This window comes from Melozone crissalis, unplaced genomic scaffold (genome assembly GCF_028551555.1).
Source record: "Melozone crissalis strain CALT ecotype California unplaced genomic scaffold, PUWL_Pcris_2 ptg000068l_1, whole genome shotgun sequence".
In the NCBI taxonomy this organism is placed as follows: Eukaryota; Metazoa; Chordata; class Aves; order Passeriformes; family Passerellidae; genus Melozone; species Melozone crissalis.
The window spans coordinates 5,083,218-5,197,704 of record NW_026535846.1 but is presented as its reverse complement, the minus strand read 5'-3'; the positions used below and the strand labels follow the sequence as shown (position 1 = coordinate 5,197,704).

At 45.7% G+C, this 114,487-nt stretch overlaps 4 protein-coding genes across 4 annotated transcripts in view; 1 reads left to right on the top strand and 3 right to left on the bottom strand.

Moving 5' to 3' along the window:
- The first annotated feature begins 35,108 nt into the window (after positions 1 to 35,108).
- LOC128945864 (ligand of Numb protein X 2-like) lies at positions 35,109 to 49,814 on the top strand. The gene is made up of 9 exons (XM_054289757.1): positions 35,109 to 35,497; positions 37,915 to 38,141; positions 39,405 to 39,601; positions 40,784 to 41,149; positions 43,036 to 43,221; positions 44,231 to 44,405; positions 44,565 to 44,775; positions 48,550 to 48,708; positions 49,677 to 49,814. The coding sequence occupies exons 1-9, from the start codon at positions 35,109 to 35,111 to the stop codon at positions 49,810 to 49,812; spliced, it is 2,046 nt and encodes a 681-aa protein (XP_054145732.1). The 3' UTR covers positions 49,813 to 49,814.
- Positions 49,815 to 53,661: 3,847 nt separating this feature from the next.
- LOC128945910 (pre-mRNA 3'-end-processing factor FIP1-like) lies at positions 53,662 to 76,115 on the bottom strand. Its single transcript, XM_054289816.1, has 16 exons — positions 76,018 to 76,115; positions 75,194 to 75,233; positions 72,260 to 72,344; positions 71,014 to 71,120; positions 70,251 to 70,309; positions 69,082 to 69,192; positions 66,544 to 66,674; positions 65,720 to 65,844; positions 64,660 to 64,765; positions 63,386 to 63,584; positions 62,533 to 62,559; positions 61,939 to 61,996; positions 61,419 to 61,474; positions 60,204 to 60,408; positions 57,976 to 58,134; positions 53,662 to 54,758 (listed from the first exon to the last, which is right to left on the bottom strand). The coding sequence occupies exons 1-16, from the start codon at positions 76,109 to 76,111 to the stop codon at positions 54,626 to 54,628; spliced, it is 1,695 nt and encodes a 564-aa protein (XP_054145791.1). The 5' UTR covers positions 76,112 to 76,115; the 3' UTR covers positions 53,662 to 54,625.
- A 5,184-nt stretch (positions 76,116 to 81,299) lies between these two features.
- Positions 81,300 to 98,968, bottom strand: CHIC1 (cysteine rich hydrophobic domain 1). The gene is made up of 6 exons (XM_054289827.1): positions 98,799 to 98,968; positions 92,569 to 92,623; positions 85,966 to 86,121; positions 84,360 to 84,416; positions 84,083 to 84,142; positions 81,300 to 83,394 (listed from the first exon to the last, which is right to left on the bottom strand). Exons 1-6 carry the CDS (start codon positions 98,966 to 98,968, stop codon positions 83,344 to 83,346), a joined length of 549 nt encoding a protein of 182 aa, XP_054145802.1. The 3' UTR covers positions 81,300 to 83,343.
- Positions 98,969 to 107,827: 8,859 nt separating this feature from the next.
- CDX4 (caudal type homeobox 4) overlaps positions 107,828 to 114,487 on the bottom strand; it is a 9,218-nt gene continuing 2,558 nt past the window's right edge. The window contains exons 2-3 of the mRNA XM_054289814.1: positions 111,546 to 111,691; positions 107,828 to 108,034 (exon numbers count right to left, since the gene is read on the bottom strand). Of these exons, the coding sequence (XP_054145789.1) occupies positions 107,828 to 108,034; positions 111,546 to 111,691 (353 nt within the window). The remainder of the gene's footprint in view (positions 108,035 to 111,545; positions 111,692 to 114,487) is intronic.

The window sequence follows — 114,487 nt, the reverse complement described above, 5'->3', positions numbered from 1 at the left end:
GGGATTGTCAGAACAGGTGAGTGAAACTTGCTGATGCTGTAAAGCTGAGAGGCACCATTACCATGCAGTGCCCTACAGGAAGAATGGCATTCCTCTGGAGAGTTGGATCATGGTAATGGGAAGCAAGAACAAATGCCTTGGGACTGAGAACAAGAATTTCTCCTCTAATCAGTCAGGAGCAACACAGGAAGAGAAAGGGCAGAGTATATTATACACATGTATAGATGTCATTGTGCTACAGCTCTGAAAAAGGAAATGGAATCTGAGGGTGAAATAATTGCAGCAGAGCTGGGGCTGGGAGTGGCACTCAGAGAGTGCCAGAGACCTCCCCTGCTCCTGCCCCAGCCCTGGCCACCCATGCTTGGTGTAGGACAGGAGTTACTGGGGCAGGAAAGCTGTCCCACCACAGGAGCCTGAAACTGTGATTGTATTTTTTATCTGTGACATCCAAAGAGCCTGGAGTGGGTACAAATGTGGGTTTATGTCCATGTGAGATAGCACATGGAGATGGGGCCTCCGGTGGGATTTAGAGACCCCCACCTGCTTGCTGCGCCCCACAGGCTGCTCATCTCCCTTCTGCTGACACAAATGTGCTGCAGCCACCTGGCAAGGGAGGCAGAAAATGATCCATCCAAGGAACAATACAGCAGTAATGCAAAGGTTGTTTTTCTAGATCCAGTCTCCAGACAGCCAAGCAGCCTGGGCTCCTTTGAAATCTGAGATGGCTCAGTCGATGGTGATTTGGGAATTTTGGCCAACTCACATTTCCATTGTAGAGAGAGGGTCCCAAAGGTGCCCTCTTCGTGGAATGTATGCCCAGAAGAAACAAAGCTGCCTGCTCCACACCCTTGGAGTGCCGGGGACAGATTTGTTAGCTAAGGAACAAGACTGAGCAGGAAATCCTGAGGAAAATGGCCATGGATTCCCCGTGGTGTGGGAATTATAAACTGGCTCCATCCATGGCAGCAGGTGAGGTTCCAAGAAGCAGGGCCGTGGTTTGGGTGCTTGTCACAATGCTGGGCCCCAGTGACTGCAAACCTGCAATGACACCTACTGGTAACCAAAGATGTTCCTGCGTGCAACCCGAGCCTTCCTTCCAAACCCAAGGGACTGATTCCACATCCCTGAGGTTCCCCACAGTGCTGGTGTACATCCTGCCACAGGAAGCTGCACTCTGCTAAGCCACACTTTCACACCACTCATTTTCAATTTCTGTCTCCTGGTCTGAGCTGAAAAATCCATGTTGGAGTCATCAGTGTGTGCCCAGTGTGGGCACTGGGAGCCCAGTGCTCCTCCCCATCAGCCCAGCCAGGTGTGGGTGCATGGACATCTCCTGCACCACTCCTGAGTCTCCACACCTATGGTTCTGTTATCCTGCAGAACAGGAGTTACCCACAAACTTCCTCCTCAGCACACCTGCTCCCTGAAAGCCTTGGAAGGTGTCACTCTTCATCTGCAGCTGCCACAGATAACACCCAGAGCACCCCTGAACTGCTGATATGAAGCAAGCAGCACTTCCAATGAAACAGCCCTAATGCAGAGAGCAGTGGGAAACAAGGGTGCTGATCTTACACTGTAAAGTCTCAGAGCCAGTGGTAATATTTCCCTCAAAACTTTCTTTTTTTCCCACCTTAAGATAAAGACTGACCAAATCCATGGAGGACTGGTGGGGCACTGAGCACTTCAGCAGGCAGGAGAAGGCAGGAGATGTGGCCAGACTGTGCAAAGATTTGCACTGGACTTGCTCATTTTGAAGACATAATGTGGAAAGAAAGGGAGTGGGAAGGGAGGAACCCTCTCTTTGGAAGCTGGATGTGTTTTAACCTGTATCCTGTCAGTCTGCTGGAACACTGCCAGAGTGGTTTCTGCTTGGACAGGCTGCCATAAATTACAGGAGAAATCCAAGCAGAGTAATTACACTCAGGAATCCCAGCTGAGTGTTCCTTACTGAATTCCTCTGATTTGTCCCAAATTTTAAATCATCTCCCTTGTCTTTTTCTAACATATTTCTGGGTGACACTACACCATCACAAATAATGAAGATTCCCTAAATTATTTCTAAGACTGTAACCCTTGAAATTATTCATTTGCATTAAGGAAAATCCGGGGTGAGAATGTTCTGTATTTGTTAATAGGTAAAGAGCTGGCCAGAGGGATTATCTGCTGGCACCCCTGGAGAGCACGCAGCCCAGATTAATGGCAGTACCTCTGGATCTCTCCAGAGCACACATAAATATAGCTGAGGGCCAGTTTCCCAACTTCTCTCTACAACTGGGAGAAGTAAGCACTTGAAGGACACACTTTGTCTTATCCTGGACATCTGGAAATATCTCTGCCAGGGTGAGATGAATTGTGCCTCACAGAGGAACCTATTTTTCCCTTATTTGGGCACACCTTATATATCAACCTTACACAATAGATATAAAACCTTGTCTAAAAGATCCTATAAGGAGAGTCTGGACAACTCTCTGGTGTGGCAAATATTTAGTGTGGAGAGATGAGCTCTGCCCTCATGCTGCAAGAGAGATTTTCTTGCCTCAGCCTTTGCTGTACATTGCATGAACTTCTACTGCAAAGACTAAAGGGAGGCCCTGATAGTTCCTTTTATGAAGATATTACAATTTTCAAAATTAAATTTTCAGCAGAAATAGGTTTGCTATGTTATCATTAGACCACATATTTTAATGCTGACCATTACCTCTTTGAAAAATTCAAGAGGGACAAATGACACTCACAAGGACTGGGCTCTTCCTGTGGCACAAAACCTCTGAGCAAAGGCTGTACCAAGGAGCTCTCACAGATGAGGGGTACAACTGTATCATATTTCTCTTGTTTTTCTAGCAAATCTCCCCATGGTTCAGAGTCTCTCTTGTTTGAGACACCAGAAGCAAAATGAGCCTGAAGTGAAATTTCCTAGAGCAGTTCCCAGGAGTTTTCCCTCCCATTAAATGTTTGTGGGAGCTCTGTTACTACAGTAACTGAGGGGCAATTCCTGCCCCGCACAGAAAACCACCACAGCCTGCAGAGCAGTGTTTGGGCTCTTAATTTGGGCATAAGGAGTGTTTTGCTCGTCCCAAACTTTCTGTGCTAAAATAACATGTAGAACATACTCTCTTCTTATGTGCCTCCAGGAAACAATTCAGCTTCCAAATGGGCTGGTTTGCCATGGCTGTAACAGACAGAGCTAATACAGTATTTACTTAATCTGGCAATTTTTGAAATCTTCCTTTAATTAGAGCTAGATACAGTCTGTTCCTGAAATTCATTTATTTATACTACTCGGCGTCCCCACTGATAGAATCAAATGAAACTCTGCCTGCAAATATGTTTTTGCTCCTGCATTTAGAGCTCATGGCATTCCACAACACTTTGAGGCCAAAGTCTGCGACTTAAGAGAACCAATTCTTTGGCAGGAGTCACTTCTTGTGAAACTATTTTTGGCCCAGAACAACAAGGCTTATGCAGCTCCCCACAGTTCCCTATCACTAAAATACCACAGGCTGTTGTGGAATGAAAAGGGTTCATGGGCTGAGCCAATGTCCTTTGGATCATTGGAAATCCAAGAGGCTGATCCAATTTAAGATTGTGTTGTATGAAAAGATGGATTTCCTTTTTCCCTCCAAATCACATCATCATTAATACTTGTCCAGCCAGGTGTTTCTATGTGGATCAGCTCCTGGAGCACACAAGTGGAGGTGTCAGCTCCTATTTTGTGGATGTCTGGGATAACCAGAAGGCGGGAATCTCCTGAATTTATCTCATGAGTCTGTCACAAAATCTGCAGGGGAAATGAGGGTGGTTTCCATTGCATAATTCCCTGGAATGTGGCAGACACCTCCAAAGGAGCTCTCTGAAAAGTCTGCTCAGAGGCAACACTCAGAGCATCCTGAGCCACACTGTGACAGCAAACCAGGAAAGGTGGGAATGGGTTCTGGAGAACCTGAGGCTGCTTGGCAAGGCCAGTGCCTCACATAGTGAGGGATTTTTCCCCCTCAAGCCCCAATCCTGAGCATTATCCTCGTGCTGTGGGCAGAGGGGTGCTGTCCCTGCATGCTGCCACACACAGGGAAATAGCTCCTGGACTCTCCCAGGGTACAAGGCTTGACACAGAAGAGCTAACATGCAAAAATCTCTTTTCCTCCCCTTTTGGAATTATTTCTACCTCTGCAAATGAAATTTCACCCACAGAGCATTGTAACATTTTACAGCCTTCTAGCAACGAATGTAGCAACAGAAAATTTGGAAAAACAGAATCAAAGCTGCTGGATGCCAGTATGCAATTAATCCCTTTTCATTTGCTACTTCAGATTTTATTAATATTACAGAAGGGAAAAGAATGGATCAGGGCTGAATCAAACACTTCACATCAAGAAGAGTCAGGATTTCTTTTCTAAAATCTTGTTATGTTCTAGCACACAATAGAAACCAAATGTCTCCATCAGGATTAGGCCATAAACCACCCACAAAACCCAAGCATTGCCAAATATAAACTGTCCCAATTTTGGGGTTTTTTTCCTGTCAGCAAACAAAACACCATCAGCTTGTTTACACAGAGCTTTGCAATTAAGTAAGACAAAAATTCAACAGCTGATTTGCATGACTTTCCATGCAAATGGAGCATTTATCAAGAAAGGTGGGAATGGCCAGTTCTCTCACCAGGTTAAATTGCAGGGTTTGAGATGTGTAAAGAGGAACCAGAATAAAAGAGCAAGGCAGGGTGAAAGGCCAAGCATTCCCATTTTCCACGAGTTAGGAACCATCAGTCACTGCAGAGCGTGGTTGCAGTACACAGGCCATGATGAACATGACTTTCAGGGAGAGCTTTTCTAAACCTATAAATACATTTATTAAAAAGTTGACTCCTTCCCCAGCATGGAACTCCATGGAACTGATCCTGCTGCACCCCTGGGCAAGGCCCAGTGCTTCTCTTTTTAAGTTGCTGAAGGATTGGCTTGGTCCTGCCTCAGAAAGCATCAAACACAGGGTGCTGTTCATGTAACAGGGAATAGTGGTGAAAATCCTGGAAAACTGCCATAAAAACCCATTTGACATCCAGATACTGGATACTCCATCAAAGGTAGAACAGTCAACAAAAGAAATCACAGCTCAGGGCTGGACTCTCTTTTTGAACATTTCCAAACACGAGGCTTTAGGATTTAGTTTATCATGGGTTTAAACTGCAGGCTGAGATCTGAGCACATTTTTCAATTACATTTGCACTTTCACAGGGTTTTGCATTCAGACAAAATGCTGGATTAGAAGTGTTTCAATGGTTTCCAGCCATCTTGTCAGACAGCCTCAGTTCTGGGTATTTGTTCTGTGCATTTTTATTTAAAACCATGACACAGAGCAAGGCTTTGTGGATCAGCATATTAAGGGCTTATTGCTATTGTTTGGAGAGATGCTTGTTCACCCAATTAAAAAAATCTGACATTCAGTAAATCAACATGATGTGAAGAACATTTCAGTTTCAAAAGATGAGATCATGCAACCTTAACTTTTCTGTCTGTTATTTACAGTGGGTAGGCAGAACTCTCACAGTTGTGCTTTTCAACAACCTTCATATATTTAGTCAGAAATCTCTGTTTCTGGAAGCTTTCTGTGTTGTCATGGAAATTATCACCACATCCCTAAGACTGGGAGAGCAATTTTATGACAAATCACAGGAGATAGAGAAAGAGAAGATTTTGGCATAAGACAATACTTAGAAGGAAAAGAAATCACACAACGTTTTTGGATCCTAAAAAGGCATCCAATTAAAGATGACTCTTTAATCTCTGCCCATGCTTTATAACCACTCAAGCACAAAGTTTACCGATCTGCAGGAGGTATTTTTTACATGATTCAGTGCAACCCCTCTGTATCATCCATGGAAGATTGGCCAGGACATCTCAGGCTGCTTCCAACCTTTTTTCCTAAGCATCACACCCCAAAATCTAAGAACAAGCCACACACAGAACATAAGGTTCTCAGGAAGATTTCTGATCATTTAAATCTGAATCTTGCAGACTTTTTCTGCTATAGACACCCTGTGCAATCACCAGGTCTCCAAACCTTTGCAAATTGCTCCTACATAAAAATCACCCAACAGTGATTTTCAACAGCAGAGGGAACTCTTCCCAGGTAAGGAAAGGGATGTGAAAAACAATTTTAGGAGAAGAGAAAATATACTTTACCACTGTTGCTGCACTCTAAGCTCTGCAAAGATGTCCCAGGAATCTGGGAAACAAAGAAGGAGGATCCTGTAGAACCCAACTTTGCCTTCACCAGGCCTAGAGAGATGAGAAGGATCACAAAAGGATAAAACCTCAGTTGATAAAGAGTCCAGGTAGTGCTAAAACCTCAACTCTGCTCCCTTTCCTGGTTACCTGAACTCACTTAGAACACTACAGAATTAAAAATTCCTGCTGCTTTCCATTTAGGGCATAACTAATTATCTATAAACAGAAATAGCAGCTAAGCAGCTGCCTAAAACCCAAAATACCTAAAATTATTCATATAAATAGAAATTATACTTCTCATATTTTTAAAGTGAAAACAAAGGGAAAAATTAAACTTGAAAAAAAGTCAAGAAATATTTTCATATTTTTGGCGTTTTTTCAGAGACATTGTTGATAATTTTGGTTTTCAAAAAATTTCTAAAATGAATTTAAACTTTTTTTTTTATGCAAGTAGCACAACACAGGAGTACATGGGATCAAAGTAAGGATATTTCAACTCGTTGCTGGCTGCATATTCTGGCACAAATTTGTGCCAGAAGGAGGGAACAGGCTGGATAGGGAAGTCCCCATCCCTGGAGGGATTTAAAAGATGTGTAAATGTGGTACTTGGGGACACAAGTTAGTGGTGACCTTGGCACTGCTGGACTCTATGGGCTTAAGGGTCTTTTCCAACCTCAATTATTCTGAGATTCTACATCTGAGCTGCTTTTAGTCCAGTTCCTGGAAAAAAATCTATAAAAACACTCGATGAATCAGAGCCTGCATTTTAAAAAGCTCTTAGTAATGAATTGAAAATATTTTCATTGTTTGGTTTTTTTTAGTATTGATATTCAAAACAGTAACTCACTTCAAGGATTTGGAGTTTCAAAATTTTACCTGCCTTGCTACTTTCTAATTGATACAAGCACCTTTTTCACCTATTTCTCACACGAAAGGAGATTTGGCAAAGTGGGGCGGGACTGAAATAAGCCCCAGCAAATCCCAGGTGCTCTGAGTTTCACTTTCCACACGATTTGAGTGCTCAAGCAGCAATTGCAGCCGCCGACCAGGAGAGAGCAGGCACAGACAAGGGTTTGAGGATGCAGCTTGAAGTCGCAGCGAGCTCCTGGTTTAAATGCTAAAGCTGAGAAAAGGAGTAGGGTGATTTTAAGGCCATTATTTAATGGTGTGTGTGGATGATTGAAGGTCTCCAAATGGCAAACACTGCAGCTGACATTAAAGGAGGAAGTGCTCTGCCAAGGGACAAAACCTTCTCCTTAAAAACAAATCTAATCCCTGATCTTCTTCCTGGCAGAAAATAATTTATTTCAGTCCAAGCATTTATTTCAAAAGAATAAAGAAACTTCCATGTCTGAAAACCACACAGAGAAGTGTTTCAACACAGTCCACCCCAGCCATGGAGGCAGGGCTGCTGCACTGGGATTGGGATGGCTCTGGAAGTTGGAATGGTTAAAGCTCCTTTGGGATTGGGATGGAGACTGGAATGGTTAAAGGCCTGCACACAAGGGGCAGGGAAAGACAAACAAACCTCAAAGGCACAACACACCCCCTGGACCTGATAGCATCCTCCAGCCACTTCAAAAGAGCCCAGGTCTGTTTGATATTCCCTTTTCCTCCCTGAATTTGGAAACATGTAAACAGGGAGAGCTGGGCCAGCAGCTTTGAGCTGCAGAGGGAAGTGGGAGGGGAGCAGGGCCCAGCTGGCCCGGCCTGGCTGTTGTCAGACGGGAAGGGCTCTGTGCTGCTGCCTCCTGGAGATCAAACAGCAGATACAGCCCAGAGAATATATGGCTTTATACCTCTGGGAGCTTCCTGGCCTGGCACGTGCTTACCCTGGAGGATTCTGTGCCAGCTCTCCTTTGCTGGCTGTCAGGGTTTTGCTGCAATTCCTGAGAGCTGTCCAGCTTCTCTGGGTGACCTCACTCCTGGAACTTGCTGTGCACATGGAGTCCTCAGCCTTTGGAACAAGGAGGACACTTTAAACAGCCACAGGAGAAAACCAAAAACCTGTAACCCTAAAGGATGCAAATCCAGGAAGAAAGCAAAAATAACCCAGTGTTTATTATTTTTAGGTTACTGAGAATTTTATGAAGCATCTCATAGCTGGATGTCTGACTCATGATACTTAAAAGCTTGAGGATGTCAAACCTATAATTATTTACTACTGGAAAATCAAAGAGAAACAGCGATTTTCATAAACCTCAAGCTTCAGAACAGAAGCCAATCTCTGCTTGCACCAACAGCCTCTTTTTGAAGCAGGTTATTTTAGAAAGGCTCTTTATGGAAATTCCTCTAAAACATCCTATCCTGACGTCTGCTGGAGAGGGCAAATGAATAAATGAGCCACTGGTCAGATGGGTCAGCACTTCCCCAAGCTGTGGGGTGCCTGCTGACCAAAAGCTGTGCTCAGCAAAATGTGAATAATTCCTCAAGGCTCACTGAAGCCACCCCGAGATGTCACCACTTTTGTTGCTACTCTGTTAGAAAATAGGAGGGAAAAAACCTACTTTGCCTGAGCTTCTGTGAGTTGAGATTTCCCCTCAGAGCCCTTCACCCAGAGGAATTTCTCATCATCTCTTTCCACAGCCCTCAGTGAGTTTCCCAGCCTGCCTACAAAGTACCATTTCCACAGAATTTTTCCAATTGTTCTTTGCAAAACAAATTCCTGCTGCCCTTCCACCTTTGCCCATGAGAGCCCACCTTCTTCCTTCTTGCTTAAAACTGGGGTCACTGTGCCCATTTCCTGATGCTGACATTGCAGACTTGGGCGTTTAATTCCCACCACTGCTGTCAAAACTACTCCAGGGACCAAAAAGCTACAGAAGAAGCATCTTTGGATAGTGAAGTTTTCCGTTGCCCAAATTATTGAAATTCAGGTGGGATGAGCTTCTGGCAGTGCTTGTGCAAACAGAGCTGTGCTGCAAAGCAAAGCAGGACAGAATGAAGAGAGGGAAAGGTGCTGTCTGTGTGCTCTTGGAAAGGTCGTGTGAGGCTGCAGCTGGCTCTGAAAGGCTCCCCAGGACAACCCTTCCCAGCCTGGGTGGGGATGGCTTTTGTTCCGCGTTTGTCTGAACGCCTTTGGGAGCCTCTTCCATGGAGAGCCGAGCTTTCCTCCTGCTCTGCTCCTTCCTTCTCCCGCTTTCATGTTTTGTACTTCAGAGCTGGGCTGTTCTGCTGGCCAGGGTCAGCACAAGGTCATGACTTGTGACAGGAGGTTAATGTAGTTGTTAAGTAACAACGTGAGTCTTTTCAATGGCATGAATATTCCACCCCACCCTCTCGCAGACACACACACGCTCGCTGTCTCTCGGCTGAATGCTCGGAATGGCAGGGCGGTCGTGGCGGGCTCTTGGACACCGTGCCCTGCACTTACACCTATTTCAATTATCACTTACCCAGCTGCAGGAGGTATCTCATATGTAGGCTTAATTCGTTGAAAGATTTCTGGTCTTTTCAAGAAGTTTGGCAAATGTTGTGACTGTTTTCTGATAGCTGAAAATGATAAATATTGTGTGTGCTGTTGACACTACATTGTGGGCAAGGACAGGACCCAAATCCCTAAATTTGCTGGAAGTTTGCCATATTCGTTTACTTTATGGGGGTCTGCAGATGTCACAGAAACTGCAAACAAACCCATGACTAAAGTCACTTCAAAAAATTTTTAAAATTGTATCATTTTCAACGCATATACTCAGAAAATAGCTTAGGTGATCTGGGTGAGACTTCTGGGGATGGAGATGTGAAAATCATGGAACTGTATTTCAAGATTGAAATTTTGAAGCCAAAGCACTTTGATGTGAGGGTTGTTTTTGAGAGGATGAGGAGGAAAATGGAGATTAAACAAGGATTTAGAAAGTGTCAAGCCAAGAAACACTAAACCTTTTGACCTTTTTCTACCCTCATCTGACAGGCCCCTAATGAATGTATTATTGGACAATACCTTAACAGGTATTTCCCATTTCTGTTTTATGTCCTTCAGATGAACTCAGTTATCCAACACAACTCAGAGTGGGATACTGGATGAACTATTACTATCCTAATGTGGTACAAGGTTTGATAAGCTCATAGGAGCATGAGAGGCCAATAGTTATGGCTGGAGGAGAGAAATCTCACTGTCTGCTTTGCTAATGGCAGCTCTGTCTGTGTCTCTGAATTCTGAAAGGGGTCTCATTTACCTCCCTCCCTTAATCTGGTGGGAACCTTTTGATCTCAGCTGGATCTGGGCCCTCAGTTTACAAAGCACTGTTAAAGACAGATAAGCCTCCTGAAAACAAATCATTCAAATCAGAAGACCCTAAAAAAGAAGCCAAGTGATCTCAAGTCGAAAATCTGCAAACTTGCTAAGATTTTGAATCCAAGAAAGAAGGGGCTGAGGTGAGCTCTACTTATGTCTGACTTTAAATATGAGCCAGAGCAGCAAAGCAAAGCCAACTGCTCAACTTCCCTCCTGGAAAGAGAAAATCTGAATGTTTTCATTTAACAGACTTCTCAGTCTGTGGTAATCACACAGCTTCAGACTTGCAAACTCTTAGAGCTGTGTTAGATTTGTAAATCACCAGGTATTTCCCAGCTACCTTTCACAGTGTGACAGAGCCATCAGGGAAAGCAAGCAGATCCCAATTCTCCAGAAAAGCAGATGTCAAAGCATTTTGAAATGGTTATTTCTGCCAGAATTGAGAATACAATGGGATTCTGGGCTGCAGTGTGAACGGCAAAGCTGTGATTAATAATTCATAGCCAATACCACCAGTACAAACACCGACATTCCGAAGTGAATTCCTCTTTGATGCAACGCCTCTGGAAGGTGCTGTCCCAAGAAGTGCTGTCTCACAAGGTGACACATCCAAGCGGGGCCGTGCCAGCCACCAGAGATCCCCAGGTGTCAAGAGCAGGAAGGGAAACCCAGCTGCGTTGTTTTCCTCCCCAGCTCAGCTGTTACCCAATTGATGGCTGCGGTGCTGGAGCTGTGGAATCAGTCTCAAAGCACTGACACCTACCGAGCACGGCCTTGGTTTTATTTCAGACCTCCAAAAGATTATTTGAGGTAAACATAGAAAATAAATACAATCATTTACTATTTTATGTGCAGCCTACTGTGTGATTTTGTCATGTCTTCTGTGTTGCTTGCTCAGTGACAGCTTTGATGTTCTGGATGTGTCTGGTGCTGTTGCAGAGCCAGAGGCAGCAGGTTTTGCTTTAGACACTTGTCCCTGCAGAAGCTGAAAGAACAACTGCTGTGGTGTTCTGTTGGTTTCCATCACTGCACGGCAGCTGCCCCGTTATAAAGCAGCCTACAAACATCTGTGAGGGGCCCCAGAGCAGGCAGGTGGTTCCTCTGTGCCAGAGATGGGCAGACAGCAGGGTTAAACAGGCAGGACAATGAGGGCCCCGAGGGAACTGGGGCTTTTCTTTCCTAAAAATCTGCTGAGGCTTTGGGAGAGCGAATGCTCAGAACCAGCCCTGGGGCAAACCACAGGCAGCACAATCTGTTCCCTCTTACTCACCCCAAGGGGATCTCTAATCTTGGTTTGCAGCTACTCCTCTCTCCCAGCTATGCTCCATGTCCATTGTATCCAGACTCACCAAGGGGCTGAGATCCCAGCATTTCCTCTCTGAATTCAGCTAAGAGTGGCTAAACAGGGCCTGGATTCACCTCTAGCCCAAGACAATTTTTATTTCCCAGTCCCAGAAGAGTGATTCTTCTCTGCTATTTACTTTTGAGATTGAAAAGAAACCAAAACTCTTCTCCCCCTTAGATTTCTGTTGTAGAAATTTCCTCAAGACTCTTACTGTTTATCTGTGATCCCTGGAGTGTGATCTGGAATCCCATCAGCACTCCATGTTTAACATATGGTATCAAGTGTATCAGCACTTAAAAACAAATTATAGTATGTTTTGTCCAAGTGCTGATTGTTGGAAAAAATATTTAACTCAAGGACCTGAAAGCCAAGCAGGGAAAGGAATTATTTACAATGACAACATCACGCTATGATGAAAAAATAGAAAATTTAGGTAAAATAGTAAAAGTTACTAAAGTATAAAAACGCCTCTGAAGGGAAATCTGTCATTGAACATATGGAGGTAAGAACAACTGGGAAATGTGCTCTGGACTGACAGAAACAGGCTGGAGAGCTGTGGGACAGAGCCCAGCACAAAACGTGCCAGCAGAGGGTACTCCTACTTCACATCTGCACTGCTCCCAAGGGAGGGACAGCCCCGGGGACAGCAGGGGACCTTCAGGGACAAGGGAAGTGACTGAAGGGATGCTCACGGCTCTCCTGTCGCTAAGGAGCTTCGTTAGTAATGGAGCAAGGGAAAGAACATAAATCAAACTTTGAAATTGTTGCCAAACACAATGGATGTTTCCAAAAAGCTGCTCTTTAACCCTCAGGCTTCCAGGACAAGCAGAAGGTCACAGCTGTTACAAAACAGCTGGATTGATGGAATTATCCTCACAGAATTTTTATGTTTTGCAGCTAAATTGTTACAGGCAAAGGAATAAAAGTCCAAATGTAAGTAATGTTATCAGTGTATGTGCTCATGGCAATGCAGATTGGAAAAAATGGAATATAAGCTCTTTACTTCCTATGCTTGTAGGCATTAATTGATATGAAGTAAACATGAAAATAATGTAGACATTCATTGATTTGAAAATAAATCCACAAATCTCTTTGCTGAAGCAGTGAAGCCACTGCAAAACCTGGGGTTTGAACAGGGCTCATTCTCCATCTGATCCTGCTTCCACCACAGGGCTGAGCTGGGAGTAGCCAGGATATCCAGCTGAAAGCCCAAACCCAACCATTCCTCAGGGAAAAGGGAAATTAGACAGTGAGATTTTTGGATCATACAGGCAGCCTGAGAGCAGAGAGCAGCAAGGAAGCTCATGCCTCAGCTACCACATGATCTATTCCTTTAAGAGAAGCTTAAAGTTTAGCTGCAGTGCTCAGAGTAAGCTCTGGTTGCTGTCCTGTGGTCACACACAGCAAGGGCTTCAGGACTCTTTTTCCCTGGTGTCATCCAGGGACAGGTTTCTGACCTGTTCCTGTACTCACACCCACACCTGCAGTGTTGCTGTAGTCAGGCAGAGAACACCCCTGTTTGCAGACGTTCTGCTGAACTGAAAAGTCTGTGTTGGTGTCAGCATTTTTGTTTGTGCACAGACAACTAACCCTAATTAACACAGATTCTTCCCCTTATTTCGTTTTATTATTATCTTATTTGAACCAAACTTTGCTTTGGATTGCAACAATGTGATAGATTCACACTGCTCTGTGCCAAGATCCATGGAAGCAACGTCTCCATGCCAAGAAAAAGGAATTTTCTTGTGATGTACTTACAAAATAGCCTTTTCAGAAGTAACATTTCATAACCAATGTTTAGTAACACAAAATTACCGAGTATCAAGTTGCCTTTCACCTTGCTTTGAACCCTAAATTAACTGCTACTGTAACATCACTACTGCAACTCAGTCATATCAGGGATAAAAATAGCATGCCTGGCTTGGGCTTGGGGCCTTATCTGGCAAATTCTTCCCAAAATTCCACACATGAGCTTTCTTCCCCCCTGCAGCAAACGAAGCCACTCAGGAAGCTTCCTCCTTCTAGAAAGCAAGAGAAGTGCTGAGCCAATTTCCACAATTAGCAAAAGAATTAAGGCAAAGAGAAGCAGATGTAAATAAGAATAAAAGCAGCTCCTTGAGTTCTATTAAACATGTTCTTTGTTGTCCTGTAGTGTGTAAAGTACAGTTTCTAAATCAGTAACCTGAACTGGAAACTGGGAGTCTGCCTGCAGGCAAATCTGCACATTAATATCTGCAAAGTGCTTTTTGATGATTGGGAAAAGGAGATTAGGAAAGACCAAGGGTTATGAGTAAAGAAGACAAATTTGCCAGCAGAGGGGAGCTGCCACTGGCTGGTGAGGAATGCAGCTGGGCCAGAAATCAAAAGATGTCCTGTGACAAAAGATGTCCTGTGAGCTGCACAACCAAAAACCAGCACCTTCAGCCACAGGAGGGAATTGCTGGATCTATGAGATGGAGTAGGCAGTTGATAATATTGAATATTGTTTGGGTGATTCATTTTTGGGGATATATTTCAGTCCCACGGCTGAAGAAATTCTTAACCAGCTAAATCCTGGTATGCAGATTAATAGTTTGGATATCCCTCACTTAAGCAGGGATGTAGAATTTGTGGATTTGGCCTTTTTTCTTGGTTGGTTGCTTTTTATTTGCTTGTTGATTTAATTTTTTTTTCAGTTTCTAGTATATAATGAACATTACTTTGACTATTGAATATTCTGAAAAATGTCGAAAGGATAACACCAGAAGTGAGCAGTGATTTCTGATCTGGTATAGATTTAATGACAAATCACTTCCTGTCAGCAAACACACTGGGATAGAGCAGATGATCTTCCCAGAGCAGCTGGTTCCTAAACACGCTTTCTCTGAGGAGGACAAACAGTGGAGCTGTTGCATTTCTTCTGAATTCAGAGCTGGGCTCCACATTTCAACCGAAAGGAGAATTTAAAGGGGGTAATGACCAAAAGAGCAGATTTAATTTATGTACTTCAGTGACTATGACATGACAGGTGTTCCATTTCACCTGACATCAACTGAGTTTTTATTAAAATGATTATTAATTTCTTGAGTACATTTCTTGTTTTACTGTGCAATAATGAGGAGGAGAGAGTTGGTGTGGAGCAGGCTCTTTCCAGGTCCATCATAGGAACACCTTGGTCAAAACACAAATGAAGGCTCTTCTGGTGAAGATCTATTTAAAATATCTGCAGTCACAGACGTGTTCCATTGCTGAAAGTAATTCTTTCATACCAGATCCCTTCATTTTTCCTGTAAAACTATTTTTACTTCTTTCAGTATTTTGATGATCTTACAAGTGTGGATGACTGGGCTGGAGGCAGATGTGCCTCATCCCAACCTCTTTTATTATGTTCAGACAGCAGAATCTCAATTTGAGCCAAGCAAATTATTCCCAGGCAAACCCCACCTGACTTAGCAGCACATTTGCTAGGCTGCACGGAAGAGGTGTGTTTTTTTCTTATGCTAAGTCACCTCTGGAATGTATTTAACGAGCTCGTTCTTCCTAAGTCATGCATAGCTTGAATTCAGGGCAGGCCGCTAAAACTGGTCAGAACAGTCTCTGAGGGCTGCTCTCAGCGTTTGACAAGATGGGCCTATAAAATACCCTCAAACAGCCTTGTGGACAAAAGCACAAAACCCTGACTTTCCGCAGATGGTCACTTGGGGGTTCAGGGGGAGAAGTGGCAGGAAGAGAATCGCTGTTGGAATGTCCTGTGTCACACGCAGCACCTTTGTTTGTCACTGGACTTAACACCGGCCCTTGCATCTCAATTCAGCTTAATGGGAAGCACAGGAGACTTTCATTACTGCAACCATCCATAATTATGGCCAGCAAACTCGTGTAATGCATCCTTGAAAACCATCAAAAAACCTGCGGCATCTGGTCCAGAATTTCAGGTGGCAGCTCTGCAGAATTACATTTCTCCAGAAAAGAGCCCAAAGTACAGGTTACAGAAGCAATAGGGTTTAATGACTGGGTCTGCCAGAACCCAGCTCCAAGCTGTGACAGAACTGTGCTGCAGTATTCCTATGAAAGGTTTATTCTATTTTTACAGCTGTATTATTGTTGTGACTCTTCAGATTTCTACTTTAGAGGTCACCTAGAAAAGCAGAAGTGATGTACAAGTGCAAAGATTATGTAAAATCCTACAGCTGGGGTTGCAGTGTCTTTTCCAAGGAATCTGGGACAGCAGCACCGAAGTGATGGCTCCTTCTCACATCATCTCAGTGGCACTGCAGCAAGCAGAGGAAAACCAGAGCTGCAGGGATGGGATGGTGCAGAGCTCCTGACTGACAGCTAACAGAATGTAACCTCTGGATTTGGAAATGGAGCAGCTTGGTCCAGGAATGTGAGGAATAACTCCTAGCAGAGGCCACAGTGGCATTTTTAGAGAAGTTCTATTAATTATATAACTGTACTTGAAGCAGCTGTATTGCTTCTTTCTCTGTTCTCCTCTCAGTGCAGAGTGAATTCTTGTGGATTAGCTTGTTAATAGACAATCCTATTTAGTGGTATCTGTGCTGCAAGACAGCCTTGGCTTCCCACCCATCCAGTCTGGAATGTTTATATTTAGCTATTTTCTGGAAACAGAGCTCCAGCTGCAGCACATAGCAATTATTTGGATGGATCTTGTTTTTCCTCAGGATATGTCTATTTTTTTGGTGTAGACTGAACAGTCTTGCTGGAAATATGTCACTTTGCCTGAGCAGAGTTTTGAAGAAAAGTGTGTTTAACTAGTATGGCTCCAGATCTGTGTTACAGCTTGATGAGACTTGCAGCCATCCCACATTCCTTTGGGATGTATATTACTGTTATTAAAAATTGATTTGAAAATACCTGAGCTATTCCAGGGCAACGTTAGTAACTGGAAAACTCCAGGGAGAAAAGAAATGTCAAATTATTTCAATACATTTTGCTTCTCTAACAAACATCTAAACATTTCCTGATGATGTGATGTTTCTTCACTCTATTGGAGGATGGTGTTAAACACAGTGAAATAAATGGACACTGAGCCTCTCTTCTGCTCCAGAAGTCAGTGAAAATCAGGCACCAAAGGAGCAATCCCTATGGAGATATTTCCCACATGCACATTTAAATTCCTCTGGCACCTGCTGTGCTGAAGGGCTTGCAGCAAGCTGTGGATGAAGAAGTGATGAGAGGAACCTGTCAGTTTTTATGAGTTTTTGCATCATTATCTTTATCCTTTACCATTCTTTGCACAGCTGTCACAGCTCCTGGTCCCACTGCTCATGGCTGGTTTGACACTCAGGACTTGCTGCAGTCATTTCTTGAGCTGTAAATGTATGGCTGGGTGTAATACCACAACAGAGACACCTTGAGAGAGTCTGCTTTTGGAAATGGTTTGAAGGGTGTTGTGGGGGCATGAACCAAGGGGATCTCTGGTTTAGTGTTCCAAATGGAGGTGTCCTCAACACATTGTATGGCCAAGCAGGAAACTGGGAGAAGCCTGGCCCAAGCATTATCCTGTGGCAGACAAGTCCAGATGAAAAGTGGTCAAATCCCCAGACTCACACGTACTGAGCACTTTGCATTTATGCTGGAGAAATAAATCTGCTCTATTACCTTGCAGTAAAGACAGAGCAATCCCTGCAGGAATGCCCCATGTGCTCAGTGTTCCACAGCCCCTGCTGCTGCCCCCACACTCGTGGCCGGGAGTTTGCCCCTCCAGGAGCAGGGCTGCAGATTCCCTGGCTCCTGCCCCTGCAGGAAGATCAGAGCAGCACAGCCCCACTGGGGAGCCCGAGGGGAAATGTTTCCTGCCAGGGACAGGATAACACCCCTGGACACACACAGCCCTTTCCTCTGGCCCAGCTGCCCAAGAAGCCCATAAAAAAAAAAATCAAGTTTGTTTTTAACCAGTTAGTAGAACAAAAGTGGCTGGAGGTCAAATTCTAAACCCTGCAGGAACACATTATTTACTACAGACTGTATCAGAGGGCAGCAGTACCTCCCAGGCACAAAAGTGTATAGATAATATTCCTGAATTGGATCAAGTCTCCTCAGTATCTGATATCAGTTTGAACTAAGAGAATAGTGTTGTAATTACAGGCTATAAAGTAAATTGAGTACCATACTTGCTATATAGAAATAATTGCTGAAAACTCAGTACCTTATCTCTTTTCTTCAAGAAATTAATAAGGAAGGGGAGCCAGGCTTTGGGCTAAGCACCACAAAGATAAGTTCACTCCTGAAAAATAATAAAGGAGAATTCAGTGGGACCTGAAATTGGCCTAATGAAATTTTATTTTATTTATTGCTACAGTATCATATTTTGGTAGGTGAAGTATTTCTGAACTCTCATTGAAAATACTGCAACAGAAGCATTGTGACAAAATAGAAATCTGAGTTGGTTACAAAGAAGCTGCAGCATTTCAACAGTAACATTTCAAAATTAAGCGACAAGTGTCAATATTATTCACAACAGCAAACCCAGGAAGTGATTATTTTAATGTTTTTCTTTTTTGTCCTTATATTATCATATCTGTTCCACTGCAAAAAGCCAGATGGGTTTTTCCCCTCCTAAGAAAAGGCAGATGCCCTCTTTATATCTGCCAACAGGCACTTTTCTGGAAGCAGGGAATCAGTCTGTTTACATCTAATGAAAACATCCTACAGATCCATCAAATAAACTACTCCAACACTGTTAATAACTGCCCACTGTTAATAAGACCACCAGGATAGATAATGTAAAATAGTCCTAAATCATTACTCACACATCCAAGATTCTTGTGTTTTATTTTTTAATAATCTGTTTGCTGCCATTTATAAATTCCAAACCCTGGGACTTCAGCTACTCCCTGTAAAACACAGTGTGCAATGCACAGGTAGCACTAATTTACAGCAAACACAACAAAATACTGTGAAAGCAACAAAGAAAGTTCTAGAATCTGGCAGAATGAATCCAAACAAAGCATTTGGGACCTTGGGTTCACCAGAATGCCCTTGGTCCTCATGCACACGTGCTTCCATCACTCTGCTTTCCACAAAAGGGAGATTCCAGGGCGTTTGATCATAAATTCCTGGGATGACTCTCTCTCCTTGTTTGTGGGATTTGTTTTTTAATTGTGTTTACATTCTTGTGTGTGGGTTGGGAATTTTGTTTTGTTTGTGATGAAACATCAAAGTTGAGTCCCAAATTAATGCTGTGCAGTTGGACATTTCTTGCACCTTCCCACAAGAGGACAGCCACACACACAGCTACCCAGTTTTATGCAAATTTAATGGGATTAAACTAATCTGTAAATCTTTGTGTAATATGTTTTTGCTTTCTCATCTAATTTTCCTGCTGTTATTTTTCCAATTATTTTCCTTACTGAACACCATTTTTCTGATTTAAAAAAAGCTGTCTGAATCTTCTGAAATAAAAGAATTCATAATCTGCAAACACACAAATTTATTCAGTTGATATTTAAATTCTCTTTGCCAGAAAGCTGCATTTTAATCCTGACACTTGCACTGCACAGGAGTGTGGACATTAATCTTTCCCACACAGAGGTTACTGCACAAATCACACACAGGAAATTATCAGCAGTGAAAGCAGATAAAACTCAACCTGAGATTGCTGGATTTTGTGATAGAGAGTCTTTGCAGCTCTCAAAAGCTACACAAGTAATTCAGCAGAAGTGCTAGTAAATAAAAACTCCTTGAGTTGTGCAGAACTTTGGCATTTCAAAATCAATAGACCAGAGTTTGTGAGAGGTGCCAGAGAAGGCACAGCTGACTGAGATCTCACCAACACCAATTTAACCAAAGCCAACATTTGAGTGTTATCCCAGAAACTATTTCTCTCCCAAATACTGAGATGGTTTCCATGCAAAACACATCTGAGCCTCCTCTTCAGGTTTACACAACACAACACATGTGTGCCAGCACAACAATCCAGTGGAGCAATTAATTTACACTTTGCAAACCGAATATTCAGCTGTGGTTTGGGATCCTTCTTCACCAGGATCAGTTTCATATTTAGCCACTTTGCCCTTCTGAAATGCTTCTTTAGCATTTCTAGGGAAGAATCTCATCCATCCATTCCCCCTCTGAATTATAAACTAGATTGGGGAACTCCATCTGGCTTTAGAAATATATCCATCTATTTCAAATGTGTTTATATATTTAACATAAAATATATTTATAGAGATTTTCACCTGGTTTGTTTTCCAGCAGGATCAGTTCACAGTGCAGAGCTAAGGGCTGGTGTGCCTTGCTGCCAGGGCAGGAACAGGAGCAGGTAGGAACCAGTAATACAGCAAAGTCTTTGTGTCATCAAGGCAAGCCTTATTTAAGATGTGGCTGCTTTTGCCTGGGCTAAAAAACAAATTAATTTGTGTTAGCTCGGCAGAAGAGACCTGTGTCCTCTGTGAGTCCATTTAGTAGCCATGACTCAGTGGGATTTCTTTATTACAAAACCAAAGCAGAATTCCAGCACGCTTATACAATAAACTTTCACCAGATCTTAATTATGTATGGTCACACTGTCCACCCAGAAACACCTGATAAAAATCTCCAGAGAGTGCTAACTTGACAGAATTCCTCATTCTGAAGATTTGCATCCATTTCAGATTTCCCTGGGGTTTTTCCTCCCCAATAGCCCAGGTTCACCCACTCATTTCCTGTCCTCATCCCTGCACAGAACAGGGAATGGTTCTGTGCTAAGATTTAAACCTCTTCCCTTGGGAGTTCTCCAGCCCTACAGAGCTCAGCTTAAGCTTTGCCTCTTTACAGGCCAAGCTGTTCAGAGTAAATGAGCTCTGGATTAATTAGTTCAGGCTCAGGTGTGAGGTTGGGGTGCACACCGAGCCTGATGTCTCTGCACCAGGTTCTGGTGCTCATGTCTGAGCTGGCAATGCACTTCCAGGTTTATTCCTGAAATCTGATGGATGTTACCCAGCCTCCTAAGCCTTGGTGCTTCAGAGGAAATCCTATCTGACATTTAAGTTTTCCTAACCAAAATCAATGGGTGTGCAAAGCTGGATCATAATTCTCAACTGAGCCCTACAAAATCACCTTACACTTCATGTCCTGTGGAAACATGGATCTCACATGGGTAAAGAGGGGTTGTTGGTGTGCCTCAATTCCACTACATTTCCAAGAATAATGTAAATAAAATAATGAAAGCACCTTGCTGCTCTTTCAGAACATGGTGTACCTCCTACAGCCTCACCTGTGCACACAAAGATCCCTCACTCACTCCCAAGCACAGCTCCCAGTCCCTCGTTTTCAACTTCAACAGACAAAAACAGGGAACAGAATGAATTAATGAGGTAGCAATGAACCAGAAAGATTCCATAGAAAATTTGACACAAAAGGGACAAATTGAATTTAAAAACTGATATAAAATCATAGAATGGCTTGGACTGGAAAGGACCTTAGATATCATTTAGTTCCAGTCACCAAATAAAAGATGGTCTCTCACTTATTGAAAATGAATGAATAACACAGATCCTCAGCCTTATTAAAGCAGAAAAGATGTTTCCAGGACATTGAAAGGATTTTCTCCTCCCTCCATTTAGGTCTGTATCAGCAATTCTGTGGCATCCTAAATGATCAAATGCAGACAGGCGTGTGCTAGTTCCATCTAGACTACATTACCTCAGTGTACAAAAGTTCCCTTCCTAATAAATCCTCCTCTAAACCGCTGGTTCAAAGTTCTACTTTCTTCTCTTTATTGTCACAAACGTAATCTACTTTATTACTTCATGACCCTCTTATCTGCAGAAAGAGCAATTCCAAGGTTGTGTGATGAACAAGAGAAAGAAATTATAACCCAGAGACTGTGATGGGTTGAGTCTTGTGGGGTTGGTCTCTTCCTTTGGGAGGAATTCCATGCCTGGACATAGTGCTAACACAGCTTGGAAACTTTTAAACCCTGTGTGTGTGTTTTGTCAGTTTGCTGGTTTGAAGCAGGGAGTTGCCTTAATAGGAACACTGGAACTACTTGGAGTTTATAGAAATGACAGGTAAATCAGCACTCCCTGGTATCCAGGGCCATATTTTCCTCTGAGGGGAGCAGGAATGCCCTGAGAGGAGCAGGAATTGTCCCTGAGGGGAATGGGAATTGTCCCGAGGGCTGTGGGAATTGCTGGAAGGGAAGGGAAGGGAAATTGACCTGAGGGAAGCAGGGATGCTCCCAGGGGATGGGGATTACCTTGAGGGCAGCAGAGATGTCCTGAAGGGAGCTGGGATGCCCTGAGGGAAGGAGGAATGATCTGAGAGGAGTGGGAATACCTCGAGGGGGAATTGCGCTAAGGCAGGCGTTTGAGGCCTGGGAGCTGCCCCAAGGGCAGCAGGACTACCTCGAGGGGAAACTGTGCTAAGGGCAGTGGGGATGCCCTGAAGGGACTGGAAGCCAAGGCCCGGGACGTGCCCGAGGGCAGCGGGGATGCCCTGAGGGCAGCGAGGATGCCCTGAGGGGAGCGGGTGGTTGAGGCCCGGGACGAGCCCTGAGGGCAGCGGGAATGCCCTGGGGGCAGCGGCGGTCGAGGCCCGGGCCGTGCCCCGAGGGCAGCGGGGATCCCCTGAGGGCAGCGGTGATGCCCTGAAGGCAGCGGGCGGTCGAGGCCCGGACTCGCCCCAGCCACCGCGGCTGCTCTGGCGGGGCGGGCCGAGGCCGCCGGGTGTGCGCGGCCCGGGGAGGCGGCGGCGGCGGCGGAGGAGGCGGAGGCGGTGAGGGGAGGGCAGGGCTGGGTTGAGCCGTGCCGGGCGGGCGAGTGACACCTGGGCGGCTGCGCTGCCTCCTCCTCCTCCTCTCACGTAGGTTTCGACTTTCTTCCCCGCCCGGAAACTTGGTGGAGGCGCCGCGCTCGCCGCCGTCGCAGGCCGGCTCGGCGCTGGGCTTGCAGCGCCTCTTCCCTCCCCATCCCGGGGCTGAGCGAGCCCCTTCCTGCCCCGGCGGCCCCAGGTGAGCGGGGACGGTGTGGGGGGCGTGAGGGGGTCCCGCCGGGACTGAGGGACGCGGGAGTCCCTGAGGAGGCGCGGGGCTCCCTCCGGGCTGAGCTTCCCTGAGGGACTCGGGGGGTCCCGGCCGGCTGAGCGCTGGACTCCCTTGAGGGGTTTGAGGGGGTCCCACCGGGGCTGAAGGGATGCGGAGTCCCTTAAGGGGCTCGGGGAAGTCCCACCGGAGCTGAGTGGATGCGGGGTTCCCTGAGGGTCTCGCCGGGCTGAGGCTGGGGTCGCGGAGCCCCGAAGCTCCCGTTGTCCCAGCAGAGGGCTCGGCCGTGACCGCGGCCAATGTCCCTTATCAGTGACACGGACTCGCAGGTGAAGGCTGCCGGCCCCAGGGTTAACTCTTCCCTGCTGCTGCCCGGGCAGGACACGCCAAACCCTGCGATTTTCTGCTCGTGGGGCTCGCAGGGAGGCAGCGGGGCAAAAATGTCTTTGCTAGGAGACGGAGAGCGGCAAAGTCGGCGAGTTTGCTGGTAATTAATGCAGAGAGAAAAATAAGCCTATAAATAGGAGTTGAGATAAACAAGCAAAGCACAGCAAGGTGAGATGTGGACCTTTTGGAATTACCTTAAAGGTGTGAAGTACAGGTGACGATCAAGCTTCGTTTAACCCAAAGACCAACCATCTATCTGTAAAGATTTTTATTTAAGAAGGGTTTTTTTATGAGGGGTGTAAAGCGGGGTGAGGCTGTGTGCTGCTGAAGGGCTGGTTCTGCTCTGCTCGGCTGGGTGCACTTGTTATCTCGAGGGTAATGTCAGAAGGAGAGAGATCTGATGGAGAAGGAGCAGAGCAGGCAGCAGCCAGCTGATGCCAGCGCAGGAGGTGGCAGGGACAGCGGGACTGCCCCTTTCGGTGGCACTGCAGGCTTAGTTTGCTTTAAGCCCCGCTTGAAACGGCGCTTTCAACTCCTTGAGCGGTTTTTGGGACCTACTTTACCTCCGGAAAGTAAGAAATGCAGAATGAGTGCTTCCCTGCTGCTTACCAAGCCGAAAAAGTGTCGCATTTTAACTTCTGCTCCAGTTTTTTAGCCAAGGTGAAAGGACCAGAACATAAAGTTTTCGTAGGAAAAGCGATTCCAGCTCAAGTGCAGACGTAAGTGGCAGGGGAGCTCTCTGCTGTGCAGTGTGTCGCAGCAGGGACACAGTGGAGATAATTGGCGGCCCAGAGAAGTTTCTGTCACTGTCACAGAAGCCCAGAGTTGTCCTGTGTAATCCTTAAGGCCCTGGGGGCTCAAGCAGCCCGGGGTTTGGGTGGTGTGGAGGGCTGGAGCTCTCCTGCAGCCGCGCCAGTTGTGTGCTGTGCCTTTGAGGGACGGCGCTGACGTTTGTCCTTGATGCCGGAGCTCTTCTGGCAGCTCTCCAGCCGAGGGAGAGCAGATTGCACACATGGCTCCTTCAAAACAAAACTTCTTTCTCTGAAGTTGCACACTCCGAGTCGTCTTTCACAATTTCCCCCAGCAGATGTAGTGTGTCTGCTGCTGAAAGGGCCTAAGGCAGTGGGAATATTTATTCCCTCCCCCAAAGGGATTTGCTCCCTGGACCAGTTATGAAGTCAGAACAGCACCAGCGCTTGTGCAGGGCAAAACAAAGGGGTCATATGGCCGGGGATGGAGCAGGGAAATGATAAACAGGAGGCCAGCCTCCTCTGGGGACTCCCCAGCTGGAAAAGTCAGCCCTGCTGGAAATCCACACCTTCACTCTCCCTGAGTGTTGTCATGGGATTCATTTAAATAACGGGGATTCACTGGCATAAACCCCGTGGGATGAACGGCAGAGGAGGACCTGGGTGTGCAGCAAAAAGCACCATCTGTTGAATGACAAATTTCAAGTTTTTAACCAAATCATTAAAAAAGAAAGAGTTAAGAAACCAACCCAACCATATGGCCTGGGGAATGAGGGCTCAGAGAGGTGGAAGGAGCAGCTCCAGAAGGGACCTGGCAGCTACGTGACCTCTAAAAAACCCCCTGAGGTTTGAAGATAGCTGATGAAACAGCTTGAGATTGATTCTGACTAAACTTAGTGCTCCTTGAATGGCAATTCCAGTAACTCTTAGAAATTTTAATTAATGGGTTTATAAACTACAGTAGTGCAGCACTTCCCCAAATGTGGTTAATAAAAGAATTTACTCATTTATGGGACTGAAGAGTCTTAGCCTTCCATACCTAAAAGAATAAATATCACTGCATAATAAACTACCTGTAGCTCACTAAACACCCCTACTGTATTTTCTCTTCTCCTTGCACTGCCATATATCTCTTATTTTCTGCATTAAAATAAAAACTTCCTGCTGCAACAGCTCTATTGATTTCACTTTGAAAATGAAGCTGCATCATTTCATTCTGCTCGTGTGGATCTCCCCAGAGGAGTTGCAGCTGTTGCCTTACTCACAGGCCTGAATATGTTTTGCTGGTTTGATACAAAACCCCCTTGTTTGGCTTTTCCTTCTCAGTTTACTTTAGTGGTGCTGCTCGTACAGTTGTTAGGAATTGCGTTTGACAGTCCCTCATCAGTTTATGCTCCCTGATTTATAGCACATAAAACGTTGCTCTTGGCTTAGACATTTCTTGATGCCGATGGAGTTTGAAAATATGAAAATGTCTGGCAGTTTTTCTGATATTTCAGATAAGAAATTGCCCATGAGTCAGTATCTCACAAGCCATCTAAAGGGTTAGAGGGGATTTAGATGAATGAGCAGTAAGAGTTACTGTGCTGGTCCAGGAAAAAGCACTTAAGGGTGGAAGGAGGGAAATGGAATAAAGCTGGATTAATTTGGAGAGACAATCAGCAGCTTACAGGCAAAGGCTTTTAAATTTTTTTTACTATATATATTTATATACATATGTGATCCCCTAAGTTTAGAGGTTCCCTGTGCAAATTTTGTTTGGAGTCTGCAGTGCTCTTTATTTGGAATATTCTCCAAGGGAAGCACTAGAAGGGATTATGTGTTTTTTAAAAGTCTTGTCTAACTTTGCTATTCTTACCTGTACCTTAAATCATGCAAGCTTTGTAAACAGCTGCAGCAGAGTCTCTTTAAAGCTGATTTTCTGACAGTTAAAAGGAGTTGAGATAAACTTGCTCTGTTTCCCTGAGGGTTCCAGGGACTCACCTGTGACATCCCTGTGGCCTTGCTAAAAGCCCAGTAAATCATAAGCAGCCCTATCTGTAAAGTTCCCAGACTTATCTAGGGGTGGGGAATTGATAACAGAGAAATTCTTCTCGCCTAATAAATGCTCTTGCAGATCCCCACACAGCAAATAAATAACAGCCAGCAGTGCCTGGGAGCTGAGAGCTGAGGATTTCCTCTTGAGCACGGTCCCAACTGAGCGGGAACAAAAATTGCCGCGTGATTATTTCGAGGAGGATACATAAAAATAAACATAATGGCTCTCCTGGGCCTTTTAGTCCTTAGGCTAAAACCCAATTAATTTAATTCCCTGTGAGAGCAGCACCTGGGGCTGCTTTAGCCCAATCTCGGGGCTGAAAAGTGAGCAGAGAAAGGAGATTCCTCCCCTTCCCTCCCCACAGCTCAGGTCCCTCACGGCCGGCCCAGCAGGAATGTGGCTGCTGCGCTGATCTGGGAACAGCTCAAGGACTTTGCTCTGTTGCTTCAGCTCCCTTCGCTGATGAGACAGCCCCTCCCATTTGAAATTTATTTTTAGAACAAGGGAAAATATAATTATCAATTCTCGCATATTGCAAATATGTGCCCCATACGGCAACGGGTTTTAAAGTCCTGCTGCTGGGGCCAGGATAAGATTTGAGCAGAAAGAAACACATCCCAAAATGCCTCTTGCAGTTCTGCTTCCCCCAGCTGTGAGGGTTGTTTGAAGTCAGTAAGAGACACCCGGAGAAACTGCATGAAATTGGATGAAAAGGCACCTTCAATTCCATGTGCAACTGTGTAAGCTCAATAACCATTAACACAGAGGTCTTGAACAGCAGAATATGTCTCAAGACTTCTGAAAATGAGATCTAATACTGTTCTGTCTGTCTCTAGGGGAAGGTAATCATAATCCAGAGACCTTTATTTTTTACTTTTTTGACTTCTGCTGTTTCATTATTTACTTAGGAGCTGTCACCTGTGGTGAAGGGCATTACACTGCTGGTTGCAGCAGCTCTGCCTACCCAGAGGCACTGGCAGAGTTTAAGTTCACTTCAAACTCAGCTGCAGCTGCCCTCGGGAGCCACAGTTTGAGAAGGTTTCGTTTTGTTTAAATGAAGGTAACTTGTTTTCTTTCTTTCTTTCCCCTTTACCACGATCTGAGGGTGAGATGGAATGTAAAGGGGAATTACAGACTTAATTACCTCTTAATTCAGCTTTTTTAGTTAGTGTGAACAAGCTTGGGCTGGAAAGTGCTTTGCATAAAAAGCCCTCTCACCCCGTGAAAGGAAGTCTGAGCAGGGTGATGTGTCCTGCTGTCACCCTGCTGTCACCCTGCTGGCACCCTGCTGTCACCCATGGCATCGGGCACGGGAGCTGTTGGGAAAGAAGAGCCAGCCAGGGGAAATGTGCTGGACCCTCTGCAATGATTCTCAACCATCCTGCCTTGGGTTTATTTTGTGGAGCTGAGATTCCAAGTGCCAAACTCTTTAAACAGAACATCATTTACAAAAATAGTGCTACTGAAACTGGGACTTGGACCAGGTAATGTGGAGTTCTGTGCTTCTTTATCCTGCAGCAAAGCCCTAATCTGGTGCTTGTGATGTTTAAAAACTGTGACTGTTGATAGGAAATATTTCATCTCCAGGTGCAAAACTGCTTTCATGCTGCTGGATTGCTTGTGGTAAAGTTTTGTAGAAAACAAGAGTTCCTTGTTTGTGTTTTAACCAACTTAGAAAATGAGTTATTTTGTGCTTAAGGCTGAGAGTAGCCAAGATTAATTTCTTTTAACTGAAATTAATTTTAAAGTAGCACTTTGATAGAATGTGATAAAGATTAAAGCTCTGTAGGAGTTTCTCACAAGACAGCAAGGCTTAGAGCTACAGAAATACCTTTTGTCTCCCAAAAGCAAGAGTCTCTCTCTTCCCGCCTCCTCCCTTCTCACATTAAATTTAAATATCTCTGATGTGACCACCCTGGTGAGATTATTCAAACAGGGGCTTTAAAAACATCCAGTTAAATAAAATACAGTGCACAGTCTGCTTCCTCCCCTGTGTCCTTTGGAAGTGCTGTGCTGAAATGGAGATCACAGATGGACAGAGGTGTGCAGTTTGCTTTCATCTCTCTCTGTAAGGAGGGAATTTGGAGGTACACACACAGGCAGGGATGAGCTAACAGCATCTGATACTCATTTGTAGCCATTAGACACTGGATTTTTACCTCATGCTCCCAGGAGCAAGCAGAGCTCTTTGGAAAGTCAGTGTGCTCCCAGATATTCAGATGAACCCAAATCTTAACATCACATCTCCTAATCCCTCTTTGTTTGGTTTTGGACTGTTTGTTTGAGTTGCAGGAGAAGCTTTAATTATTAATTACTGATTAAATTCTTAAATAATAGCACTGGGTTCTTTCTTTCTTTCTTTGTAGAAAGCTTCTCCCACAAACATCAAACTGATTTTTAGGGATAGAGTTGCAGATAGCTGCCAAATTGAAAATGTAGGTGAGGGTGGAGGTGGGAGTATTTAATTTCCTGGAGAGAGAAGATTACAGATACAATAGAAAAAAATAAAGACAATCCACCCCTGTGGTGATAGAACTTCCATAGGAATATTTGAATCAAATTCTACAAAGAAACAAATTGATTTAAGTGACTGAAGGATTCCTGTGAGCACAAAATGAGCAACATGCATGTTTGTGTGCAACATGCTGTAGAAAGGAGGGTGGATGTAGTGGAAGCATCTTGCAAGGGTGAGAAAACAGGAAGAAATACATCAATAAACCAGCTTTTTCTGCAGCTCTTGTGTTCAATTTGATGGCATTTAATGTATCCATTTTTTCTGAGCACTATATTAAAATAGTCACTGTTGGATCCCCTTTGGAAGAAGAGTGTAGGTGGAAAGCTTAATTCCTAAAGAAGGGAGGAGAGAGGAAATTGATTGGCTCTTGTTACCCAGATAATATTAACAGAATGATAGCTTCAGAACCTCCTGCTCTGCAGAAAGAACTGGGATTAATTTTTGAGATTACATTTATTTAGTTCTGCTGCTTTACCACTGTGGGTCCTGTGAGAGAGTTGCTGTTCTGTGCAATCATTAACTGAGAGAGAAGCCAATGTTCTGAGCATTTGGTAGTGAGAGAAATACATTATAAATACCAACTTCTTAAGTTTTCATGTCAGCTTTTCATTCTGCTCAAATTAAAAGTGCTCACAATTTAAACTGTTGATTGCTAGCAAGATTTTTAAACTGAGTATTACAAATCTTTCCTTGTGTTAAACTTTCAGAGACACTAACCAGACAGGTTGTTTATAAAAGTCTGGAGGATTTTTATAAAATTTAGAATTTTTAAAATCTGTCTGGAAGTGAGTTATGTTAAAAAAGGAAATCCATCAATGCTGCAGAGCTGATCCTGCACAAGTTGCTCAGCAGAAAACTCCTTGGGATTGTCTTGCTCTACTCAAGCCATTCAGCTCATCTCTCAGGATAGGGTTTCCTGGGATGGGTTGTTATCCTGGTCTAACAGGATAAGGGTTCTGATTATAATTAATGGAAATACAATTGGCTTTCTGTTTTCTGGTGGAGAAAAGAGATACTTGCCCAGAAGCTGGGGCAGATAAAATACCAAATTGTTTAATGAGCACAGAAACACCAGGGAGTTTAAATACAACTTATTTTCACATTTGATTAGAGAATGGGTTTAAAAATTGATGGGGACAATGGAAATTTAAATTTCCATTTTTCTAGATATTGATTACAGTGAAGCAGCTTTGATTTAGAGTTTCTGAGTCAAAACATTCACACAGGTGCTGAGCAGTCACTCTTGGGGGTGTGAAATCCTCACTCATTAGAAATCCTGTGGCTTCAAGGCAAGCTCAGTCACTGAAAGGGTTGCTTCTTATTTAGCTGCATAAATGCAGCATTTCCAGAAGATTTTTACTTTCAGTGTCTAATCTTCAGCCATATCAGAAAATTATAAAGATAGTAGGAAATTGTATCAACACCTGAAACCATTCTTGGGTTTGGTGTTGTTTTTGTTTTTTTTTTTTTTTTTTTTTTGTAAAATTGATGTCTTTCAATGTTGTTTATAAAAATCCTCTGCTATTTCAACACTTTTCTGTGCCACTGTTGTAAACTAAGGGGTTGTGAAATGCTGTGGTAACCCACTGGAAGTGATCATTTAAGACTGGGGTGCCTGTCCTATAAAATCTGTCTCATTTCATGAACCCTTCACAGCAGTGATGAAATTCAACCAAAGCCCCCCTGATACAAAGCACATTTTCAATGCACTTTTCTCTCTCTGGAATGGAAAAAAGAATGCCATTCTGTGAAACACAAAACTTCTTAACTGAGTGGAAACTATTTAAAAACATTGAGGAAAAGCTCTGCCCCTTTTTCTCGTGTTTTATTTCTAGAGGATTGGGTTTGCTCCATCAGAGTCCATCTGGAACTTGCTCTTAGGTTTGGTCAGTGCCCTGCTGGTGTGTGCCCTCAGCCATCTTCATCCAGATTGTGCTGGCTTGTTTTGTCCAGCCCCAAAAAAATTAATTAATTGTTTAGCCTTTAGTTGGAATGTTGCAATTCCAGTCTCCCAGGGAAATGTTGTTATAAATATAATAACTGACATCATTATTGCAGTGAAGTGTTACATAGCAGGAGATGTGGGGCACGTGCCCCACAGTCCCCAAACCAGCTTTCATTTGGGTTTTCAGCCCAATATTTCCTTATCACCATGTCAGTGCTAACCTCCAGCTGCCCCAAAGCATAACCATGGCATTTCTAAAATATTTCCCATGACACACCTCTCTTTTTAATATTGAGAACCAATTATTTAATGATTTTTTTTTGAAAATTTTTTCTTAACTTCAGCTGTTTGAGACATTCTCCAGTCACCCATATCCTTCAGGAAGAATTTTACATATCTGTTTTGTGTCCTTGCTGCAGACTGGTTGCGTGGTTCTGTGTTTTGCAATGTGGAATGTGATCTGCTTACTCACCATATTTGTGGTTTTAGAAATCAGTTAGTTAATAGAAACAGGCTTGACTTTATTCTCTTTTGTTTGTGTTGTTCTTTTTTCCCTGGAGTTTCCCATGTGGCCTTAGGTAGGTCCCTCGAGATCCACTTCAGAGCTATAACAAAGAGTTAAATTCCCAGGAGCTGCTGCCTCTGTGGGTCTGTCTTAGCCTCTGGTGATGGAATTTCTCACTTTTTAAATGGGAATAGCAGCACTGTTACCCCTCAAAGAAATGAAATTCAGGTGAATACATTATGGCCAAAATTCACTTGCACCAAATGCTGGAATTATGTAAGCAGACAGGCTTGGCTTGAACAGAACTTTTATTTGTGCTCCACACCAAGAGTGGCACAGGGAAATGTCCTGAAAGCAGAGCCAGAGCAGCGTTGGGAATGCTGGTGATAGGCTGGGAGCTGGAATGCTGCTCTTGTGGAGCCAGGTACCACAGGCACAGCTCCTGCTCACTCAGTCACAGCACAAGTGGAGGCACGGGGCTGGGAAGATTTCTTAGATAATCACCCTTTTTTTAAAAGGCTTTTGATTTTTTTTTCCCCAAGCTGTGAGTCATCAGTTCTATTGCCAAGTCTGGGCTGCTGGGCAGGGAATGAGCAGTTTGCCCACCAGGAATGGTGCCTGGTGTGGTTCTTGGCAGACCCCTCCCAGAGCTATTAACAGATGTGCAGGGGGGCAGAGCTGAGGCTCTGGGCCCTGGCAGAGCTAAAACAAGAATAGGCAATGTGCTAATATTGTCAGGAATAGTCTTGCTTTGGCAGGAATACAGATTAGACTACCTGATAAATCATCATTTAAAAAAAAAGAAGTCTAGTCTTTGAGTCAGTGTTACAGTACCAGGAATCCTACTAAAAAAAAAAAGCCAACACTGGTTGGCTTGAGAAACAATCCTTTTTTTTTTTTTAATACAGTAAAGATAAAGGTGATCCCAAAGAGATCCTTATAGGATAAGAAATTAGGAAATATAAAGAGATTTCTGCTGGACTGTTTCCTTCAATTCTTTGTTAGGCATAGAGGTGGGGTGTGTTACTCTCCAATTAATTCTGACTCCAAAGGCATTTCTTGTGTTACCCTTTTAGAGCAGCAGAGTCCCTTAGAGCAGCACATGTCCCTGCCAGGCTTTAACAATTCCATGCAGTCAGTGTGGAGTAACTGGGGACCAAGCTGGATCCTGATGTTGTGACTCCCTCATGATGTGGGTGAAAAGCCGTGGGGAGATTCCAGAACTTTGGGGAAAGGCAGCTGCAGGGAAGGTGCCACCCTTTGCTGAGAGTGGGGAATGATGGAACAAAAAAAGCAACACGAGGATGGAGAGGTGGATTGGGTTGGTCTGGCCTTTGGAGGTTGGAATGAGGAGCTGAGATTGGATTGCAAAGGATTAAATTTGTATCACTCCCCTGCAAAGCTGGATCCTCTGTGGGCTCTCTGGGCTGACTTCTGAGGGTGGCTCATTGCAGCTGAGGGGAGCCAGGCCTGTTATGATGAAACACTGATTTTCTCCACACATCAACTCTGCCTTGCTGGGCTGCAGCAATGTCTGTGCTGGATGAGATTTTAGCAATTCTTCCCTTACAGAAGCTCTGCTGAGTGCCTGAGTCCCTGAGCAAGGGAGGCTTGTTTGAGCCTGTGCCCTCCCCGTGCTGCTCACTCAGCCCTGCCTTGCCCAAGGCTCTGGGCTGGGTTTCATCACAGAGGTTTGGGTTCCCTGCTGTCTGCAGCAGTGTCCTCATTGAAGGGACAGTGGTGGAAAAGTAAAATTCACCTGGGCACCTTTAAATGAAATCTTCACCCCTTGGTTTCAAGGATCTGGAAGTGAGACACCAGATCAGCTTGGAGCAGCAAAATTTTGGTGACGCTTTTATCTTCCACAAGTTATTACTCAGAAATTACTCATCAATGGGATTCATCTTGGGTAACCTTTAAACACAGAGCAGAGGATTAATTTGATAAATAATCTGAAAAACCCCCCAATAAAAGTAGTTTATCAGCAAAATTACTGTGAGGTTTGTTTTTGCTAAGAAAGTGGATTTGTTTCATCACCTGCCAAAGTTTTATGCAAATAGTCCAACCCGAAGCACAAGTATTTCTGATTGGTACTGTTTGCCTTGGAAGCTCCTTGTTTCATTACCTGGTGATGCTGAGCTGATTGATTACAATTGAGGAGATGTTAAATGATGGTCTGATGTTGAAATCTTCCTTTTGCACCTGTAAGGTCAGTCAAGATCAGCTGAAGGCTGGCAAAAAGGCCAGGAAGGCAAACAGAAGGGCTGCCTGTTTCAGGTGGGGGCAAGCACCAAGAGCAGGCAGATTTCTGAGAGAGGAGAGCATGGACACAGCAGCTTTCATTCCCATGGTGCTGTGTGAGAGAGGAGAGCATGGACACAGCAGCTTTCATTTCCATGGTGCTGTCTGAGCTGTGCCTTGTTTTGGGAGTCAGCCATGCAGGGGTTAAGGAGGGAATGCAAACAGAGGAGTCAGGGATGTTCACCCAGCCTGAGTGCTTCCCTCCAGGGGAAGATGTTTTCTTGGCACTGCAGCAGGGGAGAGAGGAGCAAATAACTCCTGTTGTACCCACCTGGAACTGTGACAGTGATGTTTTAATCTTTTGAAGTGAACATGTTCCTGTGGCTGGGTAAGAATTCGCCTGTGAAATGGCTGATTCTGTTGGTGATACATTTTTCCTTTAATTAAGTAGCTGACTTACCTTGACAATTAATTGGAGTGATGTATGGTTTTTATTAGAAACCCATGACTAATTTTTTCTTGCCGTTCCTGCTATCTTATTGTTCTTGTCTCCCCTCCTCCCAAGTTCTGCCTTGTGCCAGCTGTGTCCTCCAGGCACTGGTGAAGACCAGTGTTCCCTCTTGCTTACCTGTTCCAGATAAAGTCATTGTTTTCAGGTATTTTCCACATCATCTTTCAGAAATTTTCCATTTCATCACAGTTTTGTAATTTTTTTTGTTTTCAGAGTCTGGGATTCTTTACTTAAAAAATCCCCACCAATCACAAACTCCTCAAAACATCACCACAACACCCCCCACCGTGTAATGTAGTTTGCTTCCTTTAATACCACATTTCCTACTTCATTAAAATAACTGCCAGGTTAAAAAAATCCTCCCTGCAGTCATCCCTGTGCCTGCAATCTGTCAGGAACTCAAGTGAATTTTATATTTAATTACAACAGGCAAGATTCAAAATGGATCTGACTGAAGACATTTCTGTTAAAATCAGAGCAGCAGCTACAAGGACTGAGTTTGTCCCTTATCCTGCTCTCCCTGGCTGAAAGGAGCTGAGGCTCAATCCTCCCTCTAACCTTGCAACAAATGATGTGGACTATTCTTTACGTTTTTTCCACTTAGGAAGCTTTAGTCTTTTTATAGGAAATTTGTTTCCATGGGGGAACTTAGGCATGGATGAGTGGGGAACAATGCATTGTTTGTTAAAACAATTTTTTTTTTTAAGGGAGTGGGCTTGAAAGGAAGGAAATGTGGTTTAGATTTAAGTTTCTTTTGAAATTTATTCCTCTTCTTTTGCCTCATCCTCCCCACCCCCCAAGATACAAAACAATAATCCTAACAACCAGACCTGCTTTTAACCCCCTGTGTCCTCAGAGGTGTATCCATGTCCTCAGTGGCCACACCAGGTGCCAATATTCAAATCTGAGCACCTATTGGTTTGACCACAGCATACCAAAAACTCACTTCCTTTTCAAACCAGGACATCCCCAAACTGGCTTTTTACCACACATGTCTTTAAAAGACTTGGTATAATCTGGAAAGCCAGAGGAAGTTTAAAAATCACTGTCTTGTGTATCCTTCCTTTCCCTTCCCTGTCTGGGTTGTTCTCCATCAAGAACATGCAGTTTTGGCCTCAGCTTTCCTAGTCCCTGTGTTTATTTAGTCTGCCTCTGGTGTGTTGTGTGTGTATAAAGTTTAAGTCTGTTTATCCATGTGCTTAAACCTTGTGCTGAGTGAGGTCCTTGCATCCTGTGCTCCCTGGGCTGTTCATTCACAGGGTGGTTCTGGAAGGAAGAGCCCTGTGGGGTCAGGGGGGGGTGCAGGTTCTGGGGGAGGAAGCTCAAGGCAGGAATACAGTTTAATTTGTAATGGGCTGCATTTAAAGCAGGCAGTTGGCTGGAAATCTCTCTCTCCTTCCCCTGCAGGTCTGTGGCAGAGCTGCTGTGTGACAATCTCTGCTGCTGCTGCTGCCATGGCTGACCCCGTCCCCGAGGACAGCGTGTCCCAGGTCCCCGAGCTGTGCTGTGAGTGTGGCCAGGCCCACCCCTTGCTGGACAATCACCTGTACAACTTCCAGGACGAGGTGGACGATGAGCTCATCTGCCACATCTGCCTGCAGCCCCTGCTGCAGCCCATGGACACACCCTGTGGGCACACCTACTGCTTCAAGTGCCTGGAGAACTTCATGCAGGAGTACAGCTTCTGCCCCATGGACCGCAAGAAGCTCTCCTTCCAGCAGTGCCACAAGTCCAGCCTGCTGGTGAGGAACCTGCTGGATAAGCTGCTTGTGCTGTGTCCTTTCAAGGCTGAGTGCCAGCAGAGCATGCAGCGCTGTGAGCTGGAAGCTCACCTGCAGAACAGGTGCATTCCCCTTTCCATGCTGTTATTGCCAGGGTGCTGTGCTGCTTATCAGAGCCCTCTGTTCCCAGAGCAGCTCCCTAAAGTGGGGCAAGGTGGGACACCAGAGGAGGCAGGGTGAGGCTGCAGAGGTGGGTGGGTGAGGACAGTGTAATTGTGTGTGTGCTCTGAGCTGCTCACCTTCAGCCTGTCTGCAGATGCTAAACCTGTCGAACACCCAGACATCTGTGGGTCCTGAACTGGGCTGCCAGCTCTGGAGTTGTTACAAACAAACAAGCTTATTCTTGTTTCCCTTGTGCAGAGAAGAAAGGCACAAAGTCAAGGCTCTGAAAGCAAGGGATTGTGCAGTGCTGCCAGTTTAATTGGTCCAATTAAGATGTGCAATACGTAAGGCTTTGATTCAAATAGTGCAAGTCCCTCCAAGCTGCACATTATGCACTTGCTGAAACACCTACTTATAATTCCATTATCTTCTCTCATTCTTTTGCTGAGAAAGAGAAACAAATGAAAATTACTATGTTTTTTTTCTGTTCCTCTTGTGTAGAGGAAGGGAGACTTTTTGGTGCTTCCCTGCTGGCTGAGCTGTTGGCAGGCAGGACATTGTCACTTTAAAGGGAGTGCAGGTGGCAAAGCTCTTGCCATGGTGCATGGAGAACCCTTGTTCCTGCCTGGTTAATGATTTGCAGGGAGCGGAGCTAAGGGCAAGCCCTGCTGCAGGTGGAACAGAGCTTCCTTGGCAGGGTGCATTTGTCAGCAATGGGAAATGCCACAGGCTTGTTTCATTCAGCTCTGTTGTAGTTTGTTGTGGCAATGACATATTTAAAAAAAGCCAACCAGGGAGCAGGTACACTTAGGATACCCTTGCAGCTCCAGCCAAGGATGGACCCTTGTGATTTTCATTGTCTTCAGTCCCCAGGAGCTGAGAGCTCATGTTAGAGCCGGGGGAAGGGATGGAAGGTGCTTGGGTGCCCCTTTCCCTTCAGTGGAAGTTTATAATCTCCTTTATCTTGAGCAGCCCTTTGTCCTGGCTGCTCAGGCTGGGGCCATGGCTCACACCAGGGCTGGGCCTCCCTCTGCTCTGCAAATCTGCCCTGCTATCAGTAAACTCCTGTCACTCTGTAATCCCTCTGGCACGGCAGTTACACACAGGGGAGGGAGAGAGGCACCTCAAATGTTTACATCAGAGACCTGCCTGGAAACTGTAGCATTCTCCCATATATTCCACAGTTGTTTGTATCTTTCTTGGGGACAGAGTATTCTAAGATTCCAGGCTATTTCACCTGGGCTCTGGGTGCAAGTGGATCATCAGACTGAAAAAAAAAAAAACAGATAAGAAAATTGCACTAGGATTAGGGTGTTCTCTTGTTTTAAGTGAGATTAACTGATAGGAGAAGATTTAAGGAAATAAGAAGCACATAGTAACTTATTTTCTTGGGGGATTTCCCTGCCTTTGCAAATTGAATTTGTGTTTTGATATCTTAAGAGAGGGACATGTGCACAAGAGGATCATTCAGCTTCTGTCATTAAGTTCAGGGATATTTTACTGTTTGGAGAATAAATGAGTAGGAATAAACCAGAGGAAGTAATACTGGCATGAGATTTCTTTAGCCAGAATGTAAATAGTTCAGTTTAATTTGAAAAGTGACTCTGGTAAACACCCAATACTACTCATATCTCTGAAAGTGATGTTTTTGCAGTTGTCATCTCCTCACCTTTTTTATAAATATTTGTGATAAAAGAGCTGTTTTTCCTCACCAATTAGTGCTGAGACAGGCTGCTGATGTATCTGCATCCAATTACATCCCAGTTCTGGGACCTCTGCCCTCTGGGGAGCAGCCAGTGGGATCAGAAATTCAACTGCTCCCATTCAGGTAGAGCCATCACCTGCATGGCCTGGGAGTGCACCAGGTCCTGGGTCAGGTCTCATTCCACAACAGAAAATGCCCAGTCCTCCCTTGCTGCTCTTCTGTGTAGCTGGTGTGTTAAAACAAAGCCTAATTCAAAGCTGAGCTTGAAACTTGAGCCACTTGCTTTGTATCAAGGTACAGTTCACAGTGATCTCTACAACGTCAGAGCTCAGTGTTTGCTTATATTTAAGAGGGATTGTTTTCTTTATGGATTGTTTGCCAGGTAAATATTTAGCAAAGGAGACTCCTGTTTCTATTACATTCTTATTTTTCAATTAATTTGCTTAATAATTTCAAAAGTGGTAAAATAACAAGCCACTGCACTTAAGCTGATACTTGTAAAAGTAGAAACTGAAGGTCAAATGAGAATCAGTTTTATCATCTGAGAAACCAGGAGTGCACTGGTAAGATCTGGAAGCAGCTTCTTCCCACAGGTTTGGCGGAGCTCTCATGTGCTGGGTCACCTGCCCAGGCAGAGACAGTCACTGACAGTCCCTGCCAATCTCTCTGCAGGTGTCCTGGCTTTAAGAAATACAAATCTGAGCTCCAGCGGAAAAGGAGCCCCATTTCCAAAGGGAAGGAAGAGCCTCCTGCCAAGGGGGACACAAACACACCCAAGGATCCAGAGCTCCCAAGTGGAGGCTCCTCACTTGTGGCAGAAAGCTCTGGAGCTGCTGTGGTGTCACTGGGGACTGCAGAGCCTGGACTGGTCAATCCAGCTTTTGAGGAGACTGAAGAAGGTGAGAGTTTGGTACAGAAGTGGAACTATGTATTTACCTTTCATGATACACCAATGAGGCAATTATCTCAGAAAATTCAATTTTTAAGTGCCCCCAGCACTGTCAGACATCCTTAATGCTACTCAGCCATTAGTAGTCATGTCTTCACCAGAAGGGAGATTCATTCATGTGCATCAGGGGTGGCAGAGTCTGCTCACAGGCACAGAACTGTACAAAACCATTTGGAGAAACTCTGTGAGATTGCAGGGAGTACTTGCAGTGTTCTGTGGAGAAACAAAGGCAGTCCCTGTCAATGTGAACGTGGAGCACCTAAAGCCCTTGCAGAAGCCAGATAATTAGTAACTAGGAAGTGTTCCAGGTTCTTGTTAATCTTGTTAAGAAAGTTAAATATACAGTCAGTTTCCTGGAGTGGTCAGTACCTCCCTCCTGGTGTTTTTGTAGCATAAGTTAGGTTTTGATTAACAGGCAGCTCTGGAAGCCTTGCAGATCAAATCAGCATCTCCACTTCAGTGTAGCAGCCTTGTCTCAGCTTGGTAGGAGGCAGCAGCGTGGAAACCTCAGTGCCTTGTGTCAGAGTTAGGCTCAGCTTCAGCCCCTGTGCCTGGGACAGAGGTAACTCACAGGTCAGTTCAGTTCCCTGTTGGCCTTCTCCCCAAGCACACCAGGAGCAGGTTTTGCATCCCTGGTGTGACACCTGCCATCACCCTGTGCTGGGCCTGCCTCAGTGTCCCCGTGCTGGGGATCTCAGCCCACTTGCTAACAGCAACTTTCATCTCCAAAGTGCAGCATTGCTTCATCTCCATGCTGTGAAACACCAAACATTCCTCCTGCTCTACAGGGAGGATGGGAAAAGGGGAGCAAAGGAAATTAGAGGAAGGAAGTTGCAGAGCAGTAATTACAGCTGGGTAGTCCCTTTCCCTCATGGGCATCATGGAAACTGGAATTTATTATGTGTGTGCTCCTAGCAGACCAGATATCACAGGAGAAAAACAAATCTCTAAATATAGCCAAACCATACTGAATGCCTTTTAATAAACCCCAAGCAACAACAATAAAGAGTTTGAATTCACCAAAAGCTAGGAGAAAATGGGAAAATTTGTGGAGAACCTCTAAAGAAACAGAGGGGGTTTAAGCTTTTTATCTGACCTTAGGTCTCCTGATAGGTGCTTTCCCTCCAGATTGAACACAACCTGAATCTTGGGGAGCTGTGAAAAGGAAAATTCTGTTAATGTGTTGTTTTTTCTCTTCAATTTCCACAACCAGACCTTCCTCATAGAACCAGTCTTGTGGCTGAAACTACCACCATCGAGATCCACCGGGAGGATCCGGAGGAAGAGCTGGGGATGAGGATAGTTGGGGGTAAGGACACCCCCCTGGGGAACATCGTTGTTCAGGAGGTGCTGAGGGACTCTGTGATTGCTGCTGATGGAAGAATTGCTCCTGGAGACCACATCCTTGAGGTACAGAAACCCCCATTGCTTCCCTTGGCTGGGGGAGGAGAGTGCCTGGAGAAACTGGGAAATCTCTGCAGCTGAGGCTTTTAGAGCACTGCTCAGACCTCTGTGTCAGCAGCATTGTGTGTCTGCTGGGGCTCAGGAGCACTGCTGGCATTCCTTCCACTCAGACTCATATTTCTCTTGCATATTTGACAGCTTTTTGAAATGTAGGTCGTTTTGGACAAAGTAAAAGATTCCTACCTGATAAATTTCACACAGCAGCCCCATTTCTCTGCTCTAGTTAGGAAGTCTCATAATTGCCTGCTGCACTGTGTTGCTTAAGCTGCATATTCTCCGTGGGCAGGTCCAGGGTGAGAGCTGCTGACTGGCAGTGAGTGTCAGCTCCAAAATGAGTAAATGCAGAGCTCCAGCCCCACCTGACCCACAGCCAGGGCACTGCCCACACTGGCAGGGCTCTGTGGCCCTGGGTGACCGAGGTGACACCTTGTACACATGGTGACAACTGTTAGCACCTCCAGCCATGGCTGCCCAGTCATATGCCAAAGCCATAAATCCTCCTTGTCCCATGGGATTGGGCACCAGGGAGGGCTGGCAGCCCCCACACAAGTGGCTGATGAGGTCTCTGAGTTGGTTTCTCAGGCAGACCAATGGAATGACTCCTGTTGTATCCAGTTGGATTGTCCATGTCCCAGTCTTGGCAAATAGAGCAGGACCCACACTTAGGAGCCCTATTAACATCCTAAAAGACTGCACAGAATCTTATGTGAAACAGGAAAGGCAAAACGTTGCTTTCTCAGAGTCACTCTGGTAATTGCATAAAAGTGGATGATTCCAGAAGCTTGTAGACTATGGATCACTCAGAAGTGGAGATTTGAGTCTGCTCCATGCTGGAAATTAAGGAAAAGCAGATCTGCATTTACATGGCATGGAAGGAATGACTGAACATTTTTAGATTTGTTAGCTGTGTGGACTGTCCTGTCTTGTCCCTGTCCTCAGTTATTCACCAATCACAGTCTAATTCCATCAGCTTTCCTCATTCTTTTTTAGAAAACTTTGCTCCCTAATCAGAGTCAGAGATTGCGCAGGGAGTTTTCCATCCTGCCCCAGCCTGGCTGTGCCCCACACTGTGGACAGTGCCTAATTAATGTGGGCTCTGATTAGTGAGTGCTTTGTTTGTCTTTGTAGGTGAATGGCGTCAACATCAGCAGCGTGACTCACTGCCAGGCTGTCTCCTTCCTGCGCCACCCAGGGCCTGTTCTGCACCTCCTGGTGCTGCAGGAGAAGGGCTTTTCCAGCAGGACTGCCCAGCAGGATCCCAGTGCCACCAGCAGGGAGGTGATCCACGTCACCCTGGTGAAGAGAGACCGATCGGAGCCCCTGGGAATCAAGCTGATCAGGAAGACTGACGAGGCAGGGATCTTCATTCTGGATCTCTTAGAGGGGGGCCTGGCAGCCAAGAATGGGAAGCTGAGTCGGAATGACAGAGTCCTTTCAATAAATGGTCAGGATTTGAGGCAAGGAACTCCTGAGGCTGCTGCCCAGATCATCCAGGTGAGTTCAGACATGGAAATGGCTGTGAGTGGCTGCAGCAGGGCTCCTGTTCTGAGCCAGGGCCAGCAGAACACACCAGGGCAAGCTGCATTCCCCCAAATCTCTGTCATGGAAAGTGACTCCCCTCTGGATGTGTGGGAAGCACCACTTCCAAATGAAGATAAACACCAGGAGTGGGAATCCGTGGTGAGTCAGCCCTGACAGTTCTGAGGGGAAGCAGTGGCTCCTGGCACAGGAGTTCACCTGAGGAGATTGCAGCTCCTGTGTGCTGCTTGCAGCCTCAGCCTTGCACAGGAAATGCTGGGATGCACTGGGTGGATTCATGCAGCAGACAGGGAGGGATCAGGGCAGCCTCTTGTGCTTCCAACAGTCACACTGAAGGTGCTGGCTGGGGATGGGATGGGCTGGCAGCACAGACAGATCCCTTAGGGCTTCAAATCAGACCATTCTCCCCATTTTACCTGTATTTGTGAAGGGAGACTGGAAAACGTGGGGCACCTCGGGGTAAAAGCATTCCAAGGTACTGAATGGGTAGAAGAGGGGTGGTCTTTCCCTGTGGAATGTGCTCCTGTTGCAGCATGCCAGAGGTTTTGGTGGAAGGAGTGGGCAAGGAATTCTAGTTAAAGGATTAAGGACTGCTGCATGTGCAGCAGATATCACACAGATCAGTTTAAATTCTTTATCTCCCCAGGCGAGTGCCCCCAGTTTGTGTTTTTATCTCCAGATCCTGACACAATGCTCCTCATCCCATTCTGTTTATATCCCAGAAAGGATGTGAGGTCAGCAGGAGGGAGAGGCAGCTCTCCTCACAGTTATCAGAGCAGTGCAGTGCCATGGGAGAAAGAGCAGAGTTCCAGCACTGAGCTCCTTTTTCATGTTTGCTTCTGTTCTGTGGCCTCTTAGAATCTGTTTGCATCCCACAAGTGCTGCTGCATTCCTGTTGCAGTGTGCACACACAACTCCCATATGAGGAACTCTTTTGATCCCACTGGAACCAGCAAGCAAAGTCCAGAACTGGCTTCATGAGGTTTGGGATTTAATCTCTTTGGAAGTGACATTTGTGTTAAACTGTGACAGCTTTCCAAACATGATCTGTTCCTCTGAGGGCTAATTGAAATCCTTGCTTGAATGTAACTTTGAAAATCCCTCTTCCAAGACCAGGGAATTCATTCTGGCACCAGGGGAGCAGGGTGCTGTGGCAAGGAGTGAGAGCAGCAGCTGCATTTCTGCCATGCAGGGCAGGAAACAGCCGAGTGAGCACCGGGCCCTTCCCCAGTGAGTCCCTCACAATGAGGTTCTGTCAGGTGATCTGAAGGGACAAACCCAGAGAGGGCAGCAGGAACAATGGGAGCACTTCCCCTGCAGCCCTGCCAAGGCCAGACCAGCAGCTGGTGAAGTGTTTAACCAGAGATATCCTGGGGGAAAAATGGATGGGAGATGGTGAACAATAGATGAACAAAGCTGGGAGGGAAAGAGCTTTAACAACTTCCTGTGCAAGAAAAGCATCCAGTGCTTGTGTGGTGCAGCCAGGGTTCCAGCTCTGGTCACTCTGGGGCACAACACAAGATGCTATTTTGGTTGTTTGTAGCAAAGTGCAGGAATTAATCATCCACCTTTGGCATTTGTGGGCGAGGGAGGCACGAGTGAAGCCTGCCTCTACTCTGTTCCTTCTGACTCATGTTTGCTAATTCCCTTTTTCTTTTTCCAATCACATTCCCTGGCTCATCACAAAAGACTTTGCATCACATTGAGGAGCTGGTGGAGGAACAGAGAACCTCTGTAGGAACTGATGCCAGCCCTTCTCTCTCCCCAAGGCAACGAGGGCTGTCCCTCATTTCTAACCCATTTCTCTCTTTTTATTTTCCACTCCTTGTTTCTCTGGGCAGACCACGGAATCCAGAGTGAATTTTGTGATCCTGAGGCAGTCTGGGCTGCAGCTGGGGGAGCCAGGGGAGGATGGCAGCACCTCCAACAGCAGCAGCAGCAGCAGCAGCAGCAATGGGGGCAGCCCCGTGCACCACCGGAGGCGACCAGAGCAGAGCCACTTCAGGAGGAAATCCACCTACCAGAAGGTGGGGCTGGGACATGAGGCCATGGTGCTGCTTGCTCCTGGTTTAGCAAATACATTGTGCTGTTCTGGGATGGTGTTTTATCACAGAAGGCTGATCAGTACCTCCGTTTCTGCTTGGGCAGGTTTGGGGCTTTTGGTACTGAAAAACCACTTTGTCATCTATAGGGAAACATCATTTGAAGGGAAAGCGACAAAATTTATTCAGTGTTGATGCAGAGCTGGTGTTTAATCATTTGGAAAGGGCAATAAGAAATTTGCCATCCATGAGATATTTTGGGATTGGCTTCTTGACATCCCCCAAGCTCTGCACACTGAGGGTGTTGCAGTGACACCCAGCTGAGCTGGTGTGGGGCCAGAGCCCTTTATGGTCAGGAGAAGAATCCCCAGGTGCCCCCATGGTGCTGCTGTGACTGCAGAGTGGCTCTGCCACCCCTCTGGGGGCACAGCAAACTGCAGGAGCAAGAGGGCAATCAATCCCCAGTGTGCTGAGCCCAGAGAGAATTCTGTGTGCAGCACTTCCAGCTGAGCGACAGACCTGCTGCAGCTGCTCAGAGTGCTGTGTTTCAGTGGCCCTGGAGCTCAGGGAGGTCCTGTCCTGTGGGGCTGGAGTGCTGTTCCTGCATTTAAATCCCTGAGTAGCATTTACACCCTGTTGTACAGCCTGTGCTCTGATGTGTGCCTTCACTGCAGCCCCAACATTCAATCAGGGAGAGCTTCCCTGCTTGGCATGAGCAGCCCTGAGATGAGCTCAGAGCTTCTTCCTCAGTGCAGAATTCCCCTCCTGAGAGGGAGCATCTCCCTGCAGCAAATGGATTTGGGATCATCAGGACAGCACTGAGGCTTCACCTTAGAAATGCTGCTCTGTATTCCCACCCTGCAAGGACATGGGAAGCTGACTTTGCCCTCCAGCAACATTGCTGGAATGCTCTGGATGAAGGAGACAAATGGTGCTGGGCTTCTTCTGTTGAATGCATTAATGAAGTGCATTTTGTGCTGTCATTGCTTTGTAGGATTTGCCTCAGGGATATGTAAGTCATGAGAAGACAGTTGCAATAAAAAAGGAGCCAAAGGAATCTTTGGGAATCACAATTGGAGGTGGAAGGGATAACAAAAACAAGCTCCCTATCTATGTGACAAGTGTGCAGCCCATTGGATGCCTCTTCAGGGATGGCAGAATCAAGAGAGGTAAGGGAGGCTCTCAGACCTTTTATCCTGTGGGGTATTTTCAATGGAAGCTGGGCTTGGATGCTGAGAGAGGCTGGAAAAGGGCTCCCATGACCCCTTGAGGCTGAAATGGGCTCCAGAGCCCAGGTCTGTAACAATCCCATTTTATTTCATCAACAGGGGATGTCCTTCTGAGCATAAATGGCATCGATTTGACTCATCTGAACTACTATGAAGCTGTCTCAGCTCTGAAATCCAACGCAGCTTCCCACTCAGTCACACTGAAAGCCTTGGAAATCCTGTCCCTGAACTGCCCAGAGCCAGCCCTGGACATCAGGGAGCAGGGGTTCAGCTGGTCTCCCCTCTGGATCACATGGCTGGGATTGCCCAGGTATGTGTGTCAGGGACTGCATGCAGAGCTGTTAATGACAGGGTTGACTTTCACTCAAACACTAGAAATTAATTACTTTGTTGATGAACTTGGAAGCATTCCTGGTATTCCCGTTTAGCTGAAAGGCAGTGGAAAGCCTCATTTGCCAATGAGATCATAGAATAATGAGTACATAAGGAAATTCCACTGTTTTTCTGGAGTGACATCATTCCCACCCTCCTGTTGGACAGTAACCATGCTTTAGAGGCCCTGAAACCCCCTTTTTAAAAGAGAAATAGTCAATGTTAGATACAGTCCTTGCCAAAGTACTGACTGAAACCCTCTGGGGCTCTTTCTGCATCCCCTAACACAAGCCAAGAGACACCTGGGCTGTCTGGGAGTTTCTAATCTGATCATCTCACTTAGGGGCAGACATTCTTTCAGTGTAACCCTTCTTGGCTGTTGGAACTGTGTCATCTTCAGCACGAAGCAGAAATGATTCTGCACAGTTGAGTTTTCCTGCTACCAAGCTTTACAGGACAGGTTTTAACCTGGTAATTCCAGGAGAAGCTTGAATTTCCCTCTCCTTCCTGGAGGGGTGAACCTCTGGCTGCCTCCCTTTAGCAGTTACATCAAAACACTGAAAAGCAGAGTCAGTTGTCATCATCCCAGCTGACTGCAGGAGCATCTGCAGGTGGAACAGAAAGCCAAACCTGCTGTGGGAAGCTTGGATCATTTACAGCCTTGTTCTTTGAGACACCTAAAGAAGAACCACTCACAAAGCCTCTGTTGTGTTACTTAGCAGCCTGGAAAGAAACAACCCAGCCCAAGGCAAGGCAGCTTTTGTGTCTCCTGTACCCGGCCTGTGCTCAGCAGCTCCTCCCATCTCCTGTGCTGCCCCAGGCGTTGGCCTGGCTGCTCCAGGCAGGTCTGGTGTGAGCTGGCCCTGAGCTGCACCTGAGAGCCCAGAGCAGGGCACAAACCCTGAGCTGCTGCTGCAGTGAGCTACAGCAAGGCAGAGCCTGCCTGGGTTTCTTTCCTTCCTTTCCCAGTTTTTCTGGCTGTCAGGTGCCTCGCAGCCTCCCCATGCTCTGTGCAGGGACTGGAGCTTTCTCTGCTCCTGGATCTGCTGCCTTCACTTCAGGAGTGTCCTGACATCCCCTGCATTTAATGCATTGCTGGGAACTCCTTTGCTGCTGGGATTGATGTTCGCCCTTCTTTTGACTCCTGAAGCAAGAAGTGATTCCAGATTCTTTTACTCCAGCCTGGATTCTGGCCTTGGAATGTGTCTGCAGCTCTGGCTGTGAGGGTTGGTAGGAGCACTCAGCAAGGTTATTTCACTTTGGGATCTGACAGAACTTTCCTATTCTTTCCAGCACTAAAAAAGGGCTGGAATTCCTGTGCTTCCTCCCTGCTTCTCCCACCTCTCCCAGTGAGACCAGGTGGCCACTGGCTGGTCACCCACAGGGTGTTTGTCACCTGGGCATGTTCAGGGTGCTCTGGCACTCAGGGAGGTGCAGCTGCAGTGAGATCCCAGTGCCATCCCTGCTCTGGGGTGGTTCCACTGCAGAGAGCTCCTGTCCCACCCAAGCTGCTTTCCTTTGCACAGGAGCAAACCCCCAGAGCTGCAGGGGAATGGCCATTGCCCTGTGGCCCTGACAGACACTGTGTGCACCACACTGGCACAGAAAACCCCAGAGATGTGCCCAGACTGGAGCCAGCACCAGCTGTTCCACTGGGATCTGCTTCTGGTGGCTGCCCTGGCCCCAGTGTTGGTGTGTCCTGCAGGGTGAAAGCTCAAAGCTAATGGCATGTGCAATTTTGGGTTTGTTCAGCTTGTTTTCCCTCAGTTATTCCTCTGCCCCAACAGAAATATCCCTTTCCTTTTAGAGGAATCTATTTCTTTCTAGTTTGAACCCAGACTTGCTGCTGAAAGGAGTGAGTTGAAATGAGTGCTCAGGGCTAGGGAAGTGAATTTGATCCTTGCAACACTTGAGCCCCCAGTGTTTCATTCAGGCCTTGATTCTTGTATCTGTGATTTCTGTTTCTGTCAAACAGAAACCTTGGTTTCTTCCTAGCATTGTGTTAAATCCACACCAGCCACTGACAGTATAAAATACAATCTCAAAAGCTGGTTTGGACTGGGCCCATGTTCTAATCCAGCACACCCTGGATCCCAAAGGTACCAGAAACAGAAGTTTAGATTGATTATCTTTTCTCTCTAAAAGAAAGCACAGTGCACTGTGTGGCTCGTGGAGAAGCATTTTCCTGCCTCCCTCTTCCCTGGGGTTTATGTGACTCCAGTCTGCCTCTTCCCACAAGAACCATGTGGAGCTCCCAGTCCCACCCCTGCAGCTGAGCAGGGCCCAGGAACTGCCAGCTCAGCAGCGTGCTTGGCACCAGAAACCCCGCACCTCAACCTTCCCTAAACTCTCCCATTCTTTTCCCACAGTCATTTTTGATTGTGGTAAATTAAAGTTTTTCCTCTAGAACCCCTTTTTACTATGGAAAACAGATTCCTAGCAAGCAGCCGGTTCCAGCTCCTGGAGAAACGTGCCTGGTGTTTTTATTTATGTTCTGTGCTGACGCAGCCACTGCTGCTCTCGGGCTATTCATTTGCAGAAGCTGCCACAGCCATGGCTCAGAGCTGTGTTTTTGCACTTGTGTGGTACCGGTGGAAGGAAAGCATGGAGGAATCAGCGAGCTCCAGCTGGGGCTCCTGGTGTTTATGTGTGAAAAACTCCTACAAAAGTAAATTACAGTTTGAAAGTACATAATTGGATCTTTCTCCTGGTGAGAAGTTAACTGGGAAGGCTTTTGAAATCTGAAACTCCTCAGCAAACTGCTCAAGCAAAGCCCTTGAGGCAAAAACGTTTATTAGGAAAAGTTTAGCTGCTGGAATAGCTCAGCGGGTGATGATGAGCAGCAGTTTCACAGCTCTGGTGCCAGGACACAGCCTGAGAGCTCCTGCCACACCCTCAGTGTCACCTCGGGGCTCTGTGCCACCAGCCCGGGCAGCGCTGCCATCTCTCAGTGCCCCGGCTCCCTGAGGACACAAACCTCACTGCTGGAGTCCAGAACCAGGAGCTCTCCCCAAGGAGCCCAGCACAGAATGGACATCCTGGATCCTGCAGGAAAGCCCTCCCTGCTCTGGCCTGGCAGCTGCTGCACCTCACAATTGCTGCCAGTGGCGCTGAAACCCTCCCTTGTGCCAGTGCAGGGCACACAGGGGATAAAACCCCTCCCTGTGCCAGTGCAGGGCACAGAGAGGATAAAACCCCTCCCTGTGCCAGTGCAGGGCACAGAGGGGATAAAACCCCTCCCTGTGCCAGTGCAGGGCACAGAGAGGATAAAACCCCTCCCTGTGCCAGTGCAGGGCACACAGGGGATAAAACCCCTCCCTGTGCCAGTGCAGGGCACAGAGAGGATAAAACCCCTCCACTCTCATCACCTGTATGGGTGCAGCTGCTGCTCACTGTAATTTGGGTTTGTCTCTGGTGCTGAGGGTGTTCATTAGCAGAGTTCATGAAGTTATTCAGGAATCTTGCAGATCCCAAACCCCTTTAGAGCTGGGTGATTTCCTCTTAGCTCTTAAACCAATACCCTGCAAAGATTTCTAAAGGCCTGGCATCATCCCATTTGAGAATTAACCCTCAGACACGCCTTGCAAAGGAGTGTCCTAAATCCTAAAACCCAGGAAAATGAGGCTGTTCATAGCTGTGCTTTCTTTCCATAGGGAAAACATAAATTCCTGCTCAGGCAATTTTCCTCATAACCTCTCTGTTTTTGACACAGCTACCTTCACTTCTGTCAAGATATTGTCCTTAGTAAAGGAAACCTGGAAAGTTGGGGCTTCAGCATCGTGGGAGGCTTTGAGGAGAGCAAAGGAAACCAACCCTTCTTCATCAAAACCATCGTGCCCGGCACTCCCGCCTTCAGGGACAGGAAACTCAAGTAGGTGTGAGGTACTGGGGGACATCACCACCCCAGGGCTGGGGGCTCCACACTCTGAGCCTTCCTTGGTTAGGCCTTCCTGAGCCTTCCAAGGTCCAGGTTAAGGACCTTGCACAGTTTGGAAGTTAAAATTGTTGCCAAGTTTGTAACAAAGGCCTGTGTTAAGCAGGGTTTTGGTTTCTCCATAAAGGTGCAAGGAAAAGGAATTTACAGCCCTTTAAAACCTAACTGTGAAGGGTTTAATTTAGTAATTAGGTAAACGTAAAAAAGGGGATGTTTGAGATAAATCTTGGAGGTTCCAGAATGTAAAACCTCATGGATTAGGAGAAGTATCCCAACACGAGCAGCAAAAGCTCTCCTGTGCAGGAACCTTAACTGGAGCTTTGCTGAGGTGTTGGGGTGAGAGATCCCAGGGGAGGAGCAGGGGGGGCTGCAGGACCCCACAGGCACCAAGGGCTGCAGGGACAGAGGGAGGGGACACAGCTGGGAGGGGACACAGCTGGGAGGGGACACAGCTGGGTGCAGGGAGGGGACACAGCTGGGAGGGGACACAGCTGGGAGGGGACACAGCTGGGTGCAGGGAGGGGACACAGCTGGTGCAGGGAGCTGGGCTGTGCTCCCAGAGCTGAGGGGGAGCCCTGGGCTCAGCTGGGCTCCTGCTGGAGTGTGGGACAGGGCTGTGGGGGCTCAGCCCCGTGCACCCCTCAGAAGGGGCTGGGTGTGCCAGAGAGGGGCAGGGCTCTCTCCCAGCTCTGGTGGTGGCAGCTCAGGGCCTGCAGGACTGACCTGGGCCAGCAGGGTTTGACCAGCACAGCCTGACCCTCACTGCTGTCACCCAAGTACCAGCAGTGTTCTCCTTTTCCCTGCCCCCTGGTTCAAGGGAAATGTTCTTTCAAGGAGGAGCTGATGGTTTGGGGTGGGTGCAGGGTTGGTAATGACCCAATCCTGACTGGATCCGTCTTTGGCAGGTGTGGAGATGAAATTGTGGCAGTGAACGGAGTGCCAGCAATAGGAATGAGCAACTCAGAATTGATCCCAATGCTGAAGGAGCAGAGGAACAAAGTCACCCTGACCGTGGTGTCCTGGCCAGGGAGCCTGGTGTGACAGCCCCAGCCAACCCCCAACACCTGCAGGTACCCACCAGCAGCTGGCACCACCCAGGCCACACTGCCAGGGAACAGGGACTGTTCCACTGCTGCTCCTGGTGCACTGCCAGGGAAGGCTCCTTGCTTCCTTTCTATGGAAAACATTTACCAACAAATCTGGATGCTGAATTCAAAGTAAGGGTTAATCCAACAGTTGTTGAGCTTCCCAGGCTCATTAAAGCTCCTCAGGACTGGTGGAGCACAGAAAGCTCTTCCCAGGTTTCCCCACAACCTGCCCTGGAGGCTGCTGAGGCTTGCCTTGATTTTAGGGCTCTGCTTTCCACTGAGTATTTGAACAGGTTAAAACAGAGGCTTTAAAAGCAGCTACTGGATCGGTAAGGATGGGGACCCAACTGAGGCATTTCTGTCTATCAGGATTTCCAGGAGCATTTTTAGGTGTCAGTAACCCAAGGGATGATTTAACACATGAAAACCCCACAGCTGGTGAGCTGTGGTACCTGCATGGGGTCCTGGCACAAATCCCAGTTCAGGACCTGCCAACTCCACTGATTTATTGCAAAGGGACAATTTCAACAGCTTAAAGAACTCTCAAAGGTATCATCAAGAGGGGTTTCATTGAAATATGATGTTGCAAAATGTGACTTTATCAAAGGTCAAGGGTAAGATTCACTTATTGCACACAGGTTTCCCTGGTTTTAGGATTGATAAAAGCAGCTTTTCCCCAGAAGGGAATGGGCTGGTGTCAGTCACCCCTGGCCCAGCCTGATGCTGCTCTGTCTTATTTTTCTGTTCCCCGTGATGAGGGGCAGAGTTCAGGCAGGGGCAGAAGCACCTGTACTGGCAGGTGAGAGTTCTCCTGCAGTTCCCTTCATGTCCCTCTTGCACCTGGAGCAAAATATCAACTTATGGGATCAGGGGAAGCTCAAAGGATCCTTGGCTGCAGGAAGAGTCACCTCCTGAAGGAGACTGTGCCCAGCCTGGCTTCAGTTCAAACCCACTGTGCAGTTAAAATTTACAATGAGAGAATTGAAGGCCAGGCAGGGTGCTTGACCTCTGACACTGTGAAAGTTCCTACTTGCAAACTCCACCTGAAACAATCCCCTTTTTTAGCAGTTCAATGAGCAGCAGAGATGATGGGTTTTTCTCAAACCAGGTTGCACTGAGAGATCTTTGCTCCTGTGCTGCACCTTTTGCAAGGAGCAGCTTTGTGAGAATCCAAGGAGTCTGTCCCCTGTCCAAATGCTGCCTGGAATGAATGTTTAATTCACTTGAATGAATGTTTAATTCCTTGTAGCAGCCCTGGGCTGGCACTTTGTCATTTGCTGTCCCTGGGCCTTGTTCACACACAGTGACTTCACCTCCTGTGCTGGGAGCTGCAGGCAGGGACAGCAGGGACAGCAGGGCCTGTCCCAGAGCCCAGGGCACTGCAGGAGCCTCAGCTCATCCTGCCTGCAGCCCAGGGCACTGCAGGAGCCTCAGCTCATCCTGCCTGCAGCCCAGGGCACTGCAGGAGCCTCAGCTCATCCTGCCTGCAGCCCTGGGCACTGCAGGAGCCTCAGCTCATCCTGCCTGCAGCCCTGGGCACTACAGGAGCCTCAGCTCATCCTGCCTGCAGCCCTGGGCACTACAGGAGCCTCAGCTCCATCTCCCAGCAGCCCTGGCTGGGCTGAGGACACCTCTGGGGACTCTGCCACCACAGCTGGGGCTACCTGGGCTCCAGGGCTGCTTTCCTATTTTCTACTGGGCAATGCTGAGAGCAAAATAATCCACAAAGAAAACTCATCACTGACCTCGCTGGAACACAGAAACATGAAGCAATTTTTTCTCTCTTTCCAATCAATGTGCAGAATCTGTGCCTGGAACAGTAAATACTGATGTGGACAGACAGAGGGTGGTTCCCAGTGCCTGCCCCAGTTGTGGGGAAAGGGCAGCAGGGAAGAGCTGTGCAGCTGCTGGGCTGGCAGTGGAAGGAGGAGGAGGAGGCTGCAGAACCATTTTTACTCCATCTCCTTTCAAGGTGCCTTCAACTTCACCAAAATGTCCTCATAATTTAAATGTTGTTTCCAAAAATCAGCTTGTTAATAGATGTTGAGTTTGTTTTGATGCCTTTATAAATTATTGTAATATTGCTGAAAAATATGCATTAGGTGTGGTTTTTTACCCTTTCTTTCCATATAGTAACTAATGCCCCCAGAACAGGTCACTCAGCAGGACTGCTGCAAAAAGTGACCCTGTGGCAGGAAACTGTGTAATGTCTTTGCTTCTCCCAGGACAGGAGCTGGACTATCCTGAAATGCACTGTGGCTGGGAAAAATCCCTCAGCAACAGAAAACCCAGATCCCAACACCACTAAACCTGCAGCAGCTTCCTGCTGCCAAGTACAGATTATTTCCAACACCCCACCTTTACATTTCTCTGATAGTAAAGGCAAACATTTTATCTCCATTTAATGAAAAGAAACCAGTTTAAAACTACTTACCTCAAATTCACAGCTGCTCCTGGCCCCAAAGCCTGCCCTATTTGTGGATATTCTGTGACCTGGGTCCAGCTCATTGAAATAACACAGGAGGAGGGGCAGCCCTGACTGAGTCCATGCTGATTCCCCATCCCAGTCCCCCAGCCCCACCCGGGGTGCAGAGTCTGATCACCAATAACTCTGCAGGAGTTCTGGCAGTGGGTGTGAACAGCCCTGGAGAGGCACCAGTGACACCTGAGTGTGCAAAGGAGGGACAAATGTCCTTGTGTGGGGCCAGCCCCCTCCCCTGGGGGCAGCATTCCAGTGGAGCACCGTGCCTGAGCCAGGCAGGGAAAGGCAGCTCAGAGGGGCTGGGGGCACTGCCAGGCCCCCCTGGCACTGCCCAGGGCTCAGAGCTGCTGGGCTGGAAAACCCAGCAGGTCCCATTCTCAGGCTGGGGGCACTGCCAGGCCCCTCTGGGCTGGAAAACCCAGCAGGTCCCATCCTCAGGCTGGCGGCACTGCCAGGCCCCCCTGGGCTGGAAAATCCAGCAGGTCCCATCCTCAGGCTGGGGGCACTGCCAGGCCCCCCTGGGCTGGAAAATCCAGCAGGTCCCATCCCCACCTCATGCAGCTCCCGAGGGAGGCTGGGCAGGGCTCTGGGCCCCTCTGTGCTGAGCAGTGCCAGGGGACACAGAACCAGCACTCCTGAATCCTCCTCACCACTCTGCCTGCATTTCTCAAGTTCATCTCCTAAAAGCTTCTGGGCACTCCCAGCTGCAGCCCAGCCCTGAGCAGAGGCTGCCAGGAGGATTCCCTTGTTCCTTGCACAGCCGGTGGCAGCAGCTGGCAGTGCTGCAGGGGCAGAGCTGCCCAGGGGACAGTGAGAGATGTTCCCAAATCTGGGCTCACCGAGGCTGCAGAGGCAGGAGCAGCCTGATCCCAGCTGAGCCTGCCTCAGTGCACACACATTCCCAGGAGCTCAAGCACATTAAAAACTCCATGAAAACCAAATCCAGCAGAAGTCCCAGTTCTCCTCCTCCTCCTCCCCTGGGCTCTGCAGTTCCAAACCATCACTGCACTGTCACAATGCTGAACCCAAACCAAAGGGCTCTCCTGGCACAGGCACTTCCCAGCACACTCAAGACTTCCAAGATTACAATACCAAAAAATACAGAACATTATATTCAGAACCATATTATTTTAGGACAAATATTTCAGACAGTTTTAAATAACAAGTCAAAGGAAAATGAGACATTTGTGGACTCACATGAACAGAAGGGCGGGAACCTAATGACCAGACAGACAAAAACCCCTGAAAATTACTTCCCTTCTTCTTCCCACCCAGAAACATTTCTGTTGCCCCTTCCCCAACCAATACTAAATCCAAAGAAACTTTGGAATTTGACTAAATTTATTTTGGGATCTAAGGGAAAGGAATGCATTGGACAGGAGTGTTGGTGATACCCAAATAGAAACACCAGTCCCACGAGGGCAAACTGCTAACTGGGACTTGGTGTTCTCTACTGTACTCTAGGTTATTCAGTCAACTCTTAGTAAAAAAAGGAAATAAAATAGTTAAGTCAAAAGGAATTAAAGAGAAATTCATGCTCTTGCTGTGGATCTTCATTGATTCCCCACGCAGGGGTGTAACATGACAGAACTACCTCTGCAATGGATAAAAAACCAGTTTTGGAGTCTCTGCACACGCCGTGTGAACGCCCTCAGCAGCTTCTGGAAGCTGCCACATCCAGGCAGGCCCCTGTGCCCACCTGGAGCAGATCCTGCAGCTCCTCCTGGCACGCCCAGCTGGCCACGGAGAAATCAGAAGCTGATTTTGTAGCTATAGAGAAATTTCTTCAGGGATGAGACTTTTCACTACTGGACACCAGGCTCTAAGCTGGCTCCTGGATCTAAGTCACGCTGTTCTTTGGACAATAAATTCAAGTTGCACTTACTGTCCTAGTTCTCAAAAAGGAATGATGATGCCAAAAAGAACCAAGAACTATGACCTAATTGCATTAGTTTCAGCTGAAGCCATCTTCCATCAGAAACCATAGGATCTGATACACCAAAGTTCTCCCTAGGGACGTGGATGAGTAGAATAGCTCAGTGCTTTGTAACTAGTACTGCTGTATTGTCTTGTATCAAAAACAAACAAAAAAAGGAAGTTTAAGGGCACGTGCAGCCTCAGCTCCTGAAGCACTGCTGGCTGTGCCCCGGCTCGCCCAGTCAGCCTCTTCCCTTGGAAAAAAGTAAAAAATAATAATAAAAAAAAACCACCCCCCAAAGAAAACATCACCAATTCCATGCTGGTTCCACGGGAGAGTTGCTGCCGAGGGCTGTGGGGGCCTGGCTCACTCCTTGGTGTCCTGCTCCTCGCCCTCCTGGGCCCCGTCCTCACTGGCCTCCTTCTCCTCCTTGCTCCGCTTGTTCTTTTTGTGCTTGTGGCGCCGGTGGCTCTCGCCCTCCTCGCTCTCGTGCTGCTTCCTGAGAGGGAACAGGGGACAAAGGGACATCAGACACAGTCCTGCCACTGCAGGGACCAGTGATGGGCACAGGGGCTTTGATCCCCACCAATGGGAGCCACCTCTGCAGTGCCGAGGGCATGGCGGGGATTTTCGGGATGCATCAGCACTGCCACTGTCACAGACACTGCCACTGCCACACTGCCACTGCCACACTGCCACTGTCACTGTCACAGACACTGCCACACTGCCACACTCACTCACTGCCACTGTCACAGACACTGCCACTGCCACACTGCCACTGCCACACTGCCACTGTCACTGTCACAGACACTGCCACACTGCCACACTCAGACACTGCCACTGTCACACCCACTCACTGCCACTGTCACAGACACTGCCACTGTCACCCTGCCGCTGTAACACTCACTGCCACATTGCCACTGTCACACTGCCACTATCACGTACACTGCCACACTGCCACTGTCACACTGCCACTGTCACACACACACTGCCACTGTCACACTGCCACATTGCCACACTCTGCCACTGTCACAGACACTGCCAACTGTCTCACACACACACCCAGTCACTGTCACACTCGCACACTGCCACTGTCACACTGCCACTATCACGTACACTGCCACACTGCCACTGTCACACTGCCACTGTCACACACACACTGCCACTGTCACACTGCCACATTGCCACACTCTGCCACTGTCACACACACTGCCAACTGTCTCACACACACACCCAGTCACTGTCACACTCACACACACTCACTGCCACTGTCACACTGCCACATTGCCACACTCTGCCACTGTCACACACACTGCCACTGTCACACTCGCACACTACCACTGTCACACTGCCACTATCACAGACACTGCCACACTGCCACTGTCACACATGCAGTCACACTGCACAGCCATTCCTGGCAGTGTCCACAGGCAGCATCTTGCTGTTCTTCCCCTCCTGAGTGCGCTCCAGCAATTCTGACACAGCACCGAGGCTGAGGAGGAGGAGTCCTGAACCTGAGATGTGTTTGAAACTCTCACTCCTCTGAAGGTGTGTGGGAAATCCCTGCAGTAGGGGCAGCAAAGGGATCAGTGGAGTGAGAGAAATGTGGGTTCCCCATGGGAGGCAGATCCTGTTCCTGCTTCTGCTGACTCACACCTGACCTGGCTCTTCACTGGCTCTTTGGAACTCCCTTATCTCTCCCAGTTTCCCAGATGTGGGTGATAGCTGGGGATGTTTACCCAGGGTTTCTGTGATGTGGGAGCAATCCCAGGCACAAGAGGCTTGAGCAGGCTGTGCATGGCCTGAGCCTGTGCCCTGCCAGCTGCTCCATGCAGCCAACACAGCCCCAGAGCAGCTCTGCTCCCACCAGGAAAAGGGCAGAGCTGGTTTGGCCCCCCACAGGAGGAGATTTTCTGCTGCTTCTCTCACAGGTTCAAACCACAGGAGCTGACTGTGGTGTGAAGGTGGCAAAATTAAAGCACAGCCCAGAGTACAGGAACAAGTAGATAAATTTATCCCAGGATAAACTGTGACTGTGCAGGCACAGCCCCATGAGCAGGGACAGCATCAGGGGTGCAGACCAATTGTTAGCACAGCTGGAATTCCAGTTCAGCAGCAGACACTGAACTGGCTGAACCTGGCTGAAAAGCTCCTGGCTTCAAGTAATTTTCTGGCTGGTTTAATAAATGGTTTCACAGCCATTAAAGGCAAGAAAAATAGGGAAAAATAAAAGGTTGCTGCCTCTCCACAAAGCACCTTCAGCCACCTCGTGGTCGATGTGTCAGTGGTTTGTGCTGGGACACTGGCACTGTCCTTTGAAAGCAGCGTCAGTGATTTCCTGCAGACTGCTCAGTGTGCAGGAAGCTGGAAATGAATGAAACCCTTTCATCTGCAGTGCTCAAACAGCCTCAAACCTCAGTGTGCCTCAAGCAGGGAATACCAGAAGGTTTGGGTTGGAGGGGAACATGGGCTGGGATTCCTGCAGTGAGGTATCTACTCCAAGGTTTCAATTCTGAGGAGAGGAAGCTGAGAAATAACCCTAAAGCCAATGGCTTGTTTGTCTGATACCAGCTCAGCTTCCAGTTGCTCTGTGTTAAATTTTTATTATGGTCTTAGTCCTTCTTCCTATCATTTTGCTTCCAACCCTTTAGCAATCAGTCCTTCCTTGAAAACTTACTCATCTCCTTAAGGATAAAAACAGCCTTTTTACATAGGAGTTTTTCTGATACCAGCTTCAAAATAAGGATAATTACCTCCAGAGCTGACAGGAATTTCCCCTAAAACCAGGGAGTTGACACATCAAGAAAATAGAGCAAGAACAAGTCATTAATAAGATGTGAAGTGACACAGGACCTGAGCACAGAACCTGCCCCAGCCCAGAGAGCAGGGCTGCTGCTCTGCTGGGGACTGCTCTTCCAGGAAGATCATCTGCTGCAAATCCATTTTCTGCAGAAAAGCTGTGATTTCAGGACATGCTGCTCAGCCCCAGAACTTTCACCTTGGTGCAGACCATTACCCCCTCACTACCAGGCTCTGGGCAAGAGCTCTGCTCCTCCTGCTCAAGAAGCAATTTCTGAGTGTAGGCAGAAGGAAGTTCTCACAGAAGGAGTGACTGGGCATTGGAATGGGCTGCCCAGGGAGGTGGTGGAGTCACTGTCCCTGGAGATGTTTAAGGAAAGACTGGATGTGGCACTCAGTGCCAAGGGCTGGGTGACAAGGCAGTGCTGGGTCACAGACTGGACTCAATCTGTCTTTTCCAACCTGATTGATTCTGTGAGCTCTGCCCTGGTGCACAGGAGCAGCAGGACCAAAAGCTGAGGCTGCTGTCATGGCCTTGCACCTCCTTGGTGTGTGCTTTCATTAACATGGCAGCTCTGCTGGGAGGCTGAGCTCAGCTCAACCCCTCCTTCACCACTGAGCACAAACTCAACCCTGAGATCTCCTTTCCCCATCTCAGAGGTTCCTCCTGCCCACAGCTCTTGGACAGAGGGAGCAGGGATGAGCCAGGCTGCCATTCCACCCCAGAACAGGGATTGCCCACTGACCTGTGGGAGGATTTGTGTTTGCTGCCATTTTCCCCAGAACAGGGATTGCTCACTGACCTGCGGGAGGATTTGTGTTTGCTGCCATTTTCCCCAGAACAGGGACTGCTCACTGACCTGCAGGAGGATTTGTGTTTGCTGCCATTTTCCCCAGAACAGGGATTGCCCACTGACCTGCGGGAGGATTTGTGTTTGCTGCCGTCGTCCTTGTCGCGGTGGCGGCGCTCGCGGTGCCGCTCCTCGCGCTCGCGGCTGCGGTCGCGGCTGCGCCGGTAATCGCGCTCGAAGTCGTAGCTGCGCTCGCGGCTGTAGTAGCGGTACCGCTCGTCGTCACTGGGGGGACAAGGGACACGTGGGCACAGTGACACCGGGCAGGGATCAGGGGTGCTCCTGAACCACCGCACCAGGAGCACACACGAGCACGCAATGCTCCTCCATCGCTGCCTCCCTGCTGCTGCCCCTCAGCACAGACACCGCGATAATCTCCCATCCTTTGGTGGAACAAATCACATGCACTCATTTTGTGAGTTGTAATTGCTTTGTGTTTCAGCATGATAAACTTTGTCTGACTTCATACATTGCTATCTTATGCTGCATGCTGAACATGTTTGATTTGCCTTCTGATCTAACACTAGTAGGTCAGAGGAAGCTCTGAGCCTGCAGTTACTCTGCTATTCTGGGTGATTTTTTTGAAGCAAAAAGCACATCAGCATATGGGACTTTATCTTATTCACCTTCTTATTTTAAAACAGCATTAACTGCAATAAGGTATTATAAATCTTTTCATTTTCTGAGCTGCCCTTACTGGAAGCCTTCTTTCAGTGAGCCCCTCCCAAAGGGGCTGGTTCAGGAACTTTACTCTGGTTAGTTCTCATTATTTCTTTCTCTTTATACTATCTTGTTTCTACTTAGCTTCACAGTGTCTTTTCTCAGTTTTTCTTCACACACAGATCTCTGGGTGGCAGGTATCACATGTGACCTTCTACACATAAGCTTTAAGATCTCAGGTTCTGAACTGGCTTGATCAGGACTTTTCAATTTACACTTAAGGCAGAGAACAGTAATACCTAGAGCTTCTCACAAACTTCCCCATAAGCCTAGCTGTGAGTGCAGCTTTGTCTGCACCCCTCTACCTGCTCAAAGCACCTCATTCAGTCCCCAGGGGTGGGCAGGGTGTACCCCAAACTGAGACACATCCCACACTCCTCTCTACATCCCCCTGGTCACCTTCTGAAAGCCAAAATCCGAAGGGTTAACAGTGCCCCTGTGGGAACAATACTCAGGGCTTGGGAGAAAGGATATCACAGACATTGTTCTGACACTCCTGGAAACAAGCTGGACAAATAAATGTGCAGGATCAATCAGCTGGGAGTGCCCCAAAGGACTGCAGGGCCACTTGCCCTGCTTTGACCTGCACCAGGGTGCTCCACAGCAGCCAGAAATGCCTGCAATGTGCTCAGGAGTGCTGATCCCAGGCCTTGGCTCCAGCATGGACCAGGAAGTGGAGGAGTCTGAGCTCTTCCAATTTTAGCAAGTTTGTCTTCTGTTCTCTTCCTCCCCCCTCCCATCCACAGTACTCCAAAGTTTATAAAGGAAAAAAAAAAATTAGGAGCACACTGCCCTGTTTGCTCCCTCCCTGGGCTGGGAAGCTCCCCAGCAGGAAGTGCCCTGTGCCAGGAATGCACATTCTGATCATGTTTGGAATGATTATTGGCATTTCTGAGCCTGGAGCCTGCAAAACACCGACTATGCTGCTGACTGAACACCAAAGGGATGGGTTTGGGAAGTGTCTGCAGCCCAGCCTCCACCTCAGAAGAACACAGGGAGGCTCCAAGGCTCCTGATCTCTCCCAAGTGCTCCCAGCACTGCTGTCAGCTGAGGCCACAGCAGCTCCCACCAAGGTGGTCTCTGCAGTCTTGCTCCCATTTCCTGGCTGACTCCCAGGGAATGGCACTCCCAGCCCCACAGGAGAGCAGAGCAGGCTGTTTGTCCTTTGATCTGACAGTGACATTTAGAAGATAAGAAGCAGCAGCTCCTGCAGCCAGTGCTTCACACTGAGCTGTGAAACACTGAGTAAACACAGAGGGGCTATTTCATTGACTGGCCTCGTGGGAGAGCAAGAGGAACTGGTTCTGCTGGATTTAAACAAAAAATCCCAGACCCAGAGACAGGAAATCAGCCAGTGGCACAGCTCCCTGTCTGTGCTGCAGTTATTGACCCAAAGGAGCTCTTCCCCAGGCATTGCAGAGAATTCAGCTGGGGTCCTCTATACCTGCCCTGAGGTGGCCCAGGGCTGCCAGGAGCACAGGAAGGCAGCACTCACTTGTACTCACTGGTGGTGGGGGCAGCACTCACTCACTCACTCACTGGTTGCATTCACTGCAGGTGGGGGCAGCACTCACTTGTTGTATTCACTGGTGGTTGGGGTGCGGTCCCGGTCCCGCTCTCGCTCCCTGTCCCGCTCCCGGTCTCGCTCCCGCTCCCGGTCCCGCCTGGAGCCCGAGTACTCCCAGTGGCTGCTGCTGGAGCTGCTCGTGCCCTTGTCCACCGTGGTCACCCAGGGCGTGTGGGACGTGGAGATGGGAGGGTAGCTGATGAAACCTGAATCTGCAGCCAGAGAGCAGAGCCCTCCATCACCCAGAGCACGGCCAGCACCCCCTCTGTCCCTCCCTTCCCAAAGACCCCCCTGGCAGCAGAGCTGGATCCAAGGAGACCACGGCCCAGCTCCCTGCTGTCCTTCCCCTTCCTTCCCAGCAGTTTGCTAAGAACAGGCAACTCCTCCCTGGGGAAGGCCCAAGGCATTTACAGGCAGCACTGCACAGCCTCTGTCAGCTCTGGGCACCTGTACAAGGTCCCACCTCCCACCAGGTACTTTCTGCTCTAGGGTGGCACCTGGGGAGGGCCAGCAGTGAAGGATGTCACCAGAGCCACCAGCATTCCCCAGGCAGAGGTGGCCAGCTGCACTGGTGAGGTCATATCCCAAAGCAGGGCCACATGTGACAGCACTGCAGGCTCCTGTCCTTGGGAAGGGCTGGCACTGCCACTCCCCCAGCCCTGTCCTGCAGGGAGGCTTTGCTCTGCAGGGCTGCTTGTGCTCCCACTGCTCAGCACAGCCAGGAGCCACTCCTGGGCACTGCAGGACTGGGAGAGACCTGGGGCTGCACCAGGGAAGGAAATCCTGGCACTGCCTCTCCCATGGCTAAAGCACAGGAGATGGTGCCTGTAGCAAGGACAGGGTGAAGTGGGGAAGAGATTCAGAAACTCAGGGAGGAGATGCCAAGCTCAGTAGTTGTGGATGGTTGTGCTAATCCCTGAGGGCGGGGAAAAGGGAGAATATGAGTGAGGGTGAGCACATGTGTGTGCAAACAGGCAGGAGAACACACTGCTGAGGCACTGGGGAGGCTTCTCTGTGCTGGGGATCTGCCCTGGGTCACAAAATTGCCTCCCCACACCTGCCCAGCACTCAGAGCACACACCCAGCCTGTGCTCCTGACTGGGACCCTCTGGGGCACAGCAAGGCCTGGGGCTGGAGCAGCCATGGTGAGGGTCAGCCCCAGAAAGGCCTGGGCTGCCAAGAGCCAGGGGAGAGAGAGCAGCAGTGGATGTGTCCTGCTCACCTGCAGAGTTGTAGCCAAAGGGAGGTGGCTGCCTGTTGTTGTAGCTGGCTGGCTGCCTTTGGGAGAAAAAAGGGGGTGAGTTACTGACATCAGGGACCCCACAGCTCTGCCTGTGCTGCAGCTGTTTTTCCTGGAGATCTGTGGAGCATTCTTATGGGAATCCCACTACCAGAAATGCTCACAGGTTTTGCCACAGCTTCCAAACCTGCCCTAATCCCACTGCTTGCCCTGGGAAAGCACCACTGCTCACAAACTACCTGGAGCACCTTCAGAGAAAGCAGCTGCAGTAACAAATCATGCCATGAACTACTCCAGGCTTTACCTAGATTTTACTGGCTCCTTCCTGTGCCTTGAATATGCCAAATCCAGGTGAATGCACAGAGGATTCCTGACAGACTCTGCTCTCCCCCACCCCAACTCAACCATGCATCCCCAGCACGGATTTCGGACCTGTTCTCCTCCCCTCCTCCCTCCAGGGCAGCTGCTCCCATGCTGTGATCTTACCCAGGTGTGGTCTTACCCATCCAAGGTTGGGATGAGGAGAGCTGGTGGTGGTGCCAGAGGTGGTGGGAACAGCCCTAGACACACAAGGGTAAATCAGCAACAAGATTTTGCAGCTTCATGACTGCTGTTCCCAGTTAAAAACCATTAAAGCATCTTTTTACTCTAAACAAGGCCCTATTTTAAAAAGAATAATTTTCCTTCAGGATAGGATCTCCTCCCCAAATTCACACCCTAAAGCTCTGTTAGCTTTGTAGGGATATAGGAAGAAAAACAAAGCAAAAGCTACCTTCTATTTTGGCTTATAAATACTGAAAATAAGATTCATCAAGGAGTAGCAATTAACTCTTACAGCCCTAGGAAGGAAAAGTGGTCCTTGGGATGCAGACATGTTCCATTCTGATCAGACTATAACAATCAAGTTATTCTGACCTACAGATTTGTGTCAGAATGGAAGATAAGCAGCTCAGGTTCAATGCTCAGCTGGAGTTTATCAATCTTAAATTAGCTGCGCTCCAAACTGGTGCCATCCTATTTCATGTTACTTAGTCCAAATGCTCTGAACCTGTGTGACCAAAATTGCTGCTGTTAGTAAGAACAAGGTAACACCTACCTGGAATTGGACCTGGAGGTGGCAGGCCTGTGAAAATAAGCAGGGAAAACAAGTGAGGACAACAAGGAAAGCCACTCTGTACTTCATGGACTCTCTGTACCTCAAGCTAAACCTCAAAGCACAATTTTGAATAAATCTCACACAGGAGGAAACAGAGGAGGAGAAAAATTGGTGCTACTAAGCAGGAATTAGCCTATAAATGATATAATTTTCCAAACAATCTCTTTACCTTTATAATTTAAAATGTTGCTGGGGAACTCCTTTTCTGAGTGTGAACACAAACAATTGATTTGGTTTTCAGAACAACTGAAGGAGCTGGAGAGGAGAACCTGCTGCAGGTCCCACTCCAGTGTGTCCAACTTGATTTTGCCAAGCATTTCTAACTAAGGCAGCAGGAAAAGCTACCATGGAAAAGTTACTGGGGAAAAGAACCCTTGAGTGCTGCAGCAAATCCTCCTCAGGCAGGAGTCACTGCATGAAGTGCTCCTGGTGCTGCTCCAGGAGCAGGAGAAGCCCAGAGTGTGGCCCCTCACTTCAGCCTGGTGTATTTAAGACAAAATACAGAGAAACAGGAACCTGCTCCTTGACATTTATCAATAAAGCAAATGGATCAGTAGCACTGGAAGGTTCCCTGAGGGAAACAAAGCACAGAGGTTTTCCTTCAAGGACCAGCTGCCATTTTAAAGTATTCAGGGCAAATACAGAATAGGCTGATGGAGACTAAACAAAGGCTGGCCAGGGGTCAGGATCTGTTCCCTGAGTGCTCCCCCATCCCATGGCACTGAACCACTAAAGCTCTGATTTGCCCCAAGCCTGGGACATCCCAAGTGAGGTTCCATGAGTGAGCACGTACCTGGAGGATGCAGGGGAGGTGGAACAGAGGTCACTGGAGGAGGAGGGTGCAGGAAGTGAGGAGGAGGAGGCCCGGCCAGCGGGGGAGGCGGAGGCCCTGCTGGTGGAGCAAACGGCTGCTGCTGCGGAGGCTGCTGGGGCTGGGAGGGCTGCTGGGGCTGCTGGGGGGGCTGGGGCTTGCTGCCATGGTCTCCCAGCACCTTGGGGGCACAGGAATGAGAAGAGAGAGTTTTAATCCCTCTGCTCCTGCAGCAGGGCCCTCACAGTGCTGGCAGCATCACCACAACAGGACTGTGGCTGTGCCTGAACAGTGACCAAAACACAGAGGCACCACAGTGACCTGAAGTGCAGCTGGCAGTGCTTGTGAGGGGGAGGAACAACAAACAACCCTTTCCCAGCAAATTCTGTCTCTTAGGCAAACTCTTCTTGATGGCAAAAGCAGGGAAACTGACTACTAAAAAAACAAATGGACCACAAAACCATAGAGAAAAATCCAAGGAATTGGGCCTAGGAAGGGAAAGGTTCCATGTTTAGGTTTTTCTGGAAAGTTAGCAGAGTTGGCAGGAGGAAGGTGGTTAAGAGAAGGGGTTTGGCAGATGGTCCTCAGACCGTGCAGCTTCCTGCCTAGGAACCAACCAGAACATTATGGTCACACACTGGGCAGGCAAGCCCAGGACTGGGACCAGCTTTAAACCCAGGCTTCCATTTCTTAGAAGGGACAAGATCCAGTAACACAGGCCCAGGCTCAGTCTGAGGTGTGGGCTGCACCAACTGATTTGAGACTAAATGTTAAAGTACAGAGAAACACCAGCCCCTGGTACAAACCCTTCACTGCATACTTGAAGATTCCAGGCCCACAGTGGAAGGGAAGGGAATAACCCACAGAAGATTCCCAGGTACAAACCCTTCACTGCAGATTTGAAGATTCCAACCCCACAGTGGAAGGGAAGGAATAATCCACAGAAGAGATTCCCAGCTAAACATTCCTAGGAATACTTTGGGAGGGCTAATGATGAAAGAACTCAGGCCTTACCATTCCAAAGGGAAGATTGGTCTTTAAAGGACAAATCTGACTCCTAGCAAGACCAAGCTTTTAACCCAGAAATTAACTGAGCCTGCAGAGGCAACGATCCATGCACACACCTCAACAGGGTCCATGCAGTACCCGCTGCTCTGCAGGTATGAGCTGGGAGGTCAGGAGCACACAGACATCTGCCCAGGGCTCACCAGAGGTGCAGTACAATCAGCAATTTGTCAAGGTTTGCAGGGTTTTACCTGGATGGGGTTCTCCTCCGAGGCGTGCTTGTCCCGGCGTCTCCCTTCCACCCTGCGGATTGTGCCTGCCTGGCCCCCGATCACATCAATGGTCCCCCCCAGCTTCCTGGGACAAAGCACAGGCACCTTGTCAGCCTCAGAAGCACCACAAGGAGCAATGTTCCCTGCTGTCAGCACATTTCTTTCATGCTTTCTTTCCCACCAGGGAAACATCTCTCAAATGGGGATGAGAAGCCAAGGAGAAGCCCATTTGCACTCCTGAACAGTTTCCCTCTGAGCAGGGGTGGGTTTGGGCTCTCTGAGCACCCAGAAATGTCACCCAAAGCACCACCACAAATAGGTATAAAAACAGGGATTACACACCGGGACAGAAATGCTCCCAAAATGCTCAAATCCAACAGACTGAGCAGAGCTTTAATGCTCATCCTTGAGGCACAGAGCTGGTTCCCAGGCAAGGGGTAAAGTTGGGATGCAGGGCTGCTTTCTGCAAGGCAGGTGTGCAAAAGCTGTTTTGTGAATGGAGCAACAGAAACACCCTGAGCCCAAAGCTCTGGCTCGGCTGGGGTGTTCTTCTGAAGCTTCTGATAAAACCCCATTGATCTCCTAAGGGCCAAGTGGTTTCCCCAGCAGAGGCTGCCCCTCAGAATGACTCAGTTGTTTTACCACACATCCAGCAGCGTCGCACACAGGCTCAGGAACCAACAGCTCCTCTTATCCTCTGCCAAACTCGTAATCCACTTCCACTTGAGGAGGCAAAGATTAACATCGTGGGAGGAGGAATAAGCCAAGCAAGCACAAGCAATGTCAGCAGTGTGAGCCCTCAAAGCTGAGGAGTTTGCCTGGCTCCTTCCACTCCCAGAGATGTGTCCCATCAGCTGGGATCCAGTGCCAAGGAGGGGGGAATGGACAGGCAGGGGTTGCACTGCTGGAGGTGACACTGACTGAGTGACCACAGCAGCTTCCTGCCAAGCTTAAAAGCTTCTCTTTGAGGCTTGAGGAGACTCAGATGTGGCCCAGGTGGTTCTCAGGTGCCCCCATGAAACACAGGCTCCTCTCTTACCTGTTGGGAGGAGGCCCAGCCTTCATTCGTCCTCCCACCAGAGCTAAGAAGTCTGTTTTGAACTCTGTTTTGATGATGTTGCTTTCCACTTCTTTTTCAGCATTTCCTGTTCTTCCCTGCTGAACCTATGGAAGGAAATAGATAACATATGGTGTTGTGGCCTTCTTTCAACTGAATGGAGCACCAGAGATTAACCCTCAGCAAAAAGAAAAGGAACAATCACAGCAATCTATTCTTCAGTCAAGGCACAGCCATTTGTGTGAGTTAATGGCCATTCCACCCTCAGCCTGCTGCCCACTGTCTCCCACCAGAAGCTCTGATATGAGTTTATTAAACTCATATCATTTTCCATGGAGTCACTAAGTCCAAGCTGGAACGAGCAATACTTGTACTGACAATTTGGCTGAAGTTCTGATGGCCACCATGCACTCCTGCAAGGCTGATGGCCAAGGCAGTCTGCAAACACAAAAGGCAGCCACACCACTGCAGCAGGCTCCAGCAGTAGGCAGAACAACCCTGGGGGCTCAGCTCCCCTCCCTGCACTTCCCTCATCCAGAGGGCTTTCCAAGTTAACTGGAAATTCACTCCAGTCTTGCTGCTGTAGTGGTTCAAACTTGCCAAGCTGATGGAACTATTCCTTCAACACAGAAAAGAATTCCAACAAAGATTTACTCTTTAAAGATTCATTTTTGGATTTCTGCTTGCTGGAAGCACACAGAACAGTTCAGAACTGAGGTATCTCCTGCTCTTACACCCTCATCTCTGTGACTACAAACACAATCCCAGTTTTCCTGGAGCCAGGACAGGAGTCACACATCACCCACCGTGATCTTGTTCTCGGCGCTGATGGGAGGAGCAGGGTCCAGCCCCAGCTGAAGCCGCCGCTGCTTTTCACAATAAGCTTTCCATGTTTCTTCATTGAATCCATAATTAAAGTAATCAGAAAGATCAGCACCTGGCAGAGGGAGCAGGAGTTAGCACAGAGGTTCTGCACATTTGCACTCTCAAGCTGTCCTTTAACTGCTCATATAAAGGGTTAGGGCAACAAAAATTTTCCAGAGAGCCCCTGTGCCTTCCCCTGTCAGCTGTGGCTGCCCCAGAGGAGACAGTGGCTGCACCTTGGGTGGGAGGGGAACATGGCCTGAGCAGCAGGGGGACCCCTGGGACACACAGGACAGCAGTGGGACCCACTGGGACACCCAGGACAGCAGTGGGACACACAGGACAGCAGGGAGACCCCCTTGGGACATGCAGAACAGCAGTGGGATCCCCTGGGACACACAGGACAGCTGTGGGACACACAGGACAGCAGTGGGACCCTCTTGGACACACAGGATAGGTGTGGGATCCCCCAGGACACACAGGACAGGAGAGGGACCCCCTGGGACACACAGGACAACAGTGGGACCCACTGGCCTCCACAGGCCATTGGGAGCTCCCTGCAATCACTTATTCACCATTTCTTCCACCAGTTGAGTGCTGGGCACAGCACAGGAGTGCCAGTTCCAGCCCCCACCACAAAAATGGGGTGGAGCCACAGAACTTTTTTCCTGGCAGAACTAAGCCCACACATTCCCCTCCTGACCATCACTGTCGTTGCTGTTGTGAGAGGAGATTCTGGGGCTCACCCATTTCGTGAGAGGCAGCTAAAGTGGAAGGTTTTTACTGATGCATCCCAGACTACACAAGTAATTACAGCTCAGTCACAACCCTAATTAGCCGCCCCAGAGTGTTATCTCCCACTGCCAGCCTCCTGTGCAATGTGCTAATTCAGCACATGCACTTCTGAATAACAGAGGTGACCACAAACTGCTTGCCAAGAAACCTGAGGTGCAGGGGGGCAATCCCAGGTGCAAGAATTACAGAAGCACCCTCCCACCTCCCAGCACTACAAAGCACCTCCTGCCCTGCTGAGGTGTCCCTCAAACATCCCCCACATAAAGATATTCCTACACAAAGCAACTCCAAAACAAAGAGCTGCTACAAGAGCGAGGCAAAACTCTGCCCAAGCTGAGCTTGGTTAAAGTGTGAGGTCTGAGCAGTGAGGCTTATCTCCTGGGCTGGCCACTCTTCCTGCTGCACCACCCAAACATGCAAACTGCATCCACACCGACTCAGCAACACAACATTTACTTGTGGATTTTATCAGCTTCTAGTTCAGACCTCTATCAGCTCTTCCACACAGGATTTCTCCTTCCACTCCCTCACTCAAAGACATACCAAGCTGCTGAACAATTAACTGTAAAGGATATAAACTTGAAAGGCTGTTGAGTAATGAGCTACTTGCTATCTAAAATAAACTTACAGACCACACAGCTCTGCAGAAATCTTCCCTCTATTGCATTCCAACACTGTTTTAGGGCCAGCTGGCTCTACTCTGGTCCAGGGATGTCAGCATGGCCACAACCATGTCCAGCTTTAGCTTTGAACTTCACTGCATTCTTTCTAACTCATTTTCTTCCCATTCCCCTCTGTCTCACTTCGAATCAAGGAGAAATCCCTGCAGAAGAAAAGCTTCAGTTCCATTCTGCCTGCACTATCTGCAGGGTGTTTCAGTGCTGGTTTGGTACCTGGCCATGCCCATGGAGCTTTCAGCACTGGAGTGGGCAGGAGGTACCCAGAGCACAGCACAGGCAACCTCAGGAAAGCTCTACTTACTCAGCACAGCAATAGTGCTGAAAGATAAATCAAATACAGGGGCTGGCAGGGAGAATAATGATGGCTGAGAAAAGGCAAGTGGACTTTTTGTTTCAGTTGACATTTCATCAGAGCACATTTTATGAGAGTAGCACAGCAAAAATTTGGATGTCTAGTTCCTCCAATTACTTCTGTATCAGAAGAAAAATAGCAGCTGATTTGCAGCATCCTACAGCTGTAAGAGGAGAAATCTCCTTCATATAAATAAATGTGGGCAGCCCCAAATGAGGAGGGACCATAGGGACAACTCTGGGCTTGGCCTGGGGACACAGAAAAAGCTCCTGCACAGGAAAAGGAAAACAAATATCAACAGCCAAATCCTGACCCACTCAGCTGCCTTTAAGGCCAAACATTATTGGATTGGTATCAGTGCAATGTTCTCAGGAAGCAGGGAATTAATAAAATAGACCATTAAAAAAAATAGCTGTTCCCTTTAGGGAAGTTCAATTACTAGAATAAATGCAGCCCAATTTAACATAGCCATGGCTTGTTCAATCAGTAAATGCCATGGACTGTCTAGCCAGGCAGCAGAGACTGAGCAACACACATTGTTCCAGCTTCCCTGCTCCCTGGCAACAACAAATGGACAGAAATTACATGTGGAAATCAAGAGACACAACCAGAACTGCAGAAAATATTTCCCACAAGGAACTGTGAGGCCTCACCTGGTTTCCTCCACGGTTTGTCTTCAAATGAATCCAAATCCACTTCTATCACAGGCAATCCATTTATATTCCCTGCGGCATCCAAGTCAATACCTTTGGGCTGCAACTTGGCTTTGGGGAGAGAGGGACTGTTACAACTTTTATTGCAATGCCTTTAATCCACTCATTTGCTCAGCAAATTATTGCAGCAAAAACAAAGCACTGCAGTGAATTAATCACCGGGTTTACAGCACGCAGGTAACCACAATCAGCTTTTTAATAAAAAGGACTCCAGTCACTCCATAAACAAACAGGGTGTGCAGCACCTGCAGCTGAACAGCAGAGAAGCAAATTCAACCCAGATTGGTACTACAGGCAGAGTAAATCATTAGGACATGCATGAAATTTACCCCAAATGAAAATAAAATGAAATTATTTCTCTCCCCAGGCAAAGTACCTATTTTGCCCTCCCAAGACAGACACATTTTCTCATAACAAGAGACTTTCTCAGGATCACTCTTTAGCAGACTAACAGGAGTTTGCAAAAATCTTTCAGGTACAGAACCTACAAGGGGAATTTGTTCTTATTTTCTCAATCAGAAGAGAATTCATTTGGATAAAGCAATTAGTCCAAGGGACAGATGAAGCCCATGAAAGGACAGTCTCACACATGTGGAAGGACAGAATCCCAGACTCAATTTACAGTAGAAAATAAACTGAATTGGTGGTGGAAACTAAACTAAATTAAACTGGTGTGGAAAATTTCAGCAGCCAAATAAGCACAGCTGTTACTCAAGGTCAGAGTTTGTTTCTTTTAGCATCTCACACTGCAAGTGGCTCAAGACACTGAGTTCCAGTCCTTCTCCACAGCTGCAATGCTCAGCCCCAGTGCAACAATATATTTTAGAAATATTCTGGGGTTTTACTATAAAACTATCAATCAATACATTTTTTCCTAATTTAATTAGAATTACAATCACCTTGCTCAGTGATGGGTAATTAAATCACTCCATTGCCTCCTGTCCCCTCACCCTATGCTAGAGGCACTGATATTTAGGAAATGCACTTCCTATTGCTGGTTTACACTAATTCTGTATTCTTTTAAACAGAGCAAAATTTGCAGCTGCTGCAGCTGTCAATGCCAGGTAGGTGAAATACTGGAAAAGTGAAGATAAAAATAACAGCAGTACCTGAAGCTGATGCTCCATAGCCTCTACCCGTTTTTAAGTTTAGATTCATAGGAGTTCCCCTATTGGAAAAGAATCACTAAGTTGGCATTTGAACAAATTACTTGGCTAAAGATTCTCATGCAAAATATATTCAAGCCCTGACACCCTTCAGGAGATGCTTTAGTTCACCTGGGTTTGCTATTCAGAGTCATCCATCAGAGTGAAACCACCTCTACAACAAGAGAAGGAAATTATCCATAAAGTGGAAAAATTAGAATATGCAGCAAAGCACAGGTAAGTCATTTGTGTAAGAGTAAGGCTGCTAGCAGCAAGCAAAATGCTCTCTCATTATTTTTATTCAATGCACATTAGGCAGAGTTGTAGAAAGTATAATTTCCTGCTTCTCAAATCCAGCCTTGCCATTTCTCAGCCATAAAAAATCAGACAGCTGGAAATTAGTAAATTCACAGTTTATGCAAATTTTTAGCAGTACAGATTTGGTTCTGGAAGTTTTCACAGATGAGTTAAACAGAACTTCCCACCTTTGATTCTGCCCCAGGGAGCCAAGGAATTAGTAAGTTAATTTCCCAGCAGATGGATTATCATTCCCATTTTACAGATGGATTCTCCAGCAAGCAATTGCAGGGCAGAGCTGTCCCTCAGCTCCTGAGCCCTTGGTGGTGTTGTGGCCACTGTTCCCAGCAGCCAGAGCAGCTCTCAGCCCATCCCTTTCCATGCCCCATGCTGGATCCCAGCCCCAAAGCCCATCCCCAGCAGTACCCACATGTAGGACGGCGCTCCCGTTTTGATGTTGCCGATTGTGACCTTCACATCATCGTCATCGCTGTCACTGTCACTGTCATCCTCATCATCCTCACCACTGGGGAGGGCCTGCAACAGCACAGGCACACAGCAGCTCATCAGTACACACAACTTGAGAATTCTCCAGCACAGCCAAATCTCAGGAAGCTTCCTGAATAGCCTTCAACAACAAAGGGCAGCTCCCACAGAGAAACTCCCCTGTCCTTTGAAGATTTGGCCCTACATAAAATTTGGGGTGATATTTGGGAACCTGGGGAAGGTTTAGCTCAGTTCTAAGAATTTCACCATGTCCCTCAGTTCTTTTTGAGAGTTGGGGCTTTTCTGACAGACCTCCTTCACAAGGGCCATGGTCAAAGTACACAACCACAAATGAAAACCACCAAAATACATTCACCAGGTTTCACCTAAGAACCTCAAGGCAAATATTCTCTCACCACAACTTCTGTGGTAGGGAGCTGCTGAGGAGTTTGGTTTGGCTGATTTAGCACAATCAGACCCCAAGTCACTTCACTTTAGAGATTTGACTCCAGTGCAACTCCAGTGCTGGGCACAAAAGTAAGAGAATAGAAAAAGAAATCTTCCACATATCCAGCAAGTGCAGTTTTGTGAGAAGCACGAGCTGAATTAGCACCTCACTCCACATGAGGAAGGCATCCCTCACCCTCCCTCCTTTTCCACAGCACGTGGGTCTGTCAGAACCCTGCATGAACCCTCTAGATGTGGCAGAAAACAAACCCATCAAAGAGTCCAGGAGAGGAGGGTGGGGAGAAGCAACCCTCCTCCTCCTCTTTCAGCACTGAGGCACCAGATTGTGTTCTCAGAGGTCTGAGCCTGAACCAAAACTGATTCCCAGCATCTTGGGCTTTCTATCCCAATGTTTGCCATATTTTACAGGTCCTTGAGAAATCGCACTGAATACTGAGCTGGAACACATCATGTTCTGCTTTTCCTACCAGACTGCAGCATCAGAGACCCTGATCTGCCTCCTGAGAGGGAATGAGCAGAGCCTGCACCAGGGTTCCCTCCCCAGCACTGGAGGCAGGATGACAAGACAAGGCTGTTTCTGGACCTGCTTTGGGCATGGCTGGCAGCACACCAGGGATCTCTGCACCCCCTGCTTGTCCCCAGGAGTGCTGGGAAGCACAGACATCCCCAGGCACAGGGGACACTGAGAAGCACAGACATCCCCAGGCACAGGGAACACCTACGTGCTGGGCCACGTCTCTGTCCTCGCTGTTGACGGGCCGGCTCTCCTGGGGAGCGTCCTGCAGAGGGTGAGCAGACTCTGGGTGCCTGCAGGAGGGGACAGAGGAAACAAAGTGACCATGACACACAAGAGAAAGTGAACAAGCACAGCCCAGAGAGTCACTGCAATGAATTCTAAAGTCTTTGCCCAGGTGACTTTCACACAGTGCTTTATTCTTCTGGTGTGCTTGTTCTGCTGGCATTGGCTCAACTACCTGACAAAAAAATGCATCCTCCTGGCTTGGCTTTGCTTTTGCTGGGAAGAATCAGTGTCACACATCCAGAGAGCACCTGACAGCACTCAACAGCTCAGTGGCAGCTGGCTCAGCTCGGATTTGGCAAAACCACAACTGATAAGAATAAGACCATAATAAGCAAAATTTCACCTCCTCCTTAAGGATGCTAATAATTACACATGCATTTAGTCAGCAGCAAAGGCATCTGTCCCAGAGAAATTAAAGAAAGAGTGATTTTGATGTTTCTACAAATAGTTTACAGTAAGTAGTTAAAATTCCAAAAGGAAAAGTTATGGGAAAAATTATGCACCTGTTCTTCTCACTCATTACAAATTAGACCTGATGAAACAATGGTCAGGTTTGGATTTAACTCCAGTTTACGAGTTTTTGCAAATGTTAACATTGTTTATGGCACTGGCCAAGCAAGAAAATGGAAATGATGTACACATACTAGAAAAGAGTGTGCCAAGTGTTACAGAACTGAAATACAGAGAGCTCATCTGTCTCTAATGTCACAGGTAGAGCTCAGCAGAAATTCAAAATAATTTTTGAGTTTTTTTTCAAGAGAGACAATCAGAACAGCCCAAGCCAAAGAAACCCAACTCTCCACCAGTGCTTTGTGGAGCTGTTGCTATTAATTTAAAATCCCACACTGGACAACAAACATCCATAGGATTGTTTTCAAAAATGAACAGGCAACATCTCACAGAATCCAAACACTGGTCACATCAAAGCCACTTCAGTGACATGAGACAGCACACAAGAAAGGCAAAATAACACAACTCAACTGTTACTGAGTGTAAAACAAAGAACAAACACTGAGCATAACTGAAGCCCCACTTTGGGGAAGTCCCATACACAAAGAAATTCATCAGGCCAAGATCAAAAAGAGGGCTGAAGGTTGGGCAGCTGACCAAGCACAGGTGCCAGGGGTGCCAAGTTCCTATGGGACACCTGCACACACTGGCAGCTATAAAAGGCAGCCAGGATATCAGAGGGAAAATCAGCCCCCAGGTATTTCCATGCTGCAGACACAGGCTGGGACATGAGGACCGAAGCAGGGACTGCAGAAAATCTCTCTGATGGATTCAAGAACTTTTTGCCCAATCCAAGGAAGTCAGCATTGACCTCCAGCCTGAATCTCCTTAAAACTCTGAGATTCTGTGTTCAGGAGGAATGACAGGTGTTACCTTCAGCTTCAAGTCACATGAAGCATCTGTGGGTGTGCATTAAAATGTATGAACTGGAGTTCAGAGAGACACCTGGGAACCAGGAGCCTTCCCTAACCTCTCTCCTTCCCAGGAATGAAGCAGCTGACAGGTCCCCAACATTGGCTGGGCACAGAAAAACGTGGCAGAGATTTCACCTGCCCAGAATGCCAACAGAATGCTGGGCACTGCTGGCAGCACAGCATCCTGCTGGCCTCTACCACATCCCTTAGGCTGGGGAATGTCAGTGATGCTGCATCCCAAACTCTGCAGATTTCTGCTCCCTGGCTGGGACAAACACTCCAGACAAGCCAGCAGAGCATCCCTGGAGCTGCAGCTGCTGACAGCAGAGCTAACAAAGAGTCATTTTTCTTAAAACATCCCACAGCTCTTCATTTAGGTAGATTCTCATTGGGCAATGAAGAAATATGGGGGAAAAAAGTAAAAAGAGGGGAAAAAAAAGGACAGCCAGTATGGCCACTAATGTTCCTTCTCCCTACATTTTGCAGTTATTGGGGACAGTTGCTAGAAATTCAGATTTTCAGTCCTGCTTGTAAAATAAAATTACATTCAGATGAACGTGACAAGGAACAGCAGATTTATGTAAAGCAGCTGTACATTTCTGTCTAAAAGTTGTTCCTCCTCACAAAGCTCATTTGATGTTTTTAGGTAACAATTTACCATGTCTTTCACCACTTGCTTATTTGAACAAGCTTTCATATTCCTTGAGCACAGAAGGAGGACAGCACCTGTAACAACCTCAGCATTCCAAACACAACCTACAATGACAATAAACCCCAAACTGAACTTTGGAAGGGGCTGAACACACACAAGCCCAGTGAAAACCAAACCTTCTGAAAAATGTTACATTTAAAATGGCAAACAGGTAAAACTGTGCTGAGACCAAGCTCTGCTGGTGCAAAACACACAGCTACAAATGGAGAGAGAATACAACCCAGGACAGACACAGAAAGCCAAACTGATGCTTGGTTTTACCTCCAAGTCTTACCCCCACCACTTGACAGATCTCACAGAATGTGCTGGTTTGAGCAGCTCAAGATTTTAACCCAAGCTCAAGGTTTTGACCATTCCCAGACTAAAGCACAGGCCAGTTTTACCAAGGCCAACCTAGCACAAAGCCAGTCCTCAGGGCATCATTCTTCCCAGGGAATTAAACTGGAAGAGATCTGGTTTGAAACTAATTGCTGAGAGAAAAAAAGGGCTAAAAGTTAGCTCTAAATCAAACCAGTCCACTCATCCAGTTCAGCCTCCACATCCATAAATGCCTGCCACCCCCATAGGGGCAGCTGGGGATGATCCCATGGGATGGGGAAAGGACAGGCTGCTGTTCCTGGCAACAGCACTGCTCCAAAGCCCTCACCAAGCTCTGCTCAACAAGGCTCAATCTTTACACCATGTATTGTTATAGTGAATAAACAGCCTCAGGACTCACCCAGAAATTGGTCCATCTTCTTGCTTACCAGTGGTGTCATCTGCAAAAACAACAGTAAGAACAAAGGAATTATTCAAGTGAAAGGAAAAAAGCTAAATTCAGGCACAAAAGGCATCACAGGTACAGAAATACCCAGCAGTGCCAAGACAAGTCCAACACTCTCTTTTCAACAAAGTTCAACCAGAAATGGAACAACTAAAAATCAACCCAACCCAACAAACACCATCCATCTGCAGAGGTGATGTCTCACACCAAACCAAATCCAAAATGTATATCCTAACTCTCAGAGAACAGAGCCAACTATCAGATAGGAACTGAAGTCACCTATCAAGGTCTTTATATAGAATTTTAACGTTAAGGGAAGAAGCAACATAAAAGCATTCATGTGCAAAGCCTATGGGGAGGACAAAGACGTTTCAATAAAGTCCTGTGGTTTATACCGGCCACATCCCAGCCCCGTTAGCCATGGGTTTCACAAGGTTTGGGTGATTAGCGAACTCAAACTCTTAACAAAGCATCTCGTTAACCGCCCTGCACCAGTGTTATTGATAAAAGGACAGTAACACACCGCCACCCGCCCACAAGAGCCGCTCAAGCGCTCCTGAGGGGAGGCCGGGGGCGGACGCGGGTTCCTCTCCGGGCCCGGGGGCAGAGGTCGGTCCGTCTGAGGGGGCCCAGAGAGAGATGCCCGTCCCTCCATCCTTCCCTCCCTCCCTCCTTCCGCGGGGCCGCCCCCGGTCCCGCACGGCCCCGCAGCCGGGGGCGGCCCTGAGGCGGGGCCGGGCCCGCTGCCGGCCGGGCCCCGCGCTGCCCGCGGTACCTACCCCCGTACAGCCAGTGCTCCTCGTCCTCCTCCGCCTCCAGCGGCGCCGCGCCCGACACGGCGCTGGCGGCCGGCGGCTCCAGCTCGGTGGCCATGGCGGCCGCGGGGCTGCGGGGAGCGGCGGCGGGAGGAGGAGGAGGAGGAGCGGCGGCCCCGCTCGGCTCCCGCCGGGCCCGGGCGCGGCGCTCGGGCGGGGGTTCGGCGGCCGCGCTACGGCGCCGCCATTGCTCCTTCTATGGCGGGAGGGGGGGCGAGACCCCCGGCGTGGGCGCGCAGGGCCCCTGAGCCGCCCGCCCCGCGCTGCCGGGCCCTAGAGCCGCCCGCGGTGCTCCGCCGGGCCCTAGAGCCGCCCGAGCGACCCGCAGGGCCCTAGTGCCGCCGGCCGCACGGAGCCGCACTGCCGGCCCCGCCGGGCCCTACCGCCGCCCTCAGAGCCCCGCCGGGCCCCGGCGCCGCTCGCCCGCCAAGCCCGCCCCGCCAACCCTACGCGCGCATGCGCGGTGGGAGAGCGCGGCCCTGCCCGCGGAGCGCTCCGCTGAGGGGATTGGGGGCTCTCGGCCCTCGCCGCGGGTCTCGCCGCGCTGAGGCGGCGCGGAAAGGAACGCAGAGCCCGAACGGCTGCTGTGGCGCCTCCCGCTCGGAGCTGCCCGGGAAGGACGGAGGAGTCCCGCAGGATTGCCGAGGAGGCACCGGGAAGCACTGAACGCCGCTGGGTGTCACGGCTGTCAGCGCAGCTGCCGGCTCCCGAGCCGCTGCGGACACACTCGGGTCTGTCTGGGTGCGGTTTCACCTCCCAGGTCCGGCCGTGCAGCTCCTCGGTGAACGCTGAACTTTAGCGCCTGGAGATGCAGCGCCTAAGGCTCCTTCTGCCGCTCCACCGGGGAGCTCCTGTCTGAGCATCCCCCTCCCCTCTCCCAGAGCCCTTACCTCCATCAGCATCACAGGGAAACTTAGAGCAAGCTGATTTTCAGCACTAATTCTCACAAAAACCATAGAGAATCCTGAAGCAAGTTACCTTTTCCATGCACTAAACAGCTGCAGAAAAATCCCAGATTAAAGTGTTCCCCTGCAGTTCCGGTGGGGCTGAGGCGCATTCCTGCTCCTTGTGCCCTGCTGGACCCTACACTGGGAATGTTGAATGAATACTCACCGTAGGAACTGGAATGGGACATCCAAAAATCACCAGGAACTGATGAGACTCCTGGTTATACCAGTGAGATCCCTGGTTATACTGAGGAACACAGGTTAACTCTGCAGAGGTGGGAAAGTGCTGCTCACCACCAGGCCTCAGCAGTGCCTTTCCATTTTCCACTCTTTTCCATTTACAGCAAAACCCAGAATTCCTTTTGCTGCTCTGTTCAGACACTTCACGGTCAAAAATGTCCAAGGAGATCATTGTAGAATGTAGTTTTCAATTACCCCTCCAGGCTTGCACACCATATAATTTACAGTAAATACACATCAGTCATCACCTTTTGATTAATATTTGCCTTTTAATTTTAAATTCTTATTAGTCTGAGAGCTACTGTAATTCCTCTTTCCAATTTTATTACCTATCCCATGTTGCACTGTTGTGAAAAAGTGTTTCTTTTCTAGCGAAAATCTCAGGTTATATTTATCACTGAATACAAAAATACAAACCTAGTTCCTGCAGAAATTTTAATTTACTGCTCAAGGAAGGCTACTATAGATAACATAAAGACTGTGAAATAAAATGTGAATATATTGGAAAGATCATTACCTAAACACATTCAGTGATTAGGGAAAATGTAGAATTCAGCAGGTTAGCCCAGACCCAAATCCGCTGTTTGCATGTTTATAAAATAACCAGATGTAAATCAACCAAGTCCAGGTAGATTCCATCTCCCAGAAAAACCACAACAAGGAAATTACTGATTCAGTCAGATGTAGAAATAACAGAAATATTTAAAGCAGGTCAGGGACTAAGTAAGTAAAAGGGCATTTAGAAAATCATAAGCAAAATTCAGGCATCTATCTGGGAACGAATCTTTTTAGTAAACTCATTTGTGTTAATTTTGCAGACTGAATCAGCCTGTGACAAACACTTCTCACAGGAAGACCGGGAGCACAAATAAAAGGAGAATTGGAGGGCTGGGAGGACACAGTAATGGAAATATTGAGAGATTCACCAGCACAAAGTGTCAGATGCTGAGTCTGGACTGATGAGTGTCTGCAGGGAACTTGTATAAACTACAAGTGGCTGAAGAGAAACAGCCCCAGATTTATCACAGAACAGCCATGGATCAGAAATGCAATACAGCCACTAAGGAGACAAATGTGACCCTTTAAATTTCATGGATCACATTCTTTTCACACAAGAGAGGGAACTATCAACACTGAAATAAATACCTGGTGCCTTCTTGGCCATGAGCCACTTACTGGAATATTGTTCCTGGTCACTCCTATTCAAGGAAAATTAATTCAAATAAATGCAAGCAGGATGAACAGAAACAGAACTCTGCTTTTGAGAGGAGGCAAACATTTAATTTGGTCTAAGAAATGAAGGGTTGAAGTCTCTCCAAGCTTCACTAAAAAAATAAACTCAGCTAGAACAGTTCAAGTAATGACAGACACAGCATTATAAATACACTGGCACAGACAGCACAGCAAGCTGCTGCACCAACAGGTCTGAGACTGCCTTCCACAGAGGCAGGGCCAAATCCCCAATATCCTCAGCACAGGCCTTTGCTGCTCAGTCTGGGCAATTACATCTCCTAAAGCCCCCAGGGATTAACTCCTGACTCAGCCCCTCATCCTCCTTCTGGCTGAACACCCCAGAAACATTCCCTACTTTCTCAGCCAACATCCAGGATCAGCTCCATGCTCCAGCAGCCCTGGCTTTGCCCAGAGCCACTTCCAACACAAACATTGCACGTGCCCCTTTCAGGAATGCGTGCTTTCCCCTCAGGGATGAGCCAAAGGCTTTAGTTTGCAGTCCCGCTGTCACAGCTCCAAAGGCAGGCTGCTCACACACACAGAGGGCTGCTGTGCTGGGCACAAACCCCTCTGGGAGCCAGGATCTGTTCACCCTCACTCCCTGTCCCTGCTCAGGCTGGCTCCCTGGCAGGTGGGAGAAAACCTCTCTGCTTTTGGAGGGGAATGCTGCAGGGAGAGATTCCTTCCTCCCTTACCAGGGAGGGTCTGTGAGCCCAGCAGAAAATAATGGAATTGTTAAAGCTGGCAAAGACTTTGCAGATCACCAGTGCAACCATCAACCAGCAGCACCACCCTGGTCACCACTAAACCACGTCCTCCAGGGCCACATCCACATTTTCCAACACTTCCAGGGATGGGGACTCCACCACTGTCCTGGCAGGAAGGTGGATCACCAGGAAAATCAGATTGATGATCATTCTGCAGTTCTCATCTTTGGAAATCCCTCCTGTGCTTTCCAAGCCTTGTTTGAATGAGCCAAGGCCCTGGCCTGGCTGTGTCAGGTGTCTCATTTAGACACCAGCACTGCTGCCATCCCACTAAAACACCTCTACAGGGAAAGACACAGAAAATTTCAGGTTTTTTTTTCCATAAACACATTGCACTACTCAAGGTTTTCATCTCTGAATTTAATTAAAGAAAAATGTCTCAAAGTGATGAAGCATGTCTGACTTCCAGCTTCTTTCAATGGCACAAGCCAGTGCAGTAAATTATAGAAAGCAAGCTCAGTTAGAATTTTATTTTCATTTAAAATAAAAAATAGAGAGAAAACTCTCCAGACGTGAGGTCCTGTTAAAAAAGTGGCTGTTCACTTGTAAACAGAATAAAAGTGTTAAGAACACAGTTTCATACAGCTTAAACAAAACCACTTTTCAGAAGCAATACAAGTATGTTACAACACTGTAAGAACACCAAAAGCAGAAAACAAAAGAATGGCAGAAGAATCACTAACATTGCTTACTAAAGTGATAAATAATTGATGGTGAATGTTAATAGCTGGACATTTTTATTGCTCCAATGGTAGTGTGTTGACAAGAAAATGTAGTAAACTGTCAGTGGGACAATAATAAACATCAATTTATGGTTTTGCATATGGAGTTTTGTACCTATCAAGAAGAGCTTAGGAACTTTTTTTTTGTATTTATCAAAACCACACCAGATTTAATAAATTTTTTTCTCTGTTTAAAAGTCACCCATTTACAACCTAACCCACACTCCCTAAAGTTGGGTGTGCATGTTTGAACACTTGTGTGTTCCACCTCTGGGAAAACACCTTTGGGCAGGTGGGGAATCACTGAGGAGGAGCTTTGATGCTCTGCCAGAGTTCTGCACTCCTTCAGTACTCTCCAGATCCTAAACTTTCTAGATACAAACCCAAAGATTGCCTGGATAAAATCTAGGAACAAAATTAGTGTCAACATGTTGATGTGAAGAAATAAACACTGATTTGGTAGACAGTAGCTGCTTTTAGAAATCTGCTGCAAACTCCCACTCCTGAGAGGGACCAGTGAATTCCCTTTTCTCCTTCTCTGCACAATGGTGTTGGAACCAGCCAAGGCACTTTCTTTACCACTTCCACTCACTCTGCTGACTTTCATCTGTTACATGGCTACAAATTCTGACAGATACCCTCCATGAACACTTCACCAACTCATGCTGATCATTTACTGTCAAAAATGAGATTTCCAGTCCTGGGAGACAGAATTACCTGTGATGTTTTGGCATTAAAGGCCAGGCCAAGCAAAAAGAACCTGTGTAGAGTTCACAGCAGTACTGCCAGCTGCCCTCACCTTCCAGTGAGCTGTGAATCCTGTGTCTTTCACATGCAAATGTAATACTGCTGCTGGTTTTGCATTTTAATGCAAATTTATCTACTCATTAAAACATGGAGCTTACTGTAAATGACAGGTTTGGCTCTGGTTCTTTATGTTATGGCCACATAATTAAATGTCAATTAAAACACAAAGACAAGACCCATTCATGGTTTCAAGACTGCACAAGTAATAATTAAGGACAAATTAAAATGTATAGGATTTATGTATTTAAAATGTAAACTTTACAAATTAATATCATGTGCTTAAGTGTTCAAGGCCAGTTTGGATGGAGCTCTGAGCAACCTGGGCTGGTGGAAGGAGGGGGTGGAATGAGAGGAGCTTTGGGGTCCCTTCCACCCAACCCATTCTGTGGTTCCATGGGAAGTGCCTGTTCTCCCCTTTGGGCAAGTACAACGAGAAAACAGAGTTGCATGAAGAAGAAAATCAGAACCTGCTGAGATTTCTTGAGTATTTTGCACAACAAAGTTCTGGCAGAACAGTAAGGAACTTCCATTATTCTGTTAATTACTCCAGAAACTCATTTGTCAGTGAAATCCAAAGAAAGAACTGAGTGTGCCATTTCAGTTTTGGTTTACTCTGCCTTTTCTGCCATTATTTTCTCTGCTTCCAGTTAACACTCATCCCCAAAAAACAGAAATAAATTGGAGACAACACTTTGCTTGGTTCTGCAATGGAAATCTCAGTTGCAAGGTGTAGCTAATGATAATTTCAAACAACACAGGAGGTTTTTATTCATGTTAGAAATGCAATTACACATTTAGTTGTCACCAATCTACCAGTCAAACAAAGTTTCTGCATGAAATGTGCAGATTTCAAACTCTGAACCATCAGTCTGGGACAGGAAAGAGCACAAACTTCCCTTTGAGTAACAACTTGCATAAAACTGGCCTTCTGTAAACACTGTGTACAAGGAATCTGACCTACTACAGGTATTAGGATGTAATGGTCTGACAAATACTGTATTTTAATAGCATATTGCAAACTGGAGAGATGCAAATACATTCAGAGGAAACCCCAAGTCACCCTGAAACTAAAAAGCAACTTGGGATGATGTTGCAGGGAGTCAAGATGCTGCAAAGAAATGCCTGGACACTGATAATGAAATCCACCACAACTTGCAGATTCTCAGTTATCTGCTGGGCTTTGTTATTTCTAGTTAGGAAAGGCAAGGAACTTGCAACAATTTCCATTTGCTTTCTTTTATCAAGTGCTCTTGCTTAGATCAGCCATTAGAGGAAGTTTTTCTACAATGACTTCCCTTCCTGAGATCAGGCAAACAGGGAAGAATCCAAAATAATACTGAATTCCACAAGGCTCTCCTGGCTCTCCAGACAGTGCCTGACTGCCAAAACATATTCAGAAGCCCCTTCAACTGCTGCACTTGCTCCCCTCAGCATGTTTGGAATCTCCACTTTGACTGAGATAAAACCTCTTTCCACTGGAAGGGACTTCATGTCACTAAACTGTGAAAATGCTGAAGTGCAACCACCCCAGTAACAAAGGTGCTGCTTCAGCTTGGATTTGGCTGTTTCTGATTTTTCTCTTCTGGAACAAAGATCCCCGATTTGAGGCTAATTTTTCCTGACTTCAAAACAAAATAGAACTTAACATCCATATATTCCTCGCTTCAAAAGAGACTTTAGGGTATTTTGTTAACAACAGCTGCCATCTACCCCACAAATGCAGCTTCTGCAGAGGTGAAGATTTCAGCTTTGTATTTCAGGTGCTGCAAACACCAGCTGAAATACTTTTCAAAATAAAGACAGAAATGCTATGCATTTTTCATCCATTTACTAAACAAAGTGCAACTGAGCCCTACACATCTGACATATGTACAAACTCTTTATGGCTTTCCCATAAAAGCAGTGTGGGTGGGGCTGTACAATCCCAGGGGAACGAGCACGTGGAACAGATGCTGGGGATGTTGGCAATAGAATAAGAGCTATAATACATTCTGTAAACCTTGGCATACCACACTTTACATTATGCAAAGAGTCAATATTTACAAATCCATAGTGGGTAAACTAAAGAACCCCCTAAATGTAAATGATGATTTTGCAAAGTGCAGGACAAAACCAGTGCTGTTGAATGCAAGTCCTATGCAAGCAGGTTCTACTAAAATCATTACTACTGGAGTTTACCTGGACATTCCTACTGAGGGTTTCTAGGATTGCAACACTTAGGATGAAATATAGGATGACACAGCTTTAGGATGCACATTGGAGGACAGCAAAGAGAGAAATTAATAAGGCAGCATGCTCAGAACAAGTTTAAGCAGCACTGATGTTAAGATCCCTAGTGGCAACTCTATCAGTTATTGGTAATGTTAAAAATTCAGAGTGCAACATAGAAGCCTCGTTTAACATAAAAAAATGTGCAAATTGTTCTCTTCTTAACAAAAGAAAGTAACAGCAAGGAAGAGTTCTACTGAAGAACATTTTTAAGTCACAGCAAAGTAGACCATCTTCTTTCCAAAATCATCTACAAGGCACTAAGGGTAGAAAATGACAGGTAACATGAAAGACCAATGTTGTTCCTCAGTCAGGTCGAAATATGGGGTATTTTGGTAAGAACTCTATTAATATTACCTGTTGAAGAAGGGAAAAAGACAAGAACAGAAGACAGTAACCAAAAAGTTCAAAGCTTCAGCACAATTTGCATGACATTTGCTAATTCATAAGACTAAATATATCTGAGATAGTCAGTGAGGAGGGAATGTTCCCCAGGGTAACAAAGCAGAGATTGCAGTCATTCTGAAATAGAGGGATTCTGGGTGCTTGGCTTTTTTTGGGGTGGATCTCTTTCCTAAAGCCTACACAATCTTCACATGTTAAAGGGGATAGGGGAGTGGTAGAACCACAGAAATATTTGAAATTCTGCTTTTCTACAAGGTCTGTCTTGTTTACAACCATGTGAAATTTAGAGCTGGCAAAAAATACCCCACCAAAACAAACCAAAAGCAAAAATAAAAAAGAAAAGGTCCAACCAAAAACCCACATTTCTATAAAGATGCAATATTTCTGCAAAATTATTTGAATTAAAGGGGTTATGAACACCACTGGAAAAGGAGGATAGGTGTTAAGGAGCTATGGACTGGTGCTGGTGTGGGAATCACTCCAATGCAGAAAGTCCCAGTGGGTCTCCCTCATTTCAAATTACAGACAAACTGCACATTTGACTGGGAGATCTTTCTGCACAAGGTGACCACTAAGTAAAGGATTTTCTCTATCAAATCATAGTTCTGTTGACTAGCAATAAATAACAAGCAATACTCACATATTCCATCATATTGCTAGTTTCACATTTCCTTTTACTCAGCTTCCAGTGCAAACCAAGCTAAGGAAATAATTAACAAAGGATTAGCACAGCCTTGTTTGGATGGGTAATGCAACAAGCATTAGCAATACTGAATTATCAGCATCTATTAACTATCTATTTATTATTTATTAGGATCTATATCTTTACAGGATAAAGTAAGGAATTATGACAAGATTGTAACATCCTTCATTGCTAATATCCTTAAAGCTGAAAAAATCAAGCACTCTTTTCTTACCTTATGATATAGTCTGTTATTTTCCCATTCTAATAACTTCTGAATTGATCTTCTAGTCTAGAAAGGAAGTCAGAAGTGGATCAGAAATGGTTCAGCAGATGCTCTCATCCAGCAGGATCTCACTGCTGCATTTCTGGCTAAGGTGAATTCATAGTAAGTTAAGTTTTATAAAAGTAGAACAAGCCAAAGAAGAAATACATGGAAATCTTATCACTTCACTCCCACTCCCCTTTTTTCAAAAAAGGAAAACACTCATGGGTTTTTTGTTAACTTGGAATCACTGGAAAAATTTCTAAGATCAAGTGCAACTTAGGCCTGTGGCTTTTCCAGAGTTCATTCAGTTAGTAAGAGATCCTTTTGAATTTGGTGGTTTTACCTCCCACAGCCAACAGAACAGAGTCTCCTGGCCAAATCCTGCACTCACTGCAGGTGTTCTGCTGAAAACACACATTTCCATACATTTAATTTCCAGATTTTGCTAAGGGAATTGTGATCTGGATCTTGGAAGAAACTCCTACCACCAAACTCCAGTTCACAACAAATTATTTTCAACTCTTGGCTACCAAATGTGTCCTTCATGTCCTGCTCTTTCCATGACTGTGGAGAGGAGATAATTTCTCAAGTTTCAGTGATTTTGAAGGTCACACAAAGACAGCTGGCATGATCCTGCATGGTATACATTTAATTTTAATCACTGCATGGTTGTTATCACCCTCACACCCCCACAGAAGTGCCATCATTTCCCCTACCTGTGGCATACTCTCTGCAGCCTTGAGAATTTCACATAATTAATGGGCATTTATTTAGATTTTCATTGGTACAGGGATATTAAAAATGGCTTTAAAACTGCAAATACTCCTTTTGTATCTCTCAGGCATAAACCTCTGCAATAATTAAGTTTATAAAAGCAGTTAAAATGAACTAAAACAACTCCTGTAACTTTTTAGTGATGCAGCTTCAGTGATGAGCACTTCAATAAGTTACCACATTAATGCATTTCCAATATTTACTGCTGTGATAAATCAATTCTAAACACAAACCACTGAGGTAATTGACTAAAGTGCTTTCCAAAGTTATTACTTTGGGTCTGATTGCAGGAGTGGTCAACTCTGTTAGGGGGGAAGTCTAGAAAATAAATCTGTTCTTGTTCCTAACAGAAACAGAACAGTAAAATACAGCAAATAAAGCACAGCTCTGAAATGTTATGGTGCCTATTGCATACAAAAAAAGTGATTTTTAAATTTGAAAAATATTTAATTGGGGGGTGGAGGGAGTGGGGATGGGGGATGTGAAGAGAAGTGATTTTTCAGTCTTATTCTGACAATCTTTGATGGTCATGAAGGTTCAGTTCTACACTCAATTCTCAGACCTTGAAAAATCCTGGAAATTTAGAGTATCATATATTCCATTCTGTTTGAACTGAGAGGAGATCAGCTATTCTTAAAACTGGTAATTTGGTGTAATTTCAATTTTTTTCTATTTTCGAAGATGGAAACCAGAATAACCTTTTGAATGTGGGTTTTAAAATGGGGAAGATATTATGAAAAGTTACTTAACCCTACCAATAATTTAAAAATCCATAGGATGTGATGAAAGATGGACTCACTCTTTTGTTAAGACAGACCACAGGCCAGAGGCTGCAGCCCAGGGTGCAGCAGCAGCACAGGCAGCCACAGAGCAGCCACTTCACATTGACAGGGAGGTTCTTCCTCAGGCAGGCGTTCACTCGGCTGATGCTGGTCTTGAATTCCTCAGGGGCCACCTGCAACAGAGGGCTCAGCTTCAGGGAGAGCAGCACAGGTGAATTTTCTCACAAATTGCCTCTACAGGTTCAAATGAAAAGGAAATGACACAATCTTCTAAAGCACTGGTCACCCAGTGAGCATGAGAAGTCATTTTCCTGCCACAAGTTCATTTCTGGTGTGTGCACTGCACAAATCTGAGTTCAAAAGTCAAACATCTTTTAGATGAGCAGCTCATCTGTATTTATTGCACCAGAAATTAATAAATGGGCCTGAAAACACAATGGGCCCAGATAAAATCAGAACTGGGACACAGCTGGGCAGTACATGCACTGGCTACACTGAGCAAAACCATGGAACAATGACAGATGTCTGCTTTCCAAGGGAGTGTGGGAGCACTGGAGCAAAACCAGGTACCACAGAAAGGGAGAAGATTGTCCAAATTAGTGTCACACTAATGTAAGTCTACACTGGGCCTGGGTGAAGGCTCTGTCCACAAATCACTTCCTGAAGTGGCCCAAAATGAAGCCACAACTTCCCTCATGGCTGCTTCCTAAAATAGGGAATCTAGAAAGGAATTCACTGGATTGTATTGGAGGCAGAGCAATGCACCTTGTACAGGGTTAGGAATAAAACCTTACTGAAAACTAGGTATAAAATACTAATATCTAATACTAGGTACACTTATACCTAATACTAGGTATAAAATACTAATTTTATACCTAGTATTAGGTATAAGTATATACCAATACAGGTATAAAATACTTATTCCTGAATTTCAAAAACTTTTTGAAATTCAAGAATTAGAATTTTATACCTGTGTTGCCACTGCAGAGTCACAGTGGAATTACACATTTTGTATCAGAAAGAAGCTCTTTTCCCCAATAACTGCCTTTCTCACCTACTCTTTTCTCCAATAACTCACATTTCTCACCCCAAATCCCTCACCTCCCTACAGAACCCAAGTCACTCCATCTGACAAGCCAAACATGGATTGGAGGCAGTGACTCCAAGATGACACCCTTGACTCTAATGCTGTCCAGCATCAAATACACAAAGCAGAACAAACCAGGACCAATGAGACCTGACCAGGCAGGCACAACTCAGGACAATTAAAACCCCATTTTTCCTACCTCCCTGCCATGTGCATGCAAATCCCCAGTGTGAGCCTGCACACAAAGCTGTGCCCCACAACCCCCACCCAGGGCAGCCCAGCTCTGCTCATCTGGCTCTGCAAACAAGGGCAGCAACACCAACAAAAGTTCATTTAATGACAAAGATCCTTTTCAGCAGGGGCAAAGCCACAGGGCAGGAAATGGAGAGGACCTGATGCTGCTGCTCTGCCTTTTGAGCTGAATTCTTTAAAGCATTGCAGGGAAGGGAGTAAATAAATACAACATCTGTTTCCTGGCCATTCAGGTCACCAGGCACTACAGAGTCAGGGGGCAGCTGGCCTTGCACACCAGCCAGGCCTACAGTTAAAAACAAGAGAACTTAATCTGTGATTATTTTACAGCAGGAATTAATAAATACATAGAAAGTAATTATTTTGTCCCCCTCCCACATTAAATAGACTGTTTTGCTTTGCATCTACAAACGAAGCAACCAAAAAAAATTGTCTGTTTTACAAGAGGCAGTTTAGGGAAAAAAAATAAAAGAAAATGGTCAAAGAAACCCCCTGAGATCCTTTGTACTGGGACATCTGCAATGAAAAAAATCCCATTGTAATGTGGCAAAGTATCCTGTACTTGCATGTCTCTGGAACAAAGTTTTATGGATTTCTTTGCCAGTGCCAGATCTTGTACTGGGATATAACAAATACCAGATGCACAAGAGCAAAACCATTTCATCTTCAACGTGGGAGAGTGTTTTGTAGGAAACAACATCTGGGCTGGTGGTTTGCAGTAACCTCAGGCAGCTGCTGCAGTCACTGCCTCAAAGTAAACTGAGATTCCTCCATTAACTGGCATTCTCTACTCCTAAGGAAGTTTCCATGGGCCTCATATTTAGGTATCTACAAATGGCACTTCCTTTGATAGGTCTTTTAGAATTTTATATTCTGTTGATGTGAAATATAAAAATAAGCAGGTTTTTTTTTCCTAGAACCCATTCATACTTTTGTAATGAGACTTCCTAAGAAAAGAGAATGTTTCCTTTTCCTTCAGACACAAAGTTTACTGGACCTTGACAACAACACAGCCCAGCCTCCAAATGCAGCTGAACAAACTTGCCAAAGACAATGGAATGGCACAGCCCAGAATTCAGTTTAACAAGAATAACCCTTATCAGTGATAACATCCAACATGAAGAGAACTCAACCAGATTCTCAGATCACAGCTGGCAGAAGAAATTGGGACCTAAGAAGAAAGCCCAGGGAGATTCCCTATTCCTGTGATAATTTTTAGGGACTCACTGTTCACATTTTAAGATGAAAGTTGAAGTACTCTCATTCCTGCAGAGCAAATGGCTAAACCAGAAACCAACTCTGGATGCCACTAAGCAACAGAAAATTCCCATTTCAGGAGTTTTGGTCTGATTTTACCTTAATATAGCATTATGAAAGCAGCACTACCTGCTAACTCACCAAATGTTTTCATGTAAAGCTGAATCATTTGGCTACAACATAAAATGAAATTATTTAAGATGCCTTTGACTAACCCCAACTATTGGATTGTTTCTGCCTTTAGGAAATGGAATCACAACAAATATTTCTGTCACTAGTGACACATCTTCATCTCAAACTAAAGGAACTGGACAGCAAGATAAGCCTCATGTTGTGATAAACAGAAGAAATCACAATTTTGTTGCTCAGTTTACAGCTCAGTGACAGTTAAGCATTGTTACACAGTGATTAAGAACAAAATACCTGTAAATAACTGTTCTAATCTAATAATGAAATGGAATCCAAATGAAAGTCAGCACAGAACTGTTGATTTTCTGACACAATTTTAACTCCTGCCTTCTTGCAGGTACAGCTTTTGAAAGGTGTCTGTGAAGGGGCTGATGTATTTCAATTAACAGAATCAACAGCTCCTCCTGCACAAAGAGCTCCCTAAGAAAGCTCAGTTGTGAGGAATTCTGGAAATCTCTAGGAGAGTTTGTGTCTGGCTCTTGAAAAGAATGAGATAAGCACTTTGCTCCTGGCTGTGCTGTACACCTTGGGAAGGGACATCAGCTCCTTTGAGGAGGGAAAAAAACAAAACAAAACATAAAAGGAAAGGAGGGGGTGTCATAATATTTTACAACAGGATGCAGAGGATCTCCAAACACAGGAAGGGAGGCAGCAAGGCCCAGCAGGCCTGATCTTCCTCCTTCAATCATCATCATCATCAGCCCTATCAATCACACAGCACAATGCCCAGCCCTCAGTTTATGGCTCCCCCTGCCCTGCACACTCCTCTCTGGGCAGGACCCTTTTGTTTCAAGATCAGAGCAGGAAATTCCACTTTTCCCCTTCAGGATCACTGCCTCCATCACTTTCTGGTCACCTGGAGCAGTGGGTGCTATTGTGCTCCACATCACAGAGAATATTTTGGTAAAAGCTTTTTAAGAGAATTAATAATCCTGTAAACCTGCAGCACACAGAATTTAAATTTAACCAGCATTCCAATTTAGGCCAAGGTCCAATTACATTATTAAAAGTTAAATATTGCCTCTGCATTAAGTGTAGTCAAATCTTTTCTTATAATGTTCCTCTGAAAAGAAGCCTGGCTTGGGATTTACAAACCAGGTGAGTTTGTGTCTCATCCTGCAAGACAAATATTAATCCAGCTGAATTAGCCACACCAAACATCTGATGCACCTGGGATTTTCCTTTCCTTTATTATTTTATTGTCTGTGCTTTACCCTCAAATGTACACATCCACCTCTCCCAAGGAAAGCAACAAATGAAGTCTCAATTAAACATTGAAGATGTAATTACAGGCATATAGCTCTAGGCTAACCTACAGCAGCTATGCAGGCTCTGGAAAAACTGGGAGATGGGAAAATGGGGGAATGAGGGGGATTCCAGATTGCAGAAAAACAAAATCATAAGGTTTGCTGTGGGAAAATGGGTGAATGAGGGGGATTCCAGATTTCAGAAAAAGAAAATAATCAGGTTTGCTGCCATCATGATGTGGATGGGCTGAGGGCAGGAAGCTTAAGGAAATTACTGACACAAGAATGTGGCATAAATCCCAAAAGTCTGTGCTTCTGGGAGAAAGGTGTAGCTGCAGAGTTTTCTCTAATTAGGATTTTCATCCTGCTTTACAAACCTACATCTTTTACATCTGTATTTATTCCAAGAAAAGCAGCACCACTGAGAACTCCATCAAGCCCATCTAATGGCTTCATCTCTTACACCCCATTAGCAGATGGGATTTATTATTAATATCAATTCACAAAGCCATTCAGCTTAATGTTACACAGGCAATATGAATAACTATGGCATTGTCTTAGAGGAGCTGAGAACCAATGCAAGTTCAGAGTAAACATTTTAATCCCAATTTGTAAATATTAACAGTCACTGTTATTCATAAATTTTGATTTCATAAAAAGCAAAAAAAATTACATTTTAACCACAAAGAATGTTAATGTAGGGTCTCAGTTGAGTATGACACTGATTGTCATTATTGTAATTATTGAACAGGGTATTTGAAGAAAAACTTACTGAAAAAATGACTGAATTTTCATTTCCAATAGAGATTAAGATGATTGACTGCCTCAGCCAGAGGAGGAAGCAGATTCTTTATTTCTTGCAATAATACAAACTGAAAGACCCACAACTGTGGTTTTTAATGTCTTTCATGGCAGTGGTGGCAGGCAGGAAGAGAAATGTGTTTACTATCTTGTTAGATTGGTGCTCTCCCCTGACAAAAGGGAATTCATTTCCTTGCTCAGAAAGCCCCTCAAATCCACAAGACAACAGAATACCAAGATTCTCAGCAGAGGAGCATCAGCAAATCCCTGCCCATGCCACTCCTGCAGCACTGACTACACCCAGGACAAGAAGGGTAAATGCCAACAGAAGAATTTCCTCTTTTCTGTCTTTGCTAAATTAAGTCCAAGCACTCAAGTGAACTTTAAATTAAGCTTTTGTTCACTGTCTATTTAACAACAGGAGGACAGTCAAGTGGAAAATGTGACAGCCACTGATGCTGGTATTAAAAAGTGTAGACAATATATTAGAGAGACAGAAAGAGATGAAATTATATCATTAAATTTAGTTTTAATGTTTCTTGCCTGGCATTTTCCACAAGCTTATTTATAACAAACTACAACTTGAGCAAAAGAACATCAAAATTGTTTTTTCCAAAATGTATTGTGGCTGTTCAGTGATCAGAAAAGAGTAAGCCTCAGACAAGGTGGTGAAATCTAAGTGCTGCCAGCAGCCCTCACACTGGAATCAGCAGGATTTGTCTTTCTGAGCTCAGTGAGATCCAAAAAGTCCCAGGATGATTTTCAGCACCCAAAACTCCAAGCAGAACCTGCTGTTCAGGGGTGCTGCTGGCAGAGCAGCTGGGCAGCCTCAGCACAAGGGTTTTATTCCCTGGGCTCTGGGGTGAAAATGCAGGAGGAGAAAGCCCAGCTGGATCTGGCAGGAGCAGGAGCAGCCACTCAGCTGCATTTGGTGATTGTTGGGATGACTCAACCTCTGCAAGGGGCTGCAGAGGGAGTGCAGCTCTATGGGATGACATGAGACAAAGTAGAAAGAGCCAAATAAAGTTTTTTTCTTCCCAAATTCTGGAAAAGATAGACAAGAGGGATATAAATCAAAGCAAAAACAAAGCACTAGAGAGTGAAACAGCAGGAAGGAAAAAATTCAAGAGAAAAAGAATTAAGCAATTAAAAGATTAAAAAATATAATTACAAAAATAACTTAAAACTAACTAAGAAATTAGCTAAGATTGAATTAATAGCTACAAATTACTGTTTCTTACACTTGCATTAAGTAAGATGACAGGACTCCAGAAAAAGCAAGAGACTTGTCACCACTAATTTTCAGAACTAAATGGTAATTGTGAAAATGTACTAAAAACCTCCTTAATTTGTAGATTTAACACTATGTTTTGTTCTGTACAGTTTCAGCTAAAACCGATTCACTTCCAGAGCTTTGTCTAAACAAACCCAAGGCTTGTCAGGCATACTCAAAAGAGAGGTCTAGTGTTTGTAGAGATTTAATTCAGCCAGGAGGGAGCACAAACTCCAGGTATTTCAAAAGCAAGGTGAAGTGAGTGCTGCTTTCATGTCTGCATGGAAACAGTGGGATCCATGGCGAGCTTTGCTGCGTTTGGAATGTCAATAATGATAACAATCACTGCAAATCCTCCTTGTTTCCAGCTGCACTGAGGGTGGGCAGTGAGCAGCTGGGTCACACAGGCCACAGGGAACAGTTTTGAGTTGGTTCATGCTCAGGGATCCAACACAGAAACCACTGGATGCACTGGCTCCTCCCATTGAAAAGAACAGTTTAATCTCACACTTACCTTCCCTGTCAGAACAGAAGGAAATTCTGTATCAAACTTGTTGCTCAAGCCAAACCTTGAAAACAAAAGAGACAAACAAAATATATTCCACCTAACTTACTTTGTTTCCCTTAATAAAAAAAATATAATAAGAGGTTTTACTTTAAAAAGAAGCCACTGTTAATGTTTTTTGCCCTTACATTTGCATTATTTCACGGGCTTTGATCTCAGTTAACAAAGGTCTCTGTACATTCAGCCATTTCAGACACAAACACAGCTCTCCTTACTTCAGTATCTCCAGAATGCAAAAATCCTGTCCCAATTAGATGGCAGCAAGTTTCAATCTTTGATTTCTGTAAGAAAAAACCCTCCAGCTATGAGATCCCAGGTTCAACAACCCTTTTACTTTCTTACACATGCAGTTGTTCCACATGCAACAGATGAAGTTTGTTTTAAAGAACCCATTCATCATCATCCTAGAAATTTTTAACTATGTGGTTTTAAAAGCTTCCTTTGGGCTGAGTTAAGGTACCTCATAAGAGCCTACACAAAGGAGACTTTTACAACAACTGCGAAATTCAAGAAAATTAAGTTTTGGGTACCACTGTGACTATTTTTCACTGAAGTGTTTTGGGGTTTGAGCAAAAGGTTTTCCTTATAACCAGTGAAAGCTCCAGGGAGCTGGATTTGGCTTGTAAACCTGTTACCACTTATTCAAAACTCCTGAACCTTTAAAATTCAGTAATTTAACAAAATACAGCAGCAGCTGGCCCTCAGCTACAATCTGTATGTTTGAAGAAAGTTAAATACATTGTACATCAAATCAGCTCTGCTAAACCATCTCCTGAGTATATGTGCTGAAAAAAACCAAAATACCTGAAAGAATCACTGCCAAAAAGAAGAGCATAAATACATTTGGAGTTATTGAAGAAACAAACTTTGCTTTGAGTCAAACTGACACCTGCCATACTCCAAACTGGTCCCAGACAATACCAGTATTGCTGAAATATCACAGACTTGTGGGATGGTTTGGGTTGGAAGGACCTTGAAGGTCCCAAACCTCCCAGGACATCAGTGCCCATCATCAGATCTCACACACACACTCCTGTGCGCTCTGTAATACCCCAGATACACAAAATTGAGAACTGAAATTGCTCCCAGGTAACAAAAAATCACATCAACCTTAATGAAGAGAGAGGCAGAGCAGAAGAACTTGTGCTGGCTCTAGAAATTCAGTGACTGAAATGTTTGCCAACAACACTGGTGAAGTTCAATCCAGTCCTTTGATGAATAATTTAAGTTAGAGCCTCTTGTAAAGAGCAATATTTGTGTAAAACATTACAAAAAACCCCAAAGAGTAAAACCCGTAAGATTTTAGGCAAGCACAAAGGTTACTAACACAGCACATTTCCATTCTCTGTACTTTGGTAAGTCAGCCTCCACATTTTGTACCTTTTCAAGCTGAAATCTTCCAGGTTTTGTAATGTTATATATTTAGTTTTAAGGAAGCTTGGAGAGCAATGAAGTAGTCTTTCCAGTCTTAAAAAAAAAGACTAAAATTATAAAGCACATTCCCAAACTTGCTTTGAGGAACCCAGACTTTTCTGTGCATCAGCAATGGAACAACCTGGAATGATCACAAAGCAGGAGCAATCAGACAACACAGTAAAAGAACTACTGGAAAACTCAAGAATTATTTACTCTACCCATCTAACAGAGCAATTCCACTAAACCAGCCACAGGTCCATCTTGTCCTCAACACTGATTCTTACAGTGGCCAGGAGGAGCTTAGGATACAGCAAAAGAAATGAAAAAAAAAGAGCAAAGATGTCCCAGCTGCTCCTCAGAACCCTCCTCTGACCTTCAACAATCCAGAGTTCAAACACTTCCTAAGCCATAGGTAGTGTCTTTTATCTCTCTGATCAAATATACTCATGAAAATTCCCACTGCATCCCAATTTCCATAAAGAACAAGATAAATTAGTGCTTTCTGATTAATAAATCTGATTAGGAATGCAAGATCACAATGTGTTTTGGGTTAAATTTCAAAGCTGATGTTGGGACACATATTAAAACTCCCTTCAGCTGCAGCACGTCCAGGAAACCTGAGTTACAGAATGGCATCTCTCCCACTGACACCTGTGAGTGCCTAAAGAATAAAACTTTATATTTTAACTATAATTTAAACACTTTATTTAGTCAGAATCACTGATGGCCTTTAGTAGAGTTTTACTGAAATATCTCTGGAAGTTTTACAGACTATTCTGTGATTATTTACTACAGGGCTTAGAAACATTAAAGTCCTGTTAGATGGGGCAGAGGGGTGACCCAACAACCAAATAAAATAAAAAGATTGAAGCAGATGTTACACAGTTATATAGCATTACAGGCAACTTTGTGAAAGTACTGAAGTGTTATTAGAACCTTCCATGTAAAGAAGTTAAAATCTAGAGTATTGATCAAGAGGTAATTAACTTAATTACACTTCCTACAACAGACTGGTGATCTAGCATGAGCAGGAAATGAAATCTTTGAAATCTGTGAAATCTTCTAAAATGCAGAATATTTAAAATGACAATAACATCAATTCCAGTAGCTGTCCCTTAAGTCACTCAGAGCAGCAGCTGGTGGTGATTTATTTCTGGGCCAGTTCTGTGACTCCTCAGTGCAAGCTGCCCAAAGTGTAACATTCAGCAATTCAGATCAGTCACCCACGTTCTCTGTTGCACTTCCCTCACTGCATGACAAGCACCTCCCAGAGCCAGGCACTGTTTCCTGGAGGCTGCAGCAGAACCAGGATGACCTCACTTGCCACTTCTGGCCCTCCTTCCCTGTTTTCATGGATGGCACCAGGCAAATCCCATCACCTCATTTCCCCCATCTGCAGAGAGGTGAGAACACAACTTGTCCTAGGGAGCTATAATAAGAGAAATGCATCAATCCCTCAGTAAAGGCTGAAATGAACATCTTGAACCACCAGTTGCAAACCCCACCTGCAACAGGTACACAAGATAATGTTTATCAGTTTACAAAGCAGGAGCTCAGGTTTTCTGTCCCCAGAACTGAAACAGGAAGAGTTTGGAAATACTTTCTTACATTTACAAGAGAAATATTTCAAGGTGCTTTGCCTTTTTAGTTTGACTTAAACCTCACCTCATTCTCAGCTCTCCCACTCCTGTATTTATAGATAGTAATCAGCCTTACTGGACTGCACAAGTCAAACCTGTTCAGAGAAGCTCTCCAAGCCCCTGTGAGCAGAGCTCCCTTCCCCACACCTAATCCGGGTCATGTTGAACCTCTCTGCAAAGTGGAGCTCACACACTGCTCTTTGTGAGCTCTCAGCTGAGCTTTGGCCAACATTAGAGGGTAGAGATGACATTCCTCAAGAGCCCTGAGCTGAAATCTCCTTGGACATTTAACATTTCCCAGTTCAGAACATTCTCCTGTGGAGCCAACAGAACTATCCAAGAATCCTTACCCACAGATGATGTTTTGGAAAATGAAGTTTTTGGTAATGAGCAGAAGGCTGAGGTAATTTGCTGTTTTAAATATGGGGAAGGTGGAACAATACCAGATAATACTCAAATGTTATCTCAACTGGCTCTTCCCTCTCTTCCCCAGCTGATGAAAATAAACTTTTCATCAGCACCTGTGGGTCCCTGGGGCACTCCTACAGAAAACAGGATACAACACCAAAAGTTAACTTCCACTTTGCAGACTTCAGCAGCAAGCTGGATCCTAATGGCAAAAATATGTTTAATTGCTATTTCATTACCATCCATCCAAATGGACTTAATGATATGGAAAAATTATAGCAGATAAATAGAACCCTACAGGCAAGTTCCAGTTTGCTTACTGCTCTGTTTTTGGAAGTTGTTGCCTTTGCTTTGCTAGGCATGACTCAGTCCTCACTACAAATGTCTGTGCAGATCCTTGGATACACCAAGCAGCCACACTGACTATGGCAGAAACAGCAGACAAGGTGTTAGAACTCATCAAAAGGGAATTGCAGAAGAAAAGGCATTTATTAGGACCTAGTAATTTATCTGTGCTAAAATTCAAAAGCTTTCAAAACCAATAAATATGACAGAATTTTTTCGAAGAATCCTGGACAAGATGAACATTGATTTTGCCAACCATTTTTACACACATCCTCTTTAACTAAAATAAAACAAATGCATTTTACATGGTCACTCTCACCACACATAGGGGTAGAATGGCTAGCAAAAGTAAAGTGGGAAAAGCAAGATCTTGCCAAATACCCTCAGAAAACTCTTGGAATTTACATTTAGTACTGCTGGATATTGCAGAATAGTTACTCTGTCAGAGCAAGCAGCTCACTGACAAGGTCATAAGAATAAAAAGTCTCTTGCAGGAAACTGAGTGTTTGAATCTACCAACTTGGGAGCTTTGTAAGAGAACTGGACATGAAAAGCTGCAGCAGATGACCCTGGAATTTGAGAACTATCCCTTCTCTATACACCAAAAGTATCCAAGAAGGCCAATGTCAGCTGAGGAACAGGAGACATCTGAAACAAAAATCCAAGGGAAACAATGGCTTTATAAAGATAACTGGTTTTCTTTTTTTAATAAAGTCTGACCTGCCAGGACAGATATTTTCATTAGCAAACAACCCCAGGTTTTCCTGGATGACGTCTCTCCCTTCAGTAACTGGAGCAGGCTGATTTCAAAAGCAGCAGCCTCTGTGTGATCAAAAAGTGACAGAGTTCCAACACACAAACTCCTTGGGAAGCAAACCAGCTCCCATTTAACAGGAGGTTGGGATTATGCACTCCAGTGCCCAGGGTTTACTTGCATTTTATTGGTAACATCCAAGAACTGTTTTTAGGAGTATAAGGAGATTTTAAAATACAGCATGAGCTGATAAAAGCTGCCTCCTATCATGCAGGTAGGTCCTGTTACAGGAAGAAAACTGAGAGGGGTGGGAGAAAGGGAAAATAAGTTGGATGGGAACAGGGGCACATAGCTAAGGATTTCCACTTCACTGACAAGAGTGCTTCTTGTGATGTAGACATCCCTAGTCCTTGGATAAGCTCCTGCCCATCCCAAAAAATGCTGGAGCCAAGAAGGACCTGTAAGTAACATCACTAACACACAAAAAGCATCACAGAAAGCAAAGCAGATGAGTGTGTAATGCTTTTTTCCAGTTCAGCACTTCAAATCAGGTAGCTCCTAAGATGGGTCCTTGGTATTCTGAGCATCTTTGCTGGTGTTCCACCTCTCCTTTAGTCAGGCCAGCAGCTCTTTGGGGGGAGGACACAAAGAAATTCCATCTGCACGAGCAAATGCACTGCGGTGCAGCAGAGCAACTCCCCACTGGCACCAGCTCAAGGCAATCCTGAGGACACAGATCCAGCCCCACATCCCCAGCATGGCAGAGCCTCCCCCAGCCAGAGCTTCTGCTGCAGGGCCTTACAGCACACTGCACCTATTTACTGAGAGAAATGGCAATTTTATGCAATCCAAACACAAGCTCGGTGGGTCTCTGCACAATACATAAATTTCAATACCTCCCTCCCTGCCGTGAAAATTAACATGACAACCAACAACTTGTTAAGGATGCACTTGCTTCTATTAATTCTTCAGCTTGCTGGAGCAGGAATACTAAGAAAATCCCTACGAGTAAACATAACATATAAGGAAACACAGCTTGCTCATCTTCTGTTCAACTGTTTAAATGAGCAGCAAACATTCTGGCTCACGCTGTGTTCCAGTGATAAAAACACTCAATCTAAACCAAACTCTCAACTAAGTTCGGGGCAGATAAAGTAGAGCACGGGCAGGAGCCTCCTCTGCAGTGCAGTGTGGGGGCTCCCTGGCTCAGCTGTGGCACGCAAGGGTCACAGCGAGATGGTCTGAACAGGCTGTTCGTCCTCGCATCGCGTGGACTTTGCTTTTTATCTCACAAATTGTTTGGATGAAGAGGAGCAAGCAGGGAGGGCTGCCAGGGCTGCGCTGCAGCCTCTGCACCGACAGCCAACTCCGGCTGTTCATTCACGGCTGCCTGGGGGTTCCCTCGAGCTACCGGAAAATGCCCACGTTCACCAAGTTCCCCTCACAGACGGGGGACAGGGGCGCAGGGCTGCGGCTCTCGGCCCCGCGGGGCGGGAGCCTGGGGCCGACAGGGCCGGGGCACGGAGCTGCCGCTGCCCTCACCCCTCCCGGCGCTCCCGCCCGGCTCCACCGCCCCGCCACACCGGCCCCTCACGCTGCCCCCGCTCCTTCCTTACACGGTGATGTGCCCGGCGCCCCGTACCGCTACGGGATCGGGCGCGTCGCGGGGCCGGGGCAGCTCCTGGCTCCGCACCACGGGCTCGGGCTCATCCTGCTCCTCCTCGTCCTCCTCCTCCAGCTCGTAGATCGTGTCGAAGTCCGCCATATTGGGCAGCAGGACGCTCATCGCCGGCCCTCCCGCCGCGCCTGCGCAGCGCGCGCCGGGGGCGGGGCCGCGCCTCGGCCACGGCGGCGGGAGGGCGGCGCGCATGCGCAGCGCGGCCCCGCGGGAGCACTGAGGGGAGCGTGCCGCGTACCGTACCGGGCCGCACGGTGCCGCGGTCGGGGCCAGGCTCCCCGCGTCACCCCCTGTGCGAGCTCCGGGGGCGGTGGGGAGCGGCTTGTGGCCGGAGGCGGCCGCTCCGGTGCGCGCCCCTCGCCGCTCCCGGGCGGCGGGTAACGAGCCGGCACGGGGAGCTGCAGAGAGGAGTTAGCGTTGGTGGTTACAGCGAAGGCGGGATAACCTCGTTGAACTTTTAACTTGTTTTCATAGACTCGCTCTAAGCCTTCCGTGCACACGGAAGCGGAATATCGCTACTTTCGTTAGTAGAGTTTATAACTGCCCCCACCTCCCTTCCCGGCGCCCCCCTTCCCGCCCCTCAGGTGCGCGAGGGTCACGAGCCGGCGCGAGCCGCTCCTCAGGGGAGTTTTAATTTGCTGCTTATGCGGAAGCCGGGAAAAAACCTCACTGGATTTTCATTTTTTCCCCAAAAAAACCCACAAAAAAATCAAATCATCCCTGAACCTTCGGCGTACAAGTGAATATCTGTACTCTTATTACCGCATTTATAACTCGTCCGCGCGCCTCCCTCAGGTGCGCTCGCGCCCTTTCCCGCCCCTCAGGTGCGTGAGGGGCGGCTCCTGAGGGAAGGCGGGGGCAGCTGCTGATCCTCCTTTATTTGAACCTCTTTTCCAGGTGTGTTTCTGTGACGGTTTTAATAAAAACACCCAGGTAGTGCTTTCCGCATTTCCCCTCCTATTTTTGCCCGCTGTGTCGCTCCCCGGGGCGCCTGAGGTGAAGACGAGGGAGGGCGGGGGTTGTGGAGTTTTCCCGGAGTTTTGGGGTTTGTTGGTGGGTTTGAAATGTGAGTTACGTGCAGCGTGATGGGGTGGTGAGAGGAGAAGAAAATCCACATAGGAACAGCAAAACTTGGGGGAAAAAAAAATCTCTTAGAATACTTCAGGGGAATGCCCCCATCAGCACACAGGTGTAAGCTATTATTGAGGTAATAAACACTTAATTACACACCTATTGCAAATGGAAAATAATCCAAAAACTATTGGTGTTTCTAATTGCAATAGAAGAGTGAAAAATTATATTATGAGGGGGCATGGTCCTTCTTGGTGTTAGCACAGCTCCTACAAAGTGTTGGCTCTGGTGTGTGTACAAATCAGCATTCCTGACCTGCAGGTACTCTAAGGAATGAGCTCACCTCCTCCTGCATGAGGTAAAAATGGGTCTGTATCCCCGTCTGTCGTTTCCAGGAAACTACTTCCCTCATGAATCATCTTTATTGTTTTTCAGGAGTTTCTAGACTGCAGAAAAATGCAGATGACTCGACAGTGAAAATTTTTGTTGCCTCCAAAAGTAACATTTTATGAGCTACAGTTTTATCACTGCTGCGTGTTCTTACTTCAGCACATTATCCATCTTATGTGGAGCTGCAGGTAAATAATATTCTAAGCTAGAGGAAAAAAAAAAGAGACAAATTGTTATAAAACAAAATTTTGTTCTATTTTTGTCAAAATACCTTTTTCTTATTTAGTGTTGAACGTTGCAGTAAATTGCAGAGAAGGTAAGTAATTGACCAAATACTGAAAATGCATCTGTTTAGAAACATGATAGAAAAAGAGAAAATTGTTCTGTACTTAAGGATCTGATATTTTTTTCTGATGATCTTCGTCTTTATATAGATTCATACCAATGAAAATAAAGTGTTGAAACAACTGAAATAAAGTTATATATAGGGGTATTAATAAGACACTGGTGTTTATTATTTTACTGTCAGTTAATTTCTGGATGTTTGCCTTAAGTTGTGTGAAAACCAAAAAGGTGAGTTTTGTAACTGAGAGCACTGGAGGAAATGATAGTTCTGATGCTGTGCATTTACATTGTGGGCTTTAATTTCCAGTTGAGATTGTTTTGGTAGATGGCTGCTCTGGTGACCTGTCTGTGGGAAAGGCCATCCAACCACACAATGGGCTGGATTGACAGGGGACTGACTTAAAGCCATGGGCTTTAGTCACACCTTCCACTCTCCAGGCTGCTCCAAGCCCTGTCCATCCTGGCTTTGGACACTTCAGGGCTTGCATGTGTTCAGTGTTTTTCCAATAAAAATGTTTTGAAATTTTCTCAAGGATGAAAGAGAAAGGGGCAAGCAGAATATGTGCTGGAAAGTGAAATAAATCCCAGGGACTTGTCTGCAAGGATGTTCAGCTGTCACATTCAGTATGACAGTGGTGACACTCAGGTGTTAGGGTGAGGTGTGGCAAACAGGAACACATTCAGCCCAGTGTGGTGTTTAATTGAAAAACCTCCATTTACTGCAAGCTGGGCTTGGATTTAATAAACAAACCAAAGTTACAGACATTTCAATGGACCTTGTGCCAGAAGGACACATGTGATGTGACATTATGCTCCAAAGCAGGTGGTACAATAACTTGCTGAATTGAGTGTAAAATAAAGCATCACTTCCTGTGTGACCTCTTTGTAATAAGTGTCTGAGGTGTTAACAAACCAAGAAAATAAGTGGTTTTAATTGGAAAAGGTACTTTGCTATAGCAGCTTCATATTTAACAACTTGTGCTTTTAGATAATAGATTGGAGTCAAAGTTCAGCTGAAGTTGCAGTAGATTTTTTTTATGTGTATGTGTTCTCTCCCCTAGGAACAATGACCATTGACTATTTTAGAAAAACACCTTTTGTGTCCCATGTCTGTATTTAAAGAATGTCTGTTTAGTATTGGGTTTGAGAAGTAAATACTACAGGGAATTTTTTCAGCATGACTTACAAACTTTATGGCTTCAAAGGAAGAAATAGAAGCTTCATTTTCAGTGCTTCCTTACAATGCTGTTTATTTGATGAAACTATTATGCCATAAAAGCAGAAAGATTTGTGAGATTTGTGAAGGATGATGGTCTCTGGCAATGTTTATCCACACAAATCACTTCTTTTGTTGTAATCAGAAGTGTTCTTATATAGAGCATGTAACACAAAGAGCAGAAATCCAGGAGTTAAACCAAAGCACAGTGTTAAATAAAGGCTGTTGGGAGCACATGGAAAGGGAATATTAATGTGGGCTTGAGAGATTCTGAGTGTTCTTCCAGTGTCCTTTCCAAATCAGCCCCACACAGGCATTCTTCAGGAGGCGGAACATACAACAGGTGATGTCAGGTTGGCTCTCAGATTCCTTCATTTCAGACAGGAAGAGGTTGTTGGATAATAGGAATTACTCTCGGAGAATGTATTGTAAGTCTGGTGGACAAACCCTCATTAACTAATGCAAACCAACCCTGATTAACTAATGCAAACTCTATCCCAAGGTGATTTGCATCTCACTGCAAGTTCCCATTATTTTGTTCAGAAGTACAAATGTGGAATTTAGGCAAATGTGGGTATATTCATTTGTTGAAGAAAGGCAAGCCAAGAGTTGTGTGTGAGGTTCAGTAAAACTGATTTTGTGATACAAATATGTTCTAATGTCTGGAAAGGTTTTGGCTTTGTGCAGGGGTCTGCAGCTCTGTGCTGCCTATACTGAAAATGCCTGATGTAGATAAATTTTCAAAAATCATCTCAGTTTCAAGAGGTTGTCAAGTTTCTGAACCCTGGTTTTTGGGGGTTTTTTTTGGGTTTTTTTTGGGCCAGGATGACTACTCCAAACAGCCAGCTAGGGGTTTAAATTATTCTGTCTTTGTAAACTGATATTGTAAATATCTTATAATGAGCTACTTTCCCATTTCTAGTCTAAGCTATCTGTAACTAAGGGCACATCTGTATTTTTCTTTGTTTTCTCCCACTGATCAATATTTAGAAGTTAATTACGAAAGCAAATTTCCTGTGGTGCTGCACTGAGTGTCAGCAGGAGCAGTTTGTGGTGAAGCATTTCTGGACAGGGGGATGAGGAGGGCAGTTCTGCCAAGGCTTTGGCACCTCTCAGGATTCTCATAAGAATCGAGATGATTCAGATAAATGTCAGAAGGGATTTGCTGCCTGCTGGAATCAGACAGTTGTGTGATGCAGAGTTTTCTTTTGATATCAGCATGGTGTTAAATGGGCTCACTACCTTGCAGAGCTCAATTCAAACACTGATGGTTTTCTATTTACACACACTGAAAACAGGAAACTTGGAGAGCTTGGGAAGAGACCCACTGGGTGCAAAGGATGGCATTTGATTTATTATTATTTTAATTGCTTAACAGTGCTAAGGGAAAGTATAACTGAAGTCCTTGGAGCAGTCTTCAAAGGAAGAAAGACAAATATTGAAAAATGTTATTTACATCCTTTAGTGTTTCATCCATGTAAATACAAATTTAAATACAGGGGCTGATCACATCTGCGGAGGTTTCTCCTTCACAGGAGCAATGCTGCAGAGTCAAACACAGCTGCCCAGAAAATGGGGGAATGCAGGGACTTTGTCTGTGGTGCCTCCATCCAAGGGCACACCCTGATCTCGTGTTCCCATGCAGAGCATGGCCAGGTGTCGCAGACATTTTTTCACAGAAATCCTTTTCTTCCAGATTTGTTCATCTTCTGGGAAGCAAAGGCCCCAGAAGAAGAATGTAGACAATGATTATCAGCTGCTGTGGAATGCAGTAGGATGCACCTGTGATTGGTTCATGTTCCATGTGTACAATTAAGAGCCAATCACAGAAGCATGCTTGAAAAAAGATTCCCTGGACACAGAACTTTGTTTTAGATTCTATTCTATTCTATTCTTAGCTTAGCAAGCCTCTGCAACTTCTCTTCTTATTCTTTTTAGTATAGTTATAATGTATTATATATCATATATCAATAAATCCAGCCTTCTGATCAAGAAACAAGATTCTCGTCCTTCTCTCACCATGGAGACCTCCTCAGGTCGTTGTAATAGCCAGGGATGGGCTCCTGCCAGGCTGGCCTGGAGTCCTTCATGGCCCTTTCAAGTGTGCCACCATGAAGTGCTCCATTTATATTTTGGTTTGGGATGATGTTTTCTGGCTCGTGGCATAGCTGCACCCTGATAAAGTGTCTAAAGCCTGCAAGAGGCAGGGTAAGGATTTCCTTTGAGCTGTTTGCCATTTCCCCCTCTCTCTGGCTGTCCTGAGGTGACTTTATGATGCTTGCATCCCCAGCTGTCTGTTCATGCTAGATATGAAGTTCTGCACCTCTAAAACTGGTTCAGAGTGCAAAGGGAGAAAGAAGCTCAGAGTTTGTTATCAGAAGCTGCACTTGCTCCCCAGCATGCTTCTCCTACACTGTGTTGGCTGCAGCAGACAGCAGGAGAGAGCTCTCCTTTGCTTTATAGTGAGTTTTTTTGCTAGCTAAGGCAGAGAAGTTCCCCAAACTGTGGTTTTTCTTTTTCTTAGAACTGTTCAAACCTGCTCTAAACTAAAAACCCAGAAGAACACCAAAAGCTCACACGTGTAGCCCACTGTGCCTGAGATGCTGCATTCCAGCAGCACAGGGACTGATAACAGACTGAGTGAGCTGAGCTGCACCTCACAAAAAAGACTTTCCACATTTGTCATGTCTTCAAAACAGCAAGAAGTTTGGTTGTTTTGTATTGCTCATTTTTTATGCTAGTAAATACTTGACCTATTAAATAAACAGGGTTTTTCCACTTTTCCCCAAATAAATCTTTTCCCAAGCCAATTAAAAGAAGAACCACTTAGATTTGCTTTCTAAAAAAACCCCCAAAACAAAAGTTTTCTCCAAAATTTGCCCTAAACTAGGACACTGGCTTCTCCTGAGCTGATACTCTGACTGCAGTTAATCACTCTCTGATGGAGTTTACAAAAAAACATCCTGATTAGTCTTAAAGAGTTTAAGAATTTTTCCTTAGATTATTTTGAGAACCAGCTGTGCCACTGCACTTAGGTTGAAAAGGACATTATGATCCATAATGGGGGTAGTTATGCACAGCAACAGATAAAGGGAATCACTTCTTACTTGACTTAACTGTAGTCAGAGAAGATAATCTGATCCACTCTGTAGGCTTAGAGATCATTTTCTAGTAGCTGAAAGAGATTTTCCCCTAAATATTTATTAAGATATGCTTGGGATACATTTAAAACACATCTGATGGATAAAATTCAGGATTAAGATCATGAAAAAGAGAAACAGTTTTTATTGACAAGACTGATACTAAACATGCCAGAGGAGGTGCTTTGTATCCCATTCCAACTCTAAAAACATCCAAAATGGGCTCATTTAGAGTGATTCTGTATTAGCTGTGCTTGTTCTGAGTGCAGTCAGTGCTTCAGTGGCTCCTCTGAGCAGTTTGCCAGGCCAGGGTGGTGTTTCATGACTGCCTGGAGCTTGGTTAGAGTCTGCAGGGTGATGATTTGAATATATTGAATGTGAACTTGGTAAATATCTGTGTTTCATTTCATTTTCAGCATAAATGAGGAGGGAAATCTGAAGCAATGCATTTCTAATACACAAATATAATCAATGGTGTGCTGTGTGTTATAGCTGTACTTGCCATTCCTCCTTGTTGATATAAAAACTGATCAGAGAAAAAAATCTGAAAACTACAAGTTTTCTTTCTCTCCATTTCTGTGCCACTGCTAAGCCTCACAAAAGCCCTCTCCTGGTTTCCATAGAAATGGCCTGTCTGCTGATTTGAGGTAAAGGTTCACTTCCCTCTTTTCTTGTATATCTAAAGTCTGAGTTTCCTGAGACATTATTTTATCCTCTACATCCTTCATGTATAGAAGGGCAACCCAGGTAGAGAGGCTGATGGAACAGGGGAAACTTCTCTCCCAAGGAAAAAAATCCAGATTTATTTCACTGAAGAACATAGAAAAAAGGCTTGTGTGTGTCACATGTGCATTTCTGTGGATGTGAACAGAACCAGTTCTGTGTGTGCACGTTCCACAGTGTGCTCTTGCTCCTGTAATGTCCCTGTGATCCCACTGGAACATCAGTGAGCAGATTTAGGAGATCCTGAGTTAAAGCCAAGCAGATGTAGGCTCAATTTCTCATCAGGCTGAGTTTTATAATTATTTATGTACACAAGATTTTCTGTTTATACTTTGTTTGCATCAGAATACACCCATTTCTTTGAACCATATGATAGGAGATGACTAGAAAATATATTGGGGAACCACCCACAAAATGTTTACAGTCAGGTCTTAATCTATGTTACAGCATTTCTTCCTAGTTTAATTTGAGACATTTATGTCTACAAAGATAAAATTCAGAATTTAGTTCTGATGAGTGTTATTCTTGTAACTGCCAACAGAACTGCTTTCATGGAGTTACTCTAACAGAGTTGTTTTAAAATAAATGAAGAATCATGAGGCATATCCTCAAATTTGCTGTCTAGTGTTTTGAATCCAGATGCTGAGAGCTTTGACAAGTCCTGTCCATGGTGTTCAGTGCATTATCAATGCTCATTGACACAAAGAAAAGCAGAATTTATTCTGCTGTTTCTGAGAGCAAGAGTTTGATGTTGCTGAAATAAGTGGTGCATGATTTTCATAATGCTGTTTTCTGTTTGTGTTCTGCTTTTCTCCCTTCTCCCTTTGCTCCCCTTGACATTTTCAGGAATATTAAATCTTCCCAATAGAGCTGTTTACTTCTATACTAGTAAAAAGGTCATCTTAAGAAATTCCAAAGAACAGTACTACTGAAGGGCTTGGGGATTTTTTTAGTGCTTTGGTTTTTCTTTCTGCTTTTGCCAGACTCATCACTTGTCTCAGATACCATTGCTACCTTCTCACCTGCCAACATGGAGCAGTAATTAAAGCAAATCCCACTGTGATCATTCCTTAATTTGTGCTCTTTCGGGAGTGCCCATGAAGTGAACATTTCTTTTCATTAAACATTTCATCTGCAGGTGACAGCTTCAAAACACCCTCTCAGCTACTTCGGGAGAGTTGTTGTCTTCAGCCCCAGATAAGTGTCAGAGATAAAATAAGTAGCCTGAGACTGTTCCTGTTTCACTTCCAATCTTTAAAGACATCAAGCAAATTCTTTATTTGCTTTTTGGTGGTTTGCTTGTAGTAACAGTTCTGTTTCCATTCAATTTGTGCTTGGATTTTTGAGCAATATGTGCAGTCCTAGAAGATTGAGGTAATACTCGTCTTCCAAATTTTCTGGCATTTCCTAATGCGCATGAGAAATTGCATTTTTTACAGTGGAACAAATCTTGGCAGGTTTGGTATATTCTGTATCTCACTATTGCTTGAATACAATTCCACAGGACAGAGATGATCTGTGTTATTTAATTAAATGCAGTATGTTGGTATAGCAACATTATTATGGTCCTTGAGCATTTAAAAGTGTTTAAATGGTTTTGCTGTTTTCAAAAAGTAGCATCCTTCTCAGTCCATTTAAGTGGAAATATTTATTAACATCTACAGTTTCCTCTAATTATATAAATGGAACAAACCAATCACACCCGGATGGTTATACCTTCTGCAATAGGACTCTATTTTCTAATCAGTTCTCTTTGTTTTCTGTGGATATGGATGATCAGACTAGAACTACCTGTACTGAATCTTCAGCTGGATCATTCTTTGTGTCAGTGTCTGAAGCAAATTACCTGCTAGCAAAGATACCGAGAGATGAATCTTAGCAGCACAAAGTCCCTGAGATTTTTGCAATAATTAAAATATTTTGGTTATAGGCTCAGATTTCCTGCTGAGAAATCAGCACTCTGAAGGCAGATAAATGAAAATGGTCCCTTGGGAAGTTGAGTTTCCAAGGTGAGGGGTGGCAGTGGTGGAGAAATCCATTCTTGCTTTTCCTTTTTTTCCTGTTTTGGTTTTTTCCCTCTGTTCATTCTGAAACTATGACTTGATGAATGTCATTAGGCTGTAATCCATTTATTGCATGTGGTGGTGGGAACAGAGAATTTGACAGTTCATTTGGGCTGAGTGATCCAGAGTCACTCTGAGCTGAGCCCCCGCTGCCATCGAACTGCGAGATTTTCTTCTTGATCATTTTTCTCTCTTTTGCTCGGCGATTCTGGAACCAGATTTTCACCTGGGGCATTAGAAATGATACCTGATTAATTCAAAGTGCTGCTCAACTTTTTACAGTAATCATTGCAATGGAAATGTAGGTAGGTTCAAAAACAATATTTAAAAAACCCAAAACCCAAAGCAAACAAACAAAAAGCCATGAGGAAGAAAAGCCCCAAAGTTAAAACCAAACCAAAAAACCCTCCACAAACAAAATACTGAATTTGTGCAGTGAAAAGTTTTTGCATTATTCTGTATTAATTTTTGGCATAATAACCAATGGAAAATAGATTTTTTTCTTTTTTGATTTCTTTTTTTTTCTTGAGCCTTTGGTGTAAAGTGAATACACTGTGTTATATTTAGGAACACAGAAATCAATGAACTCATTAAGACTCAGGCCACAGAGTTCATCATTTCAGCTTTGCCACTATCATAATTTAGGAAGATGCAATTATGGATTAATTGTGAAGATTTCTTTATTATCCATGTTACAGATTAATTCAAAGCCAAGTAGTGAGGGTTCTTTTTCTTCATTTAGGTTGTGAGTGATTTTTGTGTGTATATATATTCTTATGTATTTAGAAGTTTTGACTGTTTTTATTACTGGAATATATATTTAAACATGTATTTTGCAGATACATATGTACTGTTATGTGTGTAAATAGATATATCAGCATTATTTAAAGCCAGTCAATTTCCCAGGCTCATTGTGCAGGTGAAAAACTTACCTTTTAAAAATCTACTTTAAGGATCTCTATTTTCTTTCCTTATGTGAAAGTGTGAATGAGGAGAAACTTCTGTTTGTGTTTTCCTGCTTGCTAACTGTGTTCTTAATTCACAGTATTTGTTACAGCCTTTAAGGTGTGTTGAATACAATACAATATAGAAAGTTGTACTCTTGCTTTGTATTAAAAATCTCAGTGATTTATATTTATTTTTACTACCCTGCTGGTATTGGCATGAAGAAGCATTTAGCTTTGTCTGTCCTGTGGAAATGCTGATCAGTTATGTATTTTGTCTCTATTATACTTGAAGGAATTTTCCAGGTAAAAAGGGGTGGCATTAGGAGCAGCAGCTCTGTAAAAGGAAACTGCTGATTTTCTGCAGGCTCACTGGGGACTCCAGGCATGTCTGTGTTCTAAATCAGCCAGCTTGCAGAACATTAAGGTGGAGGTTGCAAATCTCTCATAATTGCAGTTCTCTGAAAATTTCCCAGTGCAGCTCTGTCCCACTGTGTGACAAACTTAGCCCATCCATGATAAACTTGGGTTTTGTTGTTCCTGCCTGGGAGCACTCACAGTCTGTGCAGTGCACTCTGCACTATTTGGGTCTGGACACTAAAATATGTTTATAAAATCCCAGTGTTTGATCCTAAAACACCACTGATTGTCTCTGCATTCCTATACTTTCAGCCTCCATTGGTCCCTCTCTATTCCATGCTTTTCCACAGACTGAGTACAGAATCAGAGAAAGCACTGAAAGAGGAACATTTTCAGAGACCTGAATGTGTATATTTAGAAAGAACAAAAGCTTGTAAAATTCTAAGAAGAAAGATCTCTAGTTAATATTTACCTCAGGGCAATGATCTGGTTTTTAAATGAGATGACTAATTCAGTATCACCAAATCTGCCCTTCTCCTCCAGCTGTAGCAGAACCATTGCAATTCTGGAGGCTTGGATGCAGCAGTTACTATTTCCACACACTGCAGAGCTGTGCTTGAGAGAAGTGCTCTCCCACACAGGGATTTTAGGGAATTCTCATCCTGAGTTCCTCTGGTGTCTGTATGAACACGGCTAACACGGCTCCTGTGCCCTGCTCAGCAGCCTGGCTTTATCCAAGACAGACATTAAATATGTACTAGACAGGAGTGAAGGCAGAGCTGCTCTCCAAGGGAGCAACAATCCAAGTATGCACTTGGATGGATAGTCTTGGCTACACACGAGTGGCAAGAGATCCTGACTTGAAAATCCAAGGCTGTAAAACCCCCTGAATATGCTGAAATCTGACAGAGGAAGAATGTGGCCTGTGGAAATTGTGGCAATATATTTGTAACAAAAAAACTCATAGATATCTCATTGGATTGAGTTTTAACTTTCATGTCTTCCAGCTGAAATATATCAAATGCTTTGGATTTTTTGCTGGCCATTACTTGGTGTGATTTCAAGAAGAAATAAAATTTGAATGTTGTAACTCTTGGGACCATAGCTAAAACCTGTTAAGCTGAACTGTTTAAATTCCAGCTGGCATCAAGCTAGACAGTAAGAATAACTACTTTTAAAAGTGTGAGTTAACTCCTAGTGTTGAGTTCCATATAACTGGAGGGTTCTGTCAAATTAATTCTGTCAAATTAACTGTGGGGCTGTGTAGTGGATTATCTGTGTCAAATGCAGAGAGGCAGGAGGTGGCTGCTGCTGTGTACCCTGGCAGTGCCTGGGCACTGTGGGCACACCTGAGGGGTGCTCTCTGTACCTGGGCACTGTGGGCACAGCTGAGGGGTGCTCTCTGTCCCCTGGCAGTGCCTGGGCACTGTGGGCACACCTGAGGGGTGCTCTCTATCCCTGTCCCTGGCAGGGCCTGGGCACTGTAGGCATAGCTGAGGGTGCTCTCTGTTCCCTGGCAGTGGCAATGCCTGGGCACTGTGGGCACAGCTGAGGGTGCTCTCTGTCCCCTGGCAGTCCCTGGGCACTGTGGGCATAGCTGAGGGTGCTCTCTGTCCCCTGGCAGTGGCAATGCCTGGGCACTGTGGGCACAGCTGAGGGTGCTCTCTGTCCCCTGGCAGTCCCTGGGCACTGTGGGCATAGCTGAGGGTGCTCTCTGTCCCCTGGCAGTGGCAATGCCTGGGCACTGTGGGCACAGCTGAGGGTGCTCTCTGTCCCCTGGCAGTCCCTGGGCACTGTGGGCATAGCTGAGGGTGCTCTCTGTCCCCTGGCAGTGGCAATGCCTGGGCACTGTGGGCACAGCTGAGGGTGCTCTCTGTCCCCTGGCAGTGCCTGGGCACTGTGGGCACAGCTGAGGGTGCTCTCTGTCCCCTGGCAGTGCCTGGGCACTGTAGGCACAGCTGAGGGTGCTCTCTGTCCCCTGGCAGTCCCTGGGCACTGTAGGCACAGCTGAGGGTGCTCTCTGTCCCCTGGCAGTGGCAATGCCTGGGCACTGTGGGCACAGCTGAGGGTGCTCTCTGTCCCCTGGCAGTGCCTGGGCACTGTGGGCACAGCTGAGGGTGCTCTCTGTCCCCTGGCAGTGCCTGGGCACTGTAGGCACAGCTGAGGGTGCTCTCTGTCCCCTGGCAGTCCCTGGGCACTGTGGGCATAGCTGAGGGTGCTCTCTGTCCCCTGGCAGTGGCAGTGCCTGGGCACTGTGGGCACAGCTGAGGGTGCTCTCTGTCCCCTGGCAGTGGCAGTGCCTGGGCACTGTGGGCACACCTGGGGGTTGCTCTCTGTCCCTGGGCACTGTGGACACAGCTGAGGGGTGCTCTCTGTCCCTGTCCCTGGCAGTGCCTGGGCACTGTGGGCACACCTGAGGGCACACCTCTGTACCTGTCTTTCGGAGAGTCCCAGGTTTGCTGCGAGTTCTGACTTCCTCCTGATGGTAATGTATCTGTTGCAGTGAAATTCCTTCTCTAGTTCCAGTCTCTGGTGATCTGTGTAAACAACCCGGTACTTTTCTTTTGTTCTTGTTTTACCTGGTTAGAAAAGAAAGATTATTCATAGATTGAGTTGGATTTTCCATAGCAGCTTGCAAACATCTCAGGCATTTCCCAGACATTAATTAAACTACAGGATACTTGTATGGGATTGTTTGCTGTGGTACAGAGAGGGAATAGAGGTGCAGGGTGAAGTTACAGACTGTTGGTTACCATAACTGTCTTTCCCTCTTTATTTCCCCCCCCTGTAAACATATATTTAAATGTGAAGCTCTTAAGTGCTAAACACCCTGAAGCATGTTAAATAATTCACAGCAGTACATAATTGGTGCTGGCTATATTAATCTCAAAGGGGTTTCATTGCAGTGCTCAGTCAAGTGACTTCTGTGTCTCTGAGAGCATAAATACCCAGCATTTCAAGACTGAGCTTCAGTCACAATTTGTGCAGTTGTACCGTGGCCTATTTCTTTATCTGAGTTTCTAAAGATTGCTTCTGTAGCACAAAGGTGTCCTACTAGAAATGTTGAAATGTTTTTACTTTCTTGTTGCCATAGGATAAATTCAGAAGTTCAATAATAATTTAATGTACTTTTTCAAAAAGGTCCAGTCTTGCAAGGTGCTGAGTGCCTGTAGGATATCCCTGAGGGTGCTCTGTGCTGGGCTTCCCTTTACAGTTGGAGGTACTTGACAATTTGTAAGATGAGGCAATAAAATCTTGTAAAAGGATTAGAGGATCATCCTCTCTCTAATGTATAAAAGAAATATTCTTAGATATATTGGATAAATACTGTTAGGAGAAACATTATTAAATGTTTAGAATGTATCTCTCATTTAATATAATTTTTAAGCAATTCTTCATGTAATAATAATCCAGAGAGATCAGTTTTCAACTTATTTGTTCTCCTTTGCACTTTCAACAACCAACTAGATAGTTTTCCTTTTTTCTTCTGATCTTCCCAGTTTTTTTTGATGTGAGTTTTCTGGGACAAACTGTAGGACAAAGACTCCTTTAAAGTGGTTCCCTAAAATCCATTGAGGTGTTAAGATGAAGCACACGCCACACAAAGGAGCGACAAGGAGATCTTATCAAGAACCCCTTTCACATTCAGAAACACAAGCCAATTGGTTTGGAATTTACAAGCCCTAAACAAATGTCAGACGCTTTCATCTTAGCAGAAGAAAAAGGGACAGAAATAGATGAAGGAATATTTTTTCCTCAGTTCTCTTTACTTTTGGACCGACTCCGAGGACAGACTGGGATATTTTTATCTGAAGGTAGACATAGCTGAAATAAGCATAATTAGGGATATTTTCCCAAATCCTCTGCCACTTCAACTTCCAGCATAGAAGATTTTCCTGCCTAAATTTGCAGGACTAAATCATTCAACTGAGTTTACTTTTTTTCATGGTACAAATCATTGGCTTTGAAATATTTGCCCTCAGTGATAGTTCTAGTGCTAACAATAGTATAGGTATTCAGGTTCCTTGTAAACTGAGGGCTTAGAGGGAATCTTTGAAAACAAGTTAAAATTCAACAAGGTTATTCCGGCCTCACTATAATCAGCAAATATAACCATGATTTGAGGGGGTGGAGAAAAGGAGTAGTTTTCCCCATTCCCCTTGGTCATAAAATTCACAGAGTATTTCTTCTGAAGACAATAAAGCTGGGAGAAGGCCTCTTTATTTGCTGTGAAAATCATCACCCTTTCCGGCAATATAACTCCTGAAGAAAGGAGGGAGAAGGAAGAGACAAGACTGCATATCAAAGCAAAGAGAAGTGTTAAAAGGGTCTGTTGCCTCAATATGACAGATAGGCCTCAAAACCTCAGACAATGTAGGCCAGTGGAAAATAGATGTCACAACTAATTTACAAAGAAAAATAAATTAGCATTAAAGCAGGGGCCTGGCCTTTTTTCCTGCTATTCTGTTTTGCTTTCTGGCCGTGTTTCTGCTGTTCTGTAATCTGAATTACTTGTACATCACAGCTTGTTTAAACAAAGACATAAACTGTCTTGGCTATACTTTGAAAAAAATCCTGTGGCTGAGCTTGTAACATATGAAAATCATGTTTATCTTTTATTTAGTCCTGTTAAAGACCCTTCTCTTTCTGAGACGGGTCACTCCCAGATGAAGTGTCATATGAAGTTTTAAAACCTTTTTCTAAGCCCTTTAGATACCTTTTCAGTAAGTTTTACACATTGAAGGTTCTCTTGCTCTCAGAAAATAGACATCTTACTCTGTTGATTACACAGAGTTTAGAAGATAATTGGAAGTTCTGCTCCAGCATAACTGAAGTGGATGGCGGATTTTATCGTACATTTTCAGTAAAACCAGGATCAGACTATCAGGAATTCCTTAGATGTTCTTTTCCTCACTTGGAGGGCCTGACTGGGAAGAGCTCTTTACCAAGCCCACTTTCCATGTTTGATTTTCTAAAAATATCTTATTGCCTTGTATATTTGCAATGCTTTTGTGTTTGAAGTAAAACAAGGGTTGATTCTGAACATACAGTTATGGTCCTTTAGTCAGAGGATGTTGCATTTCAAATCACATTTTATCTGTTGAAAGGACAGAGTACTTCTGGCTTTGATCTTGTTTCATCCTGAAGATTGACTTGATCAGGTAAATTTTTGTTTCACTTTACCTGCAATTTAATTTTGTTTTGTATCAAATGCTAAATAAGAGTATTGAATCAGAATGTAGTGTATTTAATAGAGTCTAGAGAGGAAAAATTCCCACTGACATCTCCTCACTCAAAATAATTCCCACTGTGTTTAGCACAGTATTTCAAGAGGCTCTCTCATCTAATGGGATGTGTTGTGGTTTCTGTTACTC

Bases quoted from the DNA above. Each gene is read 5' to 3' on its own strand.
- CHIC1 (XM_054289827.1), bottom strand. From the start codon at position 98,968: ATGAGCGTCCTGCTGCCCAATATGGCGGACTTCGACACGATCTACGAG. The intron at 86,122-92,568 runs GTAAGTGTGAGA...CCTCTGTTGCAG, and splicing joins CTTCTGTTCTGACAGGGAAG to GTGGCCCCTGAGGAATTCAA. The intron at 83,395-84,082 runs GTGAGTATTGCT...CTTCTTCAACAG, and splicing joins CTAGCAATATGATGGAATAT to GTAATATTAATAGAGTTCTT.
- LOC128945864 (XM_054289757.1), top strand. From the start codon at position 35,109: ATGGCTGACCCCGTCCCCGAGGACAGCGTGTCCCAGGTCCCCGAGCTG. The intron at 38,142-39,404 runs GTGAGAGTTTGG...TTCCACAACCAG, and splicing joins TTTTGAGGAGACTGAAGAAG to ACCTTCCTCATAGAACCAGT. The intron at 48,709-49,676 runs GTAGGTGTGAGG...CGTCTTTGGCAG, and splicing joins TTCAGGGACAGGAAACTCAA to GTGTGGAGATGAAATTGTGG.
- LOC128945910 (XM_054289816.1), bottom strand. From the start codon at position 76,111: ATGGCCACCGAGCTGGAGCCGCCGGCCGCCAGCGCCGTGTCGGGCGCG. The intron at 64,766-65,719 runs GTAAGAGAGGAG...GCTTTGTCCCAG, and splicing joins GCTGGGCCTCCTCCCAACAG to GAAGCTGGGGGGGACCATTG. The intron at 61,997-62,532 runs GTAGGTGTTACC...TTGTGTGTCTAG, and splicing joins ACCTCCAGGTCCAATTCCAG to GGCTGTTCCCACCACCTCTG.